Raw genomic sequence first — 144,179 nt, 5'->3', positions numbered from 1 at the left:
TGTTCAATATTGCCACCACGATTAACAGAAGACAAAAGTTTTTACCAATTTTCATAAGTCTTCCCCAAAACTGAAATAGCACATAACGTCCAAAGAGAGCGAATCAAAAGGTTTTTCGCAAAACCAATTAACAGTAACAAACTCATACCTAGAAGGTTTTGTTTTTTCTCTGCAAACTGCTGTGAACAATAAAGTGCATCATACAGCTGCTAAGTCCTTCTAGTACTCGTCTGTGGTGCTACGGGCCTGAATTTTAGAACTTGGAGGCTAATGAGGAAAATCCACATTGATGGAGATAATTGTGGAAATCCAGATTGGGGGTACACTAGACCCATACTTCAGTAATTTCCATTTATCTGATAGAAGATCGCCAAGGGCAAGTGTATATTATGAATATTGCCACTATTCGATGAATTAAAACGTGGCATGCAGGTTATGGTAAACCTCTGGGACTAGCAGTCCACCAACAATGACTACTTTCTCGAAAGCTGTATGAAAGATACGCAAGTGAAGTTAGGGTCTAACAGGACATATAAGAACATATTTTTTTACGAGCGGATGTTGATAGTTTATGTCAGAAACTGCAATTTTAATTACTTCCCAGCATACTCTGGATGGTGTTAGTTCTTTTTGGACATAATTGGTTGTTTTCATACATGTTTCATACATGGCTGTTTAATTAACCTTCTTGGTCTCAGTGGATTGCGTTTCGTCCTTGTAACAGAAATGGCTGTTTAATTTACATCCTTGTTTTTCTGTGGATGGCGTTTCGTCATTGTGACAAAAATGGCTGTTTAATTTAACTTCTTGTTCTCAGTGGATTGTGTTTCGTCCTTGTAACAGAAATGGCTGTTAAATTGATCTCTTTGTTCTCAATGGGTGGGGTTTCGTCTTTCTATCTAAACTAAGTGAATGATTTATGCCCGAATAGACATTAGATGGCGATTCTTCTCTCTGTCAGAACAAGCAGTTTTTTCTGCAACATTTATCGCCTGATACTAAAGGGGTGCTTTTCAGTTTTTTTTAATACATACACTTAATTTCCATTGAGTTATTTCGTAAACAAATTCGTCTCGTCCAACTCAAATACCCAATAATATACTCACTTCATACGTTCAGGAAAATAAGATACCAAAGGCTGTATTATAAGCGCAGTGATTTGGGTTTTCCTGATACAAAATTTCCTTATTTTATATAGTAACTGTCCTGTTTTTAAAACATGCTGTGTTTACACGTCGCTATTGATTCCTGGCCAGTGCCGTGATTTTTTTTGGAAACATTGTAGTACATGTTTGTAGCATTAACTTCGGCGGAATGTATTTTTTTCGCATGAAAAGTTACAACTACTTATGAATCCGCCCGCTTACAATTTAAATATGCAAGTTCATATCATTAAAAAATGGGCGTGACATTCTACCTTAATACCACTACATTGTGACCTCCTACACGTGGCCAGGCAGACAGTGACGACAGACAGCCAAAATGCTTTAAAATGAAAATGGATTTCAATGTTTAACAAATCATTTTACAGACATGATCATTCAAATGCATGAAATAAAACGTAGTTTTCTTGTCCACGGAGCGTGACCAGATCGAAGGAGACAAACATTTAACAAACCGGACAGCAGAACTGCGTTTGATGTTGTGGAAGAATCAATAATCGAAACGATAATTATTTCAGCGACAACGACCTGATGTGTACAAACTCATGCAAAGATGGCGATGTCCTGTAGCCTGCAGCAATTTAAAATATTCATTAGACAGCAGGTGATCTTCGATGAACAGTCCGGGCATGACATGCCATGTTTGTGTTATATATACAACAAAGACAAACAAATCACGTTGTTGTTACAATATTAATGCATGAACTCAAGCGCGAAAGTATGGAAATTTCCCAACATTAAAAATATTTTTTTCAAAATCATCTATATAGGGAAGTGTGAAAATGACACTGCAAAATAAGTATTACACTTGAACACATATTTCGTCAAAACAAACCGATATGACTGATAGGACTTCATTACATTTTACACAAATCGATGTGCCAATTTTACGATGATCTCCGTGTAAGTCTTTCATATATATCCTCGTTTCATCGATATTGAGTTTTACATAAGTTGTTTTGTTATAGTGTCAGTATTTGTTTTAATAATTTAGATTAACGATTATTAATATAACATTGAGATTTATTTACATTTATTTCAATATAACTTTTATCCACTAATCCTCAAACCACAAGTGAGGAATGTCTTATAATAGTTGTAATAAACACACATCAACTACACCGTGAAAAAGTCTTAGAATAGTTGTAATGAACACACATCAACTACACCGTGAAAAAGTCTTAGAATAGTTGTAATAAACACACATCAACTACACCGTGAAAAAGTCTTAGAATAGTTGTAATAAACACACATCAACTAGACCGTGAAGGATGTCTTAGAATAGTTGTAATAAACACACATCAACTAGACCGTGAAGGATGTCTTAGAATAGTTGTAATAAACACACATCAACTACACCGTGAAGGATGTCTTAGAATAGTTGTAATAAACACACATCAACTACACCGTGAAGGATGTCTTAGAATAGTTGTAATAAACACACATCAACTACACCATGAAGGATGTCTTAGAATAGTTGTCACACACTCGCACGCCATATACACGGTGAAGATTTTTTTAAACTACTTGTCACACAGTCACACGCTAACTACACCGTGAAGAATTTCGTAAGATAGTCAGTCACATACCAACTGCAGCGTGGATTATGTCACGTGATAATTTACATATACTCGAAAATCAACAAGACAGTGAAGAATATCTTGGAATAGTTGCCATACACTCACATACACCGTGAATGATGTTAATGAAATCAACAACATATATATTTTTTATTTCAATTATACATCAACGATAACAGAGATCATACATATGACGTGAATATCAACACTTCAGACCTTTGTGTAACCAAACATTCAATGACTGCACCACACATCAAACTGTACACAAAACAATGTAGAATTTTACTGGTGTCCTGTTACTTACTATGATTGCCGTACTAACACCGTGTGTAGTTATCAGCCAGTCAGTGGACCATTCACTACCTTTATCATGAAGAGTAATTGTCCATAGCGGTACATTTTGTGGACTGTGATTAGTGAAGCTCGTCATCAGGATTCAATTGATTACCAGATCATATCTGTTTTATTCATTTTATGTTTTAAACGTCCACTGCTTACAATGATGAGAGCAAAACAGCTACATTGCCCCACCCCCATCCCCAGCAAAACAGCTACATTGCCCCCCCACCCTTCCTGCCACAAACTATGTCGGAGTGACCTGACACATATGAGCGGAATTGGTAATGAATGGCAATTGCCTCCCTACACACCAACAATTCAGACAGGTATACATGTATACCATCATAGTTAATGGTTAAATCAACATATATAACAGCTCATAACATTGCTACAAAAAAGAAAGGTGTTATGAAGTATTAACACATACATATACATATAAGTACATATATACATATTAAGGAATATACATAGAAATTAACGTCATAATCATGATATTAGAACTTTACCACACAAACAGCCCTCTGATATCTAATTATTTTTTTCTAAAACAAATAAATACATATCTATTACATATCTATCCAAAAGAAACTTGTTTACTAAGACAAGCATATAACGGTATAGAATGCCTTCTGTTCAGAGGTATAAACAAAATATACTCAAATATCAATTGGAGAGCACGTGATGGAATTGTTAATGACCACATTCAGAACGTGGGACTTTAAGTCAAAATAATTAAAGGGTTTACGTCTCCTAATACTATCACATAAAGAGCTTCCAGCACATCTTTACTAGATACATGAATCACAACATCATCCATCCACGGTAACAAAATCATTTTTTTTCTTATTTAACAACCGGTGCATTATTGAAAATTTATACGTTGAAATGATACACAAATGAATAGCACAATTTAGTACTAATTAGAATAAGATACAGTAGAACCATACAATGAATTAAACTACATCATACAGCTGTTTCGTCCTTCTTGGACTCGTCATTGGTGCTACATCATACAGCTGTTTCGTCCTTCCAGAACCTTTCAATATTAACTTAGAATTACATGCTGTATACATAGAGTAGAGCAATTCAATTAATTTAACCGCATCATACAGCTGTTTCGTCCTTCCAGGACCTTTCAATATCAACTTAGAATTACATGCTGTATACATACAGTAGAGCCATACCATGAATTAAACCGCATCATACAGCTGTTTCGTCCTTCCAGGACCTTTCAATATCAACTTAGAATTACATGCTGTATACATAGTCATACAATGAACTTAACCGCATCATACAGATGTTTCATCCATTCAAGACTCGTCAGTGATGGTTAGAGACTTAATGTTAAACCTAGGGAGCGACTGAAGAAAATCCAAAGTGATCGAAGGAACGTGGCATGCAGGAATGAGGAACACCATATATAGCATCATGAACATCAAAAAAATAACTTTTATTTACTGTACAGAAACACATTTTCTGTAATACTTAATCATAACTCATTCGATATATTCACAACAAATGTTTCCATCAACTCTGCTTACGAAATCACTCATCGCTTTTGAACAGCGAGAGAAGTCCGTTTCTATTTGTGCTCAAACACGGTTCCAAACACCAAATATTCTAGCTATTAAAGCCGTAACTACTTTTATACATACACATTAATGTCCACTTGTTATTGTCAACTTGGTCGTTTTCTAAATCAACATAATGCCTTAAAAGAGTGGTATGTCACGGCAATGCTTTGTTGTGGACCAAAGTTTGTGTTGATTAAAAATAAAAAATCACAAGACGTGATTTTTGCACTAAACTGTTTGGTGTTAATTGTCTAAAGTAATGTTAGAGAACGGAGGGAACGGGTGGTTACCGTTATTATAGTTCTCCTGTGACCGATCATTCTCCAGTGATCGACCATTCTCTAGTGATCGACCATTCAACGGTGTTAGGACTTACGTAATCAAATCAACATCAAAGCGACATATTGTACTATTTAACTAAGAAAATACACATCGTACAACATAATTAAGACAGGAATAAGATGATTGAGGACACCATATGTGACAATAGATAGCTTACCAGTAATGGCGTCCGTCAGTGATGTCTTGTCACACAGCCAATGACAGTGAAACAGAACTGGGTGGAATACTGGCAAACCCATTACCAGGTCACTCATGCTTATCGTCAGTCACACACAGGGATCACGTGTACATGTCAACATGCATGTTACATATTTTCTACAATACACCTGGCAATACCTAAACTTACACTTATTAACACTACTATATTTTGTCTTTATTCGTGAAGTAGATTGTTTTCTTATAAAAAAAGAAACTTTAACTGCTAAGGCTTACCTATCATAATTAAAGTATATTTCGGTCACCTTTCTTATACCTCACAAACACAGGTAAAGATTGAATCTACATCAGTCTGAGGTTATTGTCTTAAGACCGAAACACTATATAAATAACTATGGAAATTATCATCGTGTAAACAATCTTTGTTGACAACAGCCTAATATGGAATAGGTATTGATCAAATCGCTCGATTGATTAATGATATGCAATGTATAGCTTGTAGCTCAGACTTTCTGGTTGATGGCATCTCCCTCTCACATATCGATCTGAATTCTTTGACATAGCAAAACAATGGCAAGACAAAAATGATTTCCTTGCATATCACACTAACGTTATCTGAGGCATTATACTACTGAAATATATAGACATTTCCTTCAACGATGACATATATATGAAAATATCTTCCTGTTTCTGCACAGTGTAGTTAAGTATCGTTCACGTGTGTATCTTGACTACTAATTCTCTGAATAAATGAAGTCTGGAAACTGCCAGCAAGGGACCTTACTTGTGATTGGTAAATAATAGAGGTGTCCTTCAAAAAGCTATCTAGGGAATGAACAGCGTTTTTGTTGCGTAATTAGAAACGTCACATCTTCCGTGTTTAGCATAAAAACATGAGCTAATAGGTAGCTTTTCGAACATTATTTGAAATCGTGGATAATGCCTGTAAATTTCCATTCATTTTTCTTTTAAATTGCTGACAAAAAACAATGAACTGTCTAAACATGACATGATTCAAGTAATGTTGAAAAGAAATAATGGACATTAAGATGGCATAGGACAGCAAATTCGTGTGATCATTACTATTGCAGTGTATTACTTTAATAACTTTGGTCAATTATGTGGATTTTGTTGAAACTTAATTGGATATTGGTAAATGCCTGTAGTAGTGCTCACGAGACTGTAGCCAACACATCAATAAAAACCATAGCAGCAATAAACATTACATTCTAAATATAGTACAGAAAACAAACATAATATTCAAATCGCAAATCAACAAATCTATTCATGTCATCATATCTAAAAAATATCCACACCTGAAAGGTAAAAACGACATAGGATTTCAATAAGAAATGTGACTAGATTCATGGATCGCGCATAAAGTAGAAACAAAGTCAAGATCCCTTTTATCATAGAATCCATTATATTTTTAAAATATTACAAAAAACATGATTTTCAATGTCGTTCTTAAAGCTGTCTTTGATCTAAATCATTTTATAATGGGTTCATACACGAATATACTAGTAGTCACTGAATAACACAGCAAGCATGCACGAGAGTCAATATATCACCACATAATCAGACTATTACACTTTGTTAATAAGTTTATATTACAGAATAACTGAAGTATAATACAGGATAACAATAGAGAAGAAATATAATAATAACAGTTACAGGATAACATGAAATTCTTCTGTTTAATTCAATCGAGTACATCGATGCATATTAGAAGGCATATTCTCTCATGTAACTAAATGGTATCCTCTTCAGGAACCCGAGATGAAGGAGAAATGATCGGACTAGTCGTCTACTCTGTTTTAACTAAATGCAATCCTCTTCAGGACCCAAGGTGAATGTGATATTATGATCGGACTTAACATTTTCTCTGTTGTAACTAAATGTTAACCTCTTTAGGAACCAAAGCTGAAGGATCTCTCTCTCTCTCTCTCTCCAAAGCTGAAGGATCTCTCTCTCTCTCTCTCTCTCTCTCTCTCTCTCTCGTAACTAAATGTTATCGTCTTAAGGAACCTAGAGGTGATAATATTATGACATTTTTTATTCTCAATCAACGTAGTCGGTGTAAGCGGAATTAATGGCCACAGAAGCCAATGTTATACAGCTTTAATTGTAAAGTTGTTTTTTTCTAAATTATGCAATATCAAATTTGTAACACGAGACAGCAAATGAAATTACTGCTGTAGAGGTAGACATTTCATTTTTTTAAATGAAGAGCAGGTGCTGAGCCTTTCTCAAAATAAAATATCAAACATTTCTACAGTGGCGTTTATTTCTGATAGGAAAATATATCTACAAATAGATACACCATGTAATTACATTCTGACTGAATTTTTTTGTCTCGCCGAATTATGTAATGACGTGTTTTCCTCACATAACCAAAATTTGTACATTGATCTTAAGGCCCATTCCAGGAAAAAAAATCCCCAAGGACAAGGATGAATATTAATTGGATTACGTCACTGCCAGGTGATGATTATGCTTTTTCTTACACGGGTGGCTGCACAGTGAAGAGAATGGGGATTTGTTTCTCTTGTTATTTTCGGTGCTTTTAATCAACTTCCCGGACAAAGGTGAAACATTTTAAAGATTGTTTCTTGAAACGAGTTGCATTCATCATTTTTCAACGTGTGTCGGGCATTAGTTGGCCAATAGTTAAATCAGTCGGAAACAATTATGAACTTGACCTAAATCATTTCATAATACAATTGTATGACGAATTCCAGTTCAATACCCCCATACAGCTACGAGAAATCAGCGCAAATTGTTGTTTCCATTTGCTACAGCTCTAGAAACAATATGTCGACAAACACCAAATAACACATTGAGCTGCATCGTCACAAAACCACATACTAGATATCGCCATAAAATTCCCATTCAGCGCTAGAAAACTGAGAAATTATCGAAATTCAAGGGCAAATACTAATAAAGGAAAAATAAATCAATCGGAACAAAATAAAAATTATTAAAATGTATTCTCATGATACAACTACAAGTCACGGTTCATTACAACACAAATCTCTCAAGACGCGGCGATATTCATATTTTTTCCGCACTTTTCACGGCCCGTTAAAGATTTATCATAAAGATAATATCTTTCAAATGAATTAAAATATACTTTTCTTCCAATATTTAAATACGTGAATAGAAAATAATTTACCTTCAAAGACGGGATTGTCTGGTTAAATGTATCCAACCAGTCTTAGCTGTCACGCACCCCAGGAGATACGTCCGCGACACCAGAGTGGCACGGCCTCACTGAGATAATACACCAAGTGATTAAAGTCTTATTATCCATGCACCCAAATTAACATATAATACAACTCCAAATATGGACTTAATTTCCCGGACGAGCACTAACGCACGGACACGACACAGGTAAGACAACATAAGTAGTGAAGGTGACTTTCCAACATTACATTAAACAGGTGATAAACGTGTTTCTTCATACATCACACACCACAAAATTTCTTTTTAATACATATATAATTGTTTTAAGTAGTAAACGTACTCGTGACATAGTTACTGTAATCTCAGTATCCTGAACCTACAAATACAAACTTTGAATTAATGCTCTGAACATCATTAATTGCTTGTGAATAACCAATTGAAAAGGTACGTAATCATGAACAAATTCACAGTAATACACAGTCTGAAAATAAAGGTCTACGTCTTTATAATTAATGTCAACACATCTATAAATAATGTCTACACATCTATAAATAATGTCTACACATCTATAAATAATGTCTACACATCTATAAATAATATCAACACATCTATAAATAATATCTACACATCTATAAATAATATCAACACATCTATAAATAATGTCTACACATCTATAAATAATGTCTACACATCTATAAATAATGTCTACACATCTATAAATAATGTCAACACATCTATAAATAATGTCTACACATCTATAAATAATATCAACACATCTATAAATAATGTCTACACATCTATAAATAATGTCTACACATCTATAAATAATATCAACACTTATATAATTAATGTCTACATATCTGTAAGTAATTTAGAATTCAACACTGATACTACTGATGAATCCAGCATATCTTGACTCCAGGGAACTCGTCCTGTTCTGGTTGATTCCTTGCACAAAATGTATTAGATTAAACAAATCTGAAAGTTAAAATTTCTAGAAAACTATACAGCCATTGTACCAGCCCTTACTTCTCCTGTCATGGGTCGCTATACACACTAATGTCTGCAACAGAATCCACATTATAACGTTATGTAGTCAAGTACTTTTCAACATTCTGATGACGTGCGCCGATTTCAGCCCCCTCGACCTTTGGCACGGCTTTGTTTTTCTTATTTTGCATTTCACATTTAAATTCGTTTGAATAAGTGTAACGGTTCAAAATAAATACATAAACTTGACCTTCTTTAAACATAATTCAATATTAAAAATTATTAAATTTTCTTAATTACAAAGTTAGTGTACCTTTTCATCTTTATTTCGCTGTTTCGCCAATATTGGTATGTCAGCGGTCGCCTTCCCTGGTATTCAACACCTTATATTCCTCACACCCTTCATGAATCCAAGAAAGATCAAACAGATGTATAATGCACCTTGGATCTTTATTTGGCTCTACTGTATAAAGTTGTATTGAAAGGTGTTACGTGTCTTTTGTACCACCGTATCAAATAAAATCATTCAGGCAAGCCAAATACATAGGTATATGCATAGAATTACATATAAAGATTCATCGCCAAATTTCTGCTGAAAATCTGAAAGAAATAAAAACATTTTACAAAGTTTGTAGATTATTGACTACTTTTCGCTACACAAGCATCCAGTCACCTTCTGTTCTACAATCTGTTACATCACATACTAATCAAGCCGTTGATTTAAGCGTCGATTTCCGGTTGATACTGTCAATTAAAGAATTTTCCCCACAAGTATGGTAGTACCCTGAAACTATAACAGAAGCACCCAGTCTACGACCGACCAACACTACTACCAATATAGCTTGCCCTGATCAAGTTCAACTCATCCAGAAAGCCAGATTTTCTTGAAGTCCGGAAATATTGTTGCAAACCGATTCTTTAACCATAGGAATGAATTTTGTTCCTCTAGTCATGGGCTCGATACCTACATAAAACCCGCATCAAAATCCTTTTCAGAGTTACACATACAGGAGTACCTATTCATTTTTTTAAGCACGTGCATCATAACCTCGGGGGAGGTTTGACCACTGTCATGGCCTTGACATTGAAATCTTACTCGGACCTGACCGTACTCCAGTCTTACTCGACACAAGAGAATGTTTTTCTGACATTTTAAAATGTTTTCCCTTATCAGTTAAGATTTGTTCTTGCTAAACTGACATTACTCATCAAACTATGTTCAGCTGGAGAACGAAATCCCTTAATTATACACGTATCATAATATTGCCCATACCTTGCAGTTGTTTTTCTAGTATCTATCGCAAATTGTAGCGATGAGTTCGGTTCATTTTCAGTTTAGAATTGGAATGGCTCTAGTTACCATCTATCTCGTTTCTGTTCTTTCTTGGTTGCCTTTTCGTCAAAATCAGCCATTTCACTACCCTGCGTGTAAAACTGGGCTGTATTGTTATTTTTGTTTTTGTTTTTGCCAATTTCCCGTCTATTCAAAAAGTTCTTGAATCATTTTTGGCTCAATAGTTTGCTACCTTGGTTGCTGAGTTCACTAGTCGGCATACCATGTTGTGTACCACGTTGTCAAAACAGGTTTTGGTAACTGCGGTAGCACGCTGGTTGCAGTGAGGTTCTTATATACCAAGCTCGGTACAAACAATCTTTCCCTGAGAGTACAGTAAAGAGATGTAGAATTAGGATGACACCGGGGGATTTGTGAAACACATTTAACATTAATCAAGCTTAATTCTTATCCGTAAGTACTGTACTTCGATAAAAGATGTCGGGTTCAGAAAAGCAGTTTGCTGTTGCAGGTAGGCAATCGCATATAAGAAAATTCTCGTATTCTCGAGGGGGACATGCGCTATATGGAAATGTGGAGTCTGATTAATATTTCACAATAGTCTGTGACACCAACGAACAGGAATCAATGCTGCATGCAGGTATAGATAGAAGTACCGGGTATATAGACAGTGTAGGATTGAGGCTTTTAGATTTTAAGTATCTGAATACAATAAATGGGGTTGAAATGACCATGAAAGACTGGAAGGCATTTTTCTCAACTAACCAATCAGATATTGTAGAAACATCAAATAAAGCTCGTTTAGACTCGTATATACGACAACCCATCTACCATGTATGAAAAGGAGACAGAATATTTAAAGATCTCAAAGCGCCAAAGATTGTTGGTGTTTCAAATTCCCCAGATGCTACATAAGAAGACTAATTTGGGGAAAAGGTTGGAGAAATTTAGATTATGTATTGGTTACAAAAACTGCTCTAGTAATGAATTGTTTAGAGGGATAATGTTCAAGCTGAAGACACTTACCCTTCCAGAACACCTGGCCCTCCAAGTAAATATTTCGTTTCCTCATATTTTGCTCACACTTAATTGACTGGAGTTTGAATTAACATTTAGTTAACATATCGCCATTGTCTTACTTGTTTTCAGAGCAGAATCAGTAGACAAATGAAAGTGGTTGAGAACATACAGAGAAAACATTTTTTTCTCCAAGTTTAATGGGTTTTTTTCAGTTTTGACGTATACCCTTCGGCCCGAGTAATTCCCTATCTACTTTGAAGAGGCTGTATGAGAAATATTCAAGAAAGCAAAAGTGGTGAAAATGGAAAACAGGACATGGTCAAAGTGGTAAACTAAAATAGAAGCCTGGCTAAGCACACCATATGGAATACTATTCTTCCTTGGGTCAGTGTGTGACCTGCCTCAATCACCAACAAACTTTTAAGACGGATTGATGGAAGATGTGAACTTTCCTCTTTGCGAGAAAACATGTTCACCTGATCATGTCTTGTATGTTTGTAATGTTGTCCTCGCTAAGGAACAATACAGATGGAGACATGACAGAGCCCTGAAGGAACTTGCTGACACATTGGACAGGAAACAATAAAGAGAAGGAGGAACCCAGCTACATGTCATTTATTAATTAAATTTGTAGGTTCCAGAGAGGTAGGGAAGTCAAATACCTGGACTGTGCCCATAACTGGGTAATGAGGGTCGACCTGGACAGAACACCAGTCCTACGCCAGATATCCCTATGTAGTCACAGCAAAAGAACGGTTACAGGTACGTCTGTCAGGTCGGTAGAGAAATTGTCCAGCTGACTATAGTGAAGAAGACAAAAGTTCGAAATCATTCACAGACGGACATTTTAGATTAGGGGTCGAAACGTATCAGGAGCGGAGGATCTGACGGTCGTATTTGTGTACTGACATGCCATCAGTGGTGCAGGGATGCTAAAGGTGCTGATTCAGAGACAATGGCGGCATTTTAGTCTTGTAAGCCACTATAAAGTCTGTGATGGAAGAATATTTAGTCTTGTTAGCCTCTATAAAGTCTGTGATGAAAGAATCTGGGTATTTACAGGTTACAGTCATGTAAATGTCATGGGTTTAGCAAAAAATACCTAGACCATTAAATGATATGTGGATAGCATGTCCTGGGAAGACTAGGCTGTGAACACACCAGTTGTGTGGAGTGTTAGGAGGCACCGGACACCGATTTTGAAACTTACTAGTCATTTAATACAGGTAAATTTTAGGAAGCGTTTTATCTGATGCCTTTCATGATGATTTAGGGGCAGTTCTGTATCAGAATCAAGGTCATGGAAGGTCGTGACCGGATAAAGCTATGCTAGCAGAGGACAGAGACCAAATAAGGAACTACATCCAGTATATATTTAAGCTGGATTTTTCATGAATCAAGTGGGCAGTCAAAGAAAATAGTCTTTTAACATAAATACCGTTCACAACTCAGCTTGATGCTAAAGATGGCAGGGCTGGCAAATTGATCTTTCTGAGACATTTATATCGCTATGAGAAAGTGAATAAATATGCTGATTATCTCCATTAGTTGAGAGTCTGGTAGTATGGAGTATTTTACAAATGTCAGACATAGAGGGTAACAAGGGATTTTTCATCAGGTTGATTGCTGGGGAGCAGGGAGTAGATGCTGATGTGTTGCATTTGAGTTCTTCAGTAGAGTTGACAGGTAAGCGGAAAGTGTTTTATCAGAAAGATGTAAAGAGAAAGGTATACTAGCAGACTAGTCATAGAATCAGATTTTTTTCCCATATCTGTTCACCATGGTTATCAGGGTAGAAACAGATCATTATCGCTTACCAAAACTAAAGTTTACTGAAAAGAAATGGATGCAGATATCCAGTTAAAAGTCCGGCTAAAGTCAGTGTATTTAAAGTAAAATTCCCAGCTACTAAGGGGGCAGAGCTTGTAGGTTAACAGACCAACTGCAACCACAAAACAAAACTCAAACAGCCATATTAAGTACAACAGACATGAATTATTTGATGATTAAATATCATTACTCAAGTACAATGTTAGAAATATTTATAGCTTCCAAGACTGTGAAACGTCTTGTAAAGTGTGTTGAAACTATAAAAATTTTACCATATTGTCACAAGTCTCTAGGGAATATATATATATGTGTGGTAAAGTCTCACTGTTACATTGTATAACATACAAATTAAAATTAGAGTTTTATAAACTATGCTTCCAACAAAACTCTCATCTGACTTAATGCATGATTCAACGACAACTCCAAATATGGACATAATTACCTGGATGAGCACTTAACACATGACATGACTCAGGTCAGACCAGACTATAAACAGTATCAATGACTCTTCTACTGACATACATCATACAACAGAAGACTGACTTAGTCATGATTAGTATGAAATGTACCTGTCTCAAACATTCCACACATTCCTGTTTTCAGTGTGGGGACTAAAGAATAAGAAATGAAAGACAAAGTAGCTTAGTGTTACTAATTAATAATTAAATTGATTTAAATGATCTGAAATTAAGATTATGTAGGTAAATCCAAATGTTATAGACCATTAATATGTTAACAGTATTAACACAATATGGAAGCATAATGTCAATAAAAGTGCAAAATTTTACAGGTGGTGTGGCTTTTTAGAAAGTAACACCCCAGGAGAATGTCTTTTTTCTGGAACAGCCCCAAAACTACATCTATTACAATCTATATTAGTACACAAATAATTTTCTTCTTAAATACAAATTTGTGATAATAAATGGTTCATACTCACCACTCATCAGAAATATCATACATATATTTACTCCAAAGTAGTCCAATACATCAAGTAAACATGTCACATGATCATTTATTGTAAAAATAGCACTACTGAACATTTAAGTTAAGATATACAATACAAAATAACAAACAAAAAAAATACAATAATATATCTTTCATGCTTTATAATACCATAGATCTATATTGTATATATACATGTCTATATTGTCAAACAATAAAACATCATACAAATTCAACAAAAGTCAGTAATCGATTGTTGTCTATCATACAAGTACTTGAAACTGTAAGTTGAACTTACACACACATTGCACTGTCAGGAAAACAACACTTCACACCATATTTACTTAGAGACCCCATCATCAATTATATCTTCAAATAAGGTCAGGTTGATTTTATTAAGTCTGTCTACCAGCACATTTCTATGCAAACTTAACCCCAGCTATTCTGAAACAGTAGTATATACATTAGTGTGCTGTCATTAACTAGCTTTTCTGAGATGATATGAAAAGTCTTAATAGAGAAACCAACTTTCTATGAAATTTGACAAATCCTAAGTGAGTATAACACATGATGTATATTTAATGACCTTGCAAATTGTGAATACTTTCACTATTCACTGGATCAGACCCCTATTCTTGTCTGCAAAGATAGACAAGTAGATCAACCGATCAGATGTTTTAGTGTAAACAACTGATTGCAAGTATATGAAAATATATAAAGAAAATAACCTTTAAATACCATCTAATTCTAAATTATCTTCAAAGTATCGAAGTTTCGATATTCGGGTTTGCTGATGCCTTGAAAAAATTATAAAAAAATATCCCTCTAAAGACTAAGAGAGATATGAAAATATATTGTAAATTTAATTCTCATAATTATCATGACTTAAAATCATCATTTAACATAAAAAATAACACAAAGTTGAAGATATACAAATTTTAACTTATACCCCAGGAAAAACCCCCTCCCCCCAAATTTCCGTTGACTAAAATATGGAACAATAAGATGAATGATAACAAGTGATTCACTTGGTATACCTTTGGTGTAATTTACACACACACACACAGAGACAAAGCAGTTACTAAGTAAGGGTATAACAAGGTTGTATATAGATGAGACATTTGACTTTGTGCTGTTCACACCACACAGTATAAACAATTATCACAGACATATTGATGATGTGGTCCTGTTCACATTAACAGTTTGGAAGCTTCCTCCATACGATGCCGTGTTAACTTCACTATGTCTTCACCCAAATCTTCAACAGTTGTGTAACGAGATTTCTCAAAACTAAAAATGTCTCTAATCAGTCCCAAAACCAGATCCTGAAAATAAAAAGAAAGAAAAATCTGGGTCAGAGTTAGTCTCTGTTACAAACAATAGGCCAAGCATCCTTGGAATAGTACAATACCTGGACAACCCATTATAAAATATAGGAGGCATATAGGAGTGGACCTTACATAAGATGTACTCAAAAACTTCAGATAAGATACTCACTTTGAAACAATAACACAAATCTTTGAGTTCCGACTCTGGTCCCAGAAAGCCCCATGCCAATACTGGACTGGTGTGTTCCGTTATAGAGTAAAATTTGGATATAAACCCGTCAGAAAACTGTGAATAAAACAAAGCTAAATCTGTGAGCAGAGGGAATTAATTGGGTATCTCTATAGCTCAACAAAACAATGAAATCTACATACAATGACATAACAGAAGTTTACTGGAGATTTTTACAAAGCCCAATACTGATCTTGTTGTAGCATCAGTAATGAATACATCACAGAAAGATCAACACATATTCCCAAATATATAACGGTCTGGAACTGATGTCCAGAAGATGCTCTTTTTTTTTCATTCTGCTGTTTTTTTTCGTCCACATATAAGCAGTATTGATTTATAAGCTGCACATCCGATCACTGAGTAAATGGCAGTGGCTTATAATCCGCAAAAATACGGTAGTTCACAAACAACTTTACAAAGGTGTAAAACTTTATAATTATAGCAGATCTGGACTTTGGGCCAAGAGGAACTTGCATTTGAGAATGATTGATCCAAAACTTGTCTTGAAAATTAATTAATTACTTCTTTGACAGATTATAGATCCAGGGCAATTTGAACAAGATCATGAGCTAACAAAACAACTTATTGACATTCTGATACCAACAAAAGGATACAACAACTTACCTTCAGTAACCGTCGCTTGGCCTTTAATACTGACCAAACAGCTGTTGCTAGTGCCTACAAATCATAACATTCAATTTACCTCAACGTTTTCATGGTATTATTTGTGACACATAGTTAATATAATCAAATCAATACACAATGATATGAACTGCTGATTTAGATAATAAAACCCAACATCTCCTGTCAATTCTAATATTTCATAAATTTTTATGAGACATAAGATAATGAAAAGCTGCACATTTGACACAGAAACAAGTATATGGATCGTGTTTATTCTACACTATCAGGGTGATCTGTTACAGCCTACCGTCTCTTTGAAGCCGTTAGACAGCCATCGATTCTGTACCACCGTGATGACGGAGGAGGGAGGATTGGCGAGGTCATCAAACGCATCCATCACAATAAAATCAAGGACAACGTCATAAAATGAAAAGCATTTCACCTGGAATTTAAAATTACTAGGTTTGATATCAATTTAAACTTATTTCATCCCTTATATAGAATTGCTCAGATTGCATAAACAAATGAGATATATTGTAGAATGCATTCAGTAGCCTTCATCACACATCACCTCAATTCTTAGCCTTTCGCACTTTCCAAAAGTCCTCTCTGAACTTCAGTACCCATTCTCACCCTTCACCTCTTCTCCCCACAATACCAACTCCAATCCTCAACCTTTACCTCTTCTCCCCACAGTACCAACTCCCATCCTCACCCTTTATCTCTTCTCCCCACAGTACCAACTCCCATCCTCACCCTTTATCTCTTCTCCCCACAGTACCAACTCCCATCCTCACCCTTTATCTCTTCTCCCCACAGTACCAACTCCCATCCTCACCCTTTATCTCTTCTCCCCACAGTACCAACTCCCATCCTCACCTTTTACCTCTTCTCCCCACAGTACAAACTCCAATTCTCATCCTTGATCTCTTCTCCCCACAGTACCAACTCCCATCCTCACCCTTTATCTCTTCTCCCCACAGTACCAACTCCCATCCTCACCCTTTATCTCTTCTCCCCACAGTACCAACTCCCATCCTCACCCTTTATCTCTTCTCCCCACAGTACCAACTCCCATCCTCAACCTTTACCTCTTCTCCCCACAGTACCAATTCCCATCCTCAACCTTTATCTCTTCTACCCACAGTACCAACTCACATCCTCACCCTTTATCTCTTCTACCCACAGTACCAACTACCATCCTCATCATTTTCTCTTCTCCACAGTACCAACTCCCATCCTCACCCTTTATCTCTTCTCCCCACAGTACCAACTCCCATCCTCACCCTTTATCTCTTCTCCCCACAGTACCAACTCCCATCCTCACCCTTTATCTCTTCTCCCCACAGTACCAACTCCCATCCTCACCCTTTATCTCTTCTCCCCACAGTACCAACTCCCATCCTCACCTTTTACCTCTTCTCCCCACAGTACCAACTCCATCCTCATTTATCTCTTCTCCCCTTCTCTTCTCCCCACAGTACCAACTCCCATCCTCACCCTTTATCTCTTCTCCCCACAGTACCAACTCCCATCCTCACCCTTTATCTCTTCTCCCCACAGTACCAACTCCCATCCTCACCCTTTATCTCTTCTCCCCACAGTACCAACTCACATCCTCACCCTTTATCTCTTCTACCCACAGTACCAACTACCATCCTCATCTTTTTCCTCTTCTCAAACAGTACCAACTCCCATCCTCACCTTTTACCTCTTCTCCCCACAGTACTAACTCCCATCTTCATCCTTTACCTCTTCTCCCCACAGTACCAACTCCCATCCTCACCCTTTATCTCTTCTCCCCACAGTACCAACTCCCATCCTCACCCTTTATCTCTTCTCCCCACAGTACCAACTCCCATCCTCACCCTTTATCTCTTCTCCCCACAGTACCAACTCCCATCCTCACCCTTTATCTCTTCTCCCCACAGTACCAACTCCCATCCTCACCCTTTATCTCTTCTTCCCACAGTACCAACTCCCATCCTCACCCTTTATCTCTTCTCCCCACAGTACCAACTCCCATCCTCACCCTTTATCTCTTCTCTCCACAGTACCAACTCCCATCCTCACCCTTTATCTCTTCTCCCCACAGTACAAACTCCCATCCTCACCCTTTATCTCTTCTCCCCACAGTACCAACTCCCATCCTCACCCTTTATCTCTTCTCCCCACAGTACCAACTCCCATCCTCACCCTTTATCTCTTCTTCCCACAGTACCAACTACCATCCTCAACCTTTATCTCTTCTCCCCACAATACCAACTCCAATCCTCACCCTTTATCTCTTCTCCCCACAGTACCAACTCCCATCTTCATCCTTTACCTCTTCTCCCCACAGTACCAACTCCCATCCTCACCCTTTATCTCTTCTCCCCACAGTACCAACTCCCATCCTCACCCTTTATCTCTTCTCCCCACAGTACCAACTCCCATCCTCACCCTTTTATCTCTTCTCCCCACAGTACCAACTCCCATCCTCACCCTTTTATCTCTTCTCCCCACAGTACCAACTCCCATCCTCACCCTTTATCTCTTCTTCCCACAGTACATACACTACAATCTTCAACCTTTACCTGTTCTACCCACAGTACCAACTCCCATCCTCACCCTTTATCTCTTCTTCCCACAGTACCAACTCCCATCCTCACCCTTTATCTCTTCTCCCCACAGTACCAACTCCCATCCTCACCCTTTATCTCTTCTCCCCACAGTACCAACTCCCATCCTCACCCTTTATCTCTTCTCCCCACAGTACCAACTCCCATCCTCACCCTTTATCTCTTCTCCCCACAGTACCAACTCCCATCCTCACCCTTTATCTCTTCTCCCCACAGTACCAACTCCCATCCTCACCCTTTATCTCTTCTCCCCACAGTACCAACTCCCATCCTCACCCTTTATCTCTTCTCCCCACAGTAACAACTCCCATCCTCACCCTTTTATCTCTTCTCCCCACAGTACCAACTCCCATCCTCACCCTTTATCTCTTCTCCCCACAGTACCAACTCCCATCCTCACCGTTTATCTCTTCTTCCCACAGTACCAACTCCCATCCTCACCCTTTTATCTCTTCTCCCCACAGTACCAACTCCAATCCTCACCCTTTATCTCTTCTCCCCACAGTACCAACTCCCATCCTCACCCTTTATCTCTTCTCCCCCAGTTCCCACTTCCACATTTCACTTTTTACCTTTCCTTCCCACAATACTCACTACCATGCAGTACTCATTCCCACTCCCCACTCATTACCTATCCTCTGTACAGAGCCCACTTCCTCTGTAACAAACTTCAATCCTTCACCTTCCTAAATTATTGTCTCCTTACCCCTCGCCCCCTAAGCTCCTCCTCAATGGTGCCCCAGTTGCTGGCATCTTCAACAAAGTCTATCATGTTAGCGAAGGCCTGATTGAAGTCGTCAGTGTCCTGTAAGTGGAGTTACAAAGGAACTGATGTACACTGCCTTGTAAGTTATCAACATCATAATGGTAACAAAAGGCCCATAGGGCTTTACAGTCATCTGATATAAGATATTATAATAGTGGTAAGACTATAGCATGAAGAGCAAAAACACTCCTCATTTCAGTTTCATTAAAATTTCCACAAAAATTTCAGTTCACTTGTGGAATCGAGTAGAATTTTAAAGTGTGTTTTTCAATATGGTAGTCATATTGGATATCAGACCGACCAAAAAATATTGACATTCGATCAGAACCATCTCAGAATCACTTCAGGCAAGTTTCAGCTCAATCCACAAGTGGTTCCAGAGAAGTTTCAAGTAGGTGTTGTTCAGGGCAACCATGTTTAGTCAATCATTTTACAAAAATGGACACCATTTAACACTTTATTGGCTTCCCTCCCTTAATATTCCAAGCAATATTCAGCTCAATGGCACCAATGCAACTGGACAAAATATCAACTCTTGGTCAGGATCATCTCAGAATCATTTCAGTGTCAGATCAATCCCAATGATGGTACTTGAGAAAAGTTTAAAAAAGTATTGTTCAGGGAAATTATGATTACACAATGATGTTACAACATGGCCATGATTTAAAGGTGAACAAAATGTACTTTTGTTTTTGTAAATTTCCTTATTTATGATGTTCCCTGGTTATTAAGTCAAATATATTTATAACTTGCTTCCCTTCCTTAACATTCCAAACAATTTTCAGCTCAATGGCACCAGTGAAACTTGAATAGAAGTCAAAAATGTTTTTCCAAGATGGCAGCCATTCTGGATTTAAGACCGACGCAAAAAGTGGCAACACTTGGTCAGGATCATATTAGGCAAGTTTCAGCTCAATCCCATTGATAAAATTTGAGAAGAATTTTAAAATGTAAACAACAGCTCCTTGAGGCAATACATGATATGTCATCGAAGGTCAAATGAGCATTTTGCAAATGAAAGAGATAGAAATTAAGTGATGTTTAATGACTAATCAACACGTTGAGGTCATTTACAGACAGTGTCAGTTGTGTAATGGCAGATAAAACTGGAGTAAACCACCGAACGTCAATGGCCATGTCTATGCTATGGTAGTAAAGAACCCTCCTATGAAGTTTGAAATTGACCTATCGAAAACTGCTTTTGATACTAAGTGATGGACACTGTTTCTGTATAAAAACAATAAAGGGCCATAACTCCATAAATTATGGTCCAAAAATTGTGGTCTTGTCTGAGCAATTATGGTAATGAAATTTCCTATAAAGTCTTAATTGATCTGTTGATAACTCCTTGCGATATTGAGCAGCCACTGTTCTGGTAACAGAATAAGGGGCCATAACTCAATGAATTACAGTCAGAAAATTACAGTGATCAAACAAGTCCAACTTATCGCCTGTCTATGAAGTTTGAAGTTGAACTGTGGAAAACTATTTGAGATGTTGCGCTGATACTGTTTCGGTAACTGAATAAGGGGCCTTAACTCTGTGGAGTATGGTTTGAAAATTACCATGATCTTGTCCAAGCTATCATGGTATTGTACCTCTTTATGGAATTTGAAGCTGATTGGTTGATAAATACTCAAGTTATCAAGCGGACACCACCTGTGCGCACCTGCCTACCGGTACCCATCCACTCACTTGATAATATAATATGACCTGTCTTTCAATGGCCATATGAAAAGTTTATGCACTGCATACAATGATGAACAAAACACGATGGCTATAAGTCATCCTGGCAGATGACGTAATAAGGCTGTCACATAATGCTAATCACCATGATAAAAAGACTGTAAGATCAAATAACAGTTCCAAAATAAACCTTCACACATATCAAGATTTCAACCATATTAAATATGGATACTTACTCCAGTCTATGTAAAAATTGAAAAAGTCTGATCATCGATTTAGAAATTTCAAACTTACTCGATAGACAAAAAAAGTCAAACACTACATAAAAATTTCGTCATTTCTATAAAACTTCAAACTCAACCATTAAAAAAATCAGAGAACAATCTATGAAACGTCTGCAGATATTATCACTTATCTATTATTGAATAAGAATCAAAGAAACACATGCATGAACTGAGAGCTTTAATGTCCTGAAACAAACTCTTACAGGAAACTTCCTAAATAACACCCTTCACTTCATCAGTTTTGGTGTGAAAACTTCCCAAAAAACATCCCTACTTTATCAAATTTGTTGTGAAAAATTCTTAAATAACAGCCTTCACATTAACAGATTTGGTGGGAAAACTTCACAAAAAAACCCTTACTTTATCTGGTTTATTGAGAAAAGTTCCAAAATAACACCCCTTACTTTATCTGGTTTATTGAGAAAAGTTCCAAAATAACACCCCTTACTTTATCATGTTTATTGTGAAATTACTTACTCTGTCAGCTTTTATCAGGAAGCTTCCCAATAACTGCTGACCCATTTGATGAAAATAGGTTCTATTTTCTGGAGTCTTGAATACCACCTGAAATGGAATAATATAAAATTAATGAGATCCCAATATCAAAGACATACAGAGGAAATTCTACTGCTTTGTCATCATGTACTGACCATCCTACAGGGGTTCTACAACTGATGGGTGGTCTGTAGTGTGTGTGTGTCATCATGTACTGACCATCCTACAGGGGTTCTACAACTGATGGGTGGTCTGTAGTGTGTGTGTGTCATCATGTACTGACCATCCTACAGGGGTTCTACAACTGATGGGTGGTCTGTAGTGTGTGTGTTGTCATCATGTACTGACTATCCTACAGGGCTTCTACAACTGATGGGTGGTCTGCAGTGTGTGTGTTGTCATCATGTACTGACCATCCTACAGGGCTTCTACAACTGATGGGTGGTCTGTAGTGTGTGTGTGTCATCATGTACTGACCATCCTACAGGGCTTCTACAACTGATGGGTGGTCTGTAGTGTGTGTTGTCATCATGTACTGACCATCCTACAGGGCTTCTACAACTGATGGGTGGTCTGTAGTGTGTGTGTTGTCATCATGTACTGACCATCCTACAGGGGTTCTACAACTGATGGGTGGTCTGTAGTGTGTGTGTAGTCATCATGTACTGACCATCCTACAGGGCTTCTACAACTGATGGGTGGTCTGTAGTGTGTGTGTTGTCATCATGTACTGACCATCCTACAGGGCTTCTACAACTGATGGATGGTCTGTAGTGTTTGTGTGTTGTCATCATGTACTGACCATCCTACAGGGGTTCTACAACTGATGGGTGGTCTGTAGTGTTTGTGTGTTGTCATCATGTACTGACCATCCTACAGGGCTTCTACAACTGATGGGTGGTCTGTAGTGTGTGTGTTGTCATCATGTACTGACCATCCTACAGGGGTTCTACAACTGATGGGTGGTCTGTAGTGTGTGTGTGTCATCATGTACTGACCATCCTACAGGGCTTCTACAACTGATGGGTGGTCTGTAGTGTGTGTGTTGTCATCATGTACTGACCATCCTACAGGGCTTCTACAACTGATGGGTGGTCTGTAGTGTGTGTGTGTCATCATGTACTGACCATCCTACATGGGTTCTACAACTGATGGCTGGTCTGTAGTGAGTGTGTTGTCATCATGTACTGACCATCCCACAGGGGTTCTACAACTGATGGGTGGTCTGTAGTGTGTGTTGTCATCATGTACTGACTATCCTACAGGGCTTCTACAACTGATGGGTGGTCTGTAGTGTGTGTGTTGTCATCATGTACTGACCATCCTACAGGGCTTCTACAACTGATGGGTGGTCTGTAGTGTGTGTGTTGTCATCATGTACTGACCATCCTACAGGGCTTCTACAACTGATGGGTGGTCTGTAGTGTGTGTGTGTCATCATGTACTGACCATCCTACAGGGCTTCTACAACTGATGGGTGGTCTGTAGTGTGTGTGTGTGTCATCATGTACTGACCATCCTACAGGGCTTCTACAACTGATGGGTTCTACAACTGATGGGTGGTCTGTAGTGTGTGTTGTCATCATGTACTGACCATCCTACAGGGCTTCTACAACTGATGGGTGGTCTGTAGTGTGTGTGTGTCATCATGTACTGACCATCTTACAGGGCTTCTACAACTGATGGGTGGTCTGTAGTGAGTGTGTGTCATCATGTACTGACCATCCTACAGGGGTTCTACAACTGATGGGTGGTCTGTAGTGTGTGTGTGTCATCATGTACTGACCATCCTACAGGGCTTCTACAACTGATGGGTGGTCTGTAGTGTGTGTGTGTCATCATGTACTGACCATCCTACAGGGCTTCTACAACTGATGGGTGGTCTGTAGTGTGTGTGTTGTCATCATGTACTGACCATCCTACAGGGGTTCTACAACTGATGGGTGGTCTGTAGTGTGTGTGTAGTCATCATGTACTGACCATCCTACAGGGGTTCTACAACTGATGGGTGGTCTGTAGTGTGTGTGTGTCATCATGTACTGACCATCCTACAGGGGTTCTACAACTGATGGGTGGTCTGTAGTGTGTGTGTGTCATCATGTACTGACCATCCTACAGGGCTTCTACAACTGATGGGTGGTCAGTAGTGAGTGTATGTCATCATGTACTGACCATCCTACAGGGGTTCTACAACTGACGGGTGGTCTGTAGTGTTTGTGTGTTGTCATCATGTACTGACCATCCTACAGGGGTTCTACAACTGATGGGTGGTCTGTAGTGTGTGTGTGTCATCATGTACTGACCATCCTACAGGGCTTCTACAACTGATGGGTGGTCTGTAGTGTGTGTGTGTCATCATGTACTGACCATCCTACAGGGGTTCTACAACTGATGGGTGGTCTGTAGTGTGTGTGTTGTCATCATGTACTGACCATCCTACAGGGGTTCTACAACTGATGGGTGGTCTGTAGTGTGTGTGTTGTCATCATGTACTGACCATCCTACAGGGGTTCTACAACTGATGGGTGGTCTGTAGTGTGTGTGTTGTCATCATGTACTGACCATCCTACAGGGCTTCTACAACTGATGGGTGGTCTGTAGTGTGTGTTGTCATCATGTACTGACCATCCTACAGGGGTTCTACAACTGATGGGTGGTCTGTAGTGTGTGTTGTCATCATGTACTGACCATCCTACAGGGGTTCTACAACTGACGGGTGGTTTGTGGTGTGTGTGTTGTCATCATGTACTGACCATCCTACATGGGTTCTACAACTGATGGAAGGTCTGAAGTGTGTGTGTTGTCATCATGTACTGACCATCCTACAGGGCTTCTACAACTGATGGAAGGTCTGAAGTGTGTGTGTTGTCATCATGTACTGACCATCCTACAGGGGTTCTACAACTGATGGGTGGTCTGTAGTGTGTGTGTGTCATCATGTACTGACCATCCTACAGGGGTTCTACAACTGATGGGTGGTCTGTAGTGTGTGTGTGTCATCATGTACTGACCATCCTACAGGGGTTCTACAACTGATGGGTGGTCTGTAGTGTGTGTGTTGTCATCATGTACTGACCATCCTACAGGGCTTCTACAACTGATGGGTGGTCTGTAGTGTGTGTGTTGTCATCATGTACTGACCATCCTACAGGGCTTCTACAACTGATGGGTGGTCTGTAGTGTGTGTTGTCATCATGTACTGACCATCCTACAGGGGTTCTACAACTGATGGGTGGTCTGTAGTGTGTGTGTGTCATCATGTACTGACCATCCTACAGGGGTTCTACAACTGATGGGTGGTCTGTAGTGTGTGTGTGTCATCATGTACTGACCATCCTACAGGGGTTCTACAACTGATGGGTGGTCTGTAGTGTGTGTGTCATCATGTACTGACCATCCTACAGGGCTTCTACAACTGATGGGTGGTCTGTAGTGTGTGTGTTGTCATCATGTACTGACCATCCTACAGGGCTTCTACAACTGATGGGTGGTCTGTAGTGTGTGTGTTGTCATCATGTACTGACCATCCTACAGGGCTTCTACAACTGATGGGTGGTCTGTAGTGTGTGTGTTGTCATCATGTACTGACCATCCTACAGGGCTTCTACAACTGATAGCTGGTCTGTAGTGTGTTGTCATCATGTACTGACCATCCTACAGGGGTTCTACAACTGATGGGTGGTCTGTAGTGTGTGTGTTGTCATCATGTACTGACCATCCTACAGGGCTTCTACAACTGATGGGTGGTCTGTAGTGTGTTGTCATCATGTACTGACCATCCTACAGGGCTTCTACAACTGATAGCTGGTCTGTAGTGTGTTGTCATCATGTACTGACCATCCTACTGGGGTTCAACAACTGATGGGTGGTCTGTAGTGAGTGTGTGTCATCATGTACTGACCATCCTACAGGGGTTCTACAACTGATGGGTGGTCTGTAGTGTGTGTGTGTCATCATGTACTGACCATCCTACAGGGGTTCTACAACTGATGGGTGGTGTGTGTGTGTTGTCATCATGTACTGACCATCCTACAGGGCTTCTACAACTGATGGGTGGTCTGTAGTGTGTGTGTTGTCATCATGTACTGACCATCCTACAGGGCTTCTACAACTGATGGGTGGTCTGTAGTGTGTGTGTGTCATCATGTACTGACCATCCTACAGGGCTTCTACAACTGATAGCTGGTCTGTAGTGTGTTGTCATCATGTACTGACCATCCTACAGGGGTTCTACAACTGATGGGTGGTCTGTAGTGTGTGTGTTGTCATCATGTACTGACCATCCTACAGGGCTTCTACAACTGATTGGTGGTCTGTAGTGTGTGTGTGTTATCATGTACTGTCCATCCTACAGGGCTTCTACAACTGAAAGCTGGTCTGTAGTGTGTTGTCATACTGTAGTGAGTGTGTGTCTCATGTACAGGGGTTCTACAACTGATGGGTGGTCTGTAGTGTGTGTGTTGTCATCATGTACTGACCATCCTACAGGGCTTCTACAACTGATGGGTGGTCTGTAGTGTGTTGTCATCATGTACTGACCATCCTACAGGGCTTCTACAACTGATGGGTGGTCTGTAGTGTGTTGTCAAACATGTACTGACCACTCTACAGAGCTAGCTGCTGTAAACAGTGTGTTGTCATCATGTACTGACCATCCTACTGGGGTTCAACAACTGATGGGTGGTCTGTAGTGAGTGTGTGTCATCATGTACTGACCATCCTTCAGGGGTTCTACAACTGATGGGTAGTCTGTAGTGTGTGTGTGTCATCATGTACTGACCATCCTACAAGGGTTCTACAACTAATGGTACAATGAAATGTTATAATGATCACAGAAGTTCCAGTCATTATAAACTATGCTATTCACATACAAAATCTATCTTGATGATCCTCAGTGAAAAAGGTAATCTTATATTTAACTTAAAGAAGGGATGAGGTCAATATTAAGGTCACAGTGGCCTACATCTGGTAAGCGACACCTGGTTTACTAGAGATCGATAGTATTCATTTATGTAACATCAACAACAGCTTAGTGATAACTTACATCGAGAGCGAGTCTGATACCATGAAGCTTAGCCAGGAACTCTGTGTCTGACATACACTGTGTCATCTCTGTCCTGTTCATAACAGAAGATTTTTAAAGGATTTATTGTAAAATCATCCTAACTATAACTTTTGTAAGTTTAATATTCAGGGTCATCAATAGCATATCAAGCCTCAAAGCATTATTACAGAATGCCATAGCTGTTTATTACTTATACTTAATCTTATTACTTATATTTTAATGTTGAATAAAGTAAATCTTTCCTAGCCTGTAATATAAAAAACATCAAAAGGGGATGGCAGATGTCTCCTGTTAACAGTATAATTCTTCACCCAACCTACAGACCTAGCCTTATGTCTCCTGTTAACAGTATAATTCTCCACCCATCCTACAGACCTAGCCTTATGTCTCCTGTTAACAGTATAATTCTCCGCCCACTCTACAGACCTAGCCTGATGTCTGCTGTAAACAGTATAATTCTCCGCCCACTCTACAGAGCTAGCCTGATGTCTGCTGTAAACAGTATAATTCTCCGCCCACTCTACAGAGCTAGCCTGAAGTCCCAGTTTCTACACAGAGACATGTTACCTCAGTGTTCTACAGGTGACAGATCCATGCTTTAGTTCCAGAAGACCAGCCTCGTACAATGGCAAGTGGTGAAACATTTCTCTGTGAGTCTCCAAGTCAGATAAATTGGCCATCTGTGATACATAAGTATGAAAACAATGTATGTAAGCTTCACAGATATAAACAATTATTTTAACAAATATGATGAAAAATATTGGAGGGAATTAAAAAATACAAAATAGAATTCAAACTGCAGCAGTTTCATCAGCTACCCATGTATATAAGTATCATTGTTTCACGAATTTACAAAAGTTGTCAAATGTGACATTTGACCCTTAAACCTCCAAAGATGACCATCTTCATACGATCAGGTGTAGAAATTCATATTATGATACCATAGGATAAATATGAACCAAATCTGTTGAGAGGTTCTTAAGATATGACCCTGATTCTGAACAGGACGGGATGGCACATAACGGGACGAGAGAGGATGAGAGGATGGATGGACGGACATAGGAAACATTAAAATGCCAGGGGCATAAAAACAAAGACTGATTACAGTAAAGGGGATGTTTCACAGACTTTGGGTATAAAACCAGAATTAACCACATGGCTCAGATCAACCTTCACTTACACAATAACCACTACATTCAACATTGTTCCGACTTAAAAATGTGAGGACGTTTAATAATCCACTATCTTATAACCATACAAAAAGATCAGCAAACAACTTAACATTTATTCTATTTAAGTTGTAATGTAGAATTTTATCTATATCATCCCGAGGGAAGAAATTCTAAAGCCACTCGAAAAAGAGACCATTTAGACAAACAACAAGTTCAAAATTTGCCAGGTACTGACAAAACATAACTTCTCATGAAAGTTTCCACAGTTGATCATGAGTTTATAAACATGGAGGTAATGTATAATCAGACTAATCACATCTAAATGCAATGAAAACAGTTGCTATTGTCAAACTAAATTTGTAACAAGGCAAAAAAATAATCCAAACTTCACTAAATTGTAATTTGATATGTAATAATAAACATTTCACCAGTTGACTTAGTCTCAATTCCATGTGCAAGGCATGTAACTTTGTGATTCAGTACTTCAAAAAAATGAACCTAAAAATAGAATACTCCGAGTCTTCAAAGAATAATATGGCAATACTTATTGTTGGCATTCCATCAGGTTTGAGTATAAAAGACATTTTAAGGATTTAAATCCACAAAAATTTGAATTGTACCCCTATTCAACCTAAGCGTTTGGGTTATCATGATGGTTCTTACTGGCTTGAAATCAAAAGAATTCAAAAATGTTTTCAGAAGACGATAAAATCTCAATCCTCGTGATAGCCATACAGACAAGATGCTTACATCAGTAGCAGAGACAAAAGACTCCTGGTCGCTGCTAGACGTTGCATCCAAACTCTTTCTCTCCGACATTCTGTCCACCTCCGTGAATGCAGCGATGGCAGTGTCGAAGGCCACACGATCTGCCTGACGCTCACATTGGTGTTCATAACTGTCAATCAATCTGTAAGCATTCTCCAGAAGTTTATCTAGCTGACTGTGAAGGGCAATATTCTCAGGATCCTGTAAAAGAAAGTATCACATCAAACAATTGCTTTACATATTTGACTGTATGTCAACAACTGAAATGAAATCAATAAATTCATGGCAAAATACGGTTTTAATATTAAGACAACAATTTGCAGTTGGGATGTCAGGTAGCCAAGTGAAAATGCACTTGCCTTTCACCTGGACGACCGAGTAGAAGGCTTTGATCAAATGTTCAAAGTACAGGGTCATCTTCTGAAGATGTGGGTTATACCTGAATACCTTTGTTTCTTCCCACAGTAAGGCCCCTTGTGAGCATCCATACACATCCACAAGTATTAATTACCGCTAGTTGATAAACGCCTATTTCATGATTCTTTTTATTTATTCACAGTTTGGAATATGACTTTCTGGAACAGCTTTAGGACTGTGTGTTTTTTGGAATACTTCACTGTTGATTTTCAGAAACAGACTGTAGGACAATGTGTTTGTAAAACATACTATACAGCACTATAATTTTTTTACTTGGATTGTCAGGGCAAGCTTTGTACCTATTCCTGATCAGGTAATCATAAGTCTGTGGCACCTCTCCAAACTCACCATACTTAGGACAAAATTATTTAGACGGTTTAGAAAGGGTTGGCTTGGATGTAACAGCCCCAGTGATGTTTTGTAAATTACATGTTACTATTGGTAGATTCATTACACACAAGTGATGTATGATTAATGACTGAATGTAGAAAAAAACTTAGGAGGGATCCTTTAATCTTTATCGGTTCTTTATCAGAAGGATCTTTTCCCTTCTCTGACCTATCGCAAAATCAACTGTGAACAACTAACAGCCATGAGGAACTAACTACATCAGACATTTCAGAATGATTGAACCAGAACTGTCAAAATCAAAGATGGCCACCTGTTGGCCATTTTGTTTTTGGTTTTACATATCAGTCCCAAACGACCAAGGCACAAGAAAGAACAAATGGGAACCTACATATGAAATTCAGAAGATCCATCCAGATCTTCTCAAAAAATAGTGACAACAAATCATAGGTGTCAAAATCAAAGATCCTACATTATGTTGGGCATCAAAATTAAAATGGCACCAGTAGAAACCAAGGGAAACTTATATCATTTGAGATCCATCCAGTACTTAAAAAAGGATAATAAAATTCAAGGTTTGTTGGTCTCATCAGGACTCTGAAATACCTACCAGTATGGCTGTTGGTCTGCTGGTTACATCAGGACTCTGAAATACCTACCAGTATGGCTGTTGGTCCATCTGTCTCATCAGGACTCTGAAATACCTACCAGTATGGCTGTTGGTCTGTCTGTCTCATCAGGACTCTGAAATACCTACCAGTATGGCTGTTGATCTGCTGGTTACATCAGGACTCTGAAATACCTACCAGTATGGCTGTTGATCTGCTGGTTACATCAGGACTCTGAAATACCTACCAGTATGGCTGTTGATCTGCTGGTTACATCAGGACTCTGAAATACCTACCAGTATGGCTGTTGGTCTGCTGGTTACATCAGGACTCTGAAATACCTACCAGTATGGCTGTTGGTCTGCTGGTTACATCAGGACTCTGAAATACCTATCAGTATGGCTGTTGGTCTGTCGGTTACATCAGGACTCTGAAATACCTACCAGTATGGCTGTTGGTCTGTTGGTTACATCAGGACTCTGAAATACCTACCAGTATGGCTGTTGGTCTGTTGGTATCATCAGGACTCTGAAATACCTACCAGTATGGCTGTTGGTCTGTCGGTCTCATCAGGACTCTGAAATACCTACCAGTATGGCTGTTGGTCTGCTGGTTACATCAGGACTCTGAAATACCTACCAGTATGGCTGTTGGTCTGCTGGTTACATCAGGACTCTGAAATACCTACCAGTATGGCTGTTGGTATCATCAGGACTCTGAAATACCTACCAGTATGGCTGTTGGTCTGTCAGTCTCATCAGGACTCTGAAATACCTACCAGTATGGCTGTTGGTCTCATCAGGACTCTGAAATACCTACCAGTATGGTTGTTGGTCCATCTGTCTCATCAGGACTCTGAAATACCTACCAGTATGGCTGTTGGTCTGTCGGTTACATCAGGACTCTGAAATACCTACCAGTATGGCTGTTGATCTGCTGGTTACATCAGGACTCTGAAATACCTACCAGTATAGCTGTTGGTCTGCTGGTTACATCAGGACTCTGAAATACCTACCAGTATGGCTGTTGGTCTGTCTGTCTCATCAGGACTCTGAAATACCTACCAGTATGGCTGTTGGTCTGTCTGTCTCATCAGGACTCTGAAATACCTAACAGTATGGCTGTTGGTCTGCTGGTTACATCAGGACTCTGAAATACCTACCAGTATGGCTGTTGGTCTGTCGGTCTCATCAGGACTCTGAAATACCTATCAGTATGGCTGTTGGTCTGTCTGTCTCATCAGGACTCTGAAATACCAACCAGTATGGCTGTTGGTCCATCTGTCTCATCAGGACTATGAAATACCTACCAGTATGGCTGTTGGTTTGTTGGTATCATTAGGACTCTGAAATACCTACCAGTATGGCTGTTGGTCTGCTGGTTACATCAGGACTCTGAAATACCTATCAGTATGGCTGTTGGTCTCATCAGGACTCTGAAATACCTACCAGTATGGCTGTTGGTCTGTCTGTCTCATCAGGACTCTGAAATACCTATCAGTATGGCTGTTGGTCTGTCTGTCTCATCAGGACTCTGAAATACCTATCAGTATGGTTGTTGGTCCATCTGTCTCATCAGGACTCTGAAATACCTACCAGTATGGCTGTTGGTCTGTCGGTTACATCAGGACTCTGAAATACCTACCAGTATGGCTGTTGATCTGCTGGTTACATCAGGACTCTGAAATACCTACCAGTATGGCTGTTGGTCTGCTGGTTACATCAGGACTCTGAAATACCTACCAGTATGGCTGTTGGTCTGTTGGTATCATCAGGACTCTGAAGTTTCACCATAGCATCCTCCCAGTACTTGACAGCTAGCTGCAGTGTCTCAAACCCTAAAATGTAGATATTAATGTCAAATTATCCCTATTTTTTCAATACAGCATGGGTCCTAATTATGTGGATTAGCTATACCATAAAAACCTCAGACTGCTAATATTTTCCATGTTTGATGACAGAAGTCTGAAATGTTTATATTTTTTCAGTATTTGAGGACACAAATATCTGGGGTGATTCAACGTCTATACACAATTACAGCACTTGAAATCACAAATGCTGATCAGGGAAGTATTTCAGAAACTGGTTATCTTATGCCAAAACACTTGCCACAAACTGTGCAGGCTTTTTCTACTGATGTAAACCTTACCTAGAGAACAGCTGTACATGCTGATTTCCTGCTGATGTAAGCACTTATGTAGAGAACAGGCCATTTTACTACCAGTGTAAAACCATATCTAGAGAACACAGCTGTACAGGCCCGTTTCCTACTGATGTAAGCCCTTATGTAGAGAACACAGCTGAACAAGCCCGTTTCCTACTGATGTAAGCCCTTATGTAGAGAACACAGCTGTACAGGCCTGTTTCTGATTGATGTAAGCCCTTACCTAGAGAACAAAGCTGTACCGGCCCATAGTTGGTAGTGTCCACCACAGGATGGGTGATTGTAGATGTGGTAGAAACAGCCCCTAAACTTGAGGTAGATCCTGATAAAGACTTGGTCCGTAATAAGGATAGAGAGCGATTTGAGCTCCCACTTGGACTTTCGGCTCTTCTCACACGACCCATCAGGACATCTAAAACACATATCAAACATGACATTTTAGGCAAGTAGACCTGTATAAAGCTCAATCTTGTTATTCTTAATTCTTTTTAAGCTGACAAACATGATCCAGTTTTTACCTTTCAAAACATTTCAATTATGACATGTCTATGAACCAAAGTTAAACAAGGCAGTAATACAGACACTAGTTTAGATTATTATTATGAAAATCAGTACAAAGCTTTTAAAACCAAAATTCATCAAAAAACTTTCATTATTGCATGAAACTAATGAAGATTTTATACTAAACATTACAAACACTGACTATCATTTTCTGTACTTACTAAGTACACAAAATGTTTAAGGCCCTAAAAATTAAAAAAAGATGAATTTACTTTTAACATATTAAAATGACTAAATGGTTAGATTTTGTTATTTTTTGTTATATGTTTGATTTCAGGCAAATGTTTTAATACTTAGAATTATACTATTCACAAAATTATAGCACTTTTTCTTGAGACAAATTGATAAAGATTATCATCTTCAAACTAACACTGGTAAACATTTGATGTTGTGTCTATTGCCATTCACTGTTTTGATCAGAGATACCCAAGTTCATAATGTGATCTTTCGGAACCTCATTTTATCACACCGCTTTTTATGATTTCTAAATTTTTCCGCATCACACATGCACAAAGACCTTGTTTACACTCTCTGAACAATAATGATATGAAGTTTTTGCTCTATTTCTAACTTTGAATTTTTTTCAAATACAACAAATACAACTTTTAAATTCTGTAATTGACTGAAAGTGCACAACTTTTAACAGACATTTAAATGTTATAATGTTTTTGATCAATTATGAGATGAAATTCTAACCATTTAGTCCCTTTAAACCACTTGTCAAGATAGTTGAGCTAACATTATTGTACTTTTTTTTATGATTTCCAAAATAAAAAATGTAGATAGAGTAGTCATAGCTATAGTGCCTGTGCTAATTATTTAGATTTTTACCATATTTCTAAATAATTTAGCTTAACTACTCTACATTTCTTGTTTAAAATCTTTATTTGACAGAATAAATGATATGTTACCTCAGTAAACTGAAAAATTGAAAATATAAAGTTATGACATATGTCTCTTTGTCACTCTGAATAATATCGCTAACTCTGCAACTAAACCATTACCTCCATTTGGACTATTTAAATGTGAGGTCTTGTACCCAGTATCATTATGTTCTCGCCCTTCATCCTTTTGAGGCTGAGTCCTCTGTTTTTTCTTCCATCGACGATAGTAATAATACAATCCAATCACAGCAAGTATACTGATGGTAGTCACTCGGGCAGGGGAGGTAACTCTTAGACTTGTTGGCAGAGAAATTGGTAATATCCATAATTTATTCAAAGACATGATCTGTTTGGTTAAGTCCTCTATATTTCCAACTAATCTTGTTGTCATTTTTCTCGACAGGAATTCTGGAAAAAAATTATTAAGAAGTAGATAATATTTCAATAAAACAACAACATCAGATTGATGGCATGTTTATATAAAATGTGTGTGCCGTTATCAATATTATAATTATTAGTACTAGTTGTACACTATAAGTTAAATGAGCAACAATATATGAATGATTAATACCAAAGATGACATGTTCCATGGGTGTAGAGAGTGAAGTGATCATAACCCTGGAGTATTGAGGATGTAGCAACGAGGAATTTTGTGTAACTCAACTTTTTCATAACACCATTATTACTTAAGGCCTGCATGTTTGTTATTCCAACCTACTCATCAAAGATATCTAACACGAGTCATCATATGTTTCTGTGCCTCTGATCAGGATCAAACCTTTGACTGTGGCTTATTAGGCTTGTGCTTGACTAAGCTAAAGAGAAGATCTCTCTAGCCAAGCATTATATTCATCTACTATTTACCTAAGATACATACTATCCCTACAGAAATGGGCTCATCTTCAAATTTCCTAAGGATAATAGCAATGTCTGTGAAAAAAAGCTAAGTATCTCTGTCATTAGCTCTCTGGTCCCTTCATAGACACCAATGTAATAGACGTTCAATATCACAAATTGCATTTGAACCTAGGACCTCCAGCTTCCTTGGCTTACACTAAGTCAATTAAACTAATAATCTTTCCAGCTGAACAGTTTATTGTGATTAGTATGACCAGAGTCCAGGGATAGACTGCATCATGAATATGTATTTGTTATATATTTCTAATCTGACAGACTCACTGTGATAATTAAAATCTTTGATAGTGATGAGTGACATGTGATTAGGTAGAACAATTAGTTAGATAATGTGTTCAGAATTTGGAGATCTGTGTTTGAATCCTCTCATGTATTAACCCTGGGTCTCAATCAGTAGCGACTTCAAAAAACAAAAAGGTTTATATGTAGCATAACTGGGATTGCTTCTTAAATAAGACATGGGTGTCCATCTAGTGTTTGTAGTTCCCATGTCTTATGATCCCCGTCTCACTCTTCTGCATTTTCCCGAGGCTGTTACATACTTAAACTTGAGTAGAAGCCTCAACTAGTGGGAATTTCCGTTTAGTTCAGCAGTAGAGTGTCAAGCTAAGGACCAAAGGGTCACTAGTTTGAACTCCAGTGATGGTACAGTGTGTTTTTCATTACTCCTTCCTATTACACTTGTGTGTCAGGATTTAACTGACTTAAACCTACAAAATTATTGGGTCACATCCAATATTTGTGCTTACCTGAACAGAAATATTCTTTTGGCTTAATACCTAGAGTGGCAGATTGATAAATAAGTGGCCATGGATTCAAGTCACGGAAATGCACACAAATCACTTTCTTGTCACATTTATGACACCGGTAAAAAAAATGCAAGAGTAATGCCTGAAAATGTAATATTTCATACCAGTAATCTACATGTAAACATAAATCACACATCAATGGAGCTGTTCTCAAAATTGATTTTAGTGACTTGGTGTACTGTATATTACAGGGCAATGCAGGGGATCTTAAATGATCCTGTACTTAAAATAATCTTAACTTAATACGTCAACATTTTCTTCAGAATATGATGAAGGAAGGTCGAACAATACGTAAGCTATAAGTAAACGAGCTATAACGGCATCGATCATAATCTGCCACAGACAGTTGGAATTTTTATAAATTTCACTTTATTGTATCTCCTGATCTTAAATTTTAAACTGAGAATTGATATTTCCTACAAAATTCTGCTTGTCTTGAACCGTTGAAACGAAAATATAGCTGAAAGTCAACTACATCTTTCAGTCCTTTGTGTGAATACACTGAACTGAAAGTTATAAAGGCATAACCTGAATTCAATATATTTATCCAAGGTAACGATAATTAATCTTACAATGTTAAGATGTCGCCATTACTAGATATTCCGGTTTATCTTTCAGCAACATTCTGCAGCTTCTGTCGTCAGCAAACAAATGCAATGACTGCTCCCTAAGAAGTAAAGCTAAAAGAACCCCCTGTTAGTTTCGAATAAAATATGTTAAGTAGTAAAAGAAACGATCCCAGAATAATTCCGGACAAAGTGTTAAACGTCCAACATATTTACCCTTTTATCATTTCTCTCGAACTTAATAAAATAATCCCGCTGCTTTTGTTTCCATTCCTAACTTTATTAAATTCAATTTATTTGCACTAGACAAGTTACAAATTGTGTTGATGAAAAGGTATAACATTTGATTTGCCCATAAATTTTGAACAGCATTGAATATTTAACAAAAAGTTCTTATTGAGTTCACGTCCCCCAGTAAGACATGAATCTGGTGACGAAATTTAATAGGTTATCAAATATATAACTAATTGCAAGAAATTTGTTTTTAAAATGTACGGATTTTTTTTTAAAAGCTTAGCAAATCTTTTAATTCTACATATTTCTATAACATTTGGTTGTATACACCAAAGACCTATATATATATATATAAATATATATATATATATAATTAAATTATAGTTAGCTGTAATGAAATAAATGATACCCTGAGATTCAATCTGATTAAAACACATATCTTAATCTACGACTTCAATACTTTCCCTTAACGAATGGAAAGTTTTGAAATGGTAAATTAAGATGTGCATTTTATCAGAGTATCCTGAACTTCCGTTATGTACAGTTTTGGATATTAGAGGAGCATATTTACTGAATCAACCAGTAAAAGATTTTTTTAAAATTCAGTTAAAGACCATTATATACAGATAACGGACAGCATCTATATTACCTTCCTTTATAGAAGTTCTTTTGAGGGCGAGTTCTGATTAGTTGTAGTCATGGTGATTTGTAGGTTAAAGGTGGTAGTTTGCCTAATGGGTTTCCATGTTTAGAAATGTTATGTATTTTGTTTTTGTTTTGTTTTGTTGTTGTTGTTTTTTTTTTTTTTTTTTAGTTTAAACATATTTATTGCCAAAAGATTGACAAAGGATTAGACACAAATTATTGCAGCTTGTCAACGCCTTCTCCCAATATACATTTTAAATGACATTGCATCCATGACAATACAAATATACAATTATTGTTACAAATTGACATCAAATCTCTTGCTGGATTTAATATGGTTATTGCACAGATCTAAAAATGCTTGCATTAAGGTCCACGGAAAGTTTAGAATTGTCGACCAGAAGAATTTCTATATCTAACGCAACGTTCCAATTATATAAATTTAGAACTAAAATACGCTTTCTTTGAGAAACGTTGACATTAAATAAAACAGCGAAAGCCATTCTCACAAGGATGACCACATTCACAAGATGCACTCGCAACGAGGTTAACTCTACAAAGGTCAACTGTAAGGGAACTGCATGGGTGTCAGAGCTTAATATGCAATGTATTAAGATTACGCTGTTTCTCTGTTTTCATCAAAAGGGCGATTGGTTGACCTATTGACCTTGTATCTAGTTCACCTATACAATCTCGCCTTACACGTTTCTTTGTCAATTCAGTAAAAACTAACATCTGTTTAACAATAACCAAACCCTTCGTTCATTTAATGCCACTACTGAAGAAATGCGAAAATAGATTTCTCTTAATACGAAAATAAAGTTTAATTTAATCAGAAATATCAGTTTCCTCACAAGATTGACACAACTTCTAACAAAATAACCAAAACTGCCAGTAATCAATTTCTAAGCTTCGTTAGAATCGAATGAGTAATCGGCCCTGTCACTGATGAACTTTCGTCAATGGACAGGTAGGCAGACAGGCAGTCGGACGGACGGACAGACAAATTATGATATATCCCTCATAACAACATATATTAGCGGCAGCCACAGTAAAACGGTACAATATCAGCAAAATTGGAAATATACGACCCTTTGGTTTATATTTGATTGCATTGTTTTAGTTAGTTACTTCCCTTGTTTATTTGTTTTGTTGATTTTTGTTTGGTCTGTTGGTTGATTGGCTGCTGGATAGATAGGTATGATACGATATAGTAGGGGTGTAGAAAACTCACGGCTAGCATTGCGATAAAAAAATGTCAAATTCTAAATTTCAGGTGGTGGTTTCGTTTCAATATGCATTTATAATAAGCTATGAAGCTCAAGGATACACTTAATCTGCGGTGCATTAGCTCCAGGTAACTCTCATTGGTTAAGCGCATCAGCTCTATGTTACTCTTTAACCATGTTCTATTGAACTCATTAGTTCAATTTTATTCTTAATCGTTGTACGCACCAGCTCAAGGTTACATAAACATTGAGCATATTAGTTAAATGTTGCTTTGATATGCATAACTTGTTGGCACATAAGCCAAAGGCTGGTGAAGTCGTGTTCATATATGTAGGCTATTAAAATATAGATGAAAGATATTTTGTGATTTGGACAAGGGCTTCCAATCTCGGTTTTAAAAGATATATATCAAAATACCTATTTTTATCCTTTTCTGATTTTTTCCTCATTTATCTTTCCTTAAAAATGAAAATATACACGTGTAATATTACATGTGTTCTGGAGGGAAGCCAGTGACCCAATAGAAGCTAAAAGAAAAAAAGGCAGTGTCTTCAGTGACTTAATGAAATTTCATTAAAGCTCATGTCATCCATATATGGTTTCTGAAATCTTTTTATCAAGTTCAAGTTTAAAAGTCATAGGTCACAGGGACTGAAAAGTCTGTTTCAAGGTCATCTTTGTAAAAATCTTAATCTTCCTGATTTGATTATCTGGATCAAAAGTATGACTTTCAAAAACAGATTAATCAACAAAATTATTAACGAACTCAATATTCATAGTTATTAGGTGTGTCATCCTTAGTAAGACATGAAACAGCTTGTCATCGTAAATATCAAAAGTGTACAAATCATTCACAGTGACTGATCAATTAAAGTATTGGGGTTAAATCTGCAGAGTCAGAGAGAAGTCTAGTTGTCATGATCATAGGTATCAGATGAATCAGAGTCAAGGTCATGAGGAGACATGTTTCTGGAAACAACCTACATCAGTGTCAAGAATAACAGGTGCCAAGAGAACCACATGTTGTTACAATCACAATGTCATTTTTCCTTTATCTTTATTAGATCAAAATCAAATACAAAAAAAAATTAGTTGTAGATACAGATTATACTGATTTACAGTGCTACCGATGAATTCATAATTTGTTTCGTCTGAATCTGACAAAAAATGACATTGAAATATAGAGTCCCCTTTGGCACTGTCTGTCAAGAAACTTAAATATAAATGACAACACAAATACAAATTACTAAAGTTTTCTGGAATTTTATTGGAGAATTGTTCCTAGTAGAACATTTTTCATTATTTATCTACATTTAATATACTACAAATAAATGATCTACATACTACAGGTTGTGATGAACTTCACTCAAGGACTAGAAAAATAAATAGTGAAAGGAGGAAAGATAGTCAGAAGAGAAAAGGGAAGACAATTGTTCGAAGCAGACCTGTTCAAATTAGTTCTAAAATCTACCTAAAATACAAATACCCCCAAAAATGGAAGGAAGTGAACATTTAAAATTAAGATCTAAGAATATGAAAACTTTCTCAACAAAATATAAAATATTTGACACTTAATGTTACACCAAGAATTCAGATTTTCATAACTGATTTCTCTCATCCATCTTTGAAAAAAGGATGGATTATCTCCCCTACTCGAATTACCATTTTCAGATGTCTAATTATCTGATGCAGACATCTTGTAAAATGTGGACATGTGATCTGGCCATAAACCAATAGAATATAGTATACTTGTCTTGTACACTTGTCAATAGACCACAATTCATAGCACTCAAGTGTACCACTGTAAACATGAATTATTCTCAAATCTCACTCAATGGAGAAAAAGAAATTATCTTGCCACTTTTGACCAAATATACTTCATGTTCATTCCTAAAGTAGATACCTAAGTATACCCAATACACCCCGAATCATTATACCCAAATAACACTTCAACCAAAGAAATAAAAATATATCCCCAAAACTAAATATATCCCAGTATAAAACTTCAAAATTATAATATTTAATTCGGTTCAAATATATTTTTCATCTATTTTTTTTTCTCAAAATTAAGATAATGTATTGCAGATATACTCCTGAAACCCTTTTACTTAATAAGTGTTTATATGTTCTCTGAATATAGCAAGTTATAAGTGTAATATCTCTGATGTGGATTTCAATTATTTAATAATAAAACTCTATTGAAAAATCTGTTGAGAAAAAAAAGAAAAATATATATCTGGAGTTTTTCTTTTAATTCTTAAAAGGATAACTTAAAACATAAATATAATCTGGAGTTTTTCTTTTAATTCTTAATCATAATTAGAATGCAAGTCAATTGTACTAAAATGCAAGTCAATTGTACTAAAAAGCAAATCAACTGTACTAAAATACCAGCAAACTAAGACATTTACAAAATACACATCAATACTATTGGTATTGAGAAATCATTTACATACATAAAATTTACAAAAATTATCCAAGTTTTAAATACAATTTGTACACAACTATTTACACAACAAAATTCCAAGAGACTGTCTGGACACCTTAACTACTAGCACTGTGCCAGACACTAGTCATTCAAACAAAAACAAAACATTTCCCCATCCACAGATGAAGATACATCGTTCATTTCATACACAGATACAGATATAGAAATCACTTCCTGTGCTTGAAAATCCAAAAAAATCTTTCTAGATTATTATGTGTACACTACAGCTGCCTTTTGAATACATAGTCAAGATACACATCTATTGGGTATGTCTACAATCCGACGGTCAGAAATATTGCCTTTAAAATGAGTATTGCAGGAGTTCATACAAAAAAGCAAAATAAACAGCTATGGATAACAAATATTTTGATTAAAATACACCAGGGAGTTTAGCCACTGTTCACCATGGCAAGCCTAATGCTAGTTATACCGAGTGTCTTTTGTGTTAATTCACACATTTAGTTGAGGACATTGCCATTTGTTCTGTAACAGTGTCAGTTTCACAAATTTGTAACAGAAGCAAAACACTCAAAAAGTCTTTGACAAAATGTCTTTTTTCCAACAAAAACACGGCAGCACATGCACAGGGCATTAGTTCTGTCTGTAGTGTTCCAGGAAGCATCTAATATTTCTGTCACAAGCATTCTAAAGAATGTCTATTATTTTTGTCACAGGTCTTCATTTCACAAGATGGTAACGGAGGAAGATCCTGAGCAGTCACTATGTGAGCTGTAGTGGTCCAGAGATCCTCGGACATCAACGATGCGTTGCTCAAGAAGGCTCTTCCAGGCGTACTTCTGCTCGGCATCAGGAGCTCGGAACAGCATCTTGTCAACCTGGTCGTGACGGTTTCGACTGGATCCTTTGATGGCAGTGGCGAGATGGAGGACTAACTCAGTGGCTGAAGAAAAAAACAGAAATAACTTAGTATAATGATAGATTGAAACCTACAACCACTAGGTGAAAAATCCTTATATTTTCAAATCCAGATATTTTCAAATTACTTATATGAGATTAACCACTTTTTACAGATCATGAAAATGTAATACTATTTTCTGAATATCAAGAATCAATACTCACTGTGTTTCCTGTGACCTTCAACTCCAGCAATGTTTCGGAGATATGTAGGGTTCCAGCTGACTCTAAGGCGGTTGTCACGATCTCTCTCTGTCTCGAGGAGCATGTCAGTGAACAGCATTACATACACCTGGACACAAAAATTACAATCAATACAGATACCACAATAAATAAACAAATGAAGCTACTTATCATATCTGTTTTATTTGTAGGTGGGTACGAAAAAAGCATTCAATCTTTATCACTCAAATTTTACATAAAAATGAAATCTTGGACTGAAGTATTGCAAATGGTAAGTGACATTTTACAAGTACACAATTCATTTAAAAAGGCTCTAAGCATATGATTCAGAACCATTTTACTAACATTAAACTCTTATCCTTTCTTAAAACATTTCCTGTCTTACCTTGACCCACTGTTTTCCCTCCCAACGGAAAAGATCTCCAGCAAAGATGAGATGGCGGTCATCCTGCACTAGCTGGAAAGGCTGGACACCAGATGCAAAGACGAGGCTGTCCTGGATACGGGCCACCTGGGCGTCAACAGATCGTACAGTTGCCATGGATGCTGAGGTGATGATGTTGGAGCGCTTCCCTCTGCTAGAGGACTTGTACGAGGACCCACTCTCACTGCCACTGCTGGACGCTGATGATGAATAAGACAGACGCTGGCCTCCTTGTGCAGAACTAGATGAAGAGGTCAGTGATGTCAAGCTCTGGACACGGGCAACACAACTGTAGTTGGTGATGTTGGTGGTGCATTCCTGTAACCCTAGAAACAGAAATAGGAAAATTAGAAATATGTGATGATAAGCATTAACCTTCTGTATATTATCAAATTTCTGTGATAAATCTACTCTATAGTGTTAAATACAGTATACTGACTCAATTATCAACATTATCACTGAACCCGTAGTGAATATACATACAAAATCTGAAGTGAATTTGCCAATTTTCCAAATTTTACATGGAATATGGAGCTCCAATTGGATTTCTTTACTTACATTCTGTAACTTGCTTGAGTTCCTTATAGTCGTGGTGATCGGCAGGCGTGTTGATGAAAATCTCGCGTAGCACCTGGTACAGGTCGTTGATGTGCTACAAGTAATAAATAAAACACATCTGAATGACAAGGACTATAATTTGTTCTAAAAACAATGAAATACCTAGTACTTCTATCTGATTAAAAACTAACAATCAATATCAAAATTCAGCAATCTTACTTGTTTCAATAAAATACAATACTGATGATTTTTTTAAGGAATTATGAATAACTGAAAGTGCTAGATTTTCTTTCTATTTGTACACTTCGGCATTATGATATATTGCACTGTTAAGGTAACTTACCTGGATTGGTCTGCAGATGAAGGCACTAATAGAGGGCTGTCTAGAGTCTTGGATCGGGTCCTACAAAAACAACAAACACTGAGTTAGCATACTTTGATAGATAATATAAAAAAACAAAACAAAGTATTGATTTCACAATTTTTACCATATTGCATATTTCATAAAAAATTTTCTAAAAGCACACATTGAGAAAAAAATTCTAAAAAAAGATTGCTCATGAATGAAACCAATCTCTTTATCAAATTTTCTAATAATTATATTTTAACATTTCTGGTGTTGCAAAATAAACCTACCTTCAGGAACTTCATGAAGTCTGCGTTGCTCCTGAGGTCTGACAATACATTGTTGGCTTCATCAAGTCCCTTGGCGTACAGGTCGTAGGCTTGGCAGAGCATGTGCATCTAAAATGTCAAAAAAAAATAATTAAGAACATGACAGAGATGCTAATGAAGAATTCATTTCAAGACTTGATACCAACCCAGCAACTTGGATACTTTTTCAATGATCTATGGTTTACATGCATTACCTCCCCTTGGACCATGATCAGAGGTGATATGGAAGGATTTAATTTTTTCAAATATCTAATAAAAATGCAAAGATAGTCGTCTTACCTTGGACTGATAGATCATGCCTAAGAAGTTCATGAAGTTCTGGCCGTCAGCACTACTCAAGGAACCATCAGTGTCAGAGGATAGCATGGAGGGGCGGTTGTCATTGATCTGCTTCACCTGGTACTCGGATATTGTCACCACCTGTCAAGTAAAATAAAATTCAGTTATTTTTCAGTAAAGTAAATATTTCCTGTCTTGAAATATTTTACAGATGCCAGCCCAAGTCAGTGACAAAAATTACAGCATTATATTTCATATATATTAATATTTTGACAAAATCAGAATTGGTCTGTACACTAGAATATGAATAAATATAATATTATATGTCTACACAAAGCATTGATATATTTTAGAGCACTTTATAACTTTAGTGATTTTTTAACATGTTAAAGTCAATCAATCTGGTCAGTATATCAACATACCTTCTCGATATTCTGGAAGAGAGCTGTGTGTTGTTTCTGACTTAGGATACAGTGTCGAAGTGGTCGAGAGAAGCGCTGCATTCCTGCATGCATGAAGTCGATGAAGTCGAGCTCAAGGCTAAGGAGTCGATGCATAGCGTCCTGTTTCCGTCGTTCAGCAGTCAGCACAGTCTGAATGAACAAGTAAAATTGATATCTACTGTCTTCTTCAACCATCAACAACCAGGGTAATTTTATCTGAGATTAATACTTCATATATGATAAAATCTACTTCATTTTACTATATTACAGCTTTTAAATCTGGATGAAAATCTATGTATGAAATCTGATTTTGTTTGTGATGTCCTTAAAAAAATTTATGTTCTGGTTCCTTATTTCTTTACAACCTCGACTTACCTGGTGGCCATTGCAGAAAAGAGGAAGTGGAGTACTGGTGATCAGGTTGCTAGGAAGTAAGAGCAGGTTCTCGTCGACAGAGATCTCATTCTCCTTATACTCCTCGTAAGAATCAGCCTCGGATGACTCTCTAGGGTCCTGGCCTGCACGGATGTCATGTTGCTCCACAGCACCTCCAGGGGTCTGTTTCCATGGTGACTTGTCCAGTGTCTCAATGTTGACCTGACGTGGGCGTTGGATGTCAAGAACGATGGAGTTGCCAGCATGCCTGTAGAATTCAAATAGATCAAATTAATAAATATTCAACAAGTAAATTGTTTTTCGTTTTACTTGAAATATCTTACACCTTTTCATCAACATCGAAGTAAAAAAAATCACATAGAAAATTCTAAATGTTCATTCATCTGAGCCATATAAGAAAAGGTTCCCCCAACCTCTCCAAACTTTGCTTGGGAATGTGTTTTCAATTACTTCTTAATGCATTTAAAACAAAGTAACGCTGTGAGAGTTTAACAGGAGTTGGTAGAACTGGCAGAACTGAATTCTGTACAAGTAAAGAGAAAACAGAAAAACATTTCTAAGGTCATTATACTGAAGTCATTATAGCCATCCTATGCTCTAGACGTGAAAACATTTACTTCATGCTACTTACTTTACAAGTTTGGCAACACTGACGGCCTGTGATCGGGACACATTCTGGTTGTTAACACGGACGACACAGTCACCAGGCTGGAGACCAGCATTCTCAGCAGGGGAAGCTACAACATTAAGTAGAGACATGTTATATAAGTATTTACAAGACTTACAATGGATACCACTTACAAAATTATCATCTTTTCTATAAAAGATCACTTCAAAGAACGTTACCATTTTTATAACCATTTTCCTACAGTTACAGGTTGTTATCTAATCTTCAGATAGTAAATCTTATTAATGCATGTTAGACTTACCTCTATCAACACGGCCGACTTTGACTGGACAGGACTCGATGACAGAAAATCCAAATCCGTGTTTGCCTCTGTGAACTGTTACCTGTTGATGTAGAAAATCAGAATAATCAAATTTGTCAAAAAATATCTTTGTGTACTTTCTGAGAATCTGAACTAATCAAAACTATTTTACAAAGAAAAGTAATATCTTACTTTACCTCAACTACCTTCAAATTATAAATTATCACTCTAGGCTGATATATTTTTGTGATAGCCGTGGGTACTTACACTGACGGAATCCATTCCCCAAACATCCTTGTTGACCTGTGGGATGTTCTCCGGGTCTGAAATAGGACAGAAATAATCAATAAACTAGTAATTAACTTTGGTATAGTGATGACTGAATTAAGAATGTATCAAGTGAAAAAAATTCTCCAGAGACCAAAAACACATAAAACAGCTTTTATACACTATCAGTTACCTAGAAATGTCGTAAACTTTAGGAATCTGAATAAACATATTATGTACCACAATTCTTCAATTTATTTCATGAAGAATTTTGAATTTACAATGTTTCCATCTCTACAACAATGTGGTACACATTTTTTAATTTTCCTGACTTACTTCGTAGCTTGAGTTCCGGTTTCTGTTTGTGTGAAACTTGTAGATGCTTCTTGCGGCCAATCTCCTCAGTCAGAAGGTAATACCAGCCACCAACGTCCTAAACAAGAACAATTACAGGGTTACGTTTAACTACAGTTCTAACAAGTCTAAAAATAATAGTGTTTCATGTAAAATATATCTAAATACCAAGATAAGTTATTGAAAACAAGGATATGGAGGTTTGTGTAAACAGAGGCATATTAGCATACATAATTAATCCTGTATTATCAGGTGTCTCTTACCTTTCTTGGGTTCAACAGGTGACAGATACCAAACGACATACAGCCCAAAAACTCGGTCACGCTACAAAACAAATACAAAAACTTAGTCACACTACAAAACAAATACAAAAACTTAGTCAAACTACTAAATAAAACTTTTATATCCTATTTTTTGTATGATTTGTATAATTTAGCAGTGAAGTACTTGTAGTACAAAAGTACCTGCTGTAAGCTACTTCAGAAACCCTAACATTAACATGTGTATCAGAAATCAGACTCAACAATCACCACCAGTAGTAGATTATATCACTGTAAACACACTGCAAAAAAGTGAGTTTACACAGTGATCAACTTAAGTCCAAATTAACACTACACATAAATTCAAAAAAAAAATGTTGACATAGAAAAAAATTGTAAAGATTAACAGTTACATGTAAATACCAACTTTTTCTCGCGGGGTAAAACTTGGTTTTTGTAAGTAAGTGATCCCTCGTCCATGTCCCGCGACTATACCCACAAGAATGTCCTCTACCCTTTGAAGTTGTGTGTTATAACAACATAACTAGGGCACAATAATACTTGATCCCTAACATCACACACCACTTTTAACCTGAGCTCCTAGCCAGGTCAAACCTAATTAGCTAATTGTGTTTCTAGCTATGAGGGAGACCCACCTTGATTTTTGAGAACACATAATGTAAGCTGCATGGGGCCATGACCAGTTCCCAGCTGATTTAATTAACAGGCTGGTTATGAAAAGTGTTACGACCCAGGTGACTTCAGGAGAATGTATTATTTTAGCTGAGTATTTGTATAATTAGCAGATCTGACCAAATAGAAAAGGTGTTGTTGAAGGGTGAGCTGGGATGATAGAGCTTTAACCATAAAATGACTACTGATTTAGCAAGGTGCTAGTGGCAGAATTCTAACCAATAATCTAGTTAATTATCCTCCTCAGTTTTCCTTTTATCACAATGTAATTCTAGGTTGAGTTGAAGTTATAAACTATCAACTGTCACAAATAACATCTGCCATTTGCGGTGTCTGTGATTAATCACAGCCATATTGCAGAAATTAAGTCTCGGTCAGAGACAAAGACACATTTTAACGTGTCATAGGCTTTTATACCCTAAAGCAATATTATTATATATCCTTATGGTAATGTGTCGCAATATTTTTTTTTCCAAATGATAAAATCAAGAATGTGTAATTATGCGATTTTCAAAAGAAATAACAGGAATTATGTTTCAGAATCAGAAAGTCTTCCATTAACAGTTCAAAGAATTCCGCATAATTCCCCCCCAAAAAAAAATACTCCTAAGTGGTTCAAACAAAGAATTTCATTGATGAACTTGTACAAGCATTATTTATTTATTACCGATACTTCCTCTGAATGGCAGTAAATAATGTATCACAGAGCAGGGAAGGGAGGACTTATTTTTGGACAATCCATAGCAGTTGTATACCATACAACAGAAGAAAAAGGATTAAGAAGAATGAGAGATTTTATTTCCAATATGTGTTTCTCAAATAAAAAAAAAACCTCTGCAAGTTTTTGTACTTAGTAAGTTGATCTTTTGAATTTTCTAAGCATCAAAGAATTCTAAATCCAATGAGGCTCACCTGTTCTCGGCCTCAGGTGTGTGAGAGAGGTTTAATCTGAGGTATAATCTGGTTGAATTAGACTTTTCCTGCAGAGTAAACTACTACTGCTAATAAAGGAGGTGACAGTACACCACTGTTACTCTGCCTTTAATGACAGTCGCCCCTGTACCTGTGTGTGACAATTTCCTCATTATCAGGCCTTGTTATCACTCACCACAGACCAATTCTGTCACACCAACCTTACAATGCCATGTCCTAACACATCTTATTGTATTACTCGATTTTATGGTCAAAATTATTCAATATTACAAAAATAGTAAAAGGACATTGAACTGTCTGCGTCCTACTGTAAAAATATGATCAGATTTCTAAAGAATTCCAACAAATCTTTATAGATATGGCCACCTGTCCTCACACAATACCACATCTCAGGGAACCTATTCAATCATTCCAATACATGTTTTAGGTACTTAATTAAGTTATACCACCTGCCAATCACAAGTTTCCATGGTAACCAAACAAATATATGAAATATACAATATAACTGAAACTGTTTACCTTGAACCAATAAACCTGCAGATGTTTTACGTTTGATCTGTATCAATTTTTTAAATTTAAACCGTTTTAAACACACTCCATTGAATCTACTAAAAGTAAAACACTTGTTCCGTAACTACTACTTTTCCATACTGGTAGTGCACCTCAAATACATAATTACTGTATTGATACCTATCAGGTGTGGACTCATGTCAATAAATGTCCAAAGCTAGTTTAAAAAGTTTTTTTAGCAGATCAAGGGAATCATTCTTTAGTAAATACAGATTAAAATTGGAAAAATATGAAAGAAATCAAACTCAATGCTTATCTACCTATACGGTCTGTTACACCTGAATAATTTGCACCTGGCTACACCTTTTTTTTTTTTTTAACAAAATTTAAATATCTTCAGTGCATTATAACTACTGTACTAAAACTGTATTTGTACTTTTTAACTTTTAAAAACCTTAAAAATTTTCCTGAAAGTCATAAAACCATGTAAATACATCTAAGGGGAGTCAAACAAATTACTGGGTCCTTTTTTAATTGGTTTTTACTTATCATATGTTTACATATAAGTAAAAGATAATTAGTGTAACGGTCCTACCTTGTGCCCTGGTCTCGGTGCCACACAGAGATCATTAGTCGCTTGTTGTAATCTTCCTCACTCAGTTCACTGTAACAAAGACAAAGTGATTGTAAAACACAGTTCATACCAAGACATGAAATCAATTAAAAAATTTTAACTGTTCCAGGAGTAGAAACATTTCTCAGGTGGAACGTGTGATTGTATCAGAAGTACCAAGGCATGAAGCTGAACATCCCTTTTGTTCGTTCAGAAACTAATTTGAATCCTTACAAGACAACTAGAAATATATCAATTATTTACATGAGAGTACTTTGCCATGACAGGAGATACACCTCACTAATTCAAGTTCCTTTCTTTTTTTTGTATATAATTAATGACTTCTGTTTCCCCAAAATACTAAATTTTAAACATCTGAAGGCACCAATTAAATTTTTAAGTTCACGTTTAAAACAGTACATTTTAAAGCCCAAGTATTCTAATTTAAAAATATGCTTTTCTTAAAAATAAAATTACACCTAAATTCCAGACTAAACAAAACAAATGTGTCAACATTTTCTATATTTTCAGATGTACATATTTTTCAAAGTAGAATATTTTAACTTTTTGATAAACTTTTGATAAATAACAATTTTTTACACCGGCAGTCAAGGGTTTGTATAAAGGGGTGTGATGTACTTATTTTGAAGACAGAAATAATTAGATACTTGTTTTTTTTTTAATGTTGAAGTTATCCTGGTGACCAACATAAATAGGTATTTTTATGCTAAATTTTGAAAAATTGATATCAACTTTTGTGGAAGGCTGAAGTATTTGCTGAAGTGTTATAGTCTAAATTGGTAACAATTGTTGATTTAAGACTTTCTTCGCCTTCCATCTTAACAAGCTACAGGTATTTGATAGAGCACACCATGCCAAGCTGATTTACAGCTGATATTCTACACCTTTATCACAGGATTATTTACACGGAATCAAAATGTCACACATAAACAGTATTTTGGATATTGGTGGACAAACCCATGTAAAAATGAAAGATATTTTGCAAAATAAAACTTCATTACATTTTAGTTAACAGGAATTTTGAGGACAATGTTAATCATTTTTTGCACACAGAATACTTAAAAGGTAACATTGTGAGAACTTAATGTGAAACATCTGATAATTTCAAATATTCCAGAATATTCATATATAGTTTGATGAAATGCAAAATTATTTAAAATACTAAATTTAAGCTTGTATAATACACATTTCACGCAGTACTTTTTTTCACATGCAGGTTGATAAATCATGACACTCACAAGTACATATATATCTAACCATCAATGCAGGAGGGACTAATTAGTGTCATTTCCAGACCTTGCTGGTACAGACAGCAGAACAGTGACACAGGTAAATTCACAATGATAAAGACAGCAGATAATTAGTGTACTACAGACTACAAATGGTAGACAGAAGAAACAAAGGAATCTTGCCACCCTGACAGGTAGCAGTGTCATCTGTTATCTGGGGATGGCTACCTGTAATTGACTGTCAGCTTCTGTACCCTAATTGATACACAGGTAATTTAACAATTTAACTGTGACGTCAATAAAATGTTGACGGGGAGGAGGCAAATGTCAATGCCAAAAACAATTTACTATTCTATAAGTAGGGAAATATCTATGTGTCATAAATCCTGACAAAATGTACAAAGGCAACATCAACATTGTAGAGTCCAAAAACACTTTTGTTTGGCGTTGTCAAAATAAACTGTTCCAGTATGCAAATTGATAAGAAACAGGGTCAATGTAGCCACACTTTGAAAACACATGTTATTTATTCCATAAAACAACAACAGACATGTGACAATGTCCATGTGTAGTTGTATACCTATCATAGTAACAAGGAAATTATAGTTTACATAGAAACTTCTACACTTTCATATTTTATCCATAAAAGAAATAATGATACATTTTCTATGTATTTGTACTTCAGTATAAGCCATAAAAGTTACACCGAGATCTGTAGTTTCATCCTACAGTTAAAAGGGAATCCTATTCGGACAACACAAAATACCATCACCGGTCAGGAGCAATAGTTGGGGTAGGGTTATTAATTAATTTTTAAAAATGATGTAGATTAAAACTACCAAATAATTTTGCGTAGAAAATAAAAATTTCACTTACAAAGAAAACTTCTCGTCGTAGAGTGGGTTGTTAGAGTCAATTACCATCTCTGTCTTGCAGCGGGACTTCTTTGTGTCGTCAGGGATCAAAGACATCTGAAAATCAGAATAATAAAACATCATAAGTATTATAATCATCAATTGTTCTTAAACTTTTAAATTGCTTTGATATAATACAGGGATAATACAAAAACTGATTTTTTGGAACCATTTTTTTTTTGTTTCTGAGAAAACAAATTACCTTGATGTAGGAGTTGCAGAGCGGTTTCCACTTGGACTGGAGATGACGAGCTTGAACGACTAAGAGAAAAGAAGTAATCTTTAAACATACAGTTTAGAATTATCATACCTGAAATAAATTGTGTTATAATTTTTCTTTTACAAATCTTTATTGAAATGACTGATGCATTGATCTAATGTTTTCTTCTCTATTTCATTATAAGAAAAAATCCATTAAACAAGATTTCAATAAGTAACTTACCATGGACTGTCAAAAGGCCAAAGTTCATGTAAGCAGAAATCTTCAGCTGTCCTGTAAACAAATAGAAAAATTTTCTTATAATACGGATATCAATTGCTTGTCTGCAGGGCTTTTTTTCATATAATTTCATAGTATCGTGTTTCCTGATAACAGTAAAGCAAAAACAATGATAGAATAACTGCGATGTCCAGTACTTTAACTAAACAAATGGTACAGGAATCTCTGAAAATTGAAAATGTGGGGTAAAAAAGTAATTTTACAAAATAAAATAAAAAATAAATCTGTTTAATTACCTCGAGCAAACATGCCACGCTTAGGAGCCAGGCCCAGGGCTGCAGTGAGCCGGGCGGTACCCAGCATGATGACCATGATGATGAACTTTACCACACAATTATTGATGATATATCAACTTATGTATGAAATTTAACATCCAAGAAATGATTAACAGAAATCCAGACTCCACTAATGTCCCTGTGATACACTACTAGCACTCTTATCACTGTCTGTCACGTAAGGCTAATCAAGGTGTAATGAGGGGTGAAGTAACACAGGTGTAAAAATAGGGCTTTAGGGTCAGTCCTACTCCAATTTGGAGTAGAGAGGTCAAGGAGGTCTGTGATTGGTCAGAATTCCAGGTGTGTGCCTGTTAGGTACATACAAGCTTCCTAGGTTAGGGGTAAGTGGATAGGTATGTGCAGCCAGGTGTGAAATTTACAGGTAGTGTGTTAAGATATGTAAGCTACACCTGTTCAAAACCATAGGTATATATTCTATTGAGCTGCTCAATATGGCCCGAATAAACATTCTAGGAAAAACACATACATTTAAGTTATTGCTTAAGATAACAAACATTTGAGTATAAACCTCTTCTTTTGAGAGTTAATGGGTTTGTTTGTAGAACTGATACAAATTATCTTTAAGGTCAAAATAGGGTGATAAACTCCCAGAGGTTTGGAATTAACATAATTTTTAATCTGTCTGACCCCAATATGTCTGATTTATCAGAGTATTTTCTCACCTGTATCCTACCTGTGCATTTTCTATGAAAAGATGTCAGATTCATGACACTTCACAAAATAAATATCACAGAGTTTTATTATCAGAATCTGTTTATACATAGGATATTGCTATCCTGCCCATGTGCCAAGAGCCTCTCTCCACCATTACCTTGATGTGTCTGTAGATAGAGGATGATAACACCCTACTGCAGTAATACTCTAAATTCTTCCTACAATTATTTTCTACTGGTTTTTTTTCACATCGGTGTCCATGTAATCTATTTCATAAAATAATTAACGAAAATTATTTTTTGAAGTCTTTACAATAGTTAACTTCAAAATTAATATAGTTTATGAAATGTTTCCTTTTTTTTAAATTTGTAAAAGTGACCCTTTTCATAGTACTAAATGTTTAATATTCAACAATTGAGTACAGCTAACTTTTGGTTAGTACAATATCTGATCTGGAGGAGATTCCATGTTTGTCTGTGCACCTTTGTAGTTATCCTATAATCAGGCAGATTAATCATATCATGAAATCTGTAAAGAACCTAATTTTAATGCCCAAATGATCAAAACTTAAAAAATGAAGTTTCCTTAATCCTTATTCTCCATCTCACATTTGAAATTTCATTTTAAACAATATGAAAATCAATTTCAGATCATTTGATATTTCACAGGAATCAGTAGCAACACAACCATTGTAATATTTCCTATAGATCTTATCTTAAACTGAATTTCAAGTCACTCATATTTTTTTAATTACATTATCCCAAATGAGCCTCAGCAATTGTCTGTACCAACTTTTTTTGTAAATAAAATATTTTTTTTCTTTCAATTTGACTTCCTCCTCTCTCCTCCATCATAGAGGTCTAACAGTATTTTTCAAAACGGCAGGTGTATATTTAAAAAGAAGAAAAAAAATACAATTTCCCCTTGTTTGCCCCTTGGTGTACCTGGATTCCGATACAGCAGGTGTGTAGAACAAAGGTTTACGCGTATGACGGGGCACGTGGATGTTGGATAAATAGGGAACTCACTGACAGATTGGAAACATGTCAACTGTTTACCACAGGAGACAACGAAGTCGAAAATCAAACACTTGAGACGAGATATACCTGAATAGAAGATTAACAATCACATTGGTTCCCTAGAGTACACATTTAAAAAGTGAGCGGTTACCCATTATCAAATCTATTATCAAATTCAACTTGGTGGAAAATAGGTAGCTGAAGGGTATAGACCTGAGTGAAGGATACACCACGCGTCAGTCCTTACCACGCGCCTAATATCTAACGTTTACCTTCGACATGTGGTCGCTCACACTTATGCTTACTTGTGGTTACGCTAGGATAGTTTAGACTGTTAACCTACACCTAAGGAAATGTGATTTAAATAGATTTTGAATTATTTCAAACTAAGAAATGTGACTATAAAAAAGTTTACACAACTTACGTCATTCCAAAATATCAGATAATTGACTTAAAATATATTTTAAAGTCATAATGAGGTTAAAATTTGCTGAAAACCCTGGAGTGTTATTTTCTAACAAATTTAAAAGCCCCTCCCCATGTGTCTAGGGATATAGGGGAGCCCTACCCCTTATTTCTCACTTCAGGTATTTAGGAGACCTAAGTAGGTGGGGAACCCCTTTTACCTGTCTCCCCCCTAGGTGTCATTAAAGTGTGACCTTACATAGATTGTGATAGACAACCACCTGACTACAATGACATAACAATTTGACCACACCAGGACAGTCAATTAGTCCATAAAACCGTACATACCTACACCTCAAATCCATTGATAGCACCTCAAAATGTACATTTGAAAGACCAGCACCCCATAAAATCAGCATTACCCTAATTTCATTATGTTATCACGGCCCTAAAATGGTACTTATACTGCCTTTTATGGGGATGTAAATATGACCAGGCACTGCCCGCTGACCCTAATTGAGGTCCAATAGCCTCTTTTTGTCCACCTTACAAGGGGCACCTGCTATGTCTTTCACCCACAACCCTGTGAGGGGTCTGCTGGCTAAGTCCAACAGCTTCAGATAAGGTATCAATCAAGTGACAGACAAAAATAACACAAAATGGTCAAATAATGAGAGGCATTCATTAAACAGTTGTTCTCCTGTGGTGTCAATTTCAAATTATGCAGTCTGTGTTTGGATCACCTTTCAGCAGTGTCCTCTACATCAGTAATATTTCTGTGTAGTCTAACACCAATTTTATCACGGAAAATAATCAAACCACTTTACAGTACCTATTGATAATGTTTAGGATACATCTGTCCTCAAGGACAAAGACCATTCTGCACAAAACATGTTGCAGGAGTTTTGAAATATTAACGAGTATTGGTCAAGTGATGAATCGGATTGCAGTGCTCTCTACTGATAGACAATATTTCCTGCATTTATCGAGAGCTTTGTTGATGATTAAAGAGAGGCACCTATTGTGATGCCATATCTAATCACAAATACGCTTATGAGCCACAAGTACACATGGGAAATGAGGATTTACAGAACATTGGATACTCTAACTACAACACTTCAAATTCTCACAGGAATTTAACCTTACCTAAATCAATTAAATTTCTGACAACTTTTAATTCAATTAGAAGATCTAATTAAAGCCGGCACCTGTTGCAGACTTCCTCACACATAAGCTCAAGTTAGAATGGATTTGCCATATCACTCTGATTACTGTCAAACTCTACCAAATAAATGGCATTTGAAAACAATTTAGTGATAATCCCCCTCCCCCCTCCTTATCTGGACCCACTCATTACACACACAGTACAAATCACTTCTTACAAATTGCATTTGAAAACAATTTACTGATAAGCTGAAATATCCCTGTCTTGAGCTGGGCAAATCCATTTTAATAAATTAGATTTGAAAAACAATTTACTGATAAGTGTAGTAGGACCTCCCCCTGTATTAGATACAATTAGTTGGAGAATTTCCTTGGTATACCACTGAGAATTCTCACTGGGACCCTGTGTCACCCATCACCCCTCTCACCAATCACTGATCAGATTCAGTGGCTGGGAGCTCAAGATGTGGGGGAACCTTCCACGAAATCTGGTCTTGATAAATATTAATGTACCAGAACAAATTACACCAGGACATTTCCATTCTAATGGTGTGCATTTTTAACAGTTTTCACATTTCTGTCATGAATAATTTTTCAGCGTTTGAGACATTTTTGTAGATTTCAACAAGTTCTTGTTCACATCTCTGTGAGTGCCAACTAAGTATGGTGTCTAACACTTTTCAAATTGCAGTCATGATTGACATTTCAGTTTACAATGACAAGATTAATTAATGGTGATAATTAACACTGATCTAATGAATTCCTTCCCTAACAGAGCCCAGAGACCAACTACCTCCTGTTTCTCTCAATATTTTCACAGGTCACAAGACATGTGCACTAAAGCATACATGCTATTTCATTCTTAAAATTCAAAAGAGACAGGTTCATTAAATATCTTGAAACATGAAACTGACACGACACCAACAACAAGATTTATGGCTAGCAGAAATTGAAACTGCAGAATCAATTCTAACCACAGAGAAACTTTAAACAGCAAGTGTCTTACACACACAAATGGTGTATCTTATTAATAAAAATAAAATCAAGACACTAAGACATGTAGTGTCTAATCACAGAGATACTTGAAACAGGAAGTGTCTTACACAGACAAATGGTGTATCTTAATGATGAAATCAGAGAGATACTAAGACATATATTGTCTAATTAAAGAGACAGAAATACATCAGTAAGGAAGCCTGATCTAGATCAATAGATATACACAGAAGATTGTTTATAAGATTATAATTATGGATATGATTAATGTTAATAATGAGTTGTATAAATAATGGCTGTGTTGTGGACAGGATACAGACAGAACTCATTAAAGTCCGGTCAGATTAGTAACAGGTCATGAAGATGTGCTCAAATATACATTTACTGGAATAGGGCTCATTGTGGAAAATCCACTTGTAACAATTAAGGGTTTGTAAATTGGGTGCCCTGGTCATGTACAATTACATCACTGGTCAAGCCTTTTGAGAGTTGACCACAGGCCTGGACCAAATTGGGATGGTTGGTCATTCAACAGGGACTGGTGTGACCAGAACTAATGAATGGCTGGCCAGAATGACCTTGATAAAACCTTGTGGTACTATCAGGTTTTATCTGACTATCTAAATGAGATATTCTGGGACCAAACTGGCAGTAAAACTCCAACTTCTGACATCATCCGTGTTGTTATCTTTTAATAACTACCTGTTTAAATATCCAGCTGTCAGTTTAGCTACACTAAGAGCAGTTAGAGCTATTGTCAGGCTGTAAAACCATCAGCTAATTGACTGTTTCCTGGCAAAACTTATCAGTAAAAATCTTCTACTCCAATATTGCAATAGCTACCTTGTCAACTTATGATGTAACCATAATGGCCATTAAACACAAATGATCATCATCAATTTGTTTGCTGCATTGTCAGGTTGAAATTTCTCATATTCAGAAAGATTTGTCAGTTTTCAAGCGACTTTAAAATTTGTTTTTTGCCAGAAAACATTTGACCAGTCCAAGTCTATATTAACAGTTAAATAAAAGTTCTATAGTTTTTGCACTGACCTTCACTTTGTAGAACCTTGAGAGGCTTTGACCTTGACTTATGACCAGGTTTAACATCTGGGGTACTGGTTGGGTAGGAGTCATCAGGCTGTAGAGAGGAACTTTTCTCTTCTGTTTTACTGTTTCCCGTCACCTTTAGTCGCTTACACGGGCTGATGATTTGGGCAATGCTTTCTATCTCTTCATAAACATGTATACTCTCCATGGCTGGCTGATTGGGGCGCATGACATTCATTTGCATTCGATCTAAAAAAAACAAAAAGAAATAAAATAAAAATCTGTTAGAAAGAAATATTGATAAAAATTGATGTATGAGTCATTTATATGTCTTTTAGAATTTTCATACCTGAAAGTTAAAATAGCTTTTTTATCTGTCCATAAAAGGCAAACTTGTGTTAACACATGGTGGGATGATCTTATGATAACAGACAGTATGTTCTCCACGACTGAGGAGACGATGTGCCACTTTTCCATGTAAATGATTTATGAATTAAATCTGTGAAATGATAATTTAAGTAAAAATCCACAACTCCAAACACTGTGGCACATTCTAGCAGCAGGGGCATGTAGTGTATTTCAAACCAAGTCCCCTGTCAAATGTCGGAAAGCACATTTGAACCGTGAAAGATACATTTCACGTATAGCATGGTCAAAGGTCGAAAGTGACTTCCGTTGACCACATGACAAACGATGCCATTATTTAGAGTACAAATGACCAGTGGTCTAAACCCAATTTCTAATGTTTGTTTAACAAACATGAACACAAGACTCCTCGTAAATCAAATCTGCACTAACCATCACTTCAAAGGTCGGCGCGCTCAGCCTCCGGGCAAGTCCAGACTTCAACGGTCCTTTACATTTTTACCGTTTTGAACCTTAAAAATGTTATGCGTGACAAACTGACCAAAGAATTTCACTTCCTACTTGGCAATGATTAACTGGTATTTCTCCGTAAGGTGAAGCAATTTCTTGTAGGGTTACGACCGACAGCCGTTTCAAACAAGTTAATTACACTCTACATCAAAGTACCTGGTAATCAAGAAACTAGAAGACCAGCATAATTTCAAATTAAATAAGAAAAAAAAACTTTTTCATTAAACGAATTTACTTAATGTACTATATTTAATCTTTTCCCGTCAACTTCGAATTATTTATAAGTATACAATAAACGTGTTGTTTGCCCCTTTCTACACCTTTGCCGAACTAAAGCATTGGACCTAATCATTCAATTAACTTCAGCCCTTAACCGTTTTAATGTCACATTTTCACGACCGAGGAGTGAAAGAGAAAGTAGGAGGTGTAAAAACGAGATAAGATCTTGTGTGTGTGACACCTGAATAACAGACCCCCAGGTCAAACGACCGTGACAGTGATCGACGTAACACAATCACCCTCGGGTGTACAAATCTATCGACCGTTGGAGACCTTACCATCACTTTTTATGGTAAAATCGAAATTTTGCAATTGGTTTTTAATTTCATGGCGCTATTAATTTATCATAAAATAAAAAAAAGGGGGAGGGGGGAAATACAAGTTCAAAATTGATTATTTTTTTTACTAAACAGTAACATTTATTGAGAAAATGCACCTACAAATCATATTACACCATACATGCGGTATTTTGGTTTAAGCAATATTTTCAATCGATATTCAATTAAACACATACATATGATACAGCTGTATTTAGGAAGGATGTTCCTTAAAGGAATATTTCTAACATCAATGATATATAACAATTTGTCATTCCGATAATTTTCCATATTTTTCGAACTACTGTATCATTTTCAAAATCTTCTAAATTTACTATCGGGACATTCATACATTTGACGAAAACTTAAGCCTTAAATGTTGATTAATCTGATAATTTATGTATATACTTCTAATCAAAGACTTAAATGATCAAAACCCATACTCCAACACAATCACTTGAGTACAATTAATGTTTAACAAGTTTCCATAAACAGAAACCTAGTAGTAGTAAGACTTAACCGGAAGTAATTGATTGAAATACTTTAAAAACGCAGGTATTATATAAAGCGACGAGACATACCTGGGAACTCTGAGTAGATATTTTCCTTGCATTCCCTCCGCGACCTCAGCAACTCATAGATAGACTGATACATTTCTGATTCTTAATGACACGAAACGTAAACACACAAATCCGATTTACTCTACGACACTGTCCCACTGGTCAAGTGGTCATGATTTGTACACAAGGGGTCACTGAATGCTTGCTAAGCCCATCATTTACTGGGATCTGACTGTATTAAATGTCCGTTCCCGATTGTACAGTTGTTTGTAATCCTCTTTTCCAATGTCCGTTTTCAATTAAAATCCCGGTTTTGTCACTAACACATTAGAAGGATGCTGTTCAATAAATCGGCTGAGGTCCACCTCAGCATCAGGGGGTCAAAGTTGAAATATTGGGAATCTATTGAACACAGAAGAAACCCCACAGTCTATTAAATTCAGTACGACTGTTGACACAGCTCCTAATATTTGTTGGGATAATCCGTGACTATTTACTTTGCAATGGTCAAAATTACTAAGACTGACCAGCACCTAGATGTGTTCTATCGTCAATACAATTCAATTATGAGGTCAAAAAGGAGAAGATTCGTCTATATCCATGTCCAAATGCTCCCCGGGCAAGTTATGTTTATTTTTTACATGGATGACTTTCTATACATTGAGGCATCAGGTCAGTTATAACAGCTTGCCCAACCGCCATTATAACACTACATTGTACAATAGGCAGGTTGACAATGGGTCAGTTCTGCTAGTGAAAGCGGTTTGACCACAGGGAATAAGTACGATTTGGTATGACATGATCTTATCTGTGATTCTACAAGGTCCCGGGGGTCGGGGTCAGTGCCATAAACTGACATCCCAACCCTACTGGTCAGTCATGACTACAGGTCATCCTTCGCTAATTGTACTTAAGCCTTGATTAATTCATTCTATATTCGATACAAATCGGTAACTTGTAATCCTAAACTGTTGTAATCATAATTAATTCTATGGTACTTATGGTGTCAGTTTTTTCTAAATAAATATATTTTTTTTTTTTTTTTTGTCAAAAAAAAATATGACTTCAATAGAAAGACTTGTCGCGATAAATATTTGTAAACATTCACCAGGAATACTGCTGGATTACTGAGGACATTATTGTCATCTATGACGTCATAACGAGCTTTGCACGTGCACGTTCACGTGCAAGTTGTCGTGCAGATCAAATTCATGCCAGTGAAACGTCTGGTTGCAAAACAAAATGTTTTTACGAGACAGATTTATTACCATCCCATTAAAAAAATTGTGTGCGTGTTTTTTAGGTTTTTTTTTTTTAATATATATATACAGGTGCAATATATATACATGATTTGATTTCCATTTTATATCTCCGATACTTGGGGGATTTGACACGAATTGTGGTATGTAATCCCTACGTCTATTGGTTAAATCTGTAACGCGTGCTAAGGATGACTTGTCGGAGAAATCTTAATCCGTCTTTCAGTTGTTTTTTTAATCAAAGCGCACACTTTTTTTTCTGGTAAATCGTTTTAACAGTTCTGATGATCTAGAAGATAATGTTGGCCAATGTTAACCTTTTTTCCCTGGTAAATCGCCTGTGCGATTTTAATGATCTGTAAGTAGAAAGATCCGTCTAGTAATTTACTGGCTCAGCACCCATAAAGCGATGTCGAGTGTTTTTTAAGCACCTAATTCTTTGATCCGATCTGTCTAGTCCTGAGTGGCTATACCTTTGGGTTATCAGACGAATAAAGGCTGTCCTAACATACAAACCCATAGCGTTTTTCTTTTTTTTTCAAATTTGTATCCGTCAAAAGCAAGAAATTTTGTCGCTCAGCGAGGGATAAATTTTAAAACACATTCTTTTATTTTCATATGAGATTGTATATAGTACAGGGAAGTTGTTGTGAACCACGACAAAGGAACTAAGTGGGAGCGACTGTTGAACCAACACATATCAGTTTTCTTAAAAATCCGATATTAGATTAATATTCAATTAAAAATAATGAGAACAATTTGTAAAAATGGATCTTTAATCTGTTCCTACGGCGCATAGAACCCGATTTTTTTAGTAAACAGTACTAAGGATTCTGTATTTTTGTGAAGAGTAGCTGATAAAACTTAAATGGCCATTATATCGACAGACTTTGTATGTAATAGTCTAATGTTACAGCTGAACACGCGCCTAAATGTCTATTCCATTCCTTTTCATGATTTATCAGCCATTACGCGTGGCGAAAATGACCCATTTTCAAAAGTTCAAAGAACCTTAATTGAAACCCTTGACAAATTTCAGCATTTCCAAGTTTGTGTAAAAGCTGGTGGTCCTTTAGTGTAAAAAGGAACCATGCAAATTGGTGACATATTGAAGGATGACCGGATTCGGTTCCGGTGGGCAGGAGTTCGTAAAATTGACCGATTACCTCACAGCCAATTAACAACCCCTTCTAGGTAGCAGGTGTAAAGGGCAAAGGGTCTCCTGATCGCCATGATGGCAATCGGGACGTTAAATGACTGAATTTCAAATTGATGTCCTGTTAAATGTACAAAAAAAAACTGGTTTAATACATAATTTCTGTGTTATCAGTATAAACAATACCAAATACAATGTATTTTAGTTACGACTACACGGGCAATATGATCTGAAAAATGGCGGAGCTGATTGACTAAAAGTTATTTTTTTCGTTATAACGTCATAATTGCAGGGCGTCACATGCATTGTGACGTCACCAAGGAAAGAAATATAGTGACGGAATATCGCCAATTAGATTTTGCCTAATAAAATGCTATGAATGTTTCGAAAAATATTTAAGTTATGTGATAAAGAGAATCTCTGATATATTTACGAAATTTTCTCCAAGTTCCCATGTTATCTCACCAGATATTCGATAAATGAAAAATCCTTCTTGTCATATGAACTCGTCATTTAGATACGGACATTTTTCATTATCGTTTGTATATGGTAGAACGCAAACACTGTATGCAGGTAATCGTGCTAAGCGTTCAATGTTCTATTAACTGGTACATTTTATACGTTGCCTCTTAACACCACTTCTATCCTAACCAAACATCAGGTATATGGTCAAATGGTCAATATCAGAATCGAATCCGCTAAACGTTGAAGTAGATTATTGGCCTTAGAATAAGATATCCTGTAGTAGATGGTCTATTCTACTGATATCATTAGTCTCACAAAGGAATGGACCTTTACAACTTCTACGTTTGACCTTGTGACCTTGGCCCCGCTGTACTAAAAGTGTCCTCCACTACAGTCCCAATGTATCACTTTAGGTTACGATGGAAATGTTAGCTAAAGGGAGATATGTCATTTAAACTTAGACTTGACCCTGCACCAATCGGTTCCTGATATTATTAAGGGAAACCTGACAGAAAGAAATGTTACCATTTGGCGTTGCCTTTACATTTCACATTGGTTCCAATATACAAATCGAATATGATGTAAAGTCTTTAAAGAGATATGACAACTGTTCATTTTCAAATCCAGCTTGACAATCTTAGAGAGTATGCATAGAGAATGACCTTGTGAGTTGGTATGGTTTCAATTTCGTGGAACCATGGTAACGAGCAAAAAAAAGATGGCCTGGTAACCACGATAGAAACTGCGTTAAATATTTTTTAAAACTCAACCCATTGCTTTCTTGGAGGTAACAAGGTAAAAAAAACAGATATTCAAGATGGCCACTGAAAGCCATATTTTCTGCAAAAAGTGTACACAATTTCGGATACAGTGCAAATTTGAGAGCAATAATTTCTTGAGAAATACCGATAGCTATTTATGACGATAAGGTGAATTGGGCATTATCTTACAAAAGACATAGAAAATTCGAAAGCATAGATCAACACGCTGTTTCCCAATATTTTTTTCCTGTTTCCTGATATTTAAATTCATCACTAACACATTAATAAAGGCGGTTACTGTAGTTGCCAATAGAGAAGACGTTAATGGTCCAAACGTAGACTGACGTGTACTGATACCTTACCTGTCCCAGACCCACCTATTCGTTATATCATAATGACGTCTGTAATCTTCAAACTCCGGCATCCTAAGTGGACACAGGAGAGACGCGGAATGTCATACTAAAGACTTTATTTGTAGGTAATAAACTACAAGTTTGCATGTATAATAGCAGAAAGAATGTACTTTTCACACGAAAACCGGTCACATGTGTCCGAACATGTCCACCTGTGTGTACAGTCATTTGTCAAAACCAGTGGACAGTGACGCTGACCCCCCAGGGTCTGAAAAAAACAGTATACCTTTTGTATGAGAGTGACCAGTCACCAAAGAGACAAAAAACTACCTCATTCACCGATACTATTGAACCAAATCGTTTTTTATAAAATACACATGAATTATCTCCCTTATATAACGGTATACGTACAGGGTTTAAATCTCGTTGTTTATTTTATTATTAATTGCTAATGATATTATCCGTAAGTTTGAAAAAAATGCATTTACTATGTCGTGCAGTAGACTGTGTAGTAGTCATTTCGCTTGTTATCATAGGGATTACGAGGCGTAATGCGATAGCAGGAAGACATACAGGAAATTACTTTTAAACACTCAGATAAGCACACCGCTTATATGAAACAGGCTATAGTTTATATCCACTCTCACTAAAAGCAGCATAAAACTGAAAAATTAACGGACCTTCAAAAATAGGTAAAGACACAATCTACCATCATGATCAAATAACAAAAGCACTTATCAAACGGCTGACTTCGCTTCATTTTTAACAGTCAACTAGGTTACCGGTAGAGCGTGTATCTAACTGAAAAAATTCAAGTTTTACTTCAGGTCACCGATTCGTCGTCCGACAGAACCAGCTGCCATTTGCTTATATATATAATCATATTCAGTATGAATCTTGAAATATACACCTGTTTCCAAGTAATGTATATTTGAAAATGTTGCGTCGCGTTGCACCTGTCCTTTTGGTATGCAAACGTGACCTGGCATCCAAACTAGAACATTTTATCACACAAGAAAATTGGAGATCACCATTTGTAATGTCTAGCCATCAGTGACCCATGGCGTGTACATGACGGCAATGTTGTGTTCCCTAACCTTCAATTAATTGCTTTCAAACACTTTAAAATGAAACTGTTCACCTTAATCATGACCACGAATATTGTATGAGAAAGTTTAAAGAAATTCTTAAATAAAAAATTGTGTTTAAAATAGAAAAATATCTATATAATTCTCGTTAAGTCAAACAATAGTGTCATTTATTTAAGTCAAAGGTTGTAAAGAAATATATAGTTATCAATATATTTTATTTGCATTGTCATTTTCTTCGAACACTACTCCACTTAATACAGAATGTTGTATACATATGAAGTAAGAATGGAGCTAAGCTTATCCCCTACAACAATCGGTTATCTGTACCACTCGTTTCTCTCGTTTGTTGTGGACAAATACGTATGAAATGGATAAATTTCCGACTAAACAGATATCTTGACCACACAAGTGTCCCGATATTTGTGACGACAATGGTCTGTAAGCCGTGACCACATAAATCTCTAGACTTGTACACTTGTCGTAAGTCTTTTCAATGGTTTATGTAAATACCCCACAACTCGACCAGACTGAAGACGAGATGTGTTAACTTTAACCTCCTTGTAACAAAGAAAGTATTTGTCCCTGTCTCCGTACATAACGTTTCACGATATTACAGACAGCAAGTCGAAAAACAGACGCTTTCTGTCCCAGAAAAGATCTTTATTATAATTAGTTAAACAATCCCTTATTTTCCTTTAAACTCCACATGTTTTTCCAATTTGGATGAGCGGTTGCGCAGCCCAGAAACCAAGCGTGCAGAGAAAGCGCTGTCGAGGCCATTTGTTCACGAAATGGAAACTATATGTGACTATGTTTAATAAGTTGGTCAAAAGTGTCACTTTGTTTAATTATTTGTCAAGTTCCAAATTATACATTCTTATGAACAGATTTATTTGCAATGTCAAGTGTTTCGGTCAGATTCCAATTTCATGAACTTTCATCAGGTCAAACGTGTCAAAGGTCAGTGGAGCGTTTTAACATCCCATCAGTATAGCGTTACCATCACTTCAAGTTTATCGTTAATAAGGTCCTACTTTCGCTGCAGTTATACAATATCTTTGTTGGATTGTACACCCTTGTTCCGTGACAGTCATTTGTTCATTTGTTTACAAATAAACAGAATTCGAGAACGCGTCAGATGTCACTGTGATGTAATACCTACGGAGTCAACAGATCGTGGTCGATCACTGAGTAGGGCAAGCGGTGATCGAATGGTGCTTGATATCTCAATCAAACTCCAAGTATTCTAACATAAAATCTATCAAAGCTCCAAAGCTAACATTTCGTCTACAAATCTAATTAAATATTTCCGTGACATCTGACAAGTGATAATTCAAACACCATCATCGACAGTTCAATGCTGTCAGAATTTCGTTTTACGTCAAAATTTCGTTTTATAAAATAACCAGAATAGTGAATAGGTCATCGTTAGGTTATGACATTGAAAATATCTTGATTGTAACAAATGGAGAACCTCCACTTTATAAGGGACAATGTTTTGAAGGCTTCTCAATCCATGTGAAATATCAATGCTAAAAAACACTTTGTGCTAAAAAAAAATCTATTGATATTAAAAAACCCATTCTAGTTTGAACAACAGAATTTTTTGTGGTAATTATCAGGCGCTTGATCGATACTGATACTGACATATCGCCGTTTTTACTGGTCTAACCATTTCTCTGACAACGCTACACCTTTGCTACGAATCGCTCTGTAAACACCTTTGAATTTTTGGTTGTTGTTAATGAAGATAATCTGTCATAAAATGGTTTGATGCCAAGAGGAGGCGGTCACCCATCTCCGACGGTATTGTGTCCCACACAAGAATGGTCATAGCAGTTTTACGACCCGTTGAGTTTGAATGCCCACTATGGTCAGTTATATTGAATTTGACCCCGTCTGCCCTGTATTGTACGTACGCGCCTAAGTTTAACATTATGACACTTTACACTATACAACTTTCAGTATCGTTTCAGGTCAGCTGATTTTAAGAACTAATATTGGTATTTTATATTGACTTCTAGGAGACATATTTTCATTTGAGCTTAGCATTTTATTAATTTTCATCTTTAGACCAGCAGATTGACACGACAATCCGTCTTGCTTTGTCTGTGAGTCTCTAATTTGAATCTCTTCTTTGTCAATGATTGCTATGGTTGTCTGGAAACAGCCAAGTCCAAAAGTTCAATAGATATTCTGAGATTTGATTTTTACCTATGATCAGACACATATTGTTTGGAGCAATGTCAAATTACACAATACATTTAAAGCTGACCATTCTGGGAATGTTAAGCAACATTCAACACCCTTGTGATATACGGAACCACCGGCCTGCCATGCTACTACAGTAACTCACATGGGACAATGTAGTACCTGGTATCGTTTTGAGCTGGTGACCGTAACCTCCTGGTCAGTTTATTGTATCATCCTAGTCCGTGACAGAGAATTGATGTGGAGGTGGAGCAGACGGCAGGGGACATGTTCCAACGACAAGACGCGTAAAATCTATCATGTTTTAATTCACTAGATCATAAAAAGCTGACCCTCTGTGGTCAGTTATGTCACGAACTTTGACTACCTATCATTCAATGGTCATTCGCGCCAACAACTGGACATATTGAGTATATAAATGGGAAATGTGTGACCGGGCCGGACATCACGCTGAGTTCTCCGTGCCATCATTGTATCATCTCTCACCCGTCGACGGATGTGTGGCGGATCGTGAAGAGTGTGGTATGACGCTTAGCTAAAGCGGTATATAATCAACTCCAGAGTGATTTTCTTCATTAACTAAGTTTTGACAACATTTCAAACACAAACAAATTAAACATAAAACTGTACACATAATCACATTTATAATTAGCATTACACACATTGTCACGTTCATTTCTATATCAGTTCACATACCTCTTCCGGAGAGTGACACATCAATTAAATGTATACTATTCCCTTTATCTATTTAATCCATACAACATACCATACCCAATACTATCCTTTCTTTCCAAGATGGTTTAATTCTTAAACATCTTCAACGTTCATAAGATGTATAAAATTTAACACACATGGACGAATGATATGGAATGGCTAAATAAAATTCGAGAGGATATCTGCATAAAATGGACTGTTAATCTTGAAACATTTCATATGTAAATTTTCTAGGTAGATTTATTTCAAACAGAGGTAGCAATACTATTCATGTCCAATTCATCGTCAATTATCGTCTAGAATGGTGAAGTATGAGAAAATGAATAATATAAATTAGTCAGTTATTCATCGGATTTAGTTTAGTTTAAAACAAGTGTAATTTCCTGTCTAACCCTTCGATAAGATTCATAATGGGAAATTCTTCATCCCTTTTCTAATTTCAAAATTTAAATCACAGGTTCCAATCCTTTGTGCTATGATAAGCATTACATAATTTCTGATAGTACAATTATTTACCTTACAACCAGTAGTCCAGGTGCGCTGTTTATTACGATAACATAAACACGAAATGTCAACAATTATAATACTTAAGATGTTTACACCTGTAATGGGACAATGAGAGCTTTATGAACGGCTCAACGGAATTGGAAATTAAACATTTCTACTTTGTGGTATCAGTTTGAAACAAAAGTTAATAACGTATCTTTCAAAAATACAAGATTACACTTGTCATGAACAGATTTGAACTCATAATTAAAATTCACGCTTAAGCTGACGATATTATAAACGTGTTTCCAGTTTTGTCAGCTTCACGATCGCTAAAGAGATCCCCAGATGTCGATGCGTGTTTGTTTCCGGCCAAAATTTTAAAATTAGAAAACCTGCTTGTGGTTTTTGAAACTCGAGTTTTGAAAATATGACAAATGATAGTCATGTTTGAAATTGTCAGATCGGAAAGTCAGAATGAGGAGTAACTTTGTCCAAGAAGAGAATTCTGTAAGTGTTTGAAGTATCCGTCTTCTTGTTTACCGAACGACTGAACGAGGCTTGTTGAGGAGTCGTTTAGATAACGATATATTGACTCGAGATCTACACGAGTAGCCTGAAACTTGTGATGGACATGCCACCATTGTCCGAGTCTAATCTTCGGCCACTCTGTGGGCAGTTGTTGTCAGCTACTTGTCAGCTAAGACTCAAGACCCTTGTTTGTAAAACAACGCACATGGCCAGTATCTTCTTGTCGAAATTTACCGGTCAGACAGAATATTATCGTTATCATTTAGTTTGCAATAATGCACATGGCCAATAGTATATGGGTGATGGCGATGATTATCTGTAATGTTATGTGTAGCTAGTAACAGCTGATCTGAAACCCAAACTAACGCTACAGAACTTCATTTTAAAGGAAGTGTTATCTGCCAATCGTTGCTCAACCACCAGACTTAATATATATGACATGGGTTAAAAGACCATTCCACAAAGTCAGGTTTAAAAAATCACAATTATTGTGAATTCGATAGACTAAGGATGCTACACGATTCATCAATTTGTACGGTTCCACCTTAGATGCCAAGTCCGATCTCTTCTCTAAGAGTTGTTGTGACCATAACTACTTCACATATAGCGGATGTATCTTACTCCGGACTTTCTTTGACCTTTAATTTTACGTATAGAACCAGGACTCTCTACACAAAACGTCTGTGCTTTATTCCGATTACAGCCTCCGTATCGCACCCCGGACAGCTCTATCGAATAGTGTGTGAACATCTGTGTCCGTACCGCTCTCCGGACAGGTACATGGGGTGGACTGTGAACAGTAGCTGTCTCCGTATCGCACTCTGACAGGTCCGTGGAGTGGACTGTGGACAGTATCTGTCTCCGTATAGCACCCAAAAAAGCTCTATCGGATGGAATGTGAACACCTGTGTCCCTACCGCACTCCGGACAGGTACATGGGGCGGACTGTGGACAGTATCTGTCTCCGTACCGCACTCCGGACAGGTCCATGGGACGGACTGTGGACAGTATCTGTCTCAGTTCCGCAATCCGGACATCTCTAGAATCAGACTGACTGCGTCAGTTTCAGTCACCGTATACAGCAATACGGACAGCTATGTCGGACGGATTGGGGATAGTTTCTGTTTCTGGACCGTACTCCAGATAGCTCTAACGGACTGGCTACAGGTGGTATCAGTCACCCTATACAGCACTATCTGGACGGCTGTATCGGACGATCTGTAGAAGGTACCTGTTTCCGTATCGCACTCTGCACCGCAATAACGGACAGACTGTGTATAGTTGGACTGTGACACAAAATGACCAATGGCCATTCAGTAACACAGGAGCTAAAGATGGTAGGCGCGGCTTCCGAAATAATATACAAAATTCAAATGTTTCATATGCTTGATGTAAAAATCTATTTTGATTTCAAGCGAATAATTCGGCAGAAACTGAAACGAATCGCTGAAACGTTAAATCCATCTACTTTGCAGACTGATCATGGGTTACCTGTTCCTATAATAATTCAGGGCTAATTTTAACCTGGTCCCAGTCTCCCACGGTAGGGAGGGAGCTCGACTGACCATCCATAGGACTCTGTTGTAATAAAATAGTCCTGACAACAGCATTCTGTGGGATGATAATTAACGATGAGATCCAGGCCAACACCCAGATAACTCCTATGGTTTCCTGATAAACTTGGCATAATAGTTTAGTGTTGGTGGTTTACACGCTTTCGTTGCCGACCTAACTTGGACCTTTTTGTTTGGTAATGAAATTTTACGTCTTGTTCTGATTCATCCGATAGGAAGGGATTGAGATATATGTACTACAAGTTGACCGTTTATGTTCGACACTTACTCTGTGTGTGGTACACGGCCAAAAACGGACATTTTCATTTTGTAAAACCCTTTACTCATTATACGACTCCATACGTCTGCGGACGTTAAAAACACAGAGCATAAAAAGTTGACTCAAGCACCGCCTAGTATTCATGAATCGTTAACTATTGTGAGCGGAACAACATTTCAGCAATACATGGTACTTAAGTCAAAACTTTCCCATCCGATAAAATGGTCACTTTATACATTGCCGGACATTGGTCATTACTTCCGTGTCAACTGAGCGTGACCAACAAAATTACTCCTCCCCTTTACATGTTAACGTTTGTTGACCACAAACTGACCACGCGAATTCAAATGCCATTGAAACTAGTGTATACTAGACAAAAGATGTTTTCTATATACTATGCAAAGGGACAATGGACAAAAGAAAAGTTATATACACACGGAACCATAGAAGTGGATGGACATGGTCAGTTCTGCTATACCTGTCAGCATACTTGGGGATATGCGGGGTAGCACGTATCACTGTTGGGGGTTTTAGATGATATTTGTTACAGGGGTCAAAAGTAGCCAGGGTCAAAAGTAGACAACAACCACTTAATGTATGCCGCGGCAAGGATATAAAAAAATTTCTGAAAATTAGCATATATCTGATGGTGATAGATTGAATGAGATATCACTGCTGGAGTATCTATGTTCGTCCAGTTTGAAAAGATGATACGTTAGAGATAGGGATATAGTTAAATGGATTTAGACTTGGTGGGAAAACTATGTTTGATTTCCGGGGTCTAAAGTGTGTGTTTTTACAATGATATATAGGAGGGGTGTTTCTATCGCCGTGATAATAGTAGGGTAAGTAAGAGAGTTATCTCCAGGTAAAGATAGGTGATGGGTGGGTCCCCACGTAGTAATTCGCCACTGGACACCCTGGACACAATGGCCATTTTAATGGCAATGTCATCAACGTTTTGTTTGACCAATACATTGAAATAACATGAACTAATAACATTGGTCAGACGGGAGAGTTGATTGGCAATTTTCTCCGTCGAAATACGAAACTGGAAATTTCAACATCATACATAAATCAAATACCAGTAAATTACTTTAAGATTAAAGAACGTCCATGCAGTTGATATCTAAATTCCAACCCAGATGTCTAGATATGTTATTCTAACAGATTTATCTATCTCTTTCCGAGGTCTGATGTCACCCAATGAAAGATTGTGTCCCATTGTTGTTTATGCCTGTATATGTTGTATGCCAATTCTGAAATAATGAGCTGCAAGGCTCAAGGTAATGAAAAATTGAACTTAAAGCTAATTTTTTTTTCTTCAGCTTGATAAAATTATAAAGTATTATGACATGAATCTCAAAGTTCATTTCATTTTCAGTCTCGAATTTCAGAATTAAGAAAAAAATGCAAGTAGTGAAAGCTTAATGATTAAGAAACACCTGTGTCGAAGATCTTGAAATTACAGAACATGAAGCCGTCAACTGTCAGCCATCTGTCAGACGGTTGAACACTTTTAAATACGGTAATAAATAACACGCTGACAATGCCATTAAAAAAATCATGAATTAATTCTCAATAGATGACACTAAAATCTGTCTGTGAATCTTTCTAAATTGTTGAATTTAAACGTCCTGATTTGGGTTTATTGCAATAAATGTGTATTTCATTTCCAAATTATCAATTTGTAATAATAGGGTATTTGGGGTGTTAAAATGTTAATAGGCAAAGATTATATAAATATGTCAGAGATGTTATAGGGAAGTAACAGAACCAGTTACCTACCGTAAATATCTTGTAGAGTTTTAACAAAAAACCCAGAATACAATCCCTTCATTATTGTGACACGACAATCTTGATAAAACTGTACAGATCATATCAGGTTTGGAGATATGTACATGAGACATGAAAATCCAACCCATACAAATTAATGGGGCGGGGGTGCGATTTAACTCAATCTGACATGACTTGTGTAAAATTAACTCTTTGAAGTAAAACGAAACACATGTTTATCAATATAGAGATGTATCTATAATAGATATGTACATGTTATTTGTAAACACAGCGAGCTGTCACCTACAAAAACACGTTTTAGACAGCCTCAGTGGGCGTTCTCAGTTCCTTACTATGTATAACATAGGGGTCCTTGTACAAGACATTTTCTCACAACATCAAAGCGTGTCTACAACATTTCCACATAGAAATAATAAATACCATACGTACATGTCGGTCGAGTTTACAACCTCCCGATCTCTAGCAGGCGGGCGACCCTAACAACTCAAACCCGATACGTTCGAAACCACAGCCGAGACATCTGCTATGTCTGATAGTGATACAGCGGTGGTTGTGATTTACAATGGACACTGTTCTAACTTAATCTCGCATGCATATTCAACATTTTTGTATTAAGATGTATGTAAAAACTTACCATATCTTCGACTATTTCATAAATCCAGTGAAAATTGGTCCGTTCTTTTGTTTTCAGTCTTAAACATGCCCAGAAGGTACCTTCACACGTTCGTCGAGTGTTGTCAATTTGTTGTTGAATAGAGCGCCAGCCAGTGACGTCACCGATTTGAACTACTCTGAGTGGACGGTTCGTTGCAGGTGCTCGTATTACTAGCCTATAGCCTGTTTCAATATTCTCGCTCCCTTCACAGCATAAATTAAAACAACTTAATCTCGGGTCAGATTTCAATTACATTAAACACTTGAATGTGATATATAAGAAGAGCGATATGCTAAATTTACCAACTGTCACGGAATATTTACATTTTTTATCTCTTCAACAAAGACCTCCTATATGATCGGCGTAAACATTAAGCAGTAAACTACATGGCTTGTCGATTTGTTTTTGTCAAATTCTGAAGGAGTGTAACAGCTGGTATTTGATCATACAAGTCACACGACAATAATAGTCAAGTGTAACAAAACCTGTTGAAACACACACTTCAATGGCTATTCAAATATTCTAACGTTATTCTCGTATGAATTTTTAGAAATTAAAATTGTATATGTTAAAGTTCACGTCTATATGTCCATGACTTACTCAATACATAAATTCAGATAAACATCTCCATCATTATCATGTTCTCAGATATTGGATTCAGTTAGATAATTAACGGTCATAAATTAATTGTTTTTGTAATCAATTAACACTTGGACACTGCATTTCATTACGATTTTAATAGACTCACTCTAGTTAAATTGATAAGAACTGTCTCGTATATTTACGACCCCGATGAACCTCTTCAAACAACAAGATGTCTATTTCGCACCTGTAAACCTCAATGGCTCTTGATTACAGACAAGTATGTACAGACAACTGATGAATTTGTTTGACGTTGAATTCTCACACCTTTGCATTAGGGATATAAATCTCAAGATAAGTTGTGTACATTTTACGTCATAATGGTCATACTTTAGGTGCTCGGGATTACAAGAACCCTTGTGAGTAAATCGTACGGAGAGACTTTTCTGTGGTGTTAGTAAACACGAGTAATTGTAATTAGTACTAGAAGCCAGGATGAGGTGATAAGGTATTCAGTACAGGACACGACTATTGGTTGTCTGTTCATCGTCAAACCTACTGAATAAAAAGTACACAAATCCTAAATATAGCATTACAATAGGATTGACGTTTAAACAACAGATATGTTACAGAACTAGTGGTGTGTACCCTGATAAAACTGACCACAAAGGCATGTGTAAAACGATAGACATTTTTTTACAGAAATGCTTGGATAAGTTAATTTCTAATCATTATTCTGTCTTCTCCTTAATTTAATGGATTATTTTTAGATATAGGTAACGGTAGATGTTGTTGTACCCTTCCTTAATAAGACTGCCAGCTTTCGTACTTCAATTGTCTATAACTAATTGTATTGTTAAAATTTATTTCAACAAATTCTAAATATTTTATTTGTTTAAAAACAAAATCTAGAGACGTCTGTATTGTAAGCCCCTAGTAATTTTTTTTTAAATAGAGTTCGATGATGAGAAATTAGGCCATGAAGGTACTGATCAGAGTTCACACCTGTCCAGGTACACCACGGCGGGGGTCTCAGTTCTCAGAGGGGGTGGGGGTATTACCGGCGTGTCATTGTCAATCACTAGCCCTAATTAAATATAAATATTATATAATTTTGGAACTAAATATCAGAAAAAAAATTAGCAAACCAATGGCTTATCGAAAGTGTTGGCATTTTATGCCATATTTGGTTATGTAATGAAATTAGTTGGTAATTTTTTGGCTGGGCACATTTTATGTTGTATTGTGATTTTATGAATGACACATATGTATATTATGTGCTTGACAAGATGTGTGAACTTTGAACTTTGTATACAAGAGTCAGTTTCAAGTTTTATAATTTCATCTGACATACAAAACAAACATAGTCACATTTGTTAATTAAGTTGATGAACGTCTTAAGCACTCATACGATAGACTATGTTATTTTAAAGGAATTATTAGTGAACTTTGACGTAACACTCTGAATTTCCTGATAATCGTAGAAGATGGTTAATTATTTACACTGTCACGGACTTTGTACTCTGAGATGCTTTACCGTGCTATTACGGAGTACGAAAAAAGTCACATAGATGTGTGACCGTTATAACTAAATTAACCGTGGTTATACAGGTCTCGGAGTACAGAAAAACGGTACCCAATAAGTTCGTATAAGTAATTTGATAAAAATCACTCATCCATGATCATCCTCATTTTCCTGCGTGCTCTCTGAAAGCGATAAGGAGGGGTGAGAAAGTGGGGGTTGGGGGTGGGGTGTAATCTACAGTGTCCGGTAGAAATAGCTGCATATGGGTGCCCTTTGCAATTATTTACAAATACTACAACGTACAGAAAATATCTCTTATACGCACAGAAAACTGACCACACATAGTACAAGTAGAGAAAGCTGGTCATACCAGATATACAGGAAACTGACTACACCAGGTATACGCACAGAAAACTGACCACCCATAATACAAGTAAAGAAAACTGGTCGTACCAGATATACAGGGAACTGACCACACATAGTACAAGGGAAAAAACTGACCACGCCAGTTATATCCACAGGAAACTGACCACACAAGATATACGCACCGAAAATTGACCACACATGACACATACAGAGAACATTCCACACTTGATATATGTACAGAAAACTGACCACACATTATATATGTACAGAAAAGTGACCACACATTATATATGTACAGAAAACGGACCACACATTATATATGTACAGAAAACTGACCACACGTAATATATGTACAGAAAACTGACCACACATATATGTACAGAAAACTGACCACACATAATATATGTACAGATAACTGACCACACATAATATATGTACAGAAAACTGACCACACATAATATATGCTATTTCTTCTGAACAGAAACAGACGTAAGCTTTGTCGCTGTCTCGTGACAACAGAGGTTGGATTTCACATTTTTTCTCGTTTGGACGAAAAGATTTCTCACTAACCCCTATTATATAGTAAACATACCTGTTTGATTTTAGATTTAATCATCGCCTTTTACCTTATGAGAAGTCATTCAGATCAGTAGAACGACACTCGATGTAATATAATGAAAATATATATATTGTGAAACAATATAAATTACAAGATATAGAATATAACACACCAGATATAGAAAATACAGCACAGAATAAAGAATATAAAGCACAGAATATAGAATATAAAACACAGAATATAGAATATAAAACACAGAATATAGAATATAAAACACATAATATAGAATATAAAGCACAGAATATAGAATATAAAACACTGAAAATAGAATATAAAGCACAGAATATAGAATATAAAACACAGAATATAGAATATAAAGCACAGAATATAGAATATAAAGCACAGAATATAGAATATAAAACACAGAATATAGAATATAAAACACAAGATATAGAATATTAAACACAGAATATAGAATATAAAACACAAGATATAGAATATATAGCACATAATACATAACACAAGGTATAGAATATATAGCACAGAATACATAACACAAGGTATAGAATATAAAACACAAAATATAGAATATAAAGCACAGAATATAGAATATAAAACACAGAAAATAGAATATAAAGCACAGAATATAGAATATAAAAAACAGAATATAATATAAAACACAAGAATAAAACACAAAATATAGAATATAAAAAACAGAATATATAATATAAAACACAAGCACAGAATATAGAATATAAAACACACAATATAGAATATAAAGCACAGAATATAGAATATAAAACACAGAATATAGAATATAAAACACAGAATATAGAATATAAAACACAGAATATAGAATATAAAACACACAGATATAGAATATATAGCACATAATATATAACACAAGGTATAAAGAATATATATAAAGCACAGAATATAGAATATACACAAGGTATAAAACACATAATATAGAATATAAAACACAAAATATATAAAACACAGAATATATAAAGCACAGAATATAGAATATAAAACACAGAAATATATAAAGCAATATAAAGCACAGAATATAGAATATAAAACACAGAATATATAATATAAAACACAAGGTATAGAATATAAAGCACAGAATATAGAATATAAAAAACAGAATATATAATATAAAACACAAGGTATAGAATATAAAGCACAGAATATAGAATATAAATGTGGGATCTGATATATACAATAAAAGATACGGAGTACAATACACAAGGTATGAAATATTATTCACAAGCACACAATTTACAATATAAAACACCATTTTTACTGTTTAAAACACAAGCTATTTAGTATCAACTCAAAAGATATCAATCACATCATATTAGAATGCTACAACGAGAACATTTATCTACTTCGGAAACAGAAAGATTTTCGTGACATTAAAAACCATCCTATTCGTCCCTATTTCTCTTCGTCTGTGATTTGTATAATTTGTTGTCATGGTAACCCGATTACGATTTTTGACTGTATCATTAACGTTTGCCAACATGTTTATATGTGGTTGTTTATCCTCGTGAAGAGCCACATTGTGACTTATGACATGTAAATCTAAAGTTAAGTTGTATATCTGTTACGTCATAATGGTCATCCAGATACGTAACAGGGTTAGAAGTGAGTATCAAATTTTGACCATTTCACAGAGCTGAAGTAAAAGTATTTAAGTTGATAAATACTCGATGAACTCTGATCCAACTTTAATAAGTAAACGGAGTTGACCACAAAAGGTTTCGTACTTGAGCCACGTTATGTAGTGGTCAGACATTAAGGTGGACAGTTGTCACATGGTTTGTAATAACGGTCAGTCCACAAAGGCGTGGCGCAGATTTAGTATAGCACGGTATCAATGTATCCATGATAAATGCTGGATGTGACACGTCCCTGTGGGTTGTTTGCCAAACGGGCATATCACAAATAGAACATAAACGTAGATATTGAAAAATCAAAGGTCCTTATATATCACGTGAGAAATCAATATTCTTTAATGAGAAATCAATATTCATTAATGGGAAATCAATATTCTTTAAATGCCTCGTGAGAAATCATAGGTCTTTCAATATTACGCGAGAATTAGAACGTCTATAAATATCCCGAGAAGTATCAAAAGTCGAAAGATATCACGTGAGAAATAAAAAGTCTCTAGATGTCACGTGAGAGATCAAATGTCTATAAATATCGTGCGAGAAATCAAAAGTATTTAAAAGTATTTGAGAAATTAAAGTCTATAAATCCAAACATCTATTAATGTCACTAGTGAAATAAAACGCCAATAAGTATCACGTGAGAAATGAAAAGTCTAAATGTTACACAAGAATTCAAAAGTCTACAAATGTCACGTGACTATATGAAAAACGTGTAATTCATTCGGGGACATCAACTGGTGCTATTAGCATGTTTTCGTTAAAAGCAGGCGACATCGGCTTTAAAACGCATCCCAAAATTGAAGGAAGCATGCGGCATTACACACAGCACTTTCTATTTTATCTAAAAAATAAATAACTAAAAATTGCACAGCTGTATTTAAAAGCTGGTCAGCAGGCCTCCTTATAGCTGAAAGGCCTAACAAAAAGACGGCCAGGTGATCCCTTAAATAATCATATCTTAAAAATTGTATTTTAACATGAATATGTTATTAATTCATACTACAGATATACAGATATTTCCATTAAGAATCATTAAGGTTGTCTATACTTAGAACCGATAGTATATCTTTATCGTCTAAAAAGGTTAGAGTATTTAATATCCAGTACTCATATACAGCCAGATTATACATACATTACTAGTGTCATGGTCACACATAGGAGTATAATTATCATATGAACTCGGAAAAATGGTCAAATACAAAAATATCATTAAAATCATCAGATTTATAGGTTAAAAGGAAATAAGATACCAATCGTTGACGTACATACGGTGACTATTAATGGGCGACGGTATTTTAACGAGCTGTCTGATGTGTGCAGATATTTTACAGTGTAAAGGAGACAACAACCTACACCAGCATGTTGAAATCTAGACAGGAAATATTTCTTTTAAATATTGAAATTAAAAGTTTAAAATATTGTGGATGAGGATTAGTTCTAGTGCTAAAACTCTTGCGTGAAAACATTAAAGTTTAATGGTACAACTGCTAATTCGTTTGAGGGACGGGACATAAATCACCCTGCTTACATTCTTAAGGGACCTGAGTCCAGTTCCGCTGCTGGCTCAGTCGAGCGAAAGTTTTGTCTCCACTATTGTCACACCGGTAACATCCAGAAAATTTCCGATTTTTATGCTAATCAACTTTTACTGTTGTATAAAGATCCAACTCTGCGGAAAACACTGAAAAAATGTCATGGTTTAATCTGTGATCTGAATAATAAACTGATTATTGTCGCATTGTGATGTAATGTGATGTAAATGATAAAATACCAGCCGACCTTGAACTCACGTTTGATATGTGACCTAATACTGACCCTTTTATCGGGAAATTAATGGGATTTTTTCATTAGGACAATCAACGATAGACATCACTAATGAACGTGGTAAGGAACAGTCATACTTCACGTCACAAGCATAAAAACGGCAATTGGCATTTTACTGATAATCACATTTATTTAGATTTACCAACTGCTAGATACAGTCTGCCTAGATGCTTCGAGATTGTAAAAGTTTTTCACTGTTGTCTCGGATGACGAGAGTCGAGCATAATCTACAAATATGATAAAAATATAGTGCTCAGATTACAGGCTGTAATAGATATGTTAATAGTCGGTTTACCGTAATTAAAATATGAGATGCACGAGAGAATAAATTGAAACTCGTTGTCTCGAAATCACTTGAGTCGAAATTCCGTTTAAGTCGAAATTATGTTTAAGTCGAAATAAGTCCCGAGGAAGATATAGATATATATAGTTGCCTCTCTGTCCGTCCGTCCTTTTCGTGCCCGGAGCATAACTGTGTCCAATCATGAAATTTGGTATGTACATCAGGTTACACTGCGGTATACTCTATTCGAAGGCCCACGACCCTTACTTAAAGTTATTGCCCGTTGTTAAAATTTCGTGTCCTGGTCGTAACCTTTCTTGCATTTAAACTAGGATAATGAAACTATATATGTATACATTAGACATACTGTACATAAATACCAGGGACCACAACTCTTTAATTACAGATTTACTGCCCTTTGTCCGGAACATAGTTGATAGCTGTTATTTGAATTGATGCCGATGTGGGTACACTTTCTGAGAAAAGTTTCAAATTCTATAACATCTGAACTCTTTACTACCTGTCTACAAGTTACAATACCAAAACATTGATAAACAACCCTACTATTATCAATCAGTACATATAGCTAACATGTGCCTTCGTTCCCAGCTCATGCATAAGTATGTGTCAGACAAAAAAAATGTAGGTTCATCATTGTCACTGACACTCTTGTTTCTGTTGTTGCTTCATCACAGGCGATCATTGATTGGCTGAAGTAAACTGCTTTCATTTTCATTGTTTTTCTTGATCATTTATTTTAACACGTGCGATTAATACTAGTGGGTGGCTACCACTGAACTCAACATTTTACACAAATCCGCTTCGTCCTGGTTCCATTATCACAACAGTCACCTAAACACACACATGAAAATATAGTAATGAAATAAAGAAGTTAAGCCATGTACAAACAGACATGAGGTCACAAAAATTTGTTACAAACTCAGGGACTAGTTAACACGCCAAGTTCAGTAAGAGAAAGCAAACATGACAAATGAATCTGTTTGATTTTCGTCCTTACTAAATGACAACGGAACCGGTTTAATTCTCGTTTTCATTTCATAACAATCGAACCAGCTTAATTCTCGTCCTCTCTTCATAACAACTGAACCAGCTTAATTCTCATCCTCCCTTCATGACAACTGAACCAGCTTAATTCATGACAAATTATGTGGGGACTTGTCACTTCGATATTTCATGACCAGCTCGTTACAACTTATTAAGCTCGTTTATATCTTTACGATATTACAACTGACTTGGCTTACAAGGATAACATGTGCTCTCAAGATAGAAAGACTGTTTAGTATTGTTAACAGAAATCTGATAGGATACATGCACAAAACCTAGATCTGTCTGGTACTTTATGAGATGGATGGTGATATCGGGGTATACACTGAACCAAATAGAAAAGGAAAGCTGAAGGAACGATAACGGTTTTAAGTTAATCTTGATGAAAATAGAGTAACTGGTTCTATACACAGACGCCATCAGCGTGAATCAGAAATATATATACAGCGACCGGAAACATCATTGCATAAGATTTAAAACTCAAATCCTATTTAGAAATTTTAAATTGGATACGTATGGTAAAGAAATCGTTTCCGCCTTTTTACACAATTAATTTATAGCCTCGGAGTTTTTATTGTCTGGTACATTATCATGATTTTCTTCCGATAATTCTTCCCATAATCACATCGTCCCGAAATACAATAGCGAGATAGCGATCTTCGGACATCGCCAAGTAGTTCCATTCACAATAACCAGTGGTCATTCTTAAAGTGGACAAAGCATGTCATGATGGTACAGTAAAAGAGATAGGGACTGCGCTACACCTCCGCAAGTATTAGGTTGTCGCGTGCAAGGGTCAGATTACCTGGTAGTTTGGGTGCCCAGGGCTCAGAACAACTTAGGACTAGGACGACACGTAAGTGGTCAAAATCGAGTAAAGGCAACAGTTACGTCACAGTGGACACAACAACAGACTTAAACTATGATGACGTATAAGTAACAGTTAACTCTTCAGTCGTGTCCAGTTGTTATCACATACCAGGTAATGTTAACATCTAAGGTCTCAAGTGCAAACCAGGGTATCCAAGGTACCAGGTAATGTTAACATCTAAGGTCTCAAGTGCAAACCAGGATATCCAAGGTACCAGGTACATGTTACACCATCCAAGGTCCCAGGTACATATTACACCATCCTATGTCCCAGGAACAGGTTACAACATCCAATGTCCCTGGTACAGGTTACACAATCCAATGTCCCAGGGACAGGTTACACCATCCAATGTCCAAGGTACAGGTTACACCATCCAATGTTCCAGGAACAGGTTACACCATCAAATTTCCCAGGTACAGGTTACACCATCCAATGTCCCAGGCACATGTTACACCATCCAATCTCCCAGGCACAGGTTACACCATCCTATGTCCCAGGTACAGATTACACCATCCTATGTCCCATGTACAGATTACACCATCCAATGTCCCAGGTACAGGTTACACCATCCAAGGTCCCAGTTACAGGTTACACCATCCAAGGTCCCAGGTACAGGTTACACCATTCAATGTCCCAGGTACATGTTACACCATCCAATGTCCCAGGAACAGGTTACACCATTCAAGGTCCCAGGTACAGGTTACAACATCCAATGTCCCAGGTACAGGTTACACCATCCAATGTCCAAGGTACAGGTTACACCATCCAAGGTCCCAGGTACAGGTTAAAACATCCAATGTCCCAGGTACATGTTACACCGTCCAATGTCCCCTGGACAGGTTAATCCATTCAATGTCCCAGGTACATATTACACCACCCAATGTCCCTGGTACAGGTTACACTATCCAATGTCCCACGTACAGGTTACACCATCCAATGTCAAAGGTACAGATTACACCATCCAATGTCCCAGGTAAAGGTTACACCATCCAATGTCCCAGGCACATGTTACAACATCCAATGTCCAAGGTATAGGTTACACCATCCTATGTCCCAGGTACAGATTACACCATCCAATGTCCCAGGTACATGTTACACCATCCTATGTCCCAGGTACAGATTACACCATCTAATCTCCCACGTACAGATTACACCATCCAATGTCCCAGGTACAGGTTACACCCTCCTATGTCCCACGTACAGGTTACACCATCCAATGTCACAGGTACAGGTTACACCGTCCTATGTCCCAGGTACAGGTTACACCATCCTATGTCCCAGGTACAGGTTACACCATCCTATGTCCCAGGTACAGGTTACACCCTCCTATGTCCCAGGTACAGATTACACCGTCCAATGTCCCAGGTACAGGTTACATCAGGCAATGTCCCAGGTACATATTACACCGTCCAATGTCCCAGGTACAGGTTACATCATCCAATGTCCCAGGTACAGATTACACCGTCCAATGTCCCAGGTACAGGTAACAACATTCTCGGTCCCAGGTAAAGATCACAAAATCCAAGGTCCCAGATACATCCAAGGGAACGTCCAACTACCTAGACTGAGGTCGCAACATTCAAGGTCGCAGGGTCAGTTCACAACAGCAAAGGTCCCAGATACAGGTCACAACATCCAATGTCCCAGGTACAGATCGCGACATCCAATGACCCAGTACAAATCGCGACATTCAAAGTTCGAAATATTGAAGCATTGTGCAACGCTGATTAGTCGATGACTTTCGACACGAACTGGATTCTGTACCTACCGACTTGATCACAAGCAGACCTGTAATACATAAGACAACTTTATTCAAAATAAAAATCTAAATTTGTAGTTTGGCATCATATACAATGTCTGCACATGATTTTTGTGCACATAAGGACTCCATCGTCATTTGTGAACAAACTATAGCTTTTTTGGACCACTTCCTTTTTGCTAGGGGTGCAAATATGTCTCATGATTTTACGGAAGGCATTTATGATCATGTAAATGACAAACCACAGGCACTAGCCTTGTCCGTCAGTACGCTTACATGGTTATTTGTATGAGTGTACTGACAGACGAGGCTAGTACTTGTCTTCATACAAAAGAAGACATTGTTATGGGTATGAGAACTCAGAAAGTTGAAACAATTGTCGAGAAAATGTTTCTAATTATCAAAATGAATGCAACTTACGAAAAGTTAACAAAAAATATGTGTCATAGGAGTGTACGGTTGGATAGAAAGACGCCATATCTAACCTTCTAGTTGTTGCGCAAAACTTAAAAATAACATGACGACAAAATCAGGTGTTTATCCATCGACTCTGTGCAAGAAAGTAGATTAATTACGACCGTCTCATGTATGTATTGTTTTGTGATTTAATCGCATTGGGGTTGTACTGGTCTGTCCTAGGCCTGACTTGTCCGAGTCTGGAAACCTGTATAGGGACAATATAAAGAGACGAGGTAGTTAAAACATTATCTGTGTAAGATCTGTTTGTACGACACGTCTATATTTTGTTAGTATTATCAACATGTCAGGCGTAATTAAACTACACATATTACAAAATTGCTTGAGGCATTTTAAACAATGGATGCCATCATTGTCAATTGAGGTCTGGAATGGTTTTTTTACGGTAAATTCGAATTCATGATACGACATTTCCTGTTTATACAACTGATACTTTATTAGGAATATAAAATATCGAGGTCTTAACCAGCGAATCACGATTGATTAACGATTGTGATTATTTGTGTACATTTCTCTAAAGTATTACAAACGTTGTTGTGACAAAGATTCCTCCTTCAATTTCACCCTTTCTCTCCTTTCATGTAGAACTCAGAGATGACTCCAGTGGCGAGGAGCTACGGTTTCACTACCCCCGTATAATATTGGATGAACATAAATGCTCCGACAGTTATGTATTATGTTAGTGTCTGATACTCTGTCTTACTGTAAAATTTACTCTGATTTCGGACATAAATGTAACGTCCAATTTCACTTCTTGACCATTCGACGTGGAACACATGTGGTCATTCCCCATATTTGTGTGATAGGATAGGGAGGAGAGGTGGTTATAACGACATATGCTGCACGGTGGTCATTCTAGCATTCTAACCATGTAATTACTTTTATTTCAGCACGACTGCAATTAAAACCATCTGCTGACCACACTGGCCCCTGTCAATTAAACAACTTAATATTTCACTCCAGCCATCTTAGTCGACCTTTGTACAACCCTACTGTTTAAAATTGCGATTTCTTTTTTGCTTTGTTTTTAAATGACGAGGCAATAAATTCTTAAATCTATATATTCGACCCTAAACTTTTGGGTACAACTTAAATGCGGAAAGGAACACGAAACGGAATCAGAAAATGGCTCAACTGAATGTGCAACTCTGTTGGAAAGAAAATCGGCATCGTACTTTGTTGTCCACTGTCGTAAACGATGGACATTTCGACTTCTGCTTTCAGACCTCTCAACTGGTTTGAGTGAAGGACACCAATGAGTTATTTTATGAACCGGAGGGATACAATTCGGCAATCTCATGATCGCGATATGCTAGAATCCAGTGTTCTTTAATCGATAGAGTGGATAGGGGATACAATATTGGATAGTTTAGGATATATCTGTACACGGCAAATCTGATATAACGTTAGTGATGCATTCAGCGTCTTTCATATTGAAAATTATTGTCAACCGTAAATTGGTCATTATAGGCCGTGGGCACACTAACTTTTTAAAATAGCGTCGTCACAAAATATTCCAATCATAAATACGTTGGGAAAGAAACTTAAGATAATAACAATCCTCTACTTTTCCTTAAGCCGTTTATGTATGAGGATAGGTATTGGATGCTACGGATGTTGGGAAGAAGAAGAAGACAACGACGACGATGACGGCGGCGATGACGGCGACGATGACGGCGACGATGCTGATGATGATAGCGTCCTTGTCTGTATGGCGAGTCTTCCTATATTCAATCAATCGTGTCACATTAATGTCACATTAGTGTCCCTCCGTTTGTTCTATCATTAAACAACTTTCCGTCTATAATCAAATTGTGTATACATTGTTGCTTTATTTACGAGTCTATCACCATAAAGAATTTTTAAATAACATCATACACCAGCTTGCGAACGGTGCAAATTTAGTCACATTTTTGCCTCCCAGGAATGTCTGCTGGATACTAAAAACCCAGTTTCAGCTGACAGTTTAAACTACTTGATTTAAAGCGTGTTTTTTGGAAGTTTTTGTCGCCGACTCGCCACGCTACACTCACTATCAACCCTATAATTTAGTCTGTCAAAATGCTAATCATCTCTTTTGTACCCTAACTACAGGTCACGCACCATTAAATAGCCTTCCTTCAAGAAAATGTTTTAAGAAAACAATAACATTAAATTGTCCGCTCTCATGGCGGTTTCAGATCTGAGAAGTTGTACAACTTGGAGAAACATATATGCATACCATCTGGTTCTTAGAGATGAACATAAAAAAGCGACATGGGCGACAATAACGACGACGACGATAGTGATAGACTTAACTTTATATGTATATTGCACATAAAGCATAACACCAAGGGGTTTCTAGCCAAGGGTCTCAAGGGTCTGGAAACAATACAAGTTGGAAGGAATTTCAAGAACTGGACGTCATCATAAGGCATCTAGAAGTCAACAGCTCTCCCTCCCCCTCCCACCCCAACCAACCCCTCTCCCTCCTAGCCTCGTTACTGTTGGAAAGATAATAGGGCTGAGAAAATATCGTTCCCTAATAATTCTGGTCGTTACTATCTCCCGATAACTTGCTAGTATAGATTCAGTAAGATAATAATATGTTTTCTGATTGATATCTTGGTGACCCAGCGATTTTATTGCTACGTCGACACAACTCTTCACCAAACATAGATCGATTTCAACGCGATTGTAAATATTGGTTTTCGTTCAACTATGTGATTTTATTTTTCTTTGCTGAAGGCTTTGTTATTTATTTGTCGACAAGATAACCATCGGCAGTCATCATCGCGTTCATCTGTCACCTAGTGAACAGATCGCTTACAGGCTATTGTCTCCTGTGGTCTCGGGATCCCGGGTGATAATACTGGTGGTCGATGGGTTAACGTCTTCCCTAAGATAAAACATGAAGGTTCGGGTGTACACCTGACCGCACGAGGGCGTATTAGACTGGTACACGTGAAATAAAGACACAATAAGATTCAAATGTAACACGTGACCGCATGAGGCCTGCTTACACCGGTACATGAAGGATCGCATATAACACTGACCACACTGGGTTAGACCAGGGACGTATAGATTATATGTGTTATATATGTCTCTGGTTAGACTAACTTGAAGGCGCGCGTGTAACACGTGGTCACACAGGATCAAGCATACACTGTCTTTTTATGAAATAACAAATGAAAAGAAGACGAAAAACAACGTTTTAAGCCCACTGTTAATTATACAGGGTCGCTGAGAGCACCAATAAAAGTTAAATTACGGGTAAAACATCGATTTATTGAATTGGTCATTGATTGGTAGATGGTGTCCTAAAATATATGAAACAATTAAAGGATGTTTTCAAATAATTGACATTTTCAATGTATTATTTTTAAAGGTCGAAATTTGTTAATTTACTGCTGTGTCTAATTCGGGACTCAGGCACGTGTGTAATCAGGTTTTAATCAGCAAGTGAATTATGTAAGGCTAACCTATCTGTTCGTCATCATCATAAACAGAGGTCGCAATATACAGAGGTCACCATAAACAGAGGTCACAATATACAGATGTCACCATACACAGATGTTATTATATATAGGAGTCACCATACACAGATGTTATTATATAAAGGAGTCACCATACACAGATGTTATTATATATAGGAGTCACCATACACAGATGTTATTATATAAAGGAGTTACCATACACAGATGTAATTATATCTAGGAGTCACCATACACAGATGTTATTATATATAGGAGTCACCATACACAGATGTAATTATATCTAGGAGTCACCATACACAGATGTAATTATATCTAGGAGTCACCATACACAGATATTATTATATCTAGGGTTCACCATACACAGATGTTATTATATATAGGAGTCACCATACACAAATGTTATTATATATAGGAGTCACCATACACATATGTAATTATATATAGGAGTCAGCATACACAGATGTTATTATATATATTAATCATACATGGGGATTATTATAAACAGATGTACCATATAATTTAGAGATAACCATTTCTTGAGGTCAGTATACAGAGGTCATTGTGTATAGAGGTCATTGTGTATAGAGACTGTTGTTTATATAGAGACTGTTGTATATAGAGATCATCGTGTTGTGTGGAAGATGTCACGGTCTAAATATTTTGTAACATCCGACACAGAATCGGTGACAGCAAATCAAGACAAAAAGGAACAAAACACCCACACAGACAAAACGCCACTCGCTTCAAACTAGGTGACTAGATAATTCGTTTTGAAATGCAAATCGCTTTGTTTAAGTTCTCACTGCTGCCGGGCACAGAATTCTGTTCTCTTCAGACTCAAAAATAATTTCCGTGTTTCAGGTGTGTTTTATGGAGTTTCCTCAATTAACTAGCAGTAAAATATTTGGCGTGCTTCCTACACCACCAGTCAATAGTATTGGAAACAAAGAGTTACGAATTGTGAGTTAATGTCGCTCTTATCTCTATAACCAACATATGGTGTGACGTCATACAACTGGTTCTGTGTCATGTTTCAGCGGTTCTTTAAACATGTTCTGTGTTCATGGATGAATTTAAATGAAATATATATATTTAAACGTGACATAATCTGTACCTTTTAAGCAATGTTTCGATTTTTCAATGACAGTTTTTATTATCCAAAAGAGTTACTGAAAGAAATTTTCAACTGAAACTTAATGCCACTGTGATTGAAACGCACAATCATTTTGGATTTCCAATACGAAACAACAGAAAAAAATGTCGATATTTTTTATTCAATAAAAGGAATTAAATATGGGAAAATTATGATGTATTGTTTTACGGGTAAATGTCACCATGCGTTATACAAAGTCATTACTTTGTTACTATATATATTATAATAGATTTCCAAGTTAAGTAGTGGATGTTTGATTAGGACAAAAGACGATAAAAGACAAACGAGATGGATATCACATGCGATGTTATCAGTTATTACAATATTATTTTTCTATTACTAGTAATCTCATATCATCTAAAGTACTCTGTGGTTTTTATCAGTTAACACAATCACACACTCAGGCATGTTCAATCAAGTCTTTTAACTCTGAGATGCAAATCATCTCGCATTGCATAATATTTTCTCTAAATGTTATCTCGACGTCACCTGTCTTGTCTCGAAGGTCACCATTGGTTGCTATATAAAGATTCTATTTGTTTTCATAAGTCTGATTGGTGTTGAGATATATATTTCAAGTACAAACGACAGACAACTCTAGTGTTTCTTTACCTGTAAAAATAACCGTAGGTATTTTTTTTTTGATTCTCATTTCTACTGAAAGCTTCCAAACATTACGAGACACGTGGAAATTTATTTTCGGTAAACATGTCCTGATTCGGGAAAGTTAAAATAAATCCAAGCAAAATACTCAGAATGCCCTGTTTGTCCTTAAGATAAAATGCTTTTTATTTGCAACTGCTTTGCTCATCAAATATCATCGGTCTCGTTGTTCCTCGTTTAAATAGCACCCCACGGGGATACCGCTCGCTTAATATCGCATACGTGTACGTTTGTGGTTGATTTCATAGGCGGGACAAACCGCCAACTTTCATGGAGGTAGGACGATCGGACATCCAACAATCCATAAAACGTGTCATTTTTAAATCCAATGATACTTGCGGAGTTCTGTGACACATGTCACTGATGTCTGATGGGTCAGTTATCCCCGTCTACAGATCGGTTAATAAACTTCATTACGCATTGAAATGAAAGCATTAATTCGTGTACAGGTGTGAGGTAAATCCAAAGAAAATAAAACTGACAACTATTTTGGAGTATAATGATATTCCCTGCTGTCCCCAGAGTAACATACAATTGGCTTTAGCCACATGTTTGTGATAAATGTGGTCGATCACAGGCCACGTTACGGATCTGGTCGATTATGTACCAGATACGAGTCGCTACATGGTGAAGAATAACTACCGAGACACCACTTGCTGGTGATGCTGCATTCGGAACTGCCCTGCAACAATCACCACCACAATGACATCCTAGTAAAATTAGGTCATCAACACAACCATCCACCCAACCACTTCGAAGGAGAAGTACAGAAGCCAATGAACAACATTAAGAAAAGGTGCAAAGGGGAACTAAAGCATGTACCAACCATCTATGAGGAAGAAATTGCCAAAATACAGACGCACAACTGGACAGCCGGAGACTAGACAACTAGCGGAACAGATACCCACCTACACATCGTGTAAGACATCCCTCTACCACAGCAGAGCCAAACTTCTACCAAGGCTCCCAACCTCAGCAACAGAGATTATTCTAGAGGACGAATGGACACAGACCAACACCGGGGACCAGTTTCTCCTATTCCAAACAACTTGGAAGGATGGCATAGCAAACCCAAGAAAAAGATCCCACCTGCGCATCCGAACATCTTCATATTCCTCAGAGTATTGAAAGACATTCAAGCTACCAATTACATTAACCGCCTACAACGTGCTGCTGGAGGACTGCCTTTGCCGAAAAGACGTCGCTATAGAATGCTAAATGACCGTCTTATCCAACTGAAAACTCTCCTACGAAACAATAACATCGACTACATCAACTACGGAGACTGAGCCACATACCTGTTGCACATGGACTGATTTCGTTTTATTTTGAATTGTGTAAATTTATTAGTTTCATTTATTTCTATAGTTATGTCCTGAACTTTATTGCTGAACATAAAATGTATACTATATCACATCCTTCCAAGTTAAATTATGTTGTAAGTATAATTGTATAATTATATAAAATGTACATTATATTATAGTGGTATGTAGTGCTAAATTTACCTGTATTTTAAATAAAACTCTTGGTAGATTAATTGCTGGTTTGTTTTCTTAGCCATTACAGACTTATACATACAAAATCCTGTTTGTCCAAAAAAAGATGTTTACCTGATTTTTCAGTTTTGGGACAAACATGATGACACCCATGTAACAGGTACAACTCCGCCATGGGTCGGCTATGTGTCAGATACAGGTCGGCTATGTGACAGAAACATGTCAAATTTGTGAAAAATACAGGTCGGCTATGTGACAGATACAGGTCGGCTATGTGTCAGATACAGGTGACAGGTAACATGTACAAGTCGGCTATGTGACAGATACAGGTGACAGGTACCATGTACAAGTCGGCTATGTGTCAGATACAGGTGATAGGTATCATGTACAAGTCGGCTATGTGACAGATACAGGTCGGCTCTGTGTCAGATACAGGTCGGCTATGTGACAGATACAGGTCGGCTATGTGTCAGATACAGGTGACAGGTAACATGTACAAGTCGCCTATGTGACAGATACAGGTCGGCTATGTGACAGATACAGGTGACAGGTATCATGCACAGGTCGGCTAAGCAACAGATACAGGTGACAGGTACCATGTACAAGTCGGCTATGTGACAGATACAGGTCGGCTATATGTCAGATACAGGTGACAGGTATCATGCACAGGTCGGCTAAGCAACAGATACAGGTGACAGGTAACATGTACAAGTCGGCTATGTGACAGATACAGGTCGGCTATGTGTCAGATACAGGTGATAGGTATCATGTACAGGTCGGCTTTGTGACAGATACAGGTCGGCTCTGTGTCAGATACACGTCGGCTATGTGACAGATACAGGTCGGCTATGTGACAGATACATGTCAAATTTGTGAAAAATACAGGTCGGCTATGTGACAGATACAGGTCGGCTATATGTCAGATACAGGTGACAGATAACATGTACAAGTCGGCTAAGCAACAGAGACAGGTGACAGGTACCATGTACAAGTCGGCTATGTGACAGATACAGGTCGGCTATGTGTCAGATACAGGTGAAAGGTATCATGTACAGGTCGGCTATGTGACAGATACAGGTCGGCTCTTTGTCAGATACAGGTGATAGGTATCATGTACAGGTCGGCTGTGTGACAGATACAGGTCGGCTCTTTGTCAGATACAGGTCGGCTATGTGACAGATACAGGTAACAGGTATCGTGTACAGGTCGGCTATGTGACAGATACAGGTAACAGGTATCGTGTACAGGTCGGCCACGTGACAAACGCGATAGTCAGCCTTCATGTAGATGCGGTCGGCCAGGATACGGCTGCGAGTCGCCCGTATGACAAAGTGGGTCGGCGATGTATAATAAACTGTAGCATGGATACACAATGTAGGCAAGAGCAGATGTTTATAATGTGGCGTCCTAGTGTAAAGTTTTTAATCACTCTAGAGGTCCATACGTAAATGATAGAAATATGATTTATCTGTCATGCTTGACCTTACCTATTTCAATAGTACAAGAAATCAGGAGAAAAACCACAGTCATATTTTACACAAAAGAGATCAATTTAATGAAGCTTAAAGTGGATTAATAAACAGCCTTGTAAATTATTGCTTTATGAACAATTATTAGACGACCACACCACTGTTCGATCTGCCGCCATTGGTTGACCCCTCAGTTAAGGACGGCTAATCTAACGAGTTTAATTCAAATAGACCCACAATATGTGTCCAAGAACGTGCTCCATGATCCGTAACGAACTGCACGTGTCAGCTCCCAAATTGAATATCAAACTGCCGCATCTCGATGAAACGTACGGAAGATACTTCCCTGCGGGTCTGTTAGTACCGTATAAACTACTTTAATATTGCAGTTTTATTGATATGAATTTCGTATTAAGATATATTTCTAAGTTTCCGTCACAGAGGGAAACGCGCGTGAGTTACTTGTCGACGATAAGACAAGAATAAAAATGCCAGATAGTCAGGAATCGATTAACCTGTCAGCAGCCTCGATAACAAACACTTCGAGATAAATTCTCACTTTATTACATACAGTAATTGGCAGTATAATTGAACTGTTATCCACACAAACACGAATATAATTAACATCAAGTTCCTTTGTTTCTGGAGTCTTCATACTTATCGAATACAATGAACATACAACAACACGATATACACAGATGAAAATGACGTCATATTACACATATTTTTATGACGTCATTCTTACTTATACTAATGATACATGTATTATTCTTACTGTCACTATGCCAATGATCTATTCACATAATGCTGTACATATGACGTCAATCTTACTTATAAGGACGATTCATGATTTGATACATTTATCTTTATATACCAATTCTACTTACACAATACATATACTAAATTTATATGACGTCATTCTTATAACAACCAATGGAATCGCTTATGCTGAAAATCTAAGTGTTTTTTCAAGTTTATATTTTATCGGCCACTGCGATTTCTATTTACACGAGGTCATCATGACGACATTTTAATACAATATAAACACATATACACTTGAAAATTCAATACATATACTTTTCAATATTATACCAACTATGCACATGGAATAGAGATCATTGGAGGGTATAAAACTAGTTGTGATGTTAATTTGTTGTCGTGAAACGAAACAAAATCCTCTAGTTTCCTATTTCTGGGATTCACATTTGCCTACAACATACACATAGTTTGAACAATTCATGCAAAGATATCTGTCTGGAAAGCTATGTCATTTATGTAATACCATAAATGCCACGACAAATTCAATTCTCAAAATGACTAGTAATAATGCTGTAGATTTGACATTGTTTGAGAATGTACGTATAGATTTCTCTTCTCTGTGTTACTTTTAAAACCGATTTACAGAGGTGCTACCTTAACATACTTGACTAAGGTTAACCCATGCTAATACTGCACCGTTAACGTATCTGCAGGTTCTTGTCACGACACATGAAATATGTTTTTTTTATTCACGAATTCTACACGATAAAAATTCGGGTGCTTCAGGAGAAAAGTCCATTCTTTAGACAAGGTCGCTCACGTTCTCACCACTGTCTTCGCCGGAACAAGGACGGATGCTTTCGAAATTTTAATTCATGATACGATTTAGAAGTCTTAGACAAACAGTGCCATCTGGCATGGAAGACGGGTCAGTTTTCTCAAATGCGTTGTGACTCGAGTGTACCACCCAAGCATTGTCTAGTGTATGGAAGTGGTGTGGGCAGATCGTCCATACAAAAGTTATTTATATGAATGTAACAATATCTTTCCTTTTAATTTAACGTTTACTAACACCGTGCTCGAAAATGTGTGTGTAGGTGTATAATGCCCATGTGTTCCAAATAAAATTCAACCGGACGTTTCAACATAATAAAATCATTTTTATGTGTACTACGTCCTTGCCCGATAATTCATTAGTCCAAACCTTTGATTGCATTTCAAATTGACTTGCTTAATAGCTTACACGGTGCGGACAATAAAATTAACAAAGAGAGCCACATCCCAAGTCACGGACATGTGAAAATCTAGAGTTGAATAACAGTCCTGTAAACAAATTGACAGACTCGTCAAGACCTCTGTAGCCTTGAATGAAGATCACGGTTACGATCAATTTGTTTTTGAAAATAGCAAGGCTATACATTTTCATTGATTTGCATGAAATTCTTGACTTCCTCAAACCTGTAGCATTGGTAAGTTAATCACACGATGTATGATTTAAACTACCTTAGATATATACACCCTGTTCATTAATGCTGTTTTACATGTCACTTATAGTTTATTAAAAAAAAAAAAAAATTTTTTTACAACGGTTACAATACAGACAAGGACGGTTCACTAACACGGAACATAATCTACAGTTATCTCACAATGTGTAGGAGATTCTATAAATGAAATTGTTGCGAAGAAAATGCAGAAATTATGAATTCAATACATTCAGCCAGTAGCGAGCACACGAATAAGTCGATGTTCGGTATGTGAAAGGGGAAATAACTCGCGGATCTGTTCCATGCGACGATTACCTCATCAAACATGACACAAATCAATATATGTCGATTTTGATGTATTTTTTTCAAGCCATGTCTGACTTACCTAATAAGTAGGCCATGTCGGGTATGTACCAGGTATAATGGCGACTAATCCATAATGGATGACGTCACTGGAAACAACGAACAACCTTTCCAGAAACATAGGTTCACGTAAATAAACTTTATATTAACAGGAAATTATCCTATTCCCTTTGTGTATCGTATTATCTAATGAAAACTTTATATTAACTAGAAATTAACTACAGTGTATTTCCTTCTGTGTATTGTATCATAATAAGGAAATTCCTTTGTGAGGAAGGATTAACAGTGGTCTCGTAGAAGCGTTAAGAGGGTAGTGTTTTAGAATGAATATGTTCTTGGTTGACAATATCTTGTCTAGTAGTTTAACAATATATTTTTTTAAAAAAACCACTGAAACACATATATTGATATTAATTCTATCCATCTCTACTATTTGTAAAGAGATTGATTCCATCTTGTCAGCAAAATCTTATCAATCTTTTAATTTCCCGTTTAGATATTTTGATGACGTTTTTGCTTTAAATAGCAAGATTTTCCTTAACCATATCTTTGATGATCATCCCCTGATCACGTGAGGCCAGTGATAAGACAAGTACTTTTTAATTCAGCCTGACCTTATACCCACTAACCGCTAAGTTGAAGGAAAATAGTGACATTTTTTATCTGTTAGAAATTTCCCATTTATCGAAAGTAGCGATATGTCCGTAATTGAAGGTTCTGATCCAGAACACGATTTCCGTGATTCTTACAGCATGGAGACCCCAAAGGGAATGACCTACGGCATATTTTAAGGTCTCCATCATAATTTAATTTAGAAATGTTTTATTTTCTTGAAGAATAATTTGAAATTTCGTTGTTCGATATTGATTAGATTGGCTGATATTTCCCTGGGTTAATTTTTGAGATCGTGACATCAATTATACTTCTTTTGTGTATGTTTCATTTTTATTTTTTTTTTTGCAGGAGGGGATGTGGGTTGGGGTTGTGTGTGTGTGTTATAATAACATTTTCGTTTAGATGTTCATATTCTCTTGTGAAAGTTCTCGGTGACAATGATAGTGAAATAAATTATTCCGTTTTACGTATGTTAAAAAAACCCATATTGACGGGTTATATAAGATTTTCAGTTACTGTAACGAACGTTCACTGAAATGATCGTTTGATTTTACGTTAATGTCCTTCTATCTACATGGTCGGTCTACACATGTGTGAGACGGGGAAGCAAAAAGAGCTACAGTGGATCTGATACCAACTTAATAGTGCTACCATGCCAAGTATGTGTCGAAAACATCCTGAGTGATTTGAGTGTAACGTTTCAATGACTGCACAGTCACTTTCGTCAGACAAATGACCAGTGCGAAGCGTAATGTGAATTTACGTATACTTTCCTTTCCTTATTAGTAACACACCAGCTTTACACATATTTGCTGACTTTATGTTCGTTTTGTTTCTCTCCAACTCATGTGTTTATTTCCTGTAGAGTAACAATAATGTCCTCGTTATGATCACAGCCCTTCACTGATCATACTGACCAGTTAAGTTTGAGTTTTGAAAAATCTCTGCTGTCTGCATGGTTACTTGTTCTAGTAACTGTATATACATTTCAATGATTAAATCAGCACTCCTATGACAGTTTCAGTATCCAGTGACTGTATCAGTATCCAGTGACTGCATCAGTATTCAGTGACTGTTTCAGTATCCAGTGATTGTATCAGTATCAAGTGACTGTATCAGTATCCAGTGACTGTATCAGTACCCCTACGACAGTTTCAGTATCCAGTGACTGCATCAGTATCAAGTGACTGTATCAGTATCCAGTGAGTGTATCAGTACCCCTACGACAGTTTCAGTATCCAGTGACTGTATCAGTATCCAGTGACTGTATCAGTATCCAGTGACTGTATCAGTATCCAGTGACTGTATCAGTACTCCTACGACAGTTTCAGTATTCCAGAGACGGTATCGGAAAATAATTTCGGGAACACTTAATTTCTGGATTCCTTATAGCAGAGAGGGAATAACCATTTATCATCTTAACCGAAATACATCATCATTGATTTACGACATAACCTCCAGGTGAACTTAAGAAGGTATTCATCTTCTAAAAGCAGTTATCAAATTTATATGATCACTTGGCTTCAGCACAGTTATATGGCATAACACCTCATCTTTATAGCTTTGTTCGGTACATTGTATATGCATTATGACATAATCGTATGCTATGTACCGGAGGGGACAAGGACGTGCTTTCAGTACCGGAGGGTAGTTTGATGCATGTCTAAACATCAGCTTCACTGCACCAAGCTGTATGAGAAATGCTGTCGGCAGACTTAAAAGACTCATCCCAAAACAAAACTGCAAAATTGTGTTCTTACTCATGTATTAAATCTTAAACCGATTTCAGAGCGCTCTGACGTAGCAGCACACAGACAATCTGGTGACTAGCGAAGGTCAAGGTCATACATCTATTAATACATCTATAGAAAAAAAGTAAGTGATAACACTGATACAACATTGGTCATTTAACAAAACTTAACAAGCAAATTCCCTTGCACCAAGAAATATAATAAGACCAATTTGCGATGGACTCAGAAACAATATCATTGTGTGTCTTCTTTGCACGAGAAGAAGTTTTTGCGTCATTTCAATAAATTTAACATTGATAATTTGGTAAGTGGGTGCTAACACGAAACCTTTGGAATTGTCATCTAAAAGTGTGTGACATTTTAATGCATGACTACGACGTCTCATATCGCTAATGTAGATGACAAGACTACCAGGATATCAAGAGGCATTATATTTTGACAACACGTCATACATCGATGAGCTATATCGCGTGGCACGAATACGCTAATTGCAACGCCAGGAAACAAGAGAGTTTTTCACAGCTTAGGGCGGTCTTTTCATAATCCTTTTCATGCGCATTCGTTACGGAGCGTTAATCTACAAATTTCCTTCCCCTGTCACATCGTTCCTGTTTGTCGGCATGACAGGAAAGGGCAACCGGGTTGGTTGAGTAAAGATAATAGCCAGACAGTACCCAGTTTTGTCATTGGTCGTTTGTTGTAGAATTACTTACGTACGCACGCCTCCCACGCATTGTTTAACAGTATATATACGTGCTTATGAAGAGACACAGATGGCGATCTTGATTTCATAATTGTAACCAGCACTAGACGCGAAAGGTGAGTTATCTATATGAGCATGTATACATGTCTATATGTCTTGTCATTGACAAGAGATTTGCCATTCCACAGAATTTCATCATTGCAGAGAACTTTGAGTTTGATTCTAAGTGACCGCAAGTGTATAGAACTTCGATTCTGATTCTGTCTGTTTCAGACACGGCATGGAAACTTCAACTACTTGTCATATTATACTTGTCTCTGTTTCAGACAAGACATGGAGGCTTAACATGCTTGTGAAACTATATCTGTCTCTGCTTCAGACACGACATGGAAGCTTAAAATGTTTTGATATAATATCTGTCTCTGTTTCAGACACGACATGGAAGTTTAACAAGCTTGTGATACTATATCTGTCTCTGTTTCAGACACGACATGGAAGTTATTACTTACAGAGTTGCACTTGCTGTGGTGATGTTTGTTTGTTTTATGATAAGGAATTCGGAATGTGGTATTCCATTGAACTCTTTTCTCTCGGCTACAAACGCGAAACGAGACGCAGATGACATGGAAAATTATGAGGAGGAAGCCACAAATATCCAAGGCGTGAGAGGGCAAGGTAGGTGAAGCAAATATATTGTTTATATATAGGATAAAATGAAAAATTGTGGACTAATTAAACGTAATCGGTAAGATTTCAGTGTAAGGTTTTTAGGGGGACTTTGGTAAAAAGGCAGAGGACATGGTAAATATGCATTCACACTGACCCTGCCATTAGAGGCTGACCACATACAGAACTCATTAGAGTAGGTGATAAAAGAGCTTGGCAAATCATCCATTTTTTTGTTTTTAGTTTTTGTTGTAAAATAAACTTATTTGAAATGAAACAGAATGAAATTTTAAAAATGACAATTAAACCATCAAGGGAAGATATTTCTTAATAGCATAGTCAATCGTTTGAGATTCAATTTTAGAGGATTGAAATCAGGACTTTTTTCCTATGTGCTGACTACTGATACACAAAATTCAAGCCGTTACTGTCTGACACCAATCTTACACCGAGAAGGTAGATCTATTGTATAAGGAACAAGTATTCCCTTGTGGAACAACATTTATAAATTAAAAATATATAAATCATGATGGACAGCAAACCTGAGAGTCGTCTTATGAATGTGCTCTTCCGATGTCTGATCGGAAGTAGGACATCATTCATTTTGAAAATGAACTCCAACATAGGTTATCCTGCAACTGGCAGTGCCATTGTCGGAATCCACTTGCCACATATATTTGTGCTGTGAATTCAACGGAATCATTTTCTGAATATACTAAAAAAAATACGTTTAACAATATAAATAATTATTGAAAAAAGGAATTTTATATGTTGCAATGAACGAGTTTATGTACGAAAATTCATAAAGTCGTTGTCATATTTATTGAAGTTTGAAACTAAATTTCTGCGCGGAGTAATTATTTAGGCGTACGTATCAGTCAATATCTAGCGTAACGTCAATGTCAGGTAAACAAGGACTGAACCAAAATTTATTGAAGCATTGATGATGGTCTTATCTGTAGTAAACGTTATAGGATAAATAGAATACATGGCGAGTTCCTTAGAATATAAGCCGCATTTTATGTTTTAAGACACTAACCATACATTTTCTATATCTAGGACTTTGTTTTTGTATACTACACGCTATATATATATATAAGTAAAGTGAAGCACCTCGATAATCCTAGCAATCCTGTGTGATAAAAACTTATAAAACTACCTTTTCAGGAACAATCTAATTTTGCCTAAGAATAAATTTAAACTTAACTGGGTATTATTTGAAGCACACTGAGGGACAACAACCCAGGAAATGTATCCTTACGGCCTGTAATGTGACGTAAATTAACGCCGTGTGTACGACAGGGTTCACTGTTTTATAACTATCACAAGAGTTGGTGATACTATCAAATATTAATTTACGAATAAGGAGGAAATACTGCAAAATATGACCTTTAAAAAATGTTGCGAAATAAAATTTTGGCACATTGTTGCACATGAAAACCTAATAGAACATATGCCTCTACTTCTGTTCTGGTTCCTGTACATCAAAAAGTGTTATACATACTAAGAGGAAAAAGACACTAAACTACAACTTTACGGTTTAATATGATAAATCAATATTAATAACCAATATGCCTTAATGAAATGCAATACTTAACTTCGAATATTGGACCATCTATCTTGAACTTTTTCTAAGATTTTTAACAAATGAAGACTTCATTAGACCGCTATGTATTACGGAACCCTAAAGTACACAAAGTTGAAATAACGGCATTGTCATACCGATCCCTAATATCGTGTGTGCCCTCCCCGAACAGCTATGGTGTCTCTGATTCTGCGCGGCAAAGACTTCATTAGAACATTGACTCTCCGTAGAGAAATGTTCTATCATACCTCAGTTAGTGCGTTGGCCGTTGGCAGAGGTTATTTGAGATGTGTGATCGATTCTGAATTTGTCTGTCTAATTCATCCCACAAGTGTTCGATTGGGAACGAATCGGGGCTATATGGAGACCAATCAATAGGAACAATGTTCTGGGTTGCCAGAAAGTCTCGTCAAATTCTTGCAACGTGACGCCTAGCGTTAGCATACTGAAAGGTACATTGGTGCCTTATAATGTAAGACACAACATGGGGCCTCAGGATCCCAATTCGATAGAGTACAGCCACTAAATTCTTGTTAATGATCATTAAAAGTGCATTTACACCATGGGAAATTCTTGCCCTGCCAAATCTCTTGTCCTCCAAAAAACAAGCGCCTGCAAGGCGCTCTCCTCGACGCCGATTCACACGTTGATTTAGATTCATCCTTGAATTGCATTGACCTCCAAGTCTAGCAGTATAACGTCTGGGCACATGTGCCGTCAACTTTCGCATACGACGTGCTCAACGTCAATGGAAAACCAAAGTACTGGCGACATGGGCGTAAATTTGCCTCTCGTTGTGTATTTCTCACAATTTATGGGTGAATTTAATAGTTTCCATTACCAATGATATTTCGTGTCATTTCGGCTGCCGTTAATCTCCTGTCACGCAAGTGGGCAAGTCTAATGAACCGATCCTGACGTCGCGACGTTACACGTGGACGTCCGGATCTTGGCCTTTCACCAACTCTTCCCGTGGCATTGAGACTTAAAACTAGCCGAGTTCTAGGTGATTTACGAATTCCGAAGTGAGTAGCGGTCTGCTATTGAGTGCTACCTCCCATGTACATTACGGGAGTTCGTTCTCTATCAAGTTTGAATAGTCATGGCATATTTAAAAAAAATTATTGATTTCAAATGTATTGGCGATCACGCGTCTTGGTGATCGTCAGAAATCGACATTAATTTGAATGGAAGAGAACGCATGCATTTTGAACAGTCACGGTATATTGATAATTTAGGCGCTCGGGATGTGGAAAAGTTTGACGGATTTTTATCATATGTTAGGGAATTAGGGATGGCGCCCCTAATTTTTATACGGCTACCTATATTTACAGCAAGGCTAAAGAAGACACGCGTCTTTATCCATTCAGTATATCATTCAGCATATTATGTAGAGAGCCGAAGATAAAAAAAATCAGAAACATCTGGAACCGGTAAAATCACCATTTAAAGTTGATTCACTTGTGTATCATTAATACAATCTATTCAGCATCCTGTCAACAACGCATATGTACCATGTTCCTTTAATTATAGGGAAATGGAGATTATGTTTCTATCTAGAGTCAAAGTATCGTTCTCAAAAAAAAATTTAATGCCACTTAACATTTTGTTTATCTTTGTAGATCTTCGAAAACTCATTCTGAAGAAGTTGCGATTCCGGGATCTAGAGGAACAAAGCCAGCCTAATATTGTAGAAAGATTTCAATATCCAGGTAAGATATTAATTAACTAGTTGTAACAAACGTCCCTGTTGATTCCTTTTAATTTCCTGTCCCAATCAGCAATTCAATCACTCCCCCCTCCCGTTTCTCTGTCTCTCTTTTCAATCCGTTTGTCTGTCCTTTTTTTGTCATTTGGGTAAATTATCTAGTGTTCTGAGAGTGTAACCTTTGATATTTAAATATTCTGAATAACAGAATACTGTTTCAAAAATGTTGCTCCAGACAATGAAGATGAAAAAACAGGAAAGCAAATATTAATCAAAACAGCACGTTCCCTCTCTCATGAGTGATATATATATATGTGAAATAATCATTGTGTAACCATTCTAATAGAGGCGCGGTTCAGAACATACACATGAACCTGAAACTGTTCTCAATATATATATATATACACATTACGAAATTAATTTAATCTTGGAGCTGCTGACTTCTTTCTTTCGATCATTTTGGATTTTCCTCAGTCACTCCCAGACTTCAAAGTTTAAGCCCTTCGCATCACTGACGAGTCCTAGAAGGACGAAATAGTTGTATGACACACTATAATTTTTTGGTTTGATTCTACATTATCTAACTCTTCATTATTAAAATGTGTTATTCAGTTGTTAGTCCATTTTACAATATTTAATCAAAGGCAGTGACTTGTGGAGCTATTATATTAATTATATAACCGAATATGACGCAGTATTTTGATGGTGAATTTAGCTGGTCTGATACAATGAGCTACGAGACACTACTCAAAGTTTTCTCATATGACTGTAGGGTGTAATACAGACAACAATTAATGATGACCAGTGATAGGTCAGTCACCTGGTCGTTAACAGATAACAACTGAACAGACAATATCTATATATTTATAGTGGCATTTCATACACTGTGCCCTATGTATTTAAAATATCATATTAGTTGTTTGTGACTGGCTATTCCGCCTACTTTTGGCAAAGACATTGGCGTAATCTTACATCTGTGGTGCAATTGGATTTCACAAAATTCTCAAAAGTAATTACACTTGTCTGGTCACATTCATAGTCTTATGTGAGAGTCAGTCAGTTAACGTCCTCGATACTCCATGTGTTACGATCACTTTGCTCTCTGCAATCATGGAACCTGTCTTGGTGAAATTGAGTGTACCATGTGCGACACCTTGTGGACAAGACAAAAAGACTGGTTAGATCATTTGATTTACGCCAAATGAATCCCGAGGTCGAATAACGTATATTGTACTGGCTTTGAAGTTGGGTGTCGCTCCTTTATAATCTTCAAAGGAGTGTATCAGCATGTGATTGGTCTTTTTTTTCTCTTGGAACCAATCAAATCATTTCACTCGTGGCTTCATTTTTGCCAGGACAGGTTTCAGGGGTGCAGAGAGCGAAACCGCTTGAGCATCGATAGTAAATTAGAAGCTTAGTGAAATCTCACTTAAGTGGCTAGGTGTCTAACTGTTACAGATTTTAAAGGTTGTGACTTATGACTAATTGGAATTTCATTTTTGTAATTTTTTTGTTGTTACAGTTAAACGTACCCAGGACAATCTCGTGGACAGAGTGGCTGCTCTTCTTTCCGGTCTCAAGGTCCGACAGGTTTCCGACAGTCGTAGTGCGCGCATGCCTAGTCTTAGGTTCGGCTAAATAACTCTCATACTAACCAGGACCTCTGGAGTTACATGAAACCTGTTTTACTATCAGGAATCTTATACTACCTCCTAACATGAAACACCGTGGAGCTGTTAGCAACTCTAGATGTTCTATCTATCACATAATAAACTGAAAAAAACCCAATAAATACAGTGCTAAGAGTGAAAACATTCTAGACTATCGGACATCCGTGCCAGACAAAGCGTGTTTTGTACTGGATTGAGTGGAAGTGATGAAACACACATGGTATACAATGTTTAAATATATGAGAGGGATTCGATCCCCATTCAACGTTGCCACAGTTACATCGACACAGTCGTCACCATACCGACACCGTTATCAACAGTTCCTATGCTATTATTTACTAACAAATGTCTACTTGCACAAGTTTTCCTTCTTCAAATAAATTCAGCATTTATATTTGTACAAGTCATATTGTTTATTTTTTTGAAAATAAAATACGGAAAATAGCTTAAAACATTTTATTGTATGGCTGTTGATAATTGCAAGCTCTGATTGGTTAAGCATTGTCACGTGTCTAATCTGTGAAGAAGAAGATCAAAATACCTACATGACGCCGTTTCTAGTAATCCAGTCTGTCACCGCCCCTCCATCATATACCATCGTTTCCTACTTCAAATTCATACCATTCTGCCGTTGGAGTGCAGGCGCCCCATGGCGAGTTTGTTCTTACTGGTAAATCATGAATGACTCGACTCCTTTAAAAGTTATATGATGCAGTTAGATCATCTTTATAACTTCTCATTAAGTAGGCGTGGTCAAGATATAACTTCACATTTAGTAGGCGTGATCAAGATATAACTTCTCATTAAGTAGGCGTGGTCAAGATATAACTTCACATTTAGTAGGCGTGATCAAGATTTAAATAGGCGTGGTCAAGATATAACTTCTCATGAAGAAGGCGTGATCAAGATTTAAGTAGGCGTGGTCAAGATATAACTTCGCATGAAGTAGGCGTGATCAAGATTTTAAGTAGGCGTGGTCAAGATATAACTTCTCATGAAGTAGGCGTGATCAAGATATAACTTCTCATTAAGTAGGCTTGGTCACTTTGGTAACTTCACATAAAGTAGTTGTGATAAGGAGGGAATTCCTCATTAATTAATGTGAAGAAACGGACCAAGTAGACATTACTGTATACATAACATATTTACATAAACCAACATTTCAGATAGAGGTCTGTTTCCTTGCGTATTAAGAGTTCAATTAGTCTTTATACAAGTCAACCTACTCTGTTTAACGAAACAGCATTACATGTCGAGAACAGTAATTTCATTAAGATTTGGTTAACATTATGACAGCTTGGTGCGTATATTTTTCATAAACAGATTAAAATCCATTAGTTTTAACAACGGTAGTAGTATTTTTCTCTGATAAAGTTTATACACAGAGGACATCACCATTTATCGTGCAGATGTCATTTTGTCTTTCAGTTTCTATAGGAAGTTTTAGATTAAAGTACAAAATTTACACAAAAATGAGTTTGTTACTATTAGATTTCATCAGGTGTGGTTCGAAATTAAACTAAGATTTACATAAAGAGTAGGCTTGTCCTCGTAGAGAACTTTTCAATATCATGAAACCATATCGACTTTTTAATATTTCTTACTTCTGTATAGTCTATCAGAAAAACAAATAATAATAATAATAATAAACAAAAGTAAATGAATAAAAATTAAATAAATAAATAATAACAATAGAAAAAAACACACATAGAAATAACAGTATATATGTATTTCCAAATCCTGGATAAATATGGATAGACAACAATACTTTCCTGACCACTGATGTAGCGCTGAGATAAATATCGCTGAGGCACAGTGCCATTACGTTCCATTAGCAGAACTATTGTTTTATTTCGATTTCGCGTCGTAATCGTTAATAAAACGGAAGTATACCTGTTTCGGTTTGTTTTACAGATCCAATAAACACAAAAAATAGATACAAATTGAATTGCCATTGAAAGTATCACCGAGTTTCATTCAACGGTTTGTTACCTTATCGACAAATGTCTCGACATTTATAGAAATTCTGGTACTCTAACGGACATGACGTGTCTATCAGGATCACTTGGAGAGTGGAATTATGAATGGTAATCCTATAATGTACTCCTAAGTCGAGATAGTATGTTATCACAATAGTTTCCAGTCATTGCTACATCACACGCAAATTAAAACAAACTAACAACGAATAAATTATTAAGTCCGAATTCAACAATAAATCAACTTCATTTTTGCCAATTTTGAGAAAACTGAACATTGAATTTGTAAACAGATACTGTTGAATTGTAAAATGATCATGATTTCGTTGACTGGAGTTAGTGGAAGTCCCTATTTATCACGAACAGCTATATTTCTTCAAGTAAACCGAAATCATTTCGAAAAAATATCAGTATCTATGTTGGACCGATCACCCACTATATACCGCCTCACTCTTATCAGTCACATCACCAACTAACCCAATTCCTCGGGCCTACTCGATATTAAGACAGCCGTAATTGACAAAACCCATGGACCTGTCGTGTTATGAAATAATACGCGTTTTCCCATGCTTTGTTGACTTGCTTTAGAACCTCTGAAGATTTACCTGTATTAAATTATTTTCACAGGGATAACAGTAATCTCGCTCATCCAAACGCTTTTTGTCTACACACGTACACATGCTGTGTAAAGCGTTGAATTGACCGAGGCAATATGTTTATTAAATTATTAATACAAACAATGGAGTGAAATCCGAAGAAATGACTGTCGGCTCTCCATTTCCTTAATTTTTTATGCATTTTAAATCCCCAGGTTAAAAAAATGTTATTCCTTTAGATCATATCCATATTTTGCAAACTGAATGTTTGCGCTGAAATTCTTATCCTTTCTTCGGTATATTGCAGAATAGATATATCATTCACTGACGGAAAAAATTACCTGTGTGTGATTACATTGTATAAAGTATGGGAAGGTAAACATCCGCGAAGTAAAGGTGTTCCGTCATGTACTTCAAAAGAAATCTACAAGAAACAGATTTTTCTAACACAACTTACAACTGTATTCTCTATCTAACACATTTGTTAAATTTAAGAAGCATATCGATGCATTTTTTTTACTTTTTTTTTATCACATTTCAATAGACTGTAAAGCTAATTTGACGTCATCAAAGCCCAAGAAAGTTCATTCTTAAATTGAATGCGTGACGTCACATAAGATCTCTTCTCCGAGTCGCTCTCGATCACCACGACATTTCGATGCTGGAACTATGTGGCAATATTTATTATAATTTGGGAATTGTTCATGTGAGAACCAACACGCATGCATTCGATGTGGGTTTCGGACCGTCTCTGTGATGCAGGATTGAAGGTGCTAATCGGGTTTTCTGATTATGACACAAAAACACATTGTGACATTTGTTATAAAAAATTGTACTTGACGAGGACAAGGAGACAGAGGATAGTGATCGGGTTGATGGAGCCAAATCAGTATATTTAGTGTTTGACAACATGCTAGAAATTATACACTTCTGTCATTCATTCAGTGTCCTATAATTGTTAATCGACTGTTTTCTTCATGACCTGTAACAATGCAGGGTATCGGGTACCGGAAGGTCGGTCATTTTTTTCTAACCTTTGAATCGATAAATCGTTCACAACCAGGTTGGTTTTAAGCTATCACATTACGTGTAGCTTGTCTCAACCCAATAGGTTGAAACTATGAAATCTCACATCGAGAAAAGACGTAGATTTACCTGTCTAGGGTAGGAAAAAAAAGATTTCTACTCCGTTGGACAGAAATATCCACACTTCCGGTGAGGGCAAGATATCTGCACACACAGAACAAAAGCACGTGCTAAACCGGAAGTTGTAAATTTCTGAGGTGAAATACGTGACTGATTCGATATTGACAGTTTAAGATAAGTTTGACACTGTTGTATGACAACATTTAATCATCTTTCTTTATCCAATTAAGTTTTAAATGCATAATGATAATAAGTTATCATTGCGATTGTCTTTGTATAACGTGTAATGTAGATTATAAATCTGTCAAAGAAGTCGGTTATTGCCCGATTTCCCCCCTAGTTGTTAGCATATATATATGTTTAGAATGTTAGAGAAAAGGGATAGAAAAATGATAATTTCTTAGTTTTAGTCAGATTAATTTCTACCCTTGGAGGAAATTTCTGACAGTCTAACCTTTGACAAAACCTCGGGTTAGACAGTCGTGTATCTCCTCATTTTGTAGATATTTCTCTGTCCTACCCTGAAGCTAGGGAATGGTCCTATTAATATTACCCTCACTGGAAGTGTGGATATTTCCTGTCCGACAGAGTAGAAATCTACACACCGCCCCACTATATACACCAATCAACACACTGCTCCACTATCTACACCCATCTACACACTGCCCCACTATCTACACCCATCTACACACTGCCCCGCTATCTACACCCATCTACACACCGCCCCACTACCTACACCCATCTACACACCGCCCCACTATCTACACCCATCTACACACCGCCCCACTATATACACCCATCTACACACAGCCCCACTATCTACATCCATCTACACACCGCCCCACTATCTACACCCATCTACACACTGCCCCACTATCTACACCCATCTACACACTGCCCCACTATCTAAACCCATCTACACACCGTCCCACTATCTACACTATCACAGCCTCATTTACACACTGCCCGCTATCATCAGCCTCATTTACACACTGCCCGCTATCACCAGCCTCATTTACACACTGCCCACTATCACCAGCCTCATTTACACACTGCCTACTATCATCAGCCTCATTTACACACTGCCCGCTATCATCGGCCTCTTTTACATACTGCCCGCTATCACCAGCCTCATTTACACACTGTCAACTATCATCAGCCTCATTTACATACTGCCCGCTATCACCAGCCTCATTTACACACTGCCTACTATCATCAGCCTCATTTACACACTGCCTACTATCACCAGCCTCATTTACACACTGCCCGCTATCACCAGCCTCATTTACATACTGCCCGCTATCACCAGCCTCATTTACACACTGCCTACTATCATCAGCCTCATTTACACACTGCCTACTATCATCAGCCTCATTTACATACTGCCCGCTATCACCAGCCTCATTTACATACTGCCCGCTATCACCAGCCTCATTTACATACTGCCCGTCATCACCAGCCTCATTTCCAAACTGCCCGCCATCACCAGCCTCATTTCCACACTGCCCACTATCAATACCCATTTACCCAAATGAACACTCTAAACAGTACATTTGTTTAGGCATTGTGTGATATGACAGTATCTCCGGTCATGTATTGTAGATACGAATGAGAACGCAGGTAGATGAACCTTTATTTAGAGGTGGACATACCACGATGACATGAAAATCAATCTGCTTCATTAAGATATGTGTAAACAGCTATGTGTTACAGAGTATCTCTACGTCATGTTGGTTCACCTTTGTTTGACTACAAAATAACTGTACGATTCTAGTACATAAGGGTTGATTTGTGTCTTGAGTCAAAGTTATATGGCAATTATCACTTATCGCGCCGATGTATTGGCAGTTTGGACAAAGAGTCAATGCGAACTGTGGCTATCAGCAATACTGATTTCCTGTGTCATACCATTGAGACGAATCTTGTGTAACAAGATGTCCTTTTGCACCCGCTAATACGATGACAGCATTCCTCCTTAGTCACCTTCCTGACATTTCTGATGACTAATTAGTAAAAGTGTTGCATAAACCGTTGATTTACCTTGAAGTCTTGTATACAACAGTGAACACAATTTTATGAAGTCAAATCCCCTTTTATCTGTGGACTGCTGATGGATGTTGTTCCAGATAATCAGCTGGTATCGAATTTAATCTTCATGGCCTAGTTGTAGATCGGCGTTCACATCATAAGGATATTAACGTAATAATAACAATAATAATAATAATAATATTTATACAGGTGAAATTGATGGCAGTTATAAAATCACATCACTAAATCTAATAGGATAACAGATACTTCGTAGAGGCGTAACAATAATGTATGTTTATATGCTTAAGCATACACTCGCATTCCAATGAGATACCCCAAAATAGTATTGTATAATAATAAAAGTAAAATTTTTTGTCTATATATATCTGTTTACTAATCTATTGGTAAATCCAGCACTTGTCTCTTGATCCTGTCTTTACTTTCTCTTTTGATTTCTCTTTGTCCTCTCTTTGGAATGTGTTATTAATAAGTACGGTTTATTTATGATGAATCTGCTGGACCCTAGCACCATTGAATCAGGTTTACAGGGATATTGGCAATATGCACCCCGCAAATAAAACTATTGAAAATGTGGATTTTGAGGAGCTCCTTTTCTTTCCGGTATCTACCTTTAAAACAAGTGACGTTGCTACTCTGAACCACCCAGTGGCCTATTCCAAACGTGAAGGACTACATTCTCGTTACGAGAGTTCTCTTTTTCAGTAATGGTACATCGCGATTTCAGTCAAAACCTAGTATGATTCATCAAAATGATGTATTAATCTATATTGTTAAATTATAAGTAAGACACTCGGTGGCAAACGTAATGGTTGAACTACTTTGAGTAATGAGTTATTGACTAGAATTTGTAACCTGGGTATATATTTCCTGTTATTTCTGAGTCGCGTTAATTCTATTCTAAACTGAAGGAATATCTTGTTTTCTTTTCAGATATATCGTAATGATTGTTACGGAAGCATATTTCATGATCAGTACGTACAAATCGAAGACATAGACGGCAGAAGCAGAAGACGCTTATTCTTCTGGAGCACGTATTCAGTATTTGGTTATATATTTGCCTTCAGTGCTGTGTAAATACGTTATTCGCCTTTCCATTGAGAAGTATTTTTTTAATATATATTTACCATACGTTTCGTGTGAATTAAGGGCGTAAATGTGTTATTCACCTCTTCATTGAGAAGTATTCATTATTTGGTTATATATTTGCCTTCAACGTCGTGTAAATTTACAGTGTAAATATTATTCACCTTTTCATGGTGAAGTATTCATTATCTGCGTGTATATTTACCATTAGTTTCGTGTAAATGTGTTATTTACACTTTCATTGAGCAATATCCTTTATCTAGTTTTGTTATATAAATAGCTATATGTTTACGTGTTGCTAACAAATGAATTCATGTGAAATGTAGGACGAGGTTGAACCTACAAAGTGTTGTATGTTGTACAGTCGTACGACATGATAACAAAGTTGTTGTCAGATAAAATAAAAATAGAAACAGATATGTAGATATATCTCCTAGGACCAGCTAAACTGATAAACCTTCTTACGTGAAGGCTAAATACTACTTATTATAGAAGTGACAATCGTAGAAAGCGGTCGACCGTTATCGCAGATAACAGAAAGCCGTAAATAGTGAGACAGATTATGTTCCTGTAGTCCTATTTACCATGGCATCATTTCCTCGGTCTTGTCTGTTAATCTTCAGTGTTTACGTGTTGTTGGAGTCGGGGTGTGGTGTTCCAACCCCTAACGATGATGCTGAACAGTTCAGATTTCAACTGGAACAGTCTATCTTTAGTACATTCGGTGAGTATTTCCTGGAACGTCAGCGTTTAATTTAACAAGTTAGAGATGAATAGTCAGTTTTAATTTTCAGCACAATATAAGCGATTCACAACAATGCTTTAACAAATCCTTGGTTTTCACATTTTACCGACAGTTCGTCGCACATTTTCTTGAGTTCCTGGTCACGAGAATGAAAATATTCGTCCCTTTTTTCTGGACAAATGTATGTCATCTCTAGGACCTACATTACGAATTTACTTGGTCACAAAATGACGCATTCAGATACACCATTACTTGGAATGGAATTATTTAGGGGTGTCAATGCTTCTTGAATGAAAACGAGAACACAACTGACTCTCCTACATCAGTCGCTGATCTCGATCTTTTCCAACTACCAAACCAATATGGACAGCTTTTCACCAAGCTGTGTAGTCGTGGTAATGGTAATTTTCAATTGTGAATTTGCCATTTCTGGATAGTTAAATAACCTGCATCCCAAACCTATGATGTATTCATGTCGCAGTTGATTCGATATTGCGACATTATGGTTTGTCAAAAAAGTATAGGACATTGCATGGTGTTGAGTATCGGACTTCTTACACACGAGAGATGACGAGGATGTAATAAGTCCATTGCTCGGGTGTTATAAGTCCGGAGTGACGAGATGTCATGCAATAACTGACTACTCATCAGGATAAGGGAAATTTAAAAATAGAAAATCCTGGTTAATTGGATAGCTGAAGCATCTGTATCTTAGAAGAAACAAATTACTAGATACAAGTGGAAAATCAGTGCTCTGGAGTAAGAGAAAAGATGAATAAACAACAATAAGTTTACAATAACAAACCGCTTTCATACGAGAGGTATTTTAAACACAAAATAATTTATGTATTTCCTTTGTGTGTCTTTAAAGGAATGGTTTATTTTAAAGTGCCATTTCACGGTCAGTGAAATACGCAATAGAGCTCCTTGGGATTACATACTTTTTCAGAAAATGCAAAAGATGTTTTACATTCTCGTGACACGGAAATTTTAAAATCATGATGTCAACTGTATGAAATATTAAAAAAATCAAAGATTCGTAATATTATTGTTGTGAATCGCATGTATATTTCTGTAATTGAAATTGACCGTTTCATCCGCATTGTTGATTTACTCATTGCTAGCTGATTGATTATCTCCCCCTTTCTTACAGGCTGTTACCACACAGTCCATTGTACACAGCCCTTTTCATGGTCATGTAATCACGATAACCTATGACATTGAATTAGATGTGCAGTAGACTTTGGTAGCGAGTAATTTATTTTCCACTGTGAGAATCAGTTAAAAAAATAAAAACGTTAGAATTTTCTCTTTTTGTTCCAGAAATTTTCACAGGAAAAGTGGAAAAAATTTTTTTTCACATATGCTTGCATATATATCCTGAGAGAAACAATTGTATCATTGTGCGCTGATCAGTCGGTGATGTATGAAAACACCACGCGTATCAATTGGATACTAAAACATTTTCATACATGTACAGTTCGCTAACGACTGTATTTTCATCTCTCCATGTTTAATAATATATAATTATATATCTTGACACCAATTTAGCGGCATTTACTATCGTGTATCTTTCAAGGAATGATATACTTAAGTGTTATTTGTTGAGTAAGGTATCAGCTTCTGGGCATTAAATATTTTCCAGAAAAAAAGGAGGAGGATGTGTTCTTATCTGTGAAAAGTAAATTGAAAATAATAGGTTGTCAACTGTGTGAAATATATGAAAGTTAAGAAACTATCATGACATTGTTATGAGTGTATATAGTGTGTAATTGATCTTCTCTATTTGTATTAATGACTTAATCATGACTAAGTAATTATCTCCCCTACAGATTTGATACCACAGTCTGTTGCACACAGTTCTTTTCATATTCATGTAATCATGATTGTCCATGGAAGGGGATTATATGTGCAGCGGACTGTGGTAAGAAATGATTTATTACCCATACTATGCATTAAGATGAGTTATTTTCATCCCTATTTGGGCTTTGGTTTGAAACATCAAGAAAATACCAACATGGCAACATAAATCCTAATCCAAACTCAAATTCCTTAAACCTTGGACAAAATATGAGCAAAAGAAAGATTTATTGGGAGACTCCTGAAAAAGTACAAGAAGAATAAGACCAGATGTTCCGGAAAGAGTAAGCGTCTTCTGCTTCATCGGCGACACCCGCCATGTAAACCTTGGTCAATCCAAGTAGGTAAGTAGGTAAGATCACATTTTCAGACGAGAACAAGGTAGACAACAACGGAACCACTGGGCAAACTAACGAGCATCAAAAACGTCCAGGTTTATATCACACATACACAAATAGAATATTTCTCAATGTGATAACTATGACGACCATTAAAACTTCCCCCTAATTTTCATCAGCCTGCATCTCTTGAACCTCGTGTTACGAGTTTATACGTCAGCTGACGACTTCTAGTGCGAAAATCGTGATAATGGAAACAGGTCCTTGAATATCGAATCAACCGTGACATTTAAATACCATAGGTCGGAGATGCAAGAAGTATTCTGTAGGTCAGTTATTGTATGGTCTCTTCATTAGGAACCTATAACATCCTCGTTATAAATCCCTTGTAATCATGCAATAACTTTTACACACAAATATGAAAGGATAACAAAAAGAAATAACACAGATAGTAATATACACTCGAAATGGCCGGGCATGTAGTCAACACATATATATATATATTCGAATTGGTCGAGTACGGAGTACCTACCAAAAATACAGATACCGAAATGGTCAGGTATGTAGCATCTACAATAATATGGAAACTGGAAAGGATCCGGCATGTAGCATCTACAAAAATACAGAAACTGGAAATGGTCGGGCATGGAACATCTACAAAAATATAGAAACTGGAAATGGTCGGGCATGGAACATCGACAAAAATATAGAAACTGGAAATGGTCGGGCATGGAACATCGACAAAAATATAGAAACTGGAAATGGTCGGGCATGGAACATCTACAAAAATACAGAAACTGGAAATGGTCGGGCATGGAACATCTACAAAAATATAGAAACTGGAAATGGTCGGGCATGGAACATCTACAAAAATATAGAAACTGGAAATGGTCGGGCATGGAACATCTACAAAAATATAGAAACTGGAAATGGTCGGGCATGGAACATCTACAAAAATATAGAAACTGGAAATGGTCGGGCATGGAACATCTACAAAAATATAGAAACTGGAAATGGTCGGGCATGGAACATCTACAAAAATATAGAAACTGGAAATGGTCGGGCATGGAACATCTACAAAAATACAGAAACTGGAAATGGTCGGGCATGGAACATCGACAAAAATATAGAAACTGGAAATGGTCGGGCATGGAACATCTACAAAAATATGGAAACTGGAAAGGATCGGGCATGTATGGTCTAAAATATATATATTCGAAATGGTCGGAAGTATCTACAAACATATAGAACCAGGAAAATCGTCTTGTGTGTAGTATTGATCAAATTATAGAAACTGAAAATGGCAGACATATAACATGTACATCATAAAAGAAAATCATAAAAATGAGTCTCTGGTTGACGTCTTCGTTGAGTTTGGTGGTTAGATCTTCCAACAGATTATTTGCATATCTACTGGAACAAAATGTGTCCTTCTGTTGACTGACTTGACTTTGTTTTCATACGAGGCTGAATTTATCGACGAGCTTGTCAAACAGGTTACAAAGTCGTTTGAGTTCACTTTCAGATATATTGATGACGTCTTGTGTTTAAGTTAATTGACCAGGTCCATCGAATACATTTGTATTTCCACCAGAGTTGAAAATTAAAGGGCATAATTCTCTACATCGACTACTTTTCCTGCAACAGATCCAGCATGAACAGTCTTTCATCAAGCTGTATGATAAGTGAGATGATTTCATTTTCCCTACTGTGAAGTTTCCATTTCTTGGAGGTTTCAAAAGATGCAGGTTGGTGAAAATTATGAAGAAGTTTTACGGTCGTCATAGTGATCTCATTGAGAAATATTCTTTTATTTGTGCGATAAGAAGCTGTATGTACTAGGAGCTCGTTAGTTTGCCTGTTGGTTCCGTTGTTGTATACCTTGTCCTTATTCGAGACCGTAACATTATTTACTTGGATTGACCAAGATTTACAAGGCGGGTGTCGATAATAAAGCAGAAGATGCTTACTCTTCCGGAACAGGAGTTTCCGCGTAAATCTTTCTTCTGTCCATATTTTGCGCTATATTGATTGAATTCCAGTTTGGATTATGATTATGTTGATATGTTTGTATTTTTTTGCTTTTAATCTACAAAATTATAGACGCTTTGATTGGTTTGGCATGTTAACATGAAATTAGCGTTGGTCAGTTATTCGGGTTATGACAGAAAAGATTAGTAAAAATGATAAATGTTGATTATACAACGAAACAAAAACGAGTTTATGTGCAAAATATAAGTATACAAAACGCACTCACTAGTTCACACACTATCAAACAAAAGAATTACACCAAAAAAGGTCTACAGCTTCGCAGTTTGTCAGGCGAAGATCAACCAACACAATTCTGGAACGTAGAAAAAATATTCAGAAAGCATGCGAAGTCGCATACTTACGACAAAGCTCAAACCTGAACAACAAGGAGTTCCATATTTAAACGATTCACACGAGCCAACAGTGACAGAACACATGCTGTAAAACACTAGGCAAACCTCAACCACTAGGGTCAGAAATCACGAGACATAGATCTATCGTCACGTCAGACATTGACCTCAGCCTGTGCTTCATCCACCCACCATAGCTGACCTAGACATTGCATTCCTCATACTGGCTGGTCGGTCCTGACTCTGAAGGGAGTAGGTAGAGTTGATACTTTTCCTGACAGGCTAGTTGTAGATTACTTTAATGTCCCGTCAAGTGAAGCTACAATAGTACGAATTCGGATATATATATACTACAGTCACTGATATTCGCTCTAACATAATACCTTATCAAAATAAATATTACTCATCGAATTTACAACTGTGAGTTACTTATATTGTAAATCACACGTTATAAGTAAGTAAACAGTTCTATAAATAGACAAACGAGTGTGCGGCGCTCAATAGCTCCTAGAAACACGTCTCAACGCAACTTCTAATAATTGGCATCTCAAGGCTTCCATATTACAGCCAACTTTATAAAACTAGCTCAGGGCTTCCTTAGAAATTTTAAATGGACAAATATGTATAAATTAATTAGATATACTAAAAGAATATATTATGTTCATAGATTGTAAATACACCAATGATGACTACGAAATACGAAATTATCATGATACAATGTATATATATATATATGATAAAACTATCATACGATAAACAATAGTCAAGCATGAATGGAAACGATATACAATAGTCAAGCATGAATGGAGCGTATAGAATCTTCGATTACTTCACCCAATATCATAGCTGGAACGGATTAAAGAATACCAGTAAATCGTAAAGAAAAGAAAGAAACATTATTTACCACAATCTGTGGTAAACGATGATAAATCACAATACAGTCTAACCTGTATCAAACGGCCACTGTGGGGGAAATTATGAAAGTGGCCTTTATAGAGAGGTAGCCTCTTAATTGAGGTTCCTTATTTTCGAACCCAATTTGCACATTGATATTTGAATACAGGTAAATTGTCAGGATTGTCACTGTCTTCCTGTACTTGGGAGTTTGTGGTTTGGTCTGAGCTCATATTTCGAAGTGATTTGCCACAATAGTGATAATATGCCTGTATTGTGTATACCAGTGACGTAAATGAAATCAAACTCAATATAAAATGCATGGTGAATTGTGTTTACGTGCCATCAGCTGTTTTTTTTATAGGAATGTTCACGTGGCGAGAAAACGTGACTCGCAGTCAAGAAAGCTTGTCAAATGACTTGTGGTCAAAACGGCCGTTTAAAATAGATTTGATCGCGAGTTTGGGGGCGAAAAGGGTGGCCGCTGGCCGCGTTAGACAGGTGGCCGTTAAATTAGGTATCATTAATGATAAAATTAAAACGATTGGGAGGTTCTGAAAATATATAAGCAGGTGGCCGTCTAACTATTTGCATATCGGGTACACGAATCGACCCATACGTCGGTATTAAAATAAACGTCCATATCGTGTACAGTTCATACCCGTGATGTATATCCGCCTAACGGTACCGACTATTAAGGCCCCATAAAAAATAATTAGATAAAAGTTACTAACAAAATATACACGCTTACGTGACAGCTTAAATAGCATCAAACAAGAATTGATTGGACATGCAGTAAAACACGTATAACATTTTGTTAGCATGCAGTAATATAAAAAATTGAAACTAGAATTTTCCCTTCCATTTAGTAGTACAAAAATATAGAAATTAGAAATGGTCGGGCATGGAACATCTACAAAAATACAGAAACTGGAAATGGTCGGACATGGAACATCGACAAAAATATAGAAACTGGAAATGGTCAGGCATGGAACATCTACAAAAATATAGAAACTGGAAATGGTCGGGCATGGAACATCTACAAAAATACAGAAACTGGAAATGGTCGGGCATGGAACATCTACAAAAATATAGAAACTGGAAATGGTCGGGCATGGAACATCTACAAAAATATAGAAACTGGAAATGGTCGGGCATGGAACATCTACAAAAATATAGAAACTGGAAATGGTCGGGCATGGAACATCTACAAAAATATAGAAACTGGAAATGGTCGGGCATGGAACATCTACAAAAATATAGAAACTGGAAATGGTCGGGCATGGAACATGGAAATGGTCTACAAAAAAATATAGAAACTGGAAATGGTCGGGCATGGAACATCTACAAAAATATAGAAACTGGAAATGGTCGGGCATGGAACATCTACAAAAATACAGAAACTGGAAATGGTCGGGCATGGAACATCTACAAAAATATAGAAATTAGAAATGGTCGGGCATGGAACATCTACAAAAATACAGAAACTGGAAATGGTCGGGCATGGAACATCTACAAAAATATAGAAACTGGAAATGGTCGGGCATGGAACATCTACAAAAAGATAGAAACTGGAAATGGTCGGGCATGGAACATCTACAAAAATATAGAAACTGGAAATGGTCGGGCATGGAACATCTACAAAAATATAGAAACTGGAAATGGTCGGGCATGGAACATCTACAAAAATATAGAAACTGGAAATGGTCGGGCATGGAACATCTACAAAAATATAGAAACTGGAAATGGTCGGGCATGGAACATCTACAAAAATATAGAAACTGGAAATGGTCGGGCATGGAACATCTACAAAAATATAGAAACTGGAAATGGTCGGGCATGGAACATCTACAAAAATACAGAAACTGGAAATGGTCGGGCATGGAACATCTACAAAAATACAGAAACTGGAAATGGTCGGGCATGGAACATCTACAAAAATATAGAAACTGGAAATGGTCGGGCATGGAACATCTACAAAAATTTTACAAAAATACAGATAACTGGAAATGGTCGGGCATAACATCTACAAAAATAGAAACTGGAAATGGTCGGGCATGGAACATCTACAAAAATATAGAAACTGGAAATGGTCGGGCATGGAACATCTACAAAAATACAGAAACTGGAAATGGTCGGGCATGGAACATCTACAAAAATATAGAAACTGGAAATGGTCGGGCATGGAACATCTACAAAAATATAGAAACTGGAAATGGTCGGGCATGGAACATCTACAAAAATATAGAAACTGGAAATGGTCGGGCATGGAACATCTACAAAAATACAGAAACTGGAAATGGTCGGGCATGGAACATCTACAAAAATATAGAAACTGGAAATGGTCGGGCATGGAACATCTACAAAAATACAGAAACTGGAAGGGCATGGAACATCTACAAAAATACAGAAACTGGAAATGGTCGGGCATGGAACATCTACAAAAATATAGAAACTGGAAATGGTCGGGCATGGAACATCTACAAAAATACAGAAACTGAAAATGGTCGGGCATGGAACATCTACAAAAATATAGAAACTGGAAATGGTCGGGCATGGAACATCTACAAAAATACGGAAACTGGAAATGGTCGGGCATGGAACATCTACAAAAATACAGAAACTGGAAATGGTCGGGCATGGAACATCGACAAAAATATAGAATCTGGAAATGGTCGGGCATGGAACATCTACAAAAATATAGAAACTGGAAATGGTCGGGCATGGAACATCTACAAAAATATAGAAACTGGAAATGGTCGGGCATGGAACATCTACAAAAATATAGAAACTGGAAATGGTCGGGCATGGAACATCTACAAAAATACAGAAACTGGAAATGGTCATGGGCAAAAATATAGAAACTGAACATCTACAAAAATATAGAAACTGGAAATGGTCGGGCATGGAACATCTACAAAAATACAGAAACTGGAAATGGTCGGGCATGGAACATCTACAAAAATATAGAAACTGGAAATGGTCGGGCATGGAACATCTACAAAAATATAGAAACTGGAAATGGAACATCTACAAAAATATAGAAACTGGAAATGGTCGGGCATGGAACATCGACAAAAATATAGAAACTGGAAATGGTCGGGCATGGAACATCTACAAAAATATAGAAACTGGAAATGGTCGGGCATGGAACATCTACAAAAATATAGATATTAGAAATGGTCGGGCAAGGAACATCTACAAAAATATAGAAACTGGAAATGGTCGGGCATGGAACATCTACAAAAATACAGAAACTGGAAATGGTCGGGCATGGAACATCTACAAAAATATAGAAACTGGAAATGGTCGGGCAACATGAAACTCGGGCATGGAACATCTACAAAAATATAGAAACTGGAAATGGTCGGGCAAAAATATAGAAACTGGAAATGGTCGGGCATGGAAACTGGAACATCTACAAAAATATAGAAACTGGAAATGGTCGGGCATCTACAAAAATATAGAAACTGGAAATGGTCGGGCATGGAAACTGGAAATGGTCGGGCATGGAACATCTACAAAAATATAGAAACTGGAAATGGTCGGGCATGGAACATCTACAAAAATACAGAAACTGGAAATGGTCGGGCATGGAACATCTACAAAAATATAGAAACTGGAAATGGTCTGGCATGGAACATCTACAAAAATATAGAAACTGGAAATGGTCGGGCATGGAACATCTACAAAAATATAGAAACTGGAAATGGTCGGGCATGGAACATCTACAAAAATACAGAAACTGGAAATGGTCGGGCATGGAACATCTACAAAAATATAGAAACTGGAAATGGTCGGGCATGGAACATCTACAAAAATATAGAAACTGGAAATGGTCGGGCATGGAACATCTACAAAAATATAGAAACTGGAAATGGTCGGGCATGGAACATCTACAAAAATACAGAAACTGGAAATGGTCGGGCATGGAACATCTACAAAAATATAGAAACTGGAAATGATCGGGCATGGAACATCTACAAAAATACAGAAACTGGAAATAATCGGAAATGTCGGAATATTTATATATTAAGTAAATGATCAAGCAATATACAGAATAACGTTGAAAAAACTCAAACAATAACAAGACAGAAAGAGACCATTGTTCTGGAACAAACGTACAAATGAAGACAGACCGAGCAACCTTGGAGATATCTGTTGGCATGACGTGGGTGGATTGGTGACAAAACGCGAACTTTTTATATTAGAATGTCGTTAAAAGTATAATTTATTTATATAACAATAAAAACTTGAATGATATCAATTTCCCATAAAGGTTTCATACAACACAGTTAGCCTGTAACTAATTGATAAACGGTGTAGAGCTTAGTTGGATTGTTTTAGGGTATTGTGTAAACAGAAACACAGAGTACAAAACTTAGGACTTGATTTTGAGTCAGAAGCGTTACGTTCCGTTACACGATTCTCTATACGAAATTGTCCTTGCTAAAACGCTGGTGTATTGTTTTACCCGAGATTTAAATCACTGCCACATAAAATACTGGATAACTAGGGCTGTTTGTAGGATTTTATTCAGTGTTGACAAACCGCGTTGGACGGTGCACGTGGGTAGCCGCGTGCATGAGAAACTGCGTTGACAATGTGAGTAGGTAGTCAGGTGTTAACAAAACTAGTCGGGGATGTGGGATGTAGAGCGCGTGATGTGATGTGACCATGTTTAGAAACGACGCATAATAAATAATGTTTATTGGACTCATTCATCCGTAATTAATTTCTGTTCTTCAGAGGAGTTTGCACAGTTTCTGCGGTCCTACTTTACAATACAGACACAGATGAGGAATGAGAGTAGAGAACAACCTGCTATAGAGCCTGGCCCAGACACCGCACATCCTGCCATTAGGCGACGTCGAGCTAGTCTGCCATTGCGTTTTGAGGATGTTGAGAGACAATATCTGATTAAACAGTCGCTTCAGCTGTTGGGGGAATTCGTGGGGTATGTAGAGTATGTCCAAAACGACAATGAGACACGGTCCTATCTTGAGGATATTCTTCGAGAACATGGCGACATGCTAAAAACCATGTCCGTTTCCCAGCTGAAGAGCTACCTCGGCACGCTACAGCGGACCATGGAAGACGGAGTCAACAGTCAACACCAGATGGTGGTCAACGGAAAAGTGTACTCTCTTGACCACATATCGAGTTGGTGCTGTCAATTTGGATGATTGTTCTTTATCATATTTGGTGAGCTACTTCACAAATAAAATACCACCACAACTCCAACACAACGCGTTCTGGCTTATCAACTTACACATTTAAAGGGACTAAATGGGTAGATTTCTTTTTTCCCCCAGGCGTTTGATTTCGGGTTAACATTGTAATACTTAGAATAAGACTCTTCACAAAATTATAAAACCCTCTGAGTGAAATTGATAAAGATTATTAGCTTCAAACTAATGGTAGTCGACACTAGCTGTTGTGTTTACCACCCATGGCTGTTTTGATCGGAGATAGCCGAGATCATCACGTGACCTTTCGGGGCCTCATTTTAACCCGCCGTTTTGATATGATTTCTTATTCTGTTTAATTATGTAATTAGCCCAAACTTAATTTTCCAGCCAAGTTCCAATTTTTACTCTGTAAAATGACCTCTTGCTTCACGCTATGCACGTGACAGAGCGAAAGAGATTAATTTGAATTAATCTTAATCTAAAATCGCATGCGCAAAGACATTATTTACACTCTCCGAACAGTAATGGCATGAAATAGTGTTGGGTCGCTCCTATTTTATTCTATTTTTTTTTTTTTGGACGTTGTTAATAAAACGGCTATGCAAACTTTAAAATACTATAATTAACAGAAAGTGCACAACTTTTAACAGATATCTAAATGTTGTAACGCTTTCTATCAGTTATGAAATGAATATCTGACCATTTAGTCCCTTTAAAAGGCATTCATTATCATCTATTTAGGTTTATGAATGATTTTGTTGGGATATTAGCTTCGTGTGTCGATTCAAGATACAAGAAACGTTATTCAATGTCGCATACAATAAAAATAATTAGATCACGTGACCTGTTACTGTGACAAAGACACGGAAACAAGATAAAGTCAAATAGTATGTCACAGGTAAATATCTAAGAGATTCATATGAGTCAGAATCTTTCTCTTGCATATTATACAAAAGCCATGAGAGACATGTATCTTTTTATGCGTTTAAAAAATTACATCTTTACGCTATCGCACATTATCTACAGACAATGTTGTTACCATGTGCTGAAAACATATCAAAACCATATTCTGTAAAATATCGAACCTTTATTATAAAATAGCTGTTTATCAAAATATATTACAGTCACATAAAAATGTAACAACGCACTCTCTCTCTCCCATCTCTGTTTCTTGTCATTACTGGAACATTTAAGATATTTCAACATCATATAAAAACTAAAATATATCTCAACAGTGAAGTATATGCACATTAGATTTATATATACATGTATATTCAACATCAATTTCGACAATTAACTTCATCTATGATAAATTTTGAAAATACAATAAAGACAATAGGTGGTACTCGGACAAAAACCATCATTGACAATACCAGTAATGACAATAAGCGATACATGGATAAAAGCAATCATTGACAATACCAATGATGACAATAAGCGATACATGGAAAATAGCGATCATTGAGAATACTTATAATGACAATAAGTGATGAATGGATAAAAGCAATCGTTGACAATACCAATAATGACATTAAGCGATACATGGAAAATAGCGCTCATTGAGAATACTTCTAATGACAATAAGTGATGAATGGATAAAAGCAATCATTGACAATACCAATAATGACATTAAGCGATACATGGAAAATAGCGATCATTGAGAATACTAATAATGACAATAAGCGATACATGGATAATAGCAATCATTGACAATACCAGTAATGACAATAAGCGATACATGGAAAATAGCGATCATTGAAAATACTAATAATGACAATAAGCGATAAATTGATAATAGCAATCATTGATAATACAATGATGACAATAAGCGATACATGGATAATAGCAATCATTGAGAATACCAATAATGACAATAAGCGATACATGGATAATAGCAATCATTGAGAATACTAATAATGACAATAAGCGATACATGGATAATAGCAATCATTGACAATACCAGTAATGACAATAAGCGATACATGGAAAATAGCGATCATTGAAAATACTAATAATGACAATAAGCGATAAATTGATAATAGCAATCATTGATAATACAATGATGACAATAAGCGATACATGGATAATAGCAATCATTGAGAATACTAATAATGACAATAAGCGATACACGGACAATTACGATAACTGACAGTACATTAAGGACAAAAGGTGATACAAATGTAATACGTGTAACTGATTTAATCAGTATTAAGAATAACGGAAAACTGGACTAGTTAAGTGCATTATTATGAAACTCACATTTTAGTAATCGGAATTATTGTGACGTTTTATCGACTGGCGGTCTGACAAACTCGCATACGTATTTAACTAGTAGATGACAGATGCATTTTCACAACGCAGAGTAAAAAAATCGGTCTATTTTGTCCGAAGAAAATATTTTGGATAAAATGTATATTTCCTGTAAATGGTTGAATGCGGACGGTCTGTAGTAAGATATATAGTGTTACTTTACGGCAATACATGTCACAACACATAAGACACTGTATATCATCTGTATGTAGCACGATGTCAGCAATGTTCACAGAGATTGGCTGTATATAACACGATATCAGAAATGTTCACAGAGATTGGCTGTATATAACACGATATCAGCAATGTTCACAGAGATTGGCTGTATATAACACGATATCAGCAATGTTCACAGAGATTGGCTGTATATAACACGATATTAGCAATGTTAACAGAGATTGGCTGTATATAACACGATATTAGATATGTTCACAGAGACTGGCTGTAAATAACAAGATATCTGAAATTAATGTATGTAACACGATATCAGCAATGTTCAAAGAGATTGGCTGTATATAACGCGATATTAGAAATGTTCACAGAGATTGGCTGTATATAACACGATATCAGAAAATGTTAACAGACAAAATTAAGCAGAAATGTGTCATTCATGTTTTTATATTATGATAACCTTTATAGAATAGTGATGATTTTTCTAATTTTGACTGTGAACTTAAAAAGTGCGTCTCATATTTTACATTCACTTGACATGCAAACACATTCTTGAAAAGGGACAAGATATAGTTTTAAAATCTAATTCTTTATCTCTATCAATATATGTTAAAAGTCGTCAATTACAGTCTCCGTATTAACATATACTGAACTCACCTGTCTCATCTTTGTATATACTGATGATAAAAAATAACACTCTGACCACTGTCGGAGTATAATGAATAACAATTTGGTGACCAAGTGCAAAATTGAACAATTGATATAAAAAAAATCTACGGTAATTATCACAAGTTAATGTTTAAACATATACACTATAGAAAATATGATAGTAAATATGTAAAGGCAGAAAGCCGTTAAGACATCGGCATGTCTTGTCTGATAACACATGAACATTAATTAATCCGGTTTATCAAAACCGCTAACGAGAATAACTAACCAGATTTATCAAATCGCTAACGAGAATAGTTAACCAGATTTATCAAATCGCTAACGAGAATAATTAACCAGGTTTATCAAATCGCTAACGAGAATAATTAACCAGGTTTATCAAATCGCTAGCGATAATTACTAACCAGGTTTATCAAATCGCTAGCGATAATTACTAACCAGGTTTATCAAATCGCAAGCGAGAATAATTAACCAGGTTTATCAAATCGCTAGCGATAATTACTAACCAGGTTTATCAAAATCATAAGCGAGAATATAATAATTTGAATCTAAAATATATATATATTATCAATTTTTTAAAAAGCTATTGATGAACATGAGATTTTTTACGGCCTAGCTGCACCAGTGTGAGGATTTGGTCCATTTTCCACGCTAAGTTGGCTCATGTTTATGCTGAGCACTGAATCTCTAAACGCCAGATTGTCAGTTCCTATATACTTCCCCATCTCCATGCGTTTCTCATTTCGTTCTTCCATCTTCCTTAGATATGCACGGTTCATATAATTCATTTTGTCAGCAAGAAATATAACCTGTAAAAATCAAAACAAAATTTTGGATTTCATTTTATCAGGTAAGTCTGTAAAATTCAGAAAAGAAATTATAAAATAGATTAAATGATCACGTTTTCTAATAATATATCTAACTTCCTTACGTGTTCTGTTCAGTGATGTTTATGGTTCCGAAGAAATCATTTTTTTTCAATCAAGACTTACTGTTAAAAGACACCCTAGTGAACCAACAATGGCGCCGCCTATGACGTCACCGGGATGATGACGATAGTCTTGGAGACGTGATGCACAAATGAAAACGCCCAGTATGATGACGAGGGTCTGGAGGAAGGGGCGCAAGAGGCGAACCCATTTTAGGAGCAGTCTAAATTGTAGGTACACCTGAAATCAGTACGGTTACAAAAGTAAGTAAGAAAGAAACAGTACAGTACCGTCCGTGTTTGACGAGGAATTACTGCTATCGTTACATCTCGTTACCAAACGGGCATCTTTCAGAGTGTCAAGGTAAAATATCGATTATTGAAATCAACAAGAAAATTTTCAGTTATTCCGATATGTCCTTCTTTTTGCCATGACTGAAAATCGAAAATTGGAAAGTAGGAAAATTAAAAAGTTATCTCTGCGATATCAAAGTGTAAAAAATGCAACATCTGAGATCAGACAGTTGTTTTCTTTTGTTCACATTGTAAGAGTCGTCGCCATATTAGGCGATTTGTTGTTCTAAAGAACTACAAATAAGTATTAAGTGTAAACAAAATTGAAATTTCCGAATCCATGTCAGGATTAATATGATGGATAAGCGATCGCCCTTATTCAAATAAACAATGGTTTATATTTAATAAATACACTATGGGTTTCTTTGTCGCGTTCTACTATAAGGGAGGTAACTCTTCAACACCACTGAGTCAGTGTCCATATCTACCTAGAGTTATCTCTCTTTATTCTCAGTAACTAATGGAATACGCTACAGCTGTCAGTTTTACTGTGTTACATATAACAAATATCTCACTGTGTTTGCATAACATATTTTGTGAACGAATATTTTCTACTTGTATATAGCTATACATACCACTAGAAATAACATGCCGTAGGCTGCAGCAGCTGAATGTCCAGATGGAAAGGATTTTCTAAAACAACAAAACATAAAACTGTAACAATAGTCACTTGAACTCATCCTAATAGAAGCTCAACCGATAATATTTTTGGATTTTCTCTTTATCCTTGGAAACTTATTCCATATTACTGCCGATAATTGTGTGCTTAGTTTTATTATAAAGTCAATTCTGTGTCGTTAGTTTCATTTTGCTGTCGATTACTGTGTCGTTAGTTTCATTTTTCTGTCGATTACTGTGTCGTTAGTTTCATTTTTCTGTCGATTACTGTGTCGTTAGTTTCATTTTGCTGTCGATTACTGTGTCGTTAGTTTCATTTTGCTGTCGATAACTGTGTCGTTAGTTTCGTTTTACAGTCGATTACTGTGTCGTTAGTTTCATTTTACAGCCGATTACTGTGTCGTTAGTTTATTTTTCTTGTCGATTACTGTGTCGTTAGTTTCATTTTTCTGTCGATTACTGTGTCGTTAGTTTCATTTTGCTGTCGATTACTGTGTCGTTAGTTTCATTTTTCTGTCGATTACTGTGTCGTTAGTTTCATTTTCTGTCGATTAGTGTGTCGTTAGTTTCATTTTGCTGTCGATTACTGTGTCGTTAGTTTCATTTTCTGTCGATTACTGTGTCGTTAGTGTCATTTTGCTGTCCATTACTGTGTCATTAGTTTCTTTTACTTGTCGATTACTGTGTCGTTAGTTTCATTTTCTGTCGATTAGTGTGTCGTTTGCTGTCGATTACTGTGTCGTTAGTTTCATTTTGCTGTCGATTACTGTGTCGTTAGTTTCATTTTTCTGTCGATTACTGTGTCGTTAGTGTTATTTTGCTGTCGATTACTGTGTCGTTAGTTTCATTTTGCTGTCGATTACTGTGTCGTTAGTTTCATTTTGCTGTCGATTACTGTGTCGTTAGTGTTATTTTCTTGTCGATTACTGTGTCGTTAGTGTTATTTTGCTGTCGATTACTGTGTCGTTAGTTTCATTTTGCTGTCGATTACTGTGTCGTTAGTGTTATTTTGTTGTCGATTACTGTGTCGTTAGTTTCATTTTACAGTCGATTACAGAAATACGTGTGCTTTATTTATTACACTTTTAATAAAATATCAAACTACGGGCTGTTTTATTTTAGAATTGTCCTCCTCCTACATTCCTTCAGAGAAGATTATGCTGACTTTAGATTGTCAACATGATATAACTAACTTCACTTCCTGAGAAACAATAAAGAGTTGATATTTAGGCCATATGTTGCTTTCTGGAACACATTAGGGTATATAATTTAGGTGACAATCAATATATAGATATTTTGTTTATTCAAAAGACACACACCGGAACAAGAGGTCACACGAGGACGGCTACAAGAAACAATTCAAGTTAAAATCTTCAGGATTTAGGAATATCATTATTCCTAGCTTGAATAGGTTACTGGGTCATGTATTCAAAACAGATAGTGAAAATTCCTTCGACTGAAATTCAACTCATTGGTCTTTGAAATATGAGCTCATCCAAACTATTTTTATAATTTTATCAATAATATTAAATAATATTCAATACATCTTTATAATCCCTGGATGGTTGTATGAATGACTGATGAGGTAGATATGTTTAACGATTGACTGACGTAACTGTCGAATTCTTTATATCAATTGCGCGAAAAATGTATCCTTTTTTTGAGAAAAAAAAGAAACAACTGAAAAATGAATATTTATTTTACCTTAAATCAGCTATTACTTCTTCGTCCGTCTCATTACAGTGGAAGTCTCGAATGAAACCTTGAGTGCAGTCGATGGCTGTAAAGTTGGGTTGACACATAGCGAAGAAATTGGGTCTGAGACGACCAAAGAAAAGCTTGAGTGTTTCTACAACAAGTATGGTTGCTGTACCTCCAAACAGATACGACCCGACCGTTCTGTACAGGTTTTTAACATAAACCCAAAGTGTCCCGCTTATGTCAGAACAACTACCGTTATAGCAGGCGTAGAATAACTCCACGACGATAACCTAAAGTTAAAAAAATATATCTTACTTTTAATTAAAATGTAGATGGAGATCATCATCATCATCATCATCATCATCTACCTCTTCAACCGAGACATTTTACAACTGGATTCTATTCCAAAGGAATCCGTATGTGGCGGTCTATGGCAACGTTGGAGCTATCTTTATTTTCTTTTGTATTACTTTCAAAAAGATCAACTAATATCGGACTGCTGAAACATATGCAGAGTGAGAAATCATAGCTAACCATAAAACATTCAGACAACATTTTACAATAGTTTTCAGTCCCAGATTTGTGGCTACCCACCTACCCTTTCGCAGTTATATATAGAGCAGCGATATTCAATTTATTCAATATTTTGTATATTAATTTATTTTTTAATATTTCATAGCTTAGGTAGTGCAAACAAACACTCATTCAAATAGTAATATGAAATCTCCAACGAATTAAGGAACGAGAGGACCTTTCGAACAATAAAGTGATCAGTTTAGCAAATAAAAACCTTGGTTTAACAAAGATATATATGAGGTAGGCCACTTTCTACAAATATTCCGTATAGATAAACCCTAAATCTGATTACCAGAAAATAAAACAACCATCTCTAGAAATGCAATTCAATGCAAGCTGCACTCTTAGTATGATTTACAAAACGGAATCAAGATTGCTTAGAAAACAAAGAATTTCTTCCAGAAAACGAGTGTTACGTCTCCAATTCGTATACCAGAATGTCTGTAGGATATAACCATGGCTTCTGTGAATGTTAGAAATAACATTGGGTAGACTTAAAAACTGTGGTTGTTATGGTAACAAACTTTCTAGGATATACTCAAGGCTTCTGGGAAGGTTAGAAATATCATTGGGTAGACTTAAAAACTACGATTGCTATGGTAACAAACTCTCTAGGATCTACTCAAGGCTTCTGAGAAGTTTAGAAGTAACATTGGGTAGACTAAAATACTTTGATTGTTATGGTAACATACTTTCAAGGACGTACTCACAACTGCAGGGAGGGTTAGAAGTATTATTATGTAAATAACACAACAGTGGTTGTTATGTCGAGAATTTTTCTAGGATCTGGTAACATTAAGTGGACCAAACAACTGTGGTTGTTATGGTAACAACATCTCTAGGATCTACTCACGGCTGCTGGGAAGGTTAGAAGTAACATTAAGTGGACTGAACAATTGTGGTTGTCATGGTAACAAACTATCTAGAACATACTCACGACTGCTGGGAAGGTTAGAAGTAACATTGGGTAGGCTAAAACAACTGTGGTTGTTATGATAACAACCTCTCTAGGATCTACTGACGGCTGCTGGGAAGGTTAGAAGTAACTTGGTGTGGGCTAAAACAACTGTGGTTGTTATGGTAACAACCTCTCTAGGATCTACTGACGGCTGCTGGGAAGGTTAGAAGTAACATTAAGTGGACTAAACAACTGTGGTTGTTATGGTAACAACCTCTCTAGGATCTACTCACGGCTGCTGGGAAGGTTAGAAGAAACATTGGGTAGACTAAAATACTGTGGTTGTTATGGTAACAACCTCTCTAGGATCTACTCACGGCTGCTGGGAAGGTCAGGAGTAACATTAAGTGGACTAAACAACTGTGGTTGTTATGGTAACAACCTCTCCAGGACATACTCACGGCTGCTGGGAAGATGAGGAGCGACATGGCGATGATTGTTCCATCATCAATAGACTCCTCTACTATCGGGTACATTAGACTCTGATCGTCACAGTAGAAACCTCGCTCATACGGCCGGATCATTGAAATCTTGTCAAACACCAGCAGAAAGGTGAAGGCCGTTACTGCAACCAAAATAAAAAAAATCTTATTTGTATATCAAACCTTTCACCCATTAATCAAAATTTTATCCATTAATCATGAAAAGTTAAAGTTTTACATGTTTAGTTCCGTAAAATGAGAGATCAGCGAGTTTTTTTAATTGCTATAAACTTTCTTGTCTCGTGGAGGGTTTTGATGAAGCGTTCTGGATATGGCTGTTTAAAGTCTGGTTAGAGATAACAAGTGTTTAGAGAACATTTTAAAATATTACTAAAAATGGGAACGTTCTTTATCATTTAACAGCTGTAGCAGTGTTGAGAATGGTCAGATGGATACAGTGTAACGTTAGCATTAAACGATATTTTTTTCTTTCCGTGGTAACAATTTGAATTTTCCGTTAATCATTGGTTAACCCCAGTTAACCTTCGAGTAACCGTGCCAGACGTCTAAATACTGTATAAGGTTATACTGTATGCCCACAAAAACATGGCGTTGGCTCTAAAACTGATTACGTTTTACAAAAGACCATCAAACATTTTTTGTCCAAAAAACACAACAATGATTAAAATGTATTCAATGTTAAGGTCAAATCTGACGAATAATGTGTAAACTGCATCAGATAACTGCAGTAACTATTTATAGCCTAGATATTCTCCCCGGTCAGTAACTATTTATAGCCTAGATATTCTCCCCGGTCAGTACGTAATTATAGCGTAGATATTCTCCCTCCTCAGTACGTAGTTATAGCCTAGATATTCTCCCCGATCAGAACGTAATTATAGCGTAGATATTCTCCCTCCTCAGTACGTAGTTATAGCCTAGATATCCTCCCCCTCAGTACGTAGTTATAGCGTAGATATCCTCCCTCCTCAGTACGTAGTTATAGCCTAGATGTCCTCCCCGATCAGTACGTAGTTATAACCTAGATATCCTCCCTCCTCAGTACTTAGTTATAACCTAGATATCCTCCCTCCTCAGTACGTAGTTATAACCTAGATATCCTCCCTCCTCAGTACGTAGTTATAGCCTAGATATCCTCCCTCCTCAGTACTTAGTTATAACCTAGATATCCTCCCTCCTCAGTACGTAGTTATAGCCTAGATATCCTCCCTCCTCAGTATGTAGTTATAGCCTAGATATCCCACTCCTCAGTACGTAGTTATAACCTAGATATCTTCCCTCCTCAGTACGTAGTTATACCCTAGATATCCTCCCTCCTCAGTACGTAGCAATAACCTAGATATCCTCCCTCCTCAGTACGTAGTTATAACCTAGATATCTTCCCCCCTCAGTACGTAGTTACAACGTAGATATCCTCCCTCCTCAGTACGTAGTTATATCTTAAATACTCTCCCTCCGTTCTACATTTTATTCATTCAACCCCTACAAACCTTGGCCCCAGACAAAGAGCTCGTTGTTTACTGAACGTGAATACATGATATATACATATATGACAAAATGTTCAGCAGACCGTGACATCTGCTAACAAGGCAACCACTTTCTCTTTTAATCGTCGTCACAGGCATATTTAACGCTTGCATATATCTGTAGTTTTATCTCACACAGTTCTTTATGTCCTTTACAAACAGGTTTTCATATTCGTTTTTACAATGGTATGTCAAACACACACAGAAAATAAATGCCATTGGGAAGAATTGGAATATAATCACAAAAGATGTGATTAATATTTTCCTGTTTCAAGCTTATCAGATTGTATCTGTAACGTTTTAATGTTGTTCCACAAATAGTCGTCACGTCAAGAGTCAATTTATCAGTGAGATTATCATATACAAATCTAGAAGGTAACGAGGATAAATATTATTTGCTAAATCGTTTTTTAAGTTACTACTACCTTAACAGTTTCATGGCTTTATGGATGAAAGCTGATTACAAAACTGGCGAGGATAGCGTCCAGAGGTTTAGATCCACTAACTAGAAGTTACAATTTAACATTTCCGGTGGTACAGTGTGACAACTTCTAGATGACACTTAACGATTTAAAGTTTGGACCTTGTAAAGATATTTTATGGAATTGTTAATAGTTAAGAATATGCTAATCCTGTACCGCACACCTCTCCCTAACTCTATTACACTGCTCTGTAGGGCTTGAATTCTAAGTCGTGGGATCTTAATATCCTGGCCATGTCTGGTAACATTGTCGATGTTGTATATCGATCTATTGTGCGTGTCGTTACCAAGGTAAATTTCATATGATGGGAAAAAAACTTACAACCAGAAACCAGGGTTTATGTCATTAAAAACACAGGCTATAATATTCTACCGGAAAGTGAACAGACCGACTTTTCATACTCTAAAGCACATCGCTGAACACGACTGCTCTCTCTATAACAAGCAATGGATATTAACCAACTAAAGAATATTTTTTAGTGGAAGGAATGTTTCAGCTTTGAAAATTACATAAGGCTTTCTCTTGGTGTTTTAGTACCGGAATATCAACAGCATGGTCAACTTGTTATTTGTTACTCTAAAATCACGTGAATAACACGTCTAGATTTGGAACATGGTTTTATTGATAGAGAAAATGAAAATAAAACTGCATTGTACATCATATTTTTTCTAAAACAACTTTCCAAAATGTTATGAAGTGACAAATAGTGGAAACATGGGATGAAGTTATGTATATATAGAGCAGTACAAAATGTAGACAGAAAGTTAAAATTTACAACTATTGCACACAAACTCATTTATCAGCATAATGTTTTACTGAACAAAGTCTATCATATCTCGAGATGTTACGTTCTACAACAGCTTGCCATTCTGAGAGAATATGCAACACGATCATTATCCCAGCTTGCTGGATATCTTGGTTATTTCAATTGTACAACAGAAACTAACTTGAAAATTTTGCATCAATTTAGTAAAGAATTTGATTCATTCCGAATAAAAATATCAAGGGTCCAAATGTTTCGTCTTTCTATGACTATTCAGTAACGTCACAGCCGAACGTCTCGTCTTTCTTGTAAGCTTGTAAGTTTTGGGCTGTGTATGTTAGAAATCCTGACGAGATACAACAATACAAATCATTCAAATCGCTATCACTTTATTTGAGTTTATGTACAGGCTCCTGTAACGTATTGCACGACAAATCGACTCCAAACCTACAGTTTTCTGTCTGTAAATATAAACATCTACATTTAAACTAGATTTAAGAATATGCACGCCCCAGGAGAGAATGGAGACTGAAATCTTTATAAAAACTATTGAATTACTGTTTTCACTACATAATGTATGTACACTCATACAAAGGCAGGTCTTTAAGGTAAGGGACAAGACACTAATTTTGTTTACAAATTCATCAGATGTTCATGTCATTAAACATGAAATTATACACATAGTTTGGTCACATGATGAGGTAGTCATTTGTAACGGAGACATTCAATGTATGAATATGTATATCTAAATGTTGTATGTGTGTCACTGCTGGGCCTTGTAACACATTTTGGTTTAAATTAGTGATCTATCTATAATTTATATACTTTCCAAGGGACATTTCATGACAGAGGTACTGACCATACTACTAATTCGCACCTGTATATAGTAGTATATAGCGGCATTACCTACTGTTTATGTATACCTGTAACAGGTAAATATATATATATATACATATAGATGTTTAGAGCTTTGCTAAGTAAGAACCTGCCAATGAATGAAAACGACCTCCAGCAATATCCTAGCGAATCTTCACACTCTATGTGTAAACAAATTGTACATATTAAGGCTAGACACTTCAAGTGAATTGACCGTAAGAGTAACGGCCAGTCTATCACCCACTAAATACATTGTCTGGTCATTGCGAAGCCAGATGACCATCTGTTTTCCATCTAGACCGTGACGACAGTGCTGGCCGGGTGTCCTCTCACCTCCTTCAAACATTTAAAACACCATTATTCTTAAACCCCAAACAGTAACCATTCCGATAATGATGGTGTTTTTTTTGTTGGTTTTAGACTTTAATATATAAGTGGTATCTAGTTTACTTTATTTTGTGAATGAGGCTGTCAGACCGAACCGTTTCTGTCATTACTGGTGATCAGTAATAGTTACGTATGTAGGTCAAAAGGTTGACTGATGACTTGGTTCCCTATGTAGTCTTACTAACACGTGATCACTTAGCCATGGGCTTAAAACCCACTGAGGTTAGAATCTAGTATTAAAGGCTACAAATAAAAAATTGATAAAAATGGATTTCGTTGTTAATTTTACGTAATTTATAGACAATGGTTTGTTGTGATTGTGTTGTATCGATATTGATGTCAGTGGGAGGTTCTAACACACTGTAGTGTATATACATCACGAATACTTGGCAACCTGGTAAATATATACAATTCAACATAGAATTATGTAAGTCAACACACCCACCCACAACACCACCACACCCACCCATACACAACACTACCACACTCACCCACACACAACACTACCACACCCACCCATACCACACCCACCCATACACACACACTACCACAAACACCCACCCACCCACCCACCCATACACAACACTACCACACCCACTCATACACAACACTACCACACTCACCCATACACAACACTACCACACCCACCCATACACAACACTACCACAAACACCACCACCACACTCACCCACCCACAACACCACCACACCCACCCATACACAACACTACCACACTCACCCACACACAACACTACCACACCCACCCATACACAACACTACCACAAACACCACCACCACACTCACCCACCCACAACACCACCACACCCACCCATACACAACTCTACCACACCCACCCACCCACAACACCACCACACCCACTCATACACAACATTACCACACTCACCACCCACAACACCACCACACCCACCCATACACAACATTACCACACCCACCCACCAACAACACCACCACACCCACCCATACACAACACTACCACACTCACCCACACACAACACTACCACACCCACCCATACACAACACTACCACAAACACCACCACCACACTCACCCACCTACAACACCACCACACCCACCCATACACAACACTACCACACACTCACACACCCACCCACACCCACACACCCACCCACACCACACCCACCACACCCACCCATACACACTACCACACACACAACACCACACTCACCACCCACAACACCACCACACCCACCCATACACAACATTACCACACCCACCCACCTACAACACCACCACACCCACCCATACACAACACTACCACACTCACCCACACACAACACTACCACACCCACCCATACACAACACTACCACAAACACCACCACCACACTCACCCACCTACAACACCACCACACCCACCCATACACAACACTACCACACCCACCCACCCACAACACCACCACACCCATTCATACACAACACTACCACACTCACCACCCACAACACCACCACTCCCACCCATACACAACACTACCACACCCACCCACCCACAACACCACCACACCCACTCATACACAACATTACCACACTCACCACACACAACACTACCACACCCAACCATACACAACACTACCACAAACAACACCACCAAACCCACCCACCAACAACACTAACACACCCACCCATACTCAACACTACCACAAACAACACCACCACACTCAACCACACACATCACTACCACACCCACCCACCCACAACACTACCACACCCACCCACCCACAACACTACCACAACCACCCACCCACAACACCACCACACCCACCCACACACAACACTACCACACCCACCCATACACAACACTACCTCAAACAACACCACCACACCCACCCACCCACAACACTACCATACCCACCCGCACACAACACTCCAACACCCACCCATACACAACACTACCACATCCACCCACACACAACATTACCGCACCTACCTACACACAACACCTACCCACACACAACACTACCGAACCCACCCACCCACAACACCACCACACTCACCCATACACAACACCACCACACTCACCCACACACATCACTACCACACCCACCCACACACAACACTACCACAACCACCCATACACAACACCACCACACCCACCCACACAACACTACCACACCCACCCACCCACAACACTACCATATCCACCCACACACAACACTCCAACACCCAACCATACACAACACTACTACATCCACCCACACACAACATTACCGCACCCCACCACGCACCCACCCCTGACCCCCCCCCCCCCCCCTCCACACACAACACCTACACAGCCACACACAATACACACAGCACCCCCACACACGCACATACACACAACCCCCCCCCCCCACACACACACACACATATATATTTATATAATTTGATGAAAATACACATCTGTTCAAAAATATACAAATCGACACACAAATATATCGTTAACGAAGCCCAACAAATTACAATGATTCAAAACATACACACAAATATATTGACACTGAATATACATATAAATACAAAAATATATTGACATTCGTATAAAATAAACAAATTTCTAATACCGATACTTTATAAATACACACACAATAAGTTAATAACAAATTTAGAAACTTGAATTCATTTAGATATGATATTAAAATATCGTATGTGTAATTAATTAAGGACACTATTACTTATGTGTAATAAAACATTCCCAACATTCCAAGGTCCGTAATTGTCTCTATTGTGTAATGTATTGAAGTCTAGTCATCTTTGTAATTATAATTAATAATAGATGTTAGTAACCTAAGGTCCGGTCAGGAATGCTAGTGCTAGTGTCCCCACGTCCAGTTTAACACACTCAAAATCATCCGGCTTTGTAAAGATGTATTATTATCATATCTCATAATAATTGTACCATGTATGGAAATATGAAAAATAACAAGTTTTGCCGGCAGACACGTTTTCAGGTAAGGTCAGGTGAACTCTTCTGTTAAAATGAAGTCTCGAATGGGATAATACAAAGAGTTTCCGAGTATATCAAACGTGTACATGTACTCAAATAATCAATATTGTGAGTACTGTACATAATTAAGCTCATCATAATTAGGTATTGTCATGTTATGATGATAATTTATACTCTGTATAAACCACGTTACATATCTATGATTCTAGATTCTATGATATCTAAAATAGGACATGTACTATATATATATATATATATTCAAAATACTTACCTCCTAAGTATATGATTATGTCCGAGATAACTTTCCAATAAACCTTCATTTTTCCAATTAAGAAATCAACACAATTTATCGGATATGTCCTGGTAAACAGAGAAGAGCACACAGGTGTTGAGAGCAGACGATACTCATTAAGGCCCACTAGATAACATTCAGGTAGTCACTGCCTTCCGTTTTCACCTGTGTTAAGGCTGGCTAATCCGAGACTCATTGTGAACTACTCTACCAGATCTAATCTGTGAAACGAGGCTCAAGGGGTGTTTTTGTTCACAATTCATAAGTTTCAATCAAAATAAAAGATGTGTCATACTTTTTTTTATTTATCAATTATGAACTTATCGACCTAATCCAACAAACCGGACATAGGAGAGTCTAACATGTAATAAAAGAGTATAACTGAAAACGTCATTATTTGTCAATCCCTTCGCTGGCCTCTTGTGTCATCTCGGGTACGGGTGTATTTCACTCGTGTTCTCAGATACACAGAGCATCTTTAGAATATACTGAAATTCTTTACAGTGCGTAATTCGATGATACTTTCGTAGTTTAACTTTAAAAATAGATTAGCCATAGAGTTGTTTAGGGTACCATATAAGGTAACGGGTACTGTCAGAAACGGACTTCGGGTGGGATTGGACATCGGGGTGTTGGTAACATAATAGAACAAACGCTTTACTATGACATCACAACCAACAGTATTCACACAATCACACATTGCAAAACCACAATCACGCCAAAACACACCCAGTCATGTTCAGGGGAAAATGTTGATGTCATACGTTACAAATATATATCAATCAAATATATATACATCGAATGTATATATATCGAAAGGTTTATTAAAAAAAATTATCCCAAATTTGATTCATACGGACAATTCGGTAATCAACCGTAAACTATTGGGCACCAGACCATGTGTTTGTTGTGCTCCTCCAATATCCACCCCTGTGCTCATTAGGTATTCAGGTCATTATCACCTGTGAAGATGTTTTACAATTCGTCCCGTATAATTGTTGTGCTGTATAGCACACATGAAGATGTAATCGCTGAGATACCCTCATTTGAATATAATGTCGAAATCTGCAGGTGCCAGACGAGTTAAATAACATCACAACTACAACCTGATCTAGCGAAACATGATCGTGCAGTAGCGGAATCTGGCAAAAAAAAATCGCCATATTTGTTTGTTTAGGAATATATCTGGTGGTAAATTGACCAAAATAGGAAAAACTCGATGTGCATAGTGAACACAGAACGTGTCTTGGTTTTATTGTAAAATTACGGCTGAAATGAAAAGACGACTGGTTATGAAAGGGATGTAGCAAAAAACTAGAAAGTACCAATCTGTCAATATAATCGTATACAACCTCTAATTCAACAAAACTAGGGCAAAATATGAGAAAATATGATAAAAGAAAGATTTACAAGGAGACTCCTGAAATGGAACAAGGAAAATAAGACTAAATGTTCCGGAAGAGTAAGCGTCTTCTGCTTCATCAACGACACTCGCCATGTAAATCTTGGTCAATCTATGTAAGTAATGTCACGTTCTCAAATGAGAACAACGGAACCAACAGGCAAACTAACGAGCAGCAAACATGTAAAAAATCACACCGCACAAAGAAATAGAATATTTCTCAACAATCACCATGACGACCGTAACACTTCTTCATAATTTTCATCAACCTGCATCTTTTGACCCCCTGTGTTACGAGTTTTTCTGTCAGTTGTCGAAGTTCTTGCACGAAACTCGTGATATTGGAAACAGACCATTAAAATTCGATTTAACTGTGACATATAAAAACACCATAAGTTGGGGATGTGGGGATGTTGTATTATCTCGATACACGTATTCATAGATACTTGTACATGTATTTCTGGAGGTACAGAATGTGTATATATATAGACCACAGAGTGGTATTGGAGTACTGTGTAACTATTTTGCTTGCATTTCTTTTTGTTTTACTTAATTTGATATCCAGCATTGACCATTTAGCTATTGATATCCATCCGGAATTAAAGTACCGTTGGTTAATTAACAGCAATCCTGTTCTGGAATCTGGATAGACAGTCACAAACCCTGGTGTAGATTGATAAACGGTTCCTCAAAGCTAAAACACCACCACCACCAACAACAACAACAATAAAAACAACAACAACAAATAGATCACGCGCTACTCACGGCATTAACAACATACATAGAAGAATGGTTTATAAAACGATAAATGTCCTAGGAAATTTCAGTAAAATCAAATATTTTCGTAGAGCAAAAATTTCGCGGAAAAAAGTTTCAGAAAAAAACAAATGAAGTAAACTCACTCATTTTCATGGTGTTTTATTTTCGTGGTTACGGTATCCACGAAAATAAAACACCATGAAAATGAGTGAGTTTACTGTAATTGTGTTTTTTCTGATTTTTGAAATAAAAGACAAATAAAGAACTTATCTAACGAGGGTGAAAAGACAGAGAAACTATAAACATGTATTTAACACGTTAATAAAATCCTGGAAAGAAACACTTATGTACGTTGTTTGTTTCAGCTAAGATAATGCTTTGTCACTGGCAACACAGAGAAAAACCCAAATCTGACGTAATATCTTATGTTCACTAATATAGCAATCTATTCGTGACTCATTCCATATAACTTTTTACTTTATAAATCACATCACAGCCGAAACATATTAACTATTAGACAGACATGACATGTTTCTTATTTCATGAAATAATTATACTTATCTTTTTTAAAAGTGTTGTGTGGAAATGAGTTTTCAGGGTTTTTTTGTAGAAAAAAATGTTGATGAATGATTATGGTCTAAACACTTATTTATACACATCACCTAAATTCATATTTAGTTGTAAGAATCTGTGTAGAAACAAATGAGACAGAGCTTTCCATTAAGACGTTCTATGAAAATGATAACATTTCGGAGAAGGATAACCATTTAAACTCTATCTAGAATGGAAACAGATTTTCTGTTGGAAAAATAAAAGAAATGCCAATCACTTTTAATCGATGAGAAAATATGAAAAGATGCACTTGGATTCCTGAAAAACGTGCAAGCAGAAAAAGACCAGGTGTTTCAGAAGGATAAGCGGGGATAATCCTTTTATCGTCAATACCCGTCATATAAATATTGGTAAATAAAGTGATGTCAAATTCTCCATTGAATTTCAGGTTCTGTCGTAACTGCACCACCAGGAATACTAACGAATCTCGGACATACCTAATTTTCTTACATCACAAGGACATTGACAAGGAGATAATGATGACGACCATACTTCTCCATTATAGTTTTTATCAGCCTGTAGCTCAAGAAACCCTGTGAAATTTGAAATCTTAAGAATACACCATTTGAATAACATTATTCAATAAAAAAAAAAAATCGTCTGTCATTGTGTTTGTTGTTTTTGTTATGTTTTTGTATTTATACTTGGGATCCTGCCGGCCATGTACATTGGTCCCCGTATACACCTAATACATATCGATCCCTACCAGAGACAATTAGTATTTCTCAGGGAGATGCGGTCAAGAATCGTCATTTACTGTCATTGATGTGTCTATGGACAGAAAACTTTATTAAAGTTGATTCGAATAGCATGCGACGGACCTTCCGAACGTTGTTCGGAGATATAAAAACCGACTACCACAGAAAGTCCTCTTCCCTGAAAATCACCACGGCTTACGACTTTTCATTGGGCGATAAAACGAGACAAACCAAAAAAGTTCATTTATCACTTTCTAAGTGTTGGTTAGATTCTATATATATTGCTTATTCCTACAACGCCTGGCCTTATTAACATTCTTTCATATTGTATAAAGAGAACTATCTGTGCTGAGTAACTCACTGAAGTGACACGGAGAAGGGTTAGTAGCAATGCTACTAGAGAAAGTTGTTATAGTCAGTACTTTACAGTGTACTAGATAACACGCCGTCTGACTAGTTATAATGAATCTTCAAACTGAACTCAGACTTCATTCGTTTTTTATATGTCATCCTTATAATTAAAGAGTCATACAGTGTGAGATGTGTTTCCCCATATAATTGTACAGGAGAAAATGATCATTTTTTATAAGTAAAAAGGTATAATATATTGCTTTTTAAGATCTGTCACGAACTACTGGCGACATTGGTACACAGTGAGATCCCCGTGTTACACGTAAAACAATAACAAAAACACCGAATTTAAAGTTTAACGCAGACATCTATACTAATTAATTTGATCTATAGAAATATCCAACCTATTACAACAACATCAAGACAAATTGAACAACATACACGAAATCTAGACATTTATAGTTATACCACATACGCATCCACCTTAACGTAGCCTTACCCTTCAGGAACACCTGGTCTTATTTTCCATGCACTATTTTTCAAGTATAAATCCTTATAAATCTTCATTTTCTTCAAACTTTACCGTGGTCTGAGCTTGAAGTAAGACACATTGTTGTTCTTAAATCACATCTACCAATTAAATCACATCCATCGGTTTCATCAGACCTACCGGTTACATCAGACCTACCGGTTACATCAGACCTAAAGGTTACATCAGACCTAAAGGTTACATTAGACCTACCGCTGTCATTAAACCTACCGGTTACATCATACATACCGGTAACATTAGACGAACCGGTATCATTAGACCTACCGGTATCATCAGACCTACCGGTATCATTAAACCTAACGGTTACATAAGACCTACCGGTTACATCATACATACCGGTAACATTAGACGAACCGGTATCATTAGACCTACCGGTATCATCAGACCTACCGGTATCATTAAACCTAACGGTTACATCAGACCTACCGGTTACATCAGACCTACCGGTTATATCAGACCTACCTGTTACATCAGACCTACCGGTTATATCAGATCTACCTGTTATATCAGACCTACCGGTTATATCAGACCTACCTGTTACATCAGACCTACCGGTTATATCAGACCTACCGGTTATATCAGACCTACCGGTTATATCAGACCTTCCTGTTACATCAGACCTACCGGTTATATCAGACCTACCTGTTACATCAGACCTACCGGTATCATTAGATTTACCTGTTACATTTGACCTACCTGTTAACTTTAGTTCCTTATCATTTTCATTAATATTTTGTTCTGTTTTCTGTTGATGACAATTTTCTACAAATAGATGAAATGCGTGTTATACACGTGTAAAACAGCTGAGAATGGACACAGACCAGATAACTCACACAGACATTACTGTTGTATATCTTCTGGCTTACATCATGTACCTGTATACAGTCCGTAGAATTGTTCCGTTCTATCATGGGTACAGAATAAGAATCGGATTTTGTATCAATGTCTACTTAGTATGAGGAAAACCAAACACTAGTGCTCTCCATAACCCTATTTCATCTTCATGTGGCTCGTGTGGTGTCTTCCTTTACAATTGTCCTCAAATGGCTTAGTAATTCTGAGAACGGTAAACTTCAATAAAATAAAATCTACAATAAACATAGTTGTACAGAAGACACGCACGTGCATAACATTTTTCTATAGCAATCGTGCAATGATTTGTATAATTTTACTCGCTGTTTAAAATTCATCAAAAGTTAATGTAGATTCTCATCCAATCTAAGTCACGTGCAAATGTAGAACTGATATCGTTGATATTAGTATAAATATGGTTGTAAATATATTATTTCTATAATTATGTCCATCAGCATGCCTTTTATGTCTAGCTTGTATTATGTTTTTATAAATACATATATCCTTTGTTGTCTCACGTTGGCCGAACTTCGTTTACAAAGAAATTAAAACATTGATAAGATTTAGAGTATAAACAAACTAATTTGTTGAGCCCTACCAGCTACCAACGATAAAATCGCTGCTTGTTAATGAAGACAGGAGGCTGAATATCTGTGGAGACCATCCAGTTGGAAGAACATAGTGGATTCTATATCGTTCGATTGCCCTATCAACGATAAAAAGGAAATTCCCTCTAGACCAGAAGTCCCTCTAGACCGGAAGTCACTACCAAGGATTATATGTT

General features: G+C 36.8%; 5 protein-coding genes across 5 annotated transcripts; 2 read left to right on the top strand and 3 right to left on the bottom strand.

Moving 5' to 3' along the window:
* Nucleotides 1-13,732: 13,732 nt before the first annotated feature.
* On the bottom strand, nucleotides 13,733-36,814 carry LOC132557538 (mitoguardin-like). Its single transcript, XM_060222034.1, has 13 exons — nucleotides 36,735-36,814; nucleotides 34,559-34,846; nucleotides 33,217-33,405; nucleotides 32,573-32,667; nucleotides 29,440-29,658; nucleotides 28,085-28,197; nucleotides 27,497-27,569; nucleotides 22,435-22,521; nucleotides 19,928-20,026; nucleotides 16,908-17,042; nucleotides 16,601-16,654; nucleotides 15,914-16,030; nucleotides 13,733-15,741 (listed from the first exon to the last, which is right to left on the bottom strand). Exons 2-13 carry the CDS (start codon nucleotides 34,827-34,829, stop codon nucleotides 15,607-15,609), a joined length of 1,587 nt encoding a protein of 528 aa, XP_060078017.1. The 5' UTR covers nucleotides 34,830-34,846; nucleotides 36,735-36,814; the 3' UTR covers nucleotides 13,733-15,606.
* Nucleotides 36,815-42,008: 5,194 nt separating this feature from the next.
* LOC132557526 (uncharacterized) lies at nucleotides 42,009-60,130 on the bottom strand. The gene is made up of 20 exons (XM_060222020.1): nucleotides 60,058-60,130; nucleotides 58,008-58,253; nucleotides 52,364-52,414; nucleotides 52,124-52,182; nucleotides 51,884-51,978; nucleotides 49,740-49,808; nucleotides 47,012-47,072; nucleotides 46,731-46,827; nucleotides 46,395-46,450; nucleotides 46,128-46,209; nucleotides 45,830-45,935; nucleotides 45,178-45,445; nucleotides 44,782-44,952; nucleotides 44,360-44,500; nucleotides 44,042-44,149; nucleotides 43,749-43,808; nucleotides 43,406-43,499; nucleotides 42,809-43,173; nucleotides 42,406-42,532; nucleotides 42,009-42,226 (listed from the first exon to the last, which is right to left on the bottom strand). Exons 1-20 carry the CDS (start codon nucleotides 60,128-60,130, stop codon nucleotides 42,009-42,011), a joined length of 2,547 nt encoding a protein of 848 aa, XP_060078003.1.
* Nucleotides 60,131-98,764: 38,634 nt separating this feature from the next.
* LOC132557530 (uncharacterized) lies at nucleotides 98,765-103,870 on the top strand. Its single transcript, XM_060222025.1, has 3 exons — nucleotides 98,765-98,948; nucleotides 102,147-102,236; nucleotides 103,755-103,870. Exons 1-3 carry the CDS (start codon nucleotides 98,765-98,767, stop codon nucleotides 103,868-103,870), a joined length of 390 nt encoding a protein of 129 aa, XP_060078008.1.
* A 7,467-nt stretch (nucleotides 103,871-111,337) lies between these two features.
* Nucleotides 111,338-122,156, top strand: LOC132557522 (uncharacterized). The gene is made up of 2 exons (XM_060222017.1): nucleotides 111,338-111,476; nucleotides 121,720-122,156. Exons 1-2 carry the CDS (start codon nucleotides 111,338-111,340, stop codon nucleotides 122,154-122,156), a joined length of 576 nt encoding a protein of 191 aa, XP_060078000.1.
* Nucleotides 122,157-125,917: 3,761 nt separating this feature from the next.
* Nucleotides 125,918-138,199, bottom strand: LOC132557524 (phospholipid phosphatase 3-like). The gene is made up of 6 exons (XM_060222018.1): nucleotides 138,151-138,199; nucleotides 130,849-131,012; nucleotides 128,917-129,203; nucleotides 127,170-127,227; nucleotides 126,305-126,481; nucleotides 125,918-126,121 (listed from the first exon to the last, which is right to left on the bottom strand). The coding sequence occupies exons 1-6, from the start codon at nucleotides 138,197-138,199 to the stop codon at nucleotides 125,918-125,920; spliced, it is 939 nt and encodes a 312-aa protein (XP_060078001.1).
* Nucleotides 138,200-144,179: the final 5,980 nt, after the last annotated feature.

Source organism: Ylistrum balloti, unplaced genomic scaffold (genome assembly GCF_031769215.1).
Source record: "Ylistrum balloti isolate Yb309-2 unplaced genomic scaffold, AGI_CSIRO_Ybal_v1 Utg370686, whole genome shotgun sequence".
Taxonomy (NCBI): domain Eukaryota; kingdom Metazoa; phylum Mollusca; class Bivalvia; order Pectinida; family Pectinidae; genus Ylistrum; species Ylistrum balloti.
This window is presented reverse-complemented; position numbering and strand designations above follow the sequence as displayed.

Excerpts from the sequence above, each read along its gene's own strand:
- LOC132557538 (XM_060222034.1), bottom strand. The coding sequence starts at position 34,829 with ATGACAACAAGATTAGTTGGAAATATAGAGGACTTAACCAAACAGATC. Across the intron at positions 32,668-33,216 it reads GGTACAGCTTTGTTCTCTAG|GGTTTGAGACACTGCAGCTA; the intron begins GTAAGGGCTTAC and ends TCTACATTTTAG. Across the intron at positions 22,522-27,496 it reads GTATCAGACTCGCTCTCGAT|GTGGTATTCAAGACTCCAGA; the intron begins GTAAGTTATCAC and ends ATTCCATTTCAG.
- LOC132557526 (XM_060222020.1), bottom strand. The coding sequence starts at position 60,130 with ATGTATCAGTCTATCTATGAGTTGCTGAGGTCGCGGAGGGAATGCAAG. Across the intron at positions 52,183-52,363 it reads TGGCCTTTTGACAGTCCATG|TCGTTCAAGCTCGTCATCTC; the intron begins GTAAGTTACTTA and ends CTTTTCTCTTAG. Across the intron at positions 46,210-46,394 it reads GGGGAATGGATTCCGTCAGT|GTAACAGTTCACAGAGGCAA; the intron begins GTAAGTACCCAC and ends CTACATCAACAG.
- LOC132557530 (XM_060222025.1), top strand. The coding sequence starts at position 98,765 with ATGGAAGTTATTACTTACAGAGTTGCACTTGCTGTGGTGATGTTTGTT. Across the intron at positions 98,949-102,146 it reads CCAAGGCGTGAGAGGGCAAG|ATCTTCGAAAACTCATTCTG; the intron begins GTAGGTGAAGCA and ends TTATCTTTGTAG. Across the intron at positions 102,237-103,754 it reads AGAAAGATTTCAATATCCAG|TTAAACGTACCCAGGACAAT; the intron begins GTAAGATATTAA and ends TTGTTGTTACAG.
- LOC132557522 (XM_060222017.1), top strand. The coding sequence starts at position 111,338 with ATGGCATCATTTCCTCGGTCTTGTCTGTTAATCTTCAGTGTTTACGTG. Across the intron at positions 111,477-121,719 it reads GTCTATCTTTAGTACATTCG|AGGAGTTTGCACAGTTTCTG; the intron begins GTGAGTATTTCC and ends TCTGTTCTTCAG.
- LOC132557524 (XM_060222018.1), bottom strand. The coding sequence starts at position 138,199 with ATGAAGGTTTATTGGAAAGTTATCTCGGACATAATCATATACTTAGGA. Across the intron at positions 126,482-127,169 it reads ACGGCATGTTATTTCTAGTG|GTGTACCTACAATTTAGACT; the intron begins GTATGTATAGCT and ends TACTGATTTCAG. Across the intron at positions 126,122-126,304 it reads CACTAGGGTGTCTTTTAACA|GTTATATTTCTTGCTGACAA; the intron begins GTAAGTCTTGAT and ends TGATTTTTACAG.